The following is a 103,625-nucleotide window of genomic DNA, read 5'->3' on the forward strand; positions in this document are numbered from 1 at the left end:
CCAAGCCTGTTCAGAATACAGCTAAACCCCTGGGCTCAGCCCTGGCTTGTGGGGAGTTGGCCTGATCAAACCGTCAAGGTCATCCAAAACAGGGAAGGTCTGTGAAACTGTCACAGCCAACAGGAGCCTAACGAGACATGGCAACCAAATGCAGTGTGGTCTTCCTCATGGGATCCCGGAACAGGAAAAGGACATTAGGTAGAAACTGAGGATATCTGAATAGCTATGGATTTTAGTTAATCTAATGTATCAATGTTGATTCTTTCATTGTAACAAAGGTACCATATCAAGGTAAGATGTTAATAATAACGGGAAGCAGATATGGGTTGGATACTGGGAGCTCTCTGTACTATTGGCTCAGTTTCTCTGTAAATGTAAAACTGTTCTAACAAGCAAAGTCTATTCAAAAATTCACACGGGGTGTGCATTCTCCTCCACGACATGGCCGCATGGGATAGAGCAGTAGGGTAGAAAGATGTGCTGGTTCTCCTGTGGCCCCTAACTCCCTGTGCCCCTCCACCCCCAAGGGGGCCCTTCCCCAGGAACCACGTCTCCACTGAAAGGGGAGTCAGAGCCTCTGTGCTTCAAAGGGCCTTGCTCTCTGTTCCATCACTCTTAGATGCTAAGTGTCCAGGAACAAAGGGACAGCATATCTCAGTGGCTGGGCTGCTAACGCTGGAGCCCAACTCCCTGAGTTCAAATCCCAACTTGACATCCCCATGTGACCTGGACCATTTGTTTAACTTCTTTCTGCTTCTTTTTTTTTTTTTCTGGCGGGGGGGTGGTGGTAATTAGGTTGGTTGGTTGGTTTGTTTTTACAGAGGTACTGGGGATTGAACCCAGGACCTTGTGCATGCTAAGCATGTTCTCTACCATTGAGCAATACCCTCCCCCCTTCTCTGCTTCACTTTTAAATCTATAAAGCAGGAGCAACTGAGGGACCTCAGAAGTGACTGTGACGATTAAATGAGATAGGAAACAACCCAAGTGTCCACAGATGGATGAAGGGATAAAACAAATGTGGTCGAGCCATATAGTAGAATACTGTCCAGCCACATCAGGGAACAAAGCACTGACACCTGCTACAACATGCCCTGAAAATATTATACCACGTGCAAAACACCAGATGCAAAAGGCTGACCTTTGCACTTATACAATCATCACATGCTGTATGAGTCAATTTATACAAAAGGCCCAGAGCAGATCTGTGGTTGCTAGGGGCTGGGGCCCGGGGGGCTGTGGGGGCGGGAAGTGGAAGTGGCTGCTTATTGGGTACGGAGTTTCTCTTTAGGGTGATGAAAATGGTCTGGACTTTAATGATTGCACACATAACATCAGGAATGTACTAAATGTCATTGAACTATACGTTTTAAAATGGTAAATTTTAAGGTATGTGTATTTTATCATGAAATAAACAAGGATGAAATAAGGCAAAAAAGCATATAGCTCAAAAATGTAATTGATATTATGGTGATAAGTTTTAAGAGTTTAAGATGCAGGGTTCTAAGTTTGAAGGGATGGATTGCTTTTGTTTTTCTTTGGTTGGTTCTTCCATTTGTTTTATGTTGCTTTTCAATCTATTATCCCCTGGGCCTCTCACACTCCCAGGCCAGTCCCCTCAGCAGCCAGCTGCACTGAAGTGTGGGCCTGCCTCCCTCTTCTCTGTAGGCAGAGCTGCTGACCGCCAGTACCCTGGCCAGGGCCCCCGCGGTCACTGGCCTCCACCGCCCCAGGAGTACAGCATGAACAGCGGCCAAGAAGACAGTAGGTTGCACGTAGACTTTGCGTTCCTGAGAAATGGGGCCCATTAATGAGGCTCCCTGAGCTCAGCCTATAGATGGAGGTGCTGGGGAGTCTGGGCAAAACCCCAGTGAGGCCAGTGGGCACATGCCTGCTCATCACATCCTCGCGATGACTGTGGATACAAACCCCCGAGGGCTGGGTGCCCTGGGGAAATAGGCCCAGCTGGCTGGGCACTGGGACTCAGTGAGGCTCACCCTGCTCTGTGAGTGGGCGCATCCCATGGGGCTGGGGAGGGACCTGCTCGAGAGCAGGCTGAGTGAGCCCTTCCTTTGGGGACAGCACCCTGTCACATCCCTGCAGCCTTGGTAGCCTGCCTGAGGACTCTGAGAAGGAGGAATCAGCTGTTTGGTCTCAGTTGCTAAAGGGGAATTCTTGGCCCCAGCTGTGAGTGAAACACTGTATGTTATAATTTTTTAAAAATAATACAGTCACATGACTCAAAATTCAAAAGTCACGGAATTTCCCCACCTCTTTTTCCCAGACACCCAGTCCCTCCCAGAGGCAGCCCATGTTTTCAGTGTCTTGTGTACCCACCCAGAGGTACTTTGTGTGGATCAAGCCAAAGCCTATTTATAGGACTCTTTATAGGGTCTACTGCCTTCATCTCCTTGGATGCAAAGGGCAACAATCGACATTTCTCATGTTACAGATGAGGAAACTGAGGTTTGGAGAAAGCCAGCGACCAATCCACGGTGACACAGTAAATGAGTCAGGGGCCAGCTAGACCCCATCCCTGACTCCCAGTGCATGCTTCTACCCCAGCCGCACTGGGACTCAAAGACTTGTGAAAGCCCTGTGCACAGAATACGAGCCTTGTAGGTTAGGTCCTGCCTCCAATGTCTGTCAGCTACAATGCTGCATTCTCACCTATTAAACAGAGATAATAGTTGACAGCTCCTTATGGGTTTATTATAAGAACCAAGTAAGATAAAGCATGTAAAGAGCTTGGCACAACACCTGGCATTTCTATTCCCATTCATTAAGCATTTATGGTGGGACTACTATGTGCCAAGCACCTACTACGTGCGGATCATATGCAGCCATGATCCTGGCTCAGGGAGCTCACGGTCTAGCAGTCCCATAAGAAGAGCTCAGTGAACAGTGGGTCTTATTAGTCAGCAATAAGGGAAGTGGAGGCAAGACCACTCTACCTGAGTCTCAACCCGAGTCTGTACCTCCCACTAGAAAGTGGAACCAGGAGAGAAGGGGCAAGTATCCGGTTCTCCGCCCTCTGTATCCCTGCCACCTCTAAACCAGAGTATGAAAGCGTGAGACACGTACCTCTGGGGGGATACAGGATGACGCTCTGTCGTACACAAACGCAGTATTAAATACCCACTATTTCAAGTTACAGCGAGGGAAAGGGTTGGTATTAAGAGTGCCTTGAACACCCACAAAGCTGTCTCCCTTTTTACACTGAGTTTTCATTTACATGCAACAACACGCCTCAAACTCAGGTTCATTGTCAGGCAACAGTATCTGGCACGAATTAAATATCTTTATTTTATTGTCATCATCTGTTAGCCTCTTTCTATTTACGGCAAGTGAGAGATTAAAGTTTATGCTTAGATACATTTATTTAAGTAAAAAGAAAAAAGGAATAACTTTTAGAAAGTATTAAAGAGTGAGGTGGGTAGAGCTCAGTGGTAGAGTGCATGCTTAGCATGCACAGGGTCCTGGGTTCAATTCCCAGTACCTTCATTTAAAAAAAAATTATTAAGCGATTATCCAAATATGTAGGAAATGTACGAACCTGACAGGAGGCTGGAGGGGCTGACGCAATCAGGTAAGCCCCTGCTGCCCCGGAAGTGCCTTAGGTCCCCTGGCGGATGTGAACTCCAGGAGGGCCAGCGGGATCATGGCCCGCCGCCGCCCGAGAACCACGCTGGCTGCCGCTCTCCTGACCCCAGCCCTGCTGAGCGGTGCCCACGCCTGCCCCAGAGGCACTTCGTACCAGGCAGGCAGGCATCGTGTGCTGAGTAACCAAGCCCGCCCTCCGGGCGTGTAAGTACCACCGCCACCGCTCTGTGCCTGCCTCTCTCTGTCCGCCCACCTGTCTGTCCCTCCAGGGCTCCTTCCGGGTGCACCCACTGAGAAGGAGCCTCCCTGGCCTGAAGCCAGCTCCGTCCGATGAAGGGCTGCCACGCTGGAGCCCAAACTGAGGAGGGCCCTGGGCTAAGCGGAGGGATCCTACCTCCTGACCTCACCTTCAAGTCAAGCTCTTCGGTGAGGTGGTCCCTGAGGCACTGCAAACAGCCCCATGTGGGTGTTTCCTGGGACTCAGGGTCATTCTGGGGTTCAAGTTAAGGGTCAGAGCAGAGCCCGGTTGCGGGTCAGGTTAGAGGGTGAAGGTTGGGAGGTCAGTGTGTACTTGGTGTTGAGGACCCTTCTAGGGCTGGAGTCAGGGGTCAATATGAGCCCAGGCTGGGGAGGCTCTGTCACTGATGGCCATGTGACCTTGGTCAGCTCCCCTACCCTCTCTGGGTCTCAACCTCTTGCTCAATAAAATAAGGGAATAGGGAAGCTAAATGCAATGATCTGTAAAATAGAAGATCTCAAAGTTTGAGTCCCAGGACTGTAGACTCTGCTTGTATTTGGGGGAGATGGTGTCCGGGCGCAGTCTGGGTGAGGCTGGGCTTCATGTGTGGCTGGGTTCAGGGACTGCCATTTGACTAGGATCATGGGGTTCCTGTGTGTCAGGATCCAGATCCCTATGACTGGGATCTTTGGCCCAGGTCAGGGGTCAGAGCTCTCTCTATGTGCCCTGAGCATAGCCATCTAACTTATGCCACAGTGAGACCCAGTCCAACCCCTCATCCCAAAGATGCAGAGCCACAGTCAAGGCTAGGTCACTCTGGGTTTCAAACCTCTTACCACTGCCCTCCCTTCCAGTGAACCAGGAGACCACCAGGGTGATCCAGACTGCCTTCCAGTGAGCCAGCTACCTAGGCATCAAGGGCACAGGGCCATGATGATCCTTGGCCCAGTCCAGTATGGTCTGTACACGTGAGTCAGGTCCGGAGTGTGAACACTTGGGGATTGGTGGGGAGTAGCCCGGGACTTGCTTCCAGCCTCCAGAGAGGAAGGGCAGCCAGGAAAACTCAGGCCTCCCCACCCAACTTGGCGCCGGGGCAGAAGCCTGCCCCCAACCCCCATCCCCACCATACTTCTTCAGTCTATTCACCTCTCCCCCAAGTGCCCCGGGGAAGATTGATTGGAGTATATCAATCTCTCCAATAGCCCCAGTAAGATTCAGCCCTTGGAAAGGCCCTTTCCACTGCCCTAGGCAGAGAGGGGTCCTTTGGCGGGTAAGAGGAATGCAAGGTAGTGAGATCTCTTGGCAAAATGGGTATCCTGCCTGCATTTTGGCAGAGGGAGCACTGTGGGCCAGGCACCTTTACAAACGTGTTTCTTTATCTTCAGCCACATCCCCCTGCTGGCCCTGCTTACTGGACAAGGAAACAGGAGCTCAGAGAGGCTAAGCAGCTTGGAGGACACAGGGAGGCTGGCAGTGGCAGGCTCAGGCTTCCAACCCAGGAGGGTTGAAGCACTGAGCACTAGGCTTGGCCCCTGGATCACAACGCATCTACCTTATTAATTGATTGATTTAATCAGCCCAACCCTGGGAGGTAGATTCTGTTATCAGCTCCATTCTTATGTATGGGCAAACCGAGGCACAGAGATCTTAGGAAGTAAAGAAAAACTCCTGTCTGCTAGGCATCACACCAGTCCACAGCTAACCTTCCTAGCAGGGCTAAGTAACTTGCTGAGGACACTGCTCACTACTAGGGGCTGGGGGCAGGATTTGAACCCAGCAGCCCCCCGACTTTGGAATCTGAGAGCCTGAGTACTCTACTCAGATCTTTGTCTTGATCAACCCTCTGTCAAATTGCTGTGAGCAGCCCCCTTGCATAGAGGAAAACACTGAGGCTCAGAGAGGCAAGGGGCGTGCCCAAGTCAGACTGGGCACTGGAGGGCCCTGGTGCGTGGGGCCGAGGGAGGAGCCTTTGATTTAGGCCTCTCTGCCTGTGGAGCAGATGGACACATGTGTGAATCTGGATTCAGGCATATCCATGTGTGTGACTATGTGTGACGGGTGTGAGTGTCACGGGCCCCAGGGTATCCCGAGGGACTCTGGGATGGCTAATGCTTATATCTGAGGCTCCCTCGGAGGCTCAGTATTCTCAGCTGTGAAATGGGGATGATTATTCCTGCCTTCTGGTTATAGGAGGATTCCAAGTCTGGCAGAGCCCTGAGCAGTGCATGGCACACAGTAGGCACTCAATGGATGCACAGGACTGGCTCACTGCAGTGCTTGCTCCCCTCAGGCCCAGAGGAGCAGACTTTATCTCCTTGACTCTGAAACTGGTCCCGAAGGGACTGGTAAGTGAGGCTCGCTGACCCTGCCCAGCTGCCTGCTGCAGGGAGCAGTCCAAGGTCATGCCCAGGAGGCTGGGCCCACCTCCCCTCCCTGTTCTTCTGTGAGAAAGTGCCTCCCACTTCCCATTGTGGCCAGTTCCAGGTGCCTGTTCCCAGCGCTGCCACCCCCATATGCCCTCCTCTGGTCTCCTTTCCAGCCTGATAAGCTGCCTGCCCCATCCACCCCAGAACTGCTAAGAGATCCACGTCATCTCAAAACATCGTGGCCAGCTTTGTCCAGATGAGGGAGGGTGAGTGCACTGTGGGCCTTGTAAGGCAGGGATGGGAGCCAGAAGGCCACCTTCAGTTACTGTGCAAACTTGGGACAGTCACTGCTCCTATCTGGGCCCCTATCATGGCCTCTGTCCAGCTCTGACATTTGATGATTGGTTCTGGTCAGGCTATGGCAAGTCGCTTCCCCTCAGGGCTGTAGCCTCATAGGCTGTGTGATCTTGGGCAAGTCACTTAAACTCTCTGAACCTCAGTTTCCTCATCTGCAAGATGGGGTGACAATGGCTCCTATCCCGTAGGGTGGTTGTGAGAATTGAGTGGGAAAAAATGTAAAATGCTTAACCATAGGTGTGTGGGTTTATTTCTGGGCTCTCTATTCTGTTCCATTGATCTGTATGTTTATTTTTGTGCCAATACCACACTATTTTGATTACTGTAGCTCTGTGGTACTGTCTGAAGTCTGAGAGGGTTATTCCTCCAGCTTCATTCTTTTTCTTCAGTATTGCTTTGGCAATTCTGGGTTTTTGTGATTCCGTGTAAATTTTAGGATTATTTGTTCTAGTTCTATGAAAAAAATGTCCTGGATAATTTGATAGGGATCGCATTAAATCTATAGATTGCTTTGGGTAATACGGCCATTTTAACAATATTAATTCTTCCAATCCAAGAGCATTGGATATCTTTCCATTTCTTTAAATTATCTTTAATTTCCTTAATCAGTATTTCATAATTCTCTGTGTATTAAGTCTTTCATCTCCTTGGTTAGTCCTTATTGTTACTACTGCTGTTGCCAGCATGATACCCCCAGCATGAGCATGCTGCCAGGTACTTTTCCAGCAGCAGGGAACATCAGAGGAAAGATAAGAAGGAGGAAAGCAGTATTGGAGATCTAGAACCCCCCCATCCTTCCCGGAGTCTCTCTTCTTCCTTCCCATCCCCCCAACCCTCCTGCCCTCTGGCAACCACCTGTTTGTTCTCAATCTATGAGTCTGTTTCTGTTTTGTTATGTTCATTTGTTTTGTTTTTTAGATTCCACATATAAGTGAAATCATATGGTATTTGTCTTTCTGTCTAACTTATTTCACTTAGCATAATATCCTCTAGGTCCATCCATGTTGTCGCAAATGGCAAGATTTCATTCTTTCTTTTATGGCTGAGTAGAATTCCACTGTATATACGTACCACATCTTCTTTATCCATCCATCTGTTCATAAACACTTAGGGCTCCTTCCTAATGTCGTGGCTATTGTAAATAATGCTGCAGTGAACATAAGCGTGCAGGTGCCTTTTCGAATTAGTGTTTTTGTTTTCTTTGGAAAAAATACCCAGATGTGAAATTGCTGGATCATATGGAAGGTCTATTTCTAATTTCTGAGGAAGCTCCATACTGCTTTCTATAGTGGCTGCACCAATTTACTTCCCACCAACGGTGCACAAAGTTTCCCTTTTCTCCACATCCTCTTAAGTTCGTTTTCAAATGTTCATTTTCAAATCTATCAATCTATCTATTCTTTTTTTTTCCCCTTTGGAGTCCTATGATTTCATTATGGCTCGATTTCTTTAATCATTGAACAATTAGTTCCTTTGTAGTTTCTTGTAGGCTGTTCTGTGACAGAGCGTTGGGGTGCTTATCTTCTTACTGCTTGTGTTTGCTAGTTCTGTCATGGTCGATGGTTTCCTTGTGTGGTTTATAATGTTTACTGTCGTGGAAGCTCACCTGAATGGAATTAGGTTTTTCTGTGGACAGACTCTGCTCCCTGGATCACCTACATTTCCTTAGAGAATGATTTTCCGCTTATCCCTGCCAGGGACCCCAGAGGTTCCACCATCCGTTCCCGTCTTTTTAGATCAACATCTCAGCTCCGGAAGTCTTGCACCATGCTGGCAGTATAAATATATAGACACTTCTGAGCTGCACGTGCTCAGGCTCTCAGTTTAGAGCCTCCCAGACCCACCCCAGCACTTGTGGCTTCCTTTGCTGTTAAAGTCATTTTGTCTCTTTTTCACTGAGAGGAGATATTTCCATTCTCCCTCCTTGTCTCACTTCTCTCCCTCGGACAGTGTGAAAACCCCACGTCAGTGTGGTCCGAACCCACATCCTGATCCTCGTCTCTCTGGGCCACCTTACTTACGATTTTAGCTCTCATTTCCCTCTTCATCTTTAGTATCTGGGATTGCCCTTTTCTTTTGTTTGAGCTCAGCTGTGTATTAAGTAAAACCTTCTGTTGCAAGGTACTATTGGTTCCGGTTTTTGATGGGAAGAGGTCTCCCTGAGCCCAGCCCAACAGTCTGCAAATCAGAGGTCCTGCCCACCTGCCCAGGCCACCTCGGGCCACACTCCCCAGCTTCCTGGCCACATGCCCGTTCTGTGCAGTGACTGTGTTCCCCTCACAGGGCTTTTGCACATACTGTTCCCTGTGCTCAGAATGCTTCCCCTCTCGCTTGCCCCGTCTGATTACTCCTCATCCTCAGGGAAGGCCTCCCCTCTCCCTGGCCAGGTCAGAGTCACTCCAGGGCTCTTGATGACCCTTGCATCCCTCCTTTAAGATACTCCTCGGGTGCCACTTTACATTTAGTTCTGGGATTGTGTAATAATACAATAATTACAATAATAATTATGTTGAGCCTCCAGAGGGTAGAGTCCCGGTCTGTCCAGCTCTCCACAGTCCCCCACCTCCTCGCCCAGGGCGGAAGCACAGTCGGCATTTTATGAATATCGTTACATAAGTGCAATGGCAGCATCTTTTGGAGGGTTACTGCGCACCAGGGTCCTTCTCCAAGTTCTTTACGTGGATTCTCTCATTTAATCCTCACAACAGCCCTCGGAAGTAGGTACTATTATTGTTATCTAACCAAACGGGTCCACTTGCCCCCGTGTGGTCAAGCCAATCTACTCACACCATGTGGTGGTGATGCAAAGTGCAGTATTTATCACAGGGCGCCAAACACGGGATGCAGGCTAATGGTCAAATGACCCGAACTCCTGGATGGCTTTCAGGGGAAGGTTTTTAAAGATAAGGTGATGGAGAGGGTTTGCGGGGTGTGTGACCAGCTCATGGATACTCTTCTGACTGGTTGGTGGTGGGGTAAGTCACCGGAGTCAACATCATCAGCCTTCTGGTTCCAGCCGGTCTGGGGTCTACATGCTTGTGGGTAGCATACAGTTCACTTCTTCTATCTGGTGGGGGTTTCAGTATCCACGAAACAGTTTAACAGTGTGACTCAGAATACAACACCTAGCCCTTGAGGAGGAACTAAAGGTCCTTTGTTCAATGTCTAAACTCTTACTATTTTGTGTTGCTTGACTGTTTTCCTTTGTTTCTGCATTTTCTCACTTCTTTGATTAAATTTACCCTCTGGAACTCAGGGAAGGTCTAGGAGGCTTAAATTTTTCTATAAGCAAGAGGCAGGCAGAGGACACGGTGGGAGCGGGTGGTCTGTCCCGGGAAGGCCACATAGGGTCCTGCTGGGTAACATTATTATCCTCATTTTACAGATGAAGAGGGTATAAAGGCACACTTTCCCCACCCTGAGAGGTGGGCAGGGCAAGGGATTGTTTCACTATCTCACAGATGAGAACACCAAGGGCTGGAGAGGGCAAGAGTGGTGCCCAGGTCACTGGCAAATTAGAGATGGGGTGGGGCCCAAAGAGCAAGCCTCAGAGCCCTGCCTCAGCTGCTTCAGCTGCTTGCTTTTTCCCCAGCCCGGGGAACCTCACATCGGCCTCATCCCTCCCATCTCCAGGGGCAGCGGCCACCGCTGTGCTGATGGGCCCCTGTGCTTCCCACAATTTCCCCACCAGCCAGGCCCAGGTAGCTGTCCACAGCCTCAAAATGCCCAAGATCTCCTGTCAGAACAAGAGGATCATGGACATTTCTTCCACAATGGCATTAATTCTTCTTCCCACACCCAGACAGGCAATGTTTTGTGGTTTACACTTTTGAATAGGTGAAGGGGCGCAGATGGAGACAGGGAGGCCAGTAGTCGGCAACCCCACCCACAGATGGGCCTCTGAAACCTCCAAATTCTTCTCGGTTGTTTCTAAAACGTGGCTGTCCTCCTGATAATCAAAATCAGATGATTCAAGTTATGGACGGGGTACACATGGGGATTTTGACAGTCTTAGTAGTATTTTCTTTTTTAAGCTGGGTGCTAAGACATGGGTGTTTGCAACATAGGTCTCCAAACCACTGTCCATCTCCATCAGGGACATATGACTTTCCAAATCCAGAATTCAGTGGATTTAGAAGGCAGTACAGGGTGCATGCACACTGGATATATTATAGGACACCCACCATGGGGCCTGAGGTGACACCCTACCCCATTGCTGTTTCTCCACATACGAATATTCACGTGAAGGAGATAAACACTATAAACAGCATCCCATCAAATGGCCAGGTTTGCTGACAGACTTAAAAAAAAAAAAACTTGCAGTCTTCAGAGTTTGATTGTCATTGTAGATAAAAAAGTGAGGCTCAGTACTATAGCTAGTCCCCCTTTGCCTAGCTTCAGTGTTTCCTAATACCTAAAAACTATAGACAGCAGTAACAAAGGCACATAGTGGAAACAGAGAAAAGTATAAAGAAAAAGACCCCCACGGTCATTCATAACCACGGTACGTTTGTCATGACTAAGAGATTAATGTTGGTACATGGCTGTTAGCCAAACTGTAGACTTTGACATCTACCAGTTTTCCCACTGATGTCCTTTTTCTGTCCCAGGATTTAATCCAAGGTGGCACATTGCATGTAGTCTTTTAAAAATCTTTAAAATTTTGTATTATTTTATTTACTTCTTTTTTTCTAAGTTTAGGAATCTGAAAAGTTCAGAGTACTCTAATGACCACCTATAAACTCCCCTTCCCAGAATGTCCTGTTTCATTCCCATCTCCTGACTTGTTTAAGAGTCCCCTCTTGTTTCTGGCTCCTGACGAGTTCCCTTCTTGCTTTTAGTCTGTCTGTGGACATCAGTGCTTTTTAGAAATCTGTTAACCAAGACTTCTGTGTGCAGGAGTGCTTCCAGAAGGCAGTTTGAACTGGCAGGGAGAGAGCAAAGGAAAGGTGTTCTCCCAGCGGAAGAGCAGTGATTGGCCCGGAGCTTGGGGTGTGGGAAATCCCAGTGTGGCTGAGGGAGGGGTTGTCTAGGGGTAAAGGAGTTGTAGATCAGGCTAGGAGGTAGGTTGAGATCATGCCATGGAGCCTCAAAGGCCAAAGGAAGCAGTAGAAGCCATAGAAGGTGTTGAGGTGGGTCTGGGAGATGATGTGGTCGGCGCTGGTGCAGGATGGCTGGACTTGGGGGGGCGTTAAACTGAGCCCCTGCTAAAATGGTAGAAAGCAGGAGTGGCTCTCAAGTGTCCACCTTCACTGTCCAAAAGGAGCTCTAGAGGCTGAGAACCAGAAGGACACACGTTCAAGGTCACACGTCATATTCATCCCAGAGTCAATAGTTTCTGTGCCCCGGCACTTTTATGTATCTATTTTCAACAATATCTTTGAGTTCTTACTCTGGGCTAGGCCCATATGGTTCCTGACTTCATGAAGTGTATAGTCTAATGGACATGGACAGAGATAGACAATAACTAACTAGCCAAACAAGACTATAAAACCACTAATTGTGCCTGGAGCTATGAAGCAAAAATGAGTGGTGCTTATACAACTCATAAACCCAGATCAAGAGGCTATTTAAAAGTTATCCAGTATGGTGGGTCTCAAATTTTGACTTGTGCCAGAATCACCGGCAGGGATTGTTAAAACACAGATTCCTGGGCCCATCTTCAGAGTTTCTGATTTGGTGGGCCTGGGGTGGAGCCTGAGAATCTGCATTTCTAACAAATTCCCTCTTGGGTGGTGCTAATGCTGCTGGCTGAGGTTCCGCACTTGGTCCCTGGGGTATAAAAACGCACATAAATCCAACTGCCAGCAGATAAAGTCTCACCCTGCTTTGCTAATGGTTTCATTTTGGAGGGGGAGGAAGTGAGCTATTTTGGAAAGTTCTGGTGCATGCTCAAACCAGGAAAAAGCGGTTAGAAATGTGCGTGAATATCCAGGAAAGGAAGTGCTGCAGGTCCTGGGGAACTCCCCTCCATTTTCAGAAGACTGAAGCTAGGCTGACCCTGAGAGTTCCCGCAGTCCACTGCTCCCCATGCCCCTCCCAGCTCTCAGTGTAGACGGTCCTGGGCTGCTCTCTGCTCCGAGGAGGGCTCACAGTGAAGCTGGTTTCTCTCCCCGGGATACCATCTGTTGGGCTGCACCCCAGCTGGCCTGCAAACCTTGTAGTTGTCCAGCCTCGAGACCAAAGAGTGAGCCCCAAGACAGAGACAGAGACAGAGATAGAAATATCAATGGCTTACTGGACAGGAGATCTTAAGCAAAAGGGCCCGGAGCGATACCCCACTGTTTATGGTTGACAGCAGTCAGGACATGGAAGCAATCTTCACTACTCCAGGGAGTAAGGGGCTACCATTCATAGGAGTCAGGTGGGCTTATCAGTTACCAGGGAAACCAGTAACTGGAGCCTGTCCTTCACAGCCCCTCAGGTTAATGACCATCACAAGGGCGGGTATTTCCCTTTAATAAACTAGCAGTTGGAGCCGTTCTGGCTGAAGGATTAGAACTATCACTAGCTGGAGCCAGGTGCAAGTAAATTCTTGAGTCGGGTGTAGATGAAGCAGGGCCTGGTCGAGCAAGGGGTGTAAGCAGAGCCAGAGAACAGCCATCTTGAATGGCCTGACCATACACCATCACTACCATCCAGGCCTCCTACTCTAGGAAGGAGCTCTTCTCAAGCCTCTCGGATTCCCAGTACATCTGCAGAGAGAGGAGGGGGTGGTTGATTCAGCAAATCCCTCCCTGGTCCCTCTGGTGTCAGGCACAGCATGTTGTCAGGGAAATACGGCTCCTTCCCTCCAGGACATACCACCTGGCTGCCGAGGAGAGAAGACTCCTACCTAGAGTCTTAATTCGGAGGAAGAGGCACCGTGAAGAATGGAGGGACCGCACAGCAGGAGGAGGAGCCTGCCCGAGCAGAGGCCAGGAGGCTGGGATGGCAAATCTCAGGAGAGCCCTCAAAAGGGCTCTCTAAGGAGGGCCTTAAATACTAGACGAAAGCACTTGGACTAATTCCTAGAGTTTCTTTTCTGGGGGATGGGAGCACAGTAGAAGGCTAAATTCTCATGTCTTTTTTGTTTCAGCATTAAACGGACTTTTTCCACGTTGACCAAGGTAGGTGGTCTTGGGACACCTGGAGAAATAAGCCCTGTAGACAGAGGGCCCTAAAGGAAATCAGGCAACCGGATGATCCAGCCTTTATCTCAGGACCCTTCTGCCCATGTATCTATTGGGAAGACACTTAGTTTGAAGAAACGGGATCTCGGTGCTAGGGATTAAGCAAGTGGGGAGGGCAGGAGAGCACTGGCCAGCCGGCCGCTCCCTGGACTTGGTTTCCCCTCTGTGGAATGGGATGACAGTCACAGCCCTCCACAGGGCCTGGGAGGGCCCACTACCATTTGGGGGGTGGGGGACAGGAAGAGAGAGTGGGTTGGGATGTCCTTTCTCACGGGCAGGCATATGGATGAATGCCCGCCCGGGCAGGCTGTGGGGTTATTTGCCTGGGGGTGACGTCTGTGCCCTAGGGAGCTCACAGTGGGCCTGTGATCTGCCGGGCTGCTCTGAATCCATCCAGAACTTCCTGCTGTCCACGATCCCCACAGTGGCCACCCCTGAGGTCACGTCTCTAAAGTATGGGCTGGAGGAGGGTGTGGGGACCCGAGACTGATGGGGAGGCTTTCATTCCCCTCCTAGGCCCTTCCCAGGCAGAGCTGCAATGCCTCTGACTGTCCAGTGATCAAAACTTGGTCCCCTTCCCTCAAGGCACACTCCCTGCCAATGGCAGTGCACACCAATGACCCAGCCAGAGTGTGGATCCCTGTTCCTGGTTTACCTGAAGAATATTGTCTCTGCCACCCCACAGATGGCTCAACCCACCTCAAGGGCACGGGTCTCCTGATGGCAGCCTGATGTGGCAGAAAGAGCCCTGGACTGGGAGGCTGAGGCCTGGTTCACAGCCAACCCCGAGCCTCAGTTACCCCTCCTATCAAGTGAAAGTGTTAGACCTGATGCTCTCCAAATTCCTTCTTGATGCTGACTTTGTGGGACACTTGTCCATATGAGGTAACTCTAATGGTGGAATCTCGGACACCATTACTGGGGCATGCACGGGGGGGGGGGTTTGGAGAAGGCCCTGCCGGGACCTTTCTGCTGCCTTCCCCGCAGGATATGTTGAGCTGGCCCTGCCATCTTTTTGAATATCTCTGTGTGTGGGTGTGACTTTGGTAGGAGGAAAGGAATGGGAGCTGGAACTACCCTGGTGGGTTTCTCAGCCTCCCCCTTGGTCAGCAGAAAGCAACTGTCAGAACATCTCTCTTCCCTCCCCCACAGCATCGGGCCCTTTCACTCCCTTCCCCACCTACTATCAGAGGTCCCTTCTCTGCTTCTGACCAGCTTCCTGCATGAGCTGTCACTCATTCTCTGCTCCATGTGGTTCCAGTGCTAGACAGGAAATATGGGACCATGGGGGCATTAGACCCAGAAGATGACAGGGAGGGTAAAGGGCCCTCACAGAGGTCTGGTTTCTGGTAGAAGAGGAGGAGGAGGGAGCCTCTAATAAGCCAATCAGACTTTTCCATGGAAGAGAAACCTCGTGAGCACCAGCCAGACTGCCTTATGATGCTCAAAGCATGTCTTCCCACCTCAGGCTAAAATACAAAAGGTTTCTTTCTGCCATCTCAGTCTTGGGAGGTACCAGGCCCCAAAGAGGGTATGTGAAGAAAATTCCTCACTGCCACATTGGCCAAATGGGATGGGGAAAAAGCACAGGAGGACAATGGCATATGCAAAGTCCCTGGGGTAGGAGGGACCATGAGAGAATCAAGAAACTTAAGGGGGTGCCGAAGTAGCACAGAGAGCAAAGTGGAGAGGGAGAGAGATGAGGTCTGGGTCCACATCACAGGGTGCCGAAGGGGCCCAACCTTTATTTTGACAGCCAGGGGAGATGGCCAGGAAGCAAGGTCTCAGGTGGAGCTTGGCAGAGGGACGCCCCTTCAGATTTGGGAAGATGTGAGAGGAGGGCACCATCCTCTGAGTCAGATTCCTTCCAACCCCTCCTCTGTCCCCTCCAAATGCCTTCTTGGGCCTGCTTCTCTTCCTCCCTCAAGATCCAAAGCAAGGGTCTGACCTACTAAACTGACCAGGAGTACTTATAGGGGCTGGCAGGCAGGGACTCTGGCAGAAAGTCAGTCATTTCATGAGTCCTGAGTCCAATGTGGAAATTCCAAGCCTTGGGATGTAAGCCTTTGGGCAGATAGGAGCCTTACACTACCCAAGAGAGCACCCTCGAAGAGCCCCCTCCCAGACCTTGATGCCCCAAGGACAGTATCAGAATAAGCTGGCAGCCCTGGGCGGCTCCTTCCTCACATGGAAAATTTCACCACCACAAGAGGCAGACAGAGAGGTGCTTGGACTCTTGCCCCTTGTGGACCCCAGCTCAGCTGGGACCCCATAAGGCCCTGGAGCTTATTTCTTATTTCTCTTTTTTGAATTTTTTATTGATTTATAATCATTTTACAATGTTGTGTCAAATTCCAGTGTAGAGCACAATTTTTCAGTCATATTTGAACATGTATATATTCATTGAGACATTTTTTTCTCTGTGAGCTACCATAAGATCTTGTGTATATTTCCCTGTGCTATACAGTATAATCTTGTTTATCTATTCTACAATTTTGAAATCCCGTCTATCCCTTCCCACCCTCTGCCCCCTTGGCAACCACAAGTTTGTATTCTATGTCTATGAGTCTATTTCTGTTTTGTATTTATGCTTTGTTTTTGTTGTTTTTTTTTTTTTTTAGATTCCACATGAGTGATCTCATATGGTATTTTTCTTTCTCTTTCTGGCTTACTGGAGCTTATTTCTGCTCCAGAAAAGTGTGGACCCTCAGCTTCCTTCACCGTCTCAGCCAGGTCTGCACCAAAAGGGCACCTACACGCCAGTGCCCTTAGCAGAAGGAGATGTGGAGTCCCAGAGGTCGCCAGAACAGGACTCACCTGCTGGACCCCTCTCACCCCTCTCCCAAGTCCTGGCACCTCCACCCGAGCCCAGAAGCTCAAACCCAGGCCTTCATCCTAATACTAGGAATTCCCCCAGCCTGGGTGGAGTCCTGACCCTGACACAGTCAAACCTATTCCCAGAAGGCCACACTTGGCTGCTTCCTCTGGGGAGGAGACAAGGGCTGCCCAAGGCCGGGTCCTGTGGAAGCACATCCTGCCATCTGGGTTGCTGACCCACAACAAGATGGGGCCCTGGTGTTTGGAACCAGCCTCGGGCAATGGAAAATGCAGGGGGAAGGCTGGGCCTTCAAACCTGGAATCAAATCCCAGGACCCTGAAATACTGGTTCTGGGTCCCTCTGTGCCTCAATTTCCTTGTCTATTAAATGGGATGATACTATTTTCCACATAGGGTTCTGGTAAGGACTGGGTTAGCCTAGAGGGGGTATCACATGGTGGCCAAGAACAGGGGCTCTGAAGCTGCCCCACCTGGGCCATATCCCAGCTCCTCTGCTGTTAGCTGTGTAATCTCCAGCATGTTGGCCTCTCTGTCTCTGTTTCTTCACCTGTAAAAATGGACATAATAGGGCTGCCATGAAGATTAAAAGAGTAAGCACAAATACCCATAACACTGTCTGGTATGTCCTAAGTGCTCACAAATGCCAGCTATGGGTTATACTTCATGGAGATGAAGTAATTGGCACAGAGAGGTGACCAGTAAACATGGGCTCCATCCTCTGGTCCCCCTGACTCACACCTTATGTTTCCTACCTCCAAATCCAGACACTCAGCTTTCCCTCTGATCTCCCACCAATAAAATCTTCTTAGCTTGTTCACACTCAAGTGTAAATGACTGATGGCCATTCAATTGATACCAGAGGAGCTTGCACACCTTCAGCCAAGGAACGATGTGCTAATGGTGGACTTTCAGGCCACAGGTCAGGCTGAGGGTAGGGAGCCTTTGGGAAGGTAGCTCTTCTCAGATTAATTGAAGATAATATCCCACCGATTATCTTCAGTGATAATCTTCTCAGCAGGCCAGGTATCTCCAGGGTGGAAAGGATATTGGGTTCAAGAGCCAGCTCTGTTCATGACTGCTGTGTGACTTTCAGCAACTCATTTGACATACCTGAATCTCAGTTTCTTCATCTGCCTAATGGGATAACTTTTCTTCTGCCATAGGACTCGAACCCAAGGGTGTCTGACACGGATGGTTGTGCTTGTGACCACTACCTTGCAGTGCCCTCACACCCACACACATCTGGCTTGGGAGGCAAGAGGGCAGAAGATCTGGGAGTGAAAGCTGCTTTACTGCAGGGATGCCACAGGGAGGTTGGTGGATGACCTTACTAGGATGGATGTATCCTCTGCAGGAGGAAGGGAGCTTCTGTCCCCAGAGGAATGCAAAAAGTCGGGGAGGTTGTAGTAAAGCTTTGAAAGGGTAGTGGATTCGTGGCAAGTTCCTTTACCTCTCCCCTCTCTGAGTTTGTTTGCTCATCTGTAAAATGGGGCGCTTATTTGCATCTGTATGGTGGGTTATTTTGAGGATTAGATGAGATAAATTCTTAGATAGTGCTTAGCACCGTCCAGAAGGCCAAGCGCTCAGCTAATAAGACCAATTATTGTTAGTCTTTTCTCCCCTCCCTTCATCCCGGGGAGCATCGCAGAAAAGGAGGCAGGACCCCTGGGTTGTGAGTCTCCTGCTGCACTGCGAGCATCTCCTTCCCATCCTATCCCATCTCTCCTTAGTCTCCAGGGAGGCAGGGAGAGTTGAACTCAGCCCTCACTCCTCTGCCTCAGTTTAACATCCACGAAAGGGGCCAGCGGCCCCACCCCCGACCCTTGGGGCTGTCTCTGGGTGCCGTTCGCAAAGGTGGCTGAGCGCCAGGAGGCGCGGGGAGCGGGAGCCCTGCAGGAACGGGTGTGCCTCCCCCGCCCAGTCCGCGCGGGCGCCCGGCCCGGGCACCTAGAATCCACGTGATTTCCCGGCAGCAGCTCTCAGGCTCTCAGCACCAGCCGCCTGGGTGCTCTCGGCGCCTACTTTCAGTTTCGTGAGCAGCGCGGCGAAGCTGGGAGCGCAACCGGTGAGTGCCCAGCACTTCGCAGGGCTGCGGACCGGGCTTGGGCGAGCGGCGCGGGGAAGTTCGGGGTGCGGATGCCGCGCGGAGCGTGGAGGAGTGCGATGCCAGAGGGCTCTGGAGCAGGACCTACCGGTGGCCTGGTGGCTGGCTGGAAGGATGGGTAAGGTAGCTGGCTGGCTGGATGGTCGGGAGGACAGAGGCTGGACTGGTGAACGGTTGGGCAGATGGGGTGCCGGTGGCCGGGCAGCCCTGCCACCCTGCGGAGTTTGGTGGATGAGTTGCGAGCCTAGCCGCAGAGAAAAGCAAGTCAGGGTTAGCCGGGTTGGGTTTCGGGACGCGGTCACGTCCCCCTTCACTCCTACTCTTTCCCACCGTCGCAACGCCCCGTCCTGGAACTTCAACTTTTAATTGCCTTTTATAGAATTACGGAAGAGTCGCTGTTCATTGCACACAATTCAGACTTTTTAGCTTTAAAAAAGCTTTTTATGATGGACAATTCCAAACAGATGCCAGAATAGAAGAAATAAAATTAGACCGAGCTGTATGAATTTGCCGGGTTTGATACAACCAAGCCCCATGTAACCCCTACTCACCTTCAACAGTCATCACCCTGGACCAGCCCAGTTTGGTTCCTACCGCAACTCATTTTGAAACAAATAGCAGACAGACATCACAGCATCTCAACCGAAATATTTCAGAATGAACTAAAAGATAAGGAGTCTTTTGTGGGTGGGTAAAGCTCAGTGGCAGAGTGTGTGCTTAGCATGACAATGCACACGTCCCTGGGTTCAGTCCCCAGTATCTCCATTAAAAAAAAAAAAAGATAGGGAGTCTTTAAAAAAAAATAACCGCAAAACCATCAGCATAGCTTTAAACATTTAAACAATAGTTACTTAATGTCAAATCTCCATAGACTATTCCTGATGAACGTTTTACCCTTGTAAATAGGTGAATACATGGGTATCATTTTGTTACTTACCTTTTGCGTTTCCAAGTCGTTTTCTGCCATTTTCTCACCCAGGAGATCAGGACCAGGAGTTTTCTGGGATAATCATTTGGGGAGGTGCAGGGAGGCCCCCACCTTCAGCACTGTTTGCATCTGTTTTATAGGTTGAGGTTCTTAGATTTCCTTTTCAAAAGGTTGGGGGCAGGGAATAAAAATAAATAAATAAAAGGTTGGGGGTTCTGCAGACTTAAAAAGCAGTTGGAAAACCAGGACTTCCCAGCCTCCCAAACCTGGAGGTAGCAGTAGGTGGGGTGTGCCCTTCTTTCTCTGTAAGAAGCAATAAACCCAGAAAAGCACTAGGCTTGGTCTCTTTCTGCAGAAGAGAAGGAGAGACCTTCTGATGATTTCATGGTCCATCCAGCCTCCCCATCCAGCATACTCTCCTTAAAACTAACTGAACAATAGTGCCAACTGCCAGTGATTGTGCCCACCTGCCTTGCCTCCAGAGCACAGCACCCGCTTGACTGGACCTGGTGTGGGAGGCAGACAGACCAGGGCTCTCTGCTCCTTGAATTTGCTTGGTGACCCTGGACTATTTTATCTTTTAGAACCTGTTTCTCATCTGTAAAATGGGGATGATAATATATCCTTTAAAGTGTGTTTCACAGGTTGGATGAAATGAGAATGCCTGTGGGCAGTTAACCTCAAGATATCGCACAAGCATGAGAAGTGATGGGTCCTTGAAGAAGGCAGAGAAGCAGAAGGGAAAGTTCTTTGGAAGGGTTTCACAACATGCTTAGCCTTATTCCTTGACCAGATGCAGAGGTGACTGGATATTTGTAGGGCCAAGTCAGTCTTCCTACACCCCCCACCACCTATACCCCTCTCCCCTCTGAGCAAAATTCAGCAAAACAACTTAGTATGTCTTTCCCCATCTGTTACAGATTGAATTGTGTCCCTGAAAAAGGTGTGTTGATGTCCTAACCCCACTACCTCAGAATGTGACTTTATTTTGAAATAGGGTCATAGCAGATGTAATTAATTAAGATGGGGGTCATACTAGAGTAAGGCCCTTAATTCAGTATGACTGGTGTCCTTATAAGAAAGGAGATCAGTGTTGGAAGATAGAGACACAGGGAGAAGGCAGCTGCGTGACACACAGGCAGAGACTGGAAGGAGACATTTACAAGCAGAGAAAATCCGAGAACTGCCTGCAACCACCAGAAGCCGGAAGAGGCAAGGCAGGATCCGTCCCTAGGGCTTCAGAAGAAGCATGGCCAGCTGACATCTTGATTTCAGACTTGTGGCGTTTAGAACTATGAGAGAATACATTTCTCTCATTTAATCTACCCCGTTTGTAGTTCTTCGTTGCAGCTGTAGCAAAGCTAGGAAACTCATTTCCCACCCCAGAATCTCTCCTCTGCTTCCCACCCAGAATGGCACTAAGCATTAAGCAGACATATACAGGTGCATACACTTTAAAAAAACAAAACAAAACTTTTTTGTAGGCATCTGAGGCTGTAAACTACTGGTTTTCTTTACCAGATCTATTTTTGAGTGTTAGCTGGGAGCCTGAAGTCTACCTTGGCTGAAACTTAGCTGGCACTAAGCAAACACTCAGATGAGTTGAGAAGAAAAAAAGTCTGAAAAATTGATCAGTCTGGTGGTTGGTGCAGGCTTTCTGGAGAACTGAAGGCTTTTAGTCCCTCAGACCACTCTGAAGAGCATATCTCTGCCATCCATGGACCCTGAAACCAGGCAGAAGCGGTGAGGCAGGCAAGCACTTGGTTGTATGTGGGACTTGTTACCTATAAAATAAGCATACTTGTGTAACCTACACTCCGTCTGGGGTTTCCGAGGTCCTTGAGAGCTGGGTGAAGTTGGTGGGAACCCCCATTCTGCTCCTTTGGGAAGCTGTAAGTATTCTCAAGTTCTCTGTGGATCTGGAGAGTGGGGACAGGTGTGAGCTTAGTTACTCTGGCCACCTCTGACCCCGACCCTTCTTCTTGCTCTGCAGTCATCCTTTCTCCCTAGTAGAACAGGGAAGGAATCCAGTAGTTTTCCTGGAATGAAAGGGTGGGAGGCCTATGGAAACATGAGTTTACTCATTTATCCTGCTTGTTTCAATCCTGATTCTCTGGAATAGAACATGTGTGCCATCCTGTGAGTCAGGCCGAAGTCTTCTGATAAACTCCCCAGAGACAAGACTATTTCCCAGAAAGCATTTAGAGCCCTTCTGGCTAGGATGCCTCTGACATTTGGCAAAGGAGAATTCTTTCAGTGAACCAGAGGGAACGTTAAGTTCACACTCAGATGACCTCTGTTCTCAGTTTGGTTTTCTTCCTTTTAGTCTTTTTTTCTCTGTGTATATATTTCTATTTTTTAAGCAGACTCATACATAAAAGCCAAAATGGAATTATATTTTTTAAACTAAATAATTACAAAACTGTATGTTAAAGGAAGATTAAATGTTATATCACTTTAAAATTTTTATTTTTTAGTAGCTGATACATTTGTACAGTAAAATAGTATGAAACATACAAAAAGGTATGTAGCAAAAAATTAGTCTCTCCCCCTCCTCTGTCTCCCAGCCACCTGATAACCCTTCCTGAACACAACAAACGTCATTAGATTTTTATGTCTCCTTCCAAAGATTGTCCAAGTGGACCTTAACAAACATGAAGAGATATATAAAAACGTATATCTATATATGTATATATGTTTCCCCCTTTCTCACAAATGATAGTATACTGTATATAGTGGGGTTTTTTTTTCTTTTTTAAAAAATTTACTGTGATTTGGAAATATGTCCACATCAAAACAAAAAAGAAAATCTTCCTTTTTTCATTTTCTTTAAACAGCTACATAGCATCTTACTGCATGGTTGTTCCATAACTGATTCAACTATTGTTGGACATTTAGGCTATTTCCTTCTCTTGTTATCCCAGTCAGTGCTGTAAGGAATATCCTTGTTCAAGCATTGTTTTTGCCTTCGTGAGAATGAATCTTTACGGAAAACATTTAGGAGTGTATTTACAAGGTCAAGGGGAAAATATGCAGTTTGAACTTTGATAAATTTGGCAAATTACCCCCCTAAAGTGTTGTACCATGTGTGAAGAAGCCAGCTTGCCACCCCTCCCCAACACGTGTTATCAGACTTCCATATTCGCGGATCTGGGAGACAAATAATCGTGTCTTGTTTTCTTTCACTTCCCTTCCTATGAATGATTTGGGACATCTTTTCAAATATTTAAAGGTTCCTTGTAGCTTCTTTACCATAAACCATTCGTGTCCTTTGCCTGCTTTTCCATTGGGTTGTTGGTCTCTTTCCTTTTGAGCCATAAAAGCACTTTACATATTAAGGAAATTAGCTCTTTGTCTGTAATATGAGTATACTGTCATCGTAAATGGCTACTTAGTTGTCCAAAGAATGGCTGAACCATAATCTTTGTTAACCATTTAGATTTAGTCTTGTTTTCTCCTATTACACACGGACCGTTTCCTCTATTTTATATAAAAAGCAAGATGTGACATTTTAATTCTTTCCATAGCTCTTAGCAGAATTCCTCTCAGGGAAGGAAGTATCTCTGGGAAAATACCTGGGTAGGATTGGGGTGGTTGGGGCCCATGTGCACAAAGGTCAGAAGGGACCAGCTCACGGGGGGCGGGGGCAGATCTTTGGGCGGGAGCATGTGTGTGGGCTGGGGGTGCAATATTTGCTCCTGGAAGGAAGGATGGAGGAGACAGGAAAGAGTAAAGAAGGGAGGATGGGGAGAAGGTGGAGAGAGGCTAGGCCACACCCAGAAGAGACCCCCAGAAAGTTCTCGGGGGTAAGATGGCTGAAGGGCATTTTCTGTGGGGTGATACCCCTACTTCATGTGAAGGGGGTACTGACAAAACACACTCTGGCTCGGGCTCTGCTCTGCAATCATTAACCTGCTCGGCCCACACATGCCGAGTTTCTGCAACATGCCAGTCCCTGCACTAGGTACTGGGCTACAGCTTGAGGCACTATAGAGTCCCCGCTTTGGGGAGCTGACGTGCCAATAGAAACAGGCAATATACAAGCACACAAAGATGAGCAGTGGATGGTAGGTAGTGGTGACTACAGAGAATGCAGACAAGGCAAGTGAAGGGGTAGGCATGCTGGGGGCAGAGGGGGTGTTGTGTTTGGAACAGAGAGGCCAGGCATGGCCTTCCCATAGGGGCCCTTGGGACAGCTAAGAGGAGTGAGTTGGGGAGCCATGCACCGTGATGGTGTCTAGAGGAAGAGGGAACCAGGCAGAGGCAATGGGGAGAAGAAGGAGGAGGAGGGGAGGGAGGGAGGAGGTGGGAAAGGTGGAAGAAGAGGGAGGGGAAGGAGTGGAGGAGGGAGGGAGACAGAGAGGGGAGGAGGACTTGTTTAAAGCCAGCTGGGCTCACAATGCTTCCTTGAGTGAAATTTTTGCCCATAATTTAACTAAGGGCTGGACCTGGGGCGGGAGTACTCTGTCAGAGGAGGTCTCCCTGTGCAGATGCCGGAACCGTCCCCAGGCCACAACACTTCATGTGGCTCCGTGTCCGAACCAGTTTATCTGTATCAAGAAAGGTGAGGCGGCCCCAGCTGACATCTAGCACGGTGGTGAACGTCCTGGTAACTAGAGCTCGGCTCACAGTCCAGATGGTTTCCTTCCGCTGGGTTCCCAGGGTGGACTTCTAGAGGGAGAGATGGACTTCATTTTTATTTTTAATTTTTAAAGTTGTGTTAAATAAAATAACATAAAATTTACCATCTTAACCATTTTTAAGTGTACAGTTCAATGCTATTAAGTACATTCACATCATTGTGAAGCCATCATCACCATCCATCCCCAGAACTATTCATCTTGTGCAACTGAAATCCTATGCCCATGACCCGGTAACTCCCCATTCTTCCCCCCCGCCCACCCCAACACCCATTATTCTACTGTCTATGGATTTGACTACTCAGAGTGCCTCCTAGGGTGGAATCATGCACTATCTGTCTTTTAGGGACTGGCTTATTTCATTAGCTTAGATATTCTCAACATTCATCTATATTACAGCGTATCGCAGAATTTCCTTCTTTTTTTTAAGTCTGAATAATATTCCATTGTATGTATATATCACATTTGGATAATCCATTCATCCATTGATGGACACTTCAATTGCTTCCATATTTTACCGATTATGACTAATGCTGCTATGAATGAGGGTGAACATATATCTCTTCAAGATTCTGCTTTTCATTCTCTTGAGTATGTATCCAGAATCCAGGATTGTATGGTAATTCTGTTTTTTTTAAGACACTTGCATACTGTTTTCCACAGTAGCTGTACCATTTTATATTCCCACCACAGTGCACAAGGGTTCCAATTTCTCCACATCCTCAGCAACACTTGTGATTTGTGTTTTTTTGATAGTTCCCATCCTAATGGCTATGAGGTGGTTTCTCACCGTAGTTTTGATAAGCATTTACCTAGTGATTAGTGGTGTTAAGCATCTTTTCATGTGCTTGTTGGCCATTCGAATAACTTCTTTGGAGAAATGTCTGTTCAAGTCCTTTGCCCATTTTTGAATTTCTGTTTTGTTGTTGTTGTTGTTGTTGAGTTTTAGGAGTTCTGTCTATATTCTGGATATTAATCCCTTAAAAATACACATTTTGCAAATATTTTTTCCCATCCTATGGTTGCCTTTTTTCTCTGTGGATATACAGTTTTATTTTGTTTTTTAGTTTTCATGAAGTCCAATTTGTCCATTTATTCTTCTGATGTCTGTGCCTTTGGTGTCATCTGCAAGAAATCATCAACCAGTCCAATGTCGTGAGCTTTCATCCTGTGTTTGCTTTTAAGAGTTTTATTGTTTTAGGTCTTACATTTAGGTTCTTGATCCATTTTGAGTTAGTTTTTGTATATGATGTTAGGTAAGGGTCCAACTTCATTTTCTTTTCATGTAGATATCCAGTTATATCATTTGTTGAAAAACTGTCATTTCCTGTTGAATGGTCTTGGCACCCTTGTCTAAAATCATTTGACCATATTCCTGAGGGTTTATTTCTAGGCTCTCTAGTCTATTCCACAGGTCTATATGTCTGTCTTTGTGCCCAAACCACACTGTTTTGATTACTATAGCTTTGTAGTAAGTTTTGAAACCAGAAAGGTATGAATCCTCCAGTTTTGTTCTTCTTTTTCAGAATTGTTTTGACTATTTGGAGTCCCCCGAGATTCCATATAAATCTCAGGATGTGTTTTTCTGTTTCAGCAAAGAACATCATTGGCATTATGATAAGGATTGCACTGAATCTGATCTATAGAGGTCACTTTGGATAATGTTGACATTTTAACAATAGTAAAATAATAACACTAGTCTTCTGATCATGAACATGGGGTGTGTTTCCATGTATTTATGTCTTCTTTAATTTCTTTCAGCAGCATTCTGTAGTTTTCATTACACAAAAATTTAACTGCCTTAGTTAATTTAACTTCTAAACACTTTATCCTTTTCGATGCTATTGTAAATGGAATTGTTCTGGTAATTTCCTTTTCAGATTGTTCATTGTTCATGTATATACATATGATTTTTGTGTGTTGAGTTTGTATCATGCTACTTTGCTGAAATTGTTTATTAGTTCTAACACCTATTTTGTGGAGTCTTCAGGGTTTTTCTACATATAAGATCCTATCATCTGCAAGCAGATGATTTTACTTCTTCCTTTCCAATTTGGATGTCTTTTATTTCTTTTTCTTGCCTAATTTTTCTGGCTAGAACTGCTAGTACTGTGTTGAATAGAAGTGGTGCCTTGTTCCTGATCTTAGAGGAAAAGCTTTCATCTTTCACCATTGAATATAATGTTTGCTGTGGGTTTTTCACATATGGTTTTTATTATGTGGATGTGGTTTCCTTCTATTCTTAGTTTGTTGAATTTTTTAAATCATAAAATGGTGCTTAATTTTTGTCAAATGCTTTTTCTGCATTAACTGAAATGATTATGTGGATTTTTTCCCCTTTATTTTATTGATGTGTTGTATTACACTGATCAATTTTCATATGTTGAACCACCCTTGCATTCCGGGAATAAATCCCACTTGGTCAGGTGTATAATCTTTTTAATAGGCTGCTGAATTTAGTTTGCTAGTATTTTCTTGGGAATTTTTGCATCATTGTTCATAAGGGATATTTGTCTCTAGTTTTTATTTCTTGTGTGTTTTTGCCCAGTTTTGGTATCAGGGTAATGCTGGCCTCCTAGAATGAGTTAGGAAGTGTTCCCCCTCTTTAATTTTTTAGAAAAGTTTAGGAAGGATTGTATTAGTTATTTTTCAAATGTTTGGTAGAATTCACCAGTGAAGCCAAGGTCCAGGGGCTTTTCTTTGTGGGGAGATTTTTTTTATTGCTGAAGTATCTCCTACTAGTTATAGGTCTATTCAGATTTTCTACTTCTTTGTGACTTAGTCTTGACAGGTTCCTAGGAATTTGTCCATTTCATCTAGGTTATCCAATTTGTTGGCATACAATAGTTCATAGTACTCTCTTATAATTCTTTTTATTTAAGTAGAATTGGTAGAATTTATGTCACCTCAACTTCCATAATATAAAAAACTCTGTTCCTTTACAGCTCCATCCTCACCTCTTTCTGTTGTTGATGTCACAAAATTACATCTTTATATATAATGTGCCCAACATATAAACTAATAATTTTGAAAAATTTTAATGTCTCCTAATTTATAGAGAAAACAAGATTTGGAATTACAAACCAAAGTTGCAGTAATACTAGCCTTTACCTTAATAAGTGTTTTAGCCTTTACCTTAATAAGTGTTTTTCTTTACATATATTAGTCTCTTAAATCCTACAGCAAAAAGTACAATTACAAACTATTTCTACAATAATACTAGCTTTTATGATTGTCCATATACTTAACTTTATTGAGATCTTTGTTCATCTATATGGCTTTGAGGTACCATCTAGTATCCTTTATTTCACCTTGCAGGACTCCCTCAAGCATTTCTTGCAGGGCACATCTAGTGGTCACAAACTCCCTCAGATTTTGTTTATCTGGGAATGTCTTGATTTCTCCTTTACTTTTGAAGGACAGTTTTGCCAGATATAGCATTCTTGGTTAACAGGCTTTTTTTTTCCTTCTTTTAACACTTTGAATTTATGGGTCTACTGTCTTCAGGCCTCCAAAGTTTCTGAGGAGAAATTTGCATATAATCTTATTGAGGAGCCCTTGTATGTGATGATTCACTTCTCTCTTACTGCTTTCAAGACTCACCCTTTGTCTTTGGTTTTTGAAAGTTTGCTTATGATGTGTTTTGGTGTAGGTCTCTCTGAGTTAATTTTACTTGGAACTTATTGAGCTTCTTAAATGTTTATATTCATCTCTTTCATCAAATTTGGGGATTTTTTTAGCCGTTTATTTTTTCAGTTTTTCTCTCTGTCCCTTTCTCCTTCTCCCTTCTCATTACTCCCTTAATGCATATGTTGGTCCATTTAATCATGTCTCACACATCCTTTAAGCTCTGTTCACTTTTCTTCAGTCTTTTTCTTTCTTTCTTTCTTTTTTATTGATGTATAGTCAGTTTACAATGTTGTGTCAATTTCTGGTGTATAGCATAATTGTTCATTCATACATTATATATATATATATATATACATATATTCATTTTCATATTCTTTTTCACTATAGTTTACTACAAGATATTGAATATAGTTCCCTGTGCTATACAGTATAAACTTGTTGTTTATCTATTTTATATATAGTAGTTAGTATCTGCAAATCTTGAACTCCTAATTTATCCCTTCCCACCCTGTTCCCCTCCTCAATCTTTTTCTGTTTCTCAGCGTCAATCATTTCCATTGTTCTATCTTGAAGTTCCCTGATTCCTTCTTCTGCCTGCTCAAATCTGCCTTTGAACCCCTCTATGAATCTTTCATTTCTGGTATTGTAGTTTCCAGCTGCAGTTTCTCTTCTAGGTTTCTTTTTAGGTTTTCTAACTCTTTATTGGTATTTCTGTTTTTTTACACATCATTTTCTTTACTTTCTCCACATCTTCCTTTAGTTCTTTGAGCATCTTTAAGGCAGTTGTTTTAAAGACTCTGTTTAATATATCTGTCATTAAGTTGTTTTTTTTTTTCAGAGACAGAGTCTATTGAATTGTTTTTTTTTTCTTTTAATGGGCTGTACTTTCCTGTTTCTTTGTGTGCTTTGTGATTTTTTGTTGTTGTTGTTGTTGTTGTTGTTGTTGTTGGACATTTGAATCTAACAATGTGGTAACTCTGGAAACAGATTCTCCCCCTTCCCCAAGGTTACTGTTTTTTGTTATTGTTTTTTGTCCATTGTTTCGGTTTTTTTTTTTTAATCATTGTAAACTGTCTCTGTGCCAGAGATCAACCTGAGGAGTAAACTTAATGTCCTCTTATGTCTTTTCATCTTATCATGTCTTTTCTGAGCCTTTCCTTGGGCATGTGTGGTCACTTTCTAATTTTCCCCATATATGCAGTTGTTTATGAATGTCCTAGTCTTTAATGCCTAGCTCCCAAAAGGGGAAAAAGCATAATTGAAGAAAGAAACAAAGGGCACAGCCTCTTTAAATCTCTTGGAGGTCACTTCAGCTGGAAGGGGAAGGGCTTGCAACAATGGGGAGAGGTGTAACAACAGTGGCTGCCTGCTTCCATCTGCACCTAGGAGATCAGAAGCAGCAGTCAGGGCACAAATTTACAATATTTGGAGCACAGGGTCCTTTTTACCCACCCTAGCTCCTGCAAGCTCTGTGTAGGCTGCTCCAGGAACACATGCACAGCACAGCTGCCTGGCCACAAGGCCGAGGGTTGGGAGTGGGTACCTGCTCCTGTACTAAGAGCTGAAATTGACCAAAAGTAATCAAAATTTAAGGATCCAGACTTCCGCTGAAAGTTGTAAGCTTCAACAGGACTCCTAAGTTCCCAAACAATTACACCAGAAAGATTCTGCTAGTACAGTTGTTGCCTAGGTGAGGAAACCAATTCCTGGTGCTTCCTACCCTGCCATCTTCCCAGAGTCCTCTCTTAAAACCTTATTTTTAAAGTGTTTGAGACCATACTGCCAAATTTCTCTCCTAGAAGACTTGTGGATGTAGAGGCTGCACACAGCTGGGAAACTGCCTGATCCAACATCCATCTCCTGGGAGGAAGGATAGAGCCCGTACCATCACCAAACCCCAGCCCCCATCAACCCCTTGCCTTGGTGGTTCCTTCTGCCCCTGATGGCGAAATGGAGGGAGGACTCAAACCTTGGGGAGCTGGTACTCTGAGTCGTTTAGATCTCATCTGGGCATCTTGTTTGAAGTGAGAAATAGCTTGCCGTTTTATGTGTCTCACAATAGTCTTTTCCCTAAGTTCGTGAAGATTTCCTGAGTGTTTCTGGGCCTCAGAATTCTCTTCTTGAAGTGGACCGGTCAGTGTTTGCCTCAGTAAAGACTTAAGCAGGAGTCAACAAGGTGATGTTAGGAAGTACATAAACAAGGCATTCATTGAATCATAAAGTGAGAACAGCTGTCCTCTTGCTCACTTCTCTTTAATCCCTCCTGATTAGTCAAGGAGAAAGTCTCAGCTGGTTGCTAATGTCTGTAAGGCCTCTCCCTCCTGATCACCTTTTCAATAGCAGGAGGCCAGGCCTCCAGCCAGAGCCCCGGGTAGCAACACCTAGTTCCAGTTCAAAGGCCATCATCTTGGTTTTGTTTTCCTTGGGTTTCTTCCATTCAGGGCACATGATACTTTGGAAAATAAAGTTAAAAGTGAAATGGTTTCTAGAAAATGTTTAAAGGAATGATACTCTGATTTTAAGGTGAGGCAAAAATGTCCTCAAACATGGGTAAAACATCTTGAAAATTATATTCCTATCCTTAAAGCGTGTGATTTTGGGAAAGTTCATGTTATATATTTCTGCAGTGTTTAGAACCTTTCAAATGAGGGCAGATTAGATTCTGTAGCAGGAAAATAACAGAGATCTATGGAAATGATCATTTCACTTGGAAAGAAGACCATCTGTTGAAGGCAGTGTGGTGCTTCAGTTAGGAAAGAGCCTCTGGGCTCAGCATAGGTTTTAAATCCCCACTTTGGTCCTTGACTTCCCAGAGTCCACTTCTTCATCTGTACAATGGAGGAAATGTCTGTTTTGAAAGGCTGACTGAGGACCCACTGAGGAAATGCAGGCGGCTTGCTGTGGCATGATGCCTGACCTGTGCTAAGAACCCAACTAATATGTGAGAGCTAGCTAGCATCAACTGCAGCCTGGGCATGGCCCCTCACTGTGCTGTCACTGTTATATGAATTATTATCTCCCATCCTCAGAGCAACCCAGTGAGGTAGATGCAAGATCATCTCCCCATTTGCAGATGAGGAAGCTGTGATACAGAAAAGTTAAGAAACTTGCCCTAGGCTCCTCAAACGAAATGTTGAAATCAGGGTTTGCAATCAAGCCTCCTGACACCAAAGGCTCTTTTATTAGTGCCATCGATCCCTGTGAGATGGCTTGATATAGAAATGAGCCATGGCTCAGAGAGGGCAGCGACTTGCCTAGTGTCACCCAGCAAGTCAGTCTGAGGCAGTGGGGCTCATAACCAAGCCTCCAACCCAGCAATACCCTGACCCCCACCGCCACCTCTAAGCCTTTCTTCTGCCAGTGTTTTATGTGTCTGGACACTGTTGGCTGGCGTGGGAGGAAGTGGTTTAGATGAACCATCCTGGGAGTAGAATTCTTTTTCTAACTTTCAAGAGTCCAGCTTTCTGGTCACTGACCTTCTGGTTTTTTTCACTTAAAAAAAAATTCAGTTTAAACCACACAGGTAATACATGACTAAATCCTTTTTGCAAAAAGCTAAACACCTTATACAAACAGCTGAAATCTCTGTTACTCACTGCTTCCTGCCCCAGGTCTGTCTTCTCTCAGTTTGAGGTAACCAGTCTGGTGTGTTGCTTTCTAGAACTTTATCTAAGCCTTCGCACAAAACAAACAAACAACAAAAACAACTACCAAAAAACCTGAAAGCACATAAAGGGCTCACTAACTGCCAGGCCCTGTTTTAAGTGTGTTACGTGTATGAACTCATTTAAGCCCCACAGCAACCCTGTGAGGTAGGTGCTGTTATTATTTTTGTTTTGTAAATGAGTCCATTGAGGCCCAGAGAGGCTGTACAACTTGCCTGATGCCACACAGCTTGCATATAGTGGAAAGTTTGGTTCCAAATCTAGACAGCCTGGCTCTAAATTTCATGCTCTTTTAAAAAAATTTTAAATCCTAGCAAAAATTCATGCTCTTAATCCCTAAGTTATAAAAACATGTTATTATAGACCTGGAGGAAGAAATAGAGTATTGGGGTTTTGTTTTGTATGTATTCTTCAGACCAATGATAGCATATTATGCATATCATTATACGTGTGTCTTGTTTATTCAGTAATAATATTGAGGATCCAGCCCTGTCAACACATAATCAGTGGCCTTTATGCCTATAACCCAGTGGTGTTCTCACACCAAACTTTATTGGGAGGTGAGTTGTTCAAACACCACTGCAGGACTTCCTTATCCAGAGTGCTCCGTGTGTCCTGGGCCATGTGGCTCTCCATGTGGCTGTCTGCCAAGCAGTGTGGTTGCGGGGGTCAAAGCGTGGATGCACTTGAAGTTTTAGAAGTCACTGACCATTTGCCCTTCAAAGTGGGCAGACCAATTTCCAGGTTGTGAATTTGAACCTCAGGATCTAACTTCTCTCCTTTACATCTCGAGCTGTCTTCATCCCCCTAAAGTCCAAAACCAGCAGCAGATTCTTCCAGGATCCTCCTGGACCATGTGGTTGGCAATAAAGAGGGGATTTCCAAACCTCAGCTTCGTTTTCAGTTTGGTGTGGGCGGGAAGGGAGTTGGTGGAGCTGCAGGCTGGGGCATGAGGTGCCAGGGAACCAGCCAGATGCAGAAGTGCCCTCCCCACTCGGGCGAGGGAGGCAGGAGGAGAGTTAGTTATCAGCAGACACCCTCAGGGTTTCATCAAAATACAGCCACCTTGATGGCCACTTCGACGGACTTCCCATCCCCAGCCTCTCAGAAGGCAAGAGTCCCTTGGCTCTGATTTGCTGGGGAAGCAGGGTGCCAGTTTCAAGGGAACGTGGAGCCAGTCTCTCCTCTCTGAGAGTGGAGAATTGGTTGTCATTGTGGCTGGCACTGTAGTTCCCAGTTCTGTCAACACATCAGAATCACCCAGAATCTTCCAGAAGTACTGATGCCAGAGATTGTGCTGTGATAGATCTTGGGGTGTAGCCTGTTGAAATTTTTTTAATGCTGCATGATTCTAACATGCAGACAAGTTTGGGACGCAGTGGCCTGACAGATCCAGGGAGAGGCCCCTGGAGGCTCAGGACCATGCTGGGCAGGACCTGTCGTCTCATTGAAGCCTCACCAGCCACTTCTGATGGGTGCTGGGCCCAAACTGCCAGGGCTGAGTGGGAGAGGCAAGGCCCCTACCTGGCTGCCTCCTGTCCAAGCTAGGCCAGGGGGACTGTGGGGCACTCTGGTTTCAGAGGAGGGTGCATCCAGAAACCTTTGGGGGCCCTTGGTGGAAAGTCTGAGCCTCCTGAGGAGGAAGTGGCTGGGGTGAAGGAGGCGGTATAAATTCTAGTGATGGAGGTTGGGACCCAGAGTCCTGGTTTCCAGTGACAAGAAGAGAAAGGCCTTGTTAGATTTGGAGCACGGACTGCCCAGGCCCAGGCCTTAGGCCCAGAGTGCAGGCTTGGTCCACTTAGCTTTCTCTGCGCCACCCCCAACAAGGCTGTTGCGGCAAGGAGATGTTTGCTCAACTCTCAGCTCTGTAGCTCTCTAGCTGGTGACCTGGGGAGATCCCCTCACTGCGGGGAGACTCAATTTTGGAATCAAAAAAATGTGTGACTGTGCATTTAAGTTCTGCAGGACCCTGTCATGGTAAGGGACACTAAAGACGATGGCTTTCAAGGAACAGTCACCTCCGCCCCTTCTTCCCCCCACGAAAATGTGCTGCGTCCAGGACCCGCCTTGCCTGCTTTGCCAGCTTTTGAAGGTAAAGGAGGAAATGACTGCTGAGATCTCCCTGAGGGGGCCCCTCTTGGGGCCCCATGAAAGGAGGGTGATTCCTGGAGTGCGGCTGCTTCAGCCCCCCAGGAAGAGCCCGCTGGGCCAGTCTGGCCCCACTTTCACTTCTTATTTGCTGTGAGTGCCAGCAAGGCGTTCCCCTCTCTGGGCCTTGGCTTCCCCATCTATAAAAGGGGCCTGCTGTGGCTCTTCTGGCTCAGAACCTCTCTGCATCTTGGCTCAGGCAAACTCCGTGGCCTTAGACTGTGATCAGCCACCACTGGGGGATGCAGAGGCCCTGGGTTCTCTGTTGTCAGCCCTGGGGGCTTGGCATGGAGGGTTCGGAGAGGGCTTGAGGGCCTCTGTGGACTCTGGTCCACCCTGGGGTCTGCAGGCCTGGCCTGTCCACTTGGTCCTGAGAAACCATCTTCAGCAGCACTTCCCTTACTCTTTTTCAGAGATATTTCAGTCCAAATGTCTGAGTGGCTGTCATGACCGGAGTGACTTTCTTATCGTTGCCACCAACCACGTCCTTTCTAACCTTGAGGTTAATATTCGCAGCCTTCTTATTTCTTTCTCCCTCTTTCCACTGCCTGTCCTCAGTCACCCTCTTCTGTCCCCTCTCCTCCCACTCAGGTCCAGGAGCGGGGCAGAACCCTGGGCTCTGCCATTGCTGGGGGGATGATGGGGCTTCTGGCCTCCCACAGGCACTGGTCCTCAGCCTGACCTTGCCAGGCTGCCTCGGGAATGGGGGAGCAGGTTGTGTCCCCCCGACAAGCCGGGGGGACCTGCCAGCACCTGTTTCTCCTAAGCATCACCTCAAGGGATCTCTCTCTTAATCCAAACAAGAAGGAAGAAGCAAAAGCAAGCAGCCAAAAGTCTGTGACTCAAGCCACATCCTCCCTCCGTCCCTTTGTCCCTTCCTTCCTTGTACCCCGTGCTCGGGGCTGGGGCTACAGAGGAAACAACAGCAGTGGTAATAATAGCTAACATATTGAGCCAGATGCCAGATGCCATGTCAGGGCTTTTGCTTGTTTCATCATTTCCCAACAAGCTTGCCAGGTAGATATTATTACCGCCAAGGCTGTCACTCCTGGTGCTCCCTCTCACACCTGCCGGGTCCCCTCATAGGGCAGTCAGCCATCGCCCACCCCTATCCATTGTGGGTGTGGGCTGCTAACATCTGCACCCTGCCTGAAAGATTGCCCTTGGCTGATAGGAATGCCTTCCTCCCCCACCCCATGGGCATGGCCCACAGCCAGTGACAGTCCAGTCCTCTTGCATCTTGGCAGGACAAGCTCTGTGGTGTTGTCCACACTCTAGAACTCCCCGTGGTCAGGCTGAAGCTAGACTGCTCCTGAAACCGCTTTGCTTAACTTCTCCCCCAACACCAGCCTACTTCCCTTGCCCTCTCAGTTAATAACTTTGACAGACACCCCTGTCTTGGGCCAAGAACATCCCCCTTTTACAAATGAGGACACTGAGGCACCACAACCTGACCGAAGTCACACAGCTGGCAGCTAGTAGCGACTCAAATCCAGAGCCCTGGTGCCAAGGCATTTGCTAATATCCAGAACCAGACACTGCCTCTGCCCCTGGGGAGTTCCCAGCCTGCTGAAGGAAGGGCGGGCCAAGAGGAAGTGACGATGCAGAGTGGCTGCCAGACAGTGGAGGAGAAAGGAGAGATCACTAAGGAGGGAAGCCCAGTGGTGGCGGCGGGACTCGGCCCGGGAAGGCGGCCGGGAGACCTCCCTGGGAAGGGAGCAAGAGTCCATTCAAGCTGGGTCCAGAAGGAGAAGGAGGAGTTTGCAAGGCGGAAAAAAAGGGAAGGGCATGTGTGCAAGCTGGGAGTTGTGAAAAAGGGTGGGCGGGGTGGGGCTGGGAGTGTGGTCACATGGCGGGGCAGCCAGTGGGGTGTGAGAGGCCCGGAAGTTGCCAGGACCATTTGTTTATTTATCCTTGGAGCCTTTCTTGGGTACCGGATGTGTACCTGCTTTGTGGAAGTCATATGAACATGGTGCCCCTTTGTCTTGGGGGTGGTAGGAAGCTGAAGGAGGCTGAGACAGAAGTGAGGCCAGACCAGAGCTGAGTTTCAGAGACAGTGCTGGCCAGAGGAGCCAGCACATGAATGTGTGTGTGCTGGGGTGCATGCATGTGTGCACAGGGGCATGTGTGCATGTGTGTGGACTGGAGATGGGCGGCTTTTCAGGGGCCGGGAAAAGCAAGGAAGGGCAAAGGCCTTGGGACTGGAGTAAGGGAACTGGGTATGATTTTTCCACTCCTTCCTCTAACTCCTTCCCCAGTAGCACTCCCAGGATAGCAGGAAAGGTTCCCCAAGAGCACAGCCATGAGGCCAACGGAAGGGACCGTCTACTGTAAAATTGAAGCCAGGGTGGAGTGAACCTCCCATGCAGATCTCTCAGTGATTCCAGCTCCCTGACAAAGCTCCCTGCTTTTTTTCCTCTCTCTGTCTGGACCTGGAGTGGCAGGAGCAGGAGACCGCAAGTCCAGATGTCTGGACTCCCTTTGGGCACTGACTCTTTCAGAGCTGTGTGATGCCGGGCGTTTCGCTGCCCCTCTGTGCTCCGTGTTTGATTGCCCTGTCCCAGGGATGCAGTGGTGGCTCCTAGAGGCAACGCTTTTTTAGCCAGAGATCCCTGTGCTAAAATGCACATAGGAAGGCTTGAGAGTTTGGGGTCTGTTTTCTGTTCTGCTTTCTGTAAAACAGTAATAAAATTTTACGTACTTGGGTAACATGAACCTATAAACTTAATGTCATTTAAAATTGGTTATTGAACTTCATATTTAAATTAAAAAAAAAAAACTGCTGGGCACTCACGGAGAAATTGGTAGAAGCACAATGATTAAGAGAAAGTCTTTCTCATCCTTTGATGGGTACCCCAAACCAAATAAACATGAATGTAGGAGATTTGAATGACAACCAGTATGGTTGAGGTAATAGATACATTAAGTTTTTCAGATTAATTTTAATTTTATTTATTTTAAAGTTTTATTCATTTGGGGGGATTTATTTATTTATTTATTGAGGTGGGGCTGGAGATTGTACCCAGGACCTCGTGCATGCCAAGCACTTGCTCTACCGCCTACGTTATACCCTCCCTCCTCCTGTTAATTTTGATTAGATAATATGCACACACAACATAAAATTCTAAAGGTTCTCCTCCCTGGGGACAATTACAATTAATTATGAGTTTCTTTTGAAATCTTTGGCTATTTAGGAATCATACACATTTATTATTTTTCACACAAATGCAGCATACTCTGTACCCTATTCTGCCCTTGCTCTATTTTTGAAAATGTGCTATATCTTGGACACTGTTCCATATTATTCCACAGAGATCCACCTCCTTTTTAATGGCTGCATAGGATTTCACTGCATGAATGTGCCTTAATTTAACAAGTTCCTCGTTCCTCTTTAATGCACATTTAGGTTATTTCCAGTCTTTTTCTGTTATAAGCAAGGCCACACTAAATATCCTTGAACGCATGTTGTGTTGCACATCGTGAATGTATCTGTGAGCTAAATGCCTGGGCATGGAGTTGCTAGGTGTGGTTACATAGCACTTATAGTTTTGGTAGATAAATGTGTCAGTTTACACTCCCAGGAGCAATGCATCAAAATGCCTGTTAATTTGCAATCTTGCCAGCCTGTAATATCCTTGCCAATCTAAGAGCTAGAAAATGGTGTATTGTTTTTAGTTTTAACCTACACTTCTTTCACTTCGTGTGAGGTTGAACATCTTTTCATATATTTAAGAGTCATTTGTGTCTCCTTTTCTGTACACTGTTCATGTTCTTTGCCCTCAGTTCTGTTAGGTCGTTGGTCTTTTTCTTAATTGATTTTTAGTAGCTCTTGATATGTTAAAAACATTTCTGTCTTTGTCTGTGATGTAATTGGCAGATATTTTTCCAGCTTGCCGTACGTCTCTTCGCTTTATTTGTGGTGTTCTTTAGCAACACAGAAATTCTGATTTATATCTGGTCAGTTTTATCCAGTTTTTCTTTTGTGATTTCTGAGTTTTGTGTCATGTTTACCTGGGCCCTCTCTAGTCTGAAATTTTTTTTTAAAGTTTCCCATGTTCTCTTCTAGCACTTAAAATTTGTTAAACTTTTTTGTTGTGAAATATAGCACAAAGAAAAAAATACAAAAATATTAATGTACAGCTTTATGAATTGTTGTAAATTCAACGCCTGTAATCTGGTACTTTAATAGTTTAACTTTTCACATTTAAATTTTAAAGTCTAGTCCATCTAGACTTTATTTTGGTATAATTTGTGAGATAGAGCTCCATCTTTGTTGAAAAATAGTATCTTTTAAATATTCATGGAATATTTTAAAATTTATCATATACCAAGCGAAAAAGAAAAATCTCAACATATTCCCTTGAGCAGAAATTATATAGGGTCTATTCTTTGTACACTAAAGCAAAAAATTAATGACAAAAGTTTAAGAAAGAACTTACCCCTCTATTAAATGCCTCAGTTAAAAATTATAATTATCATCTACTAGTAATCCAATATAAATTTTATATGAACTGGGTATAAATTTATAGAAGTTGGCCAAAAGTGTTCTCGTTTATTATCTTTTAAAAGGAAAAGACTAGAAATGACCTTGGCCATAAAGTTCATAAATTTAAAGAATAACAAACAGTCCCAGTAAATCAGGGTAAAGTAATAAGAAGATAAAAAACAAAAATTGTGAAACTAGAAAAGGGAAAATTTTACAGAATTGATCAATGAAAACAAAAATTTCAGATATAAGAGATACCAACTGCTGGCAAGTCTAATAAGAGGCAAAAATCAAAGTAAAGGAAACTAAATTAGATGCGAAGATGTGAGGAGATTAGAAAGAAGAAAATATTGTATACAACTGTGTGCTGTATTTAAATTTGAACATTCCTGACGAACTAAGCAAGTTTTTAAAAAAAACAAAACAAAACAATTGCCACAAGTTAATTTAAAAATAAGTGAAAAACAGTCAACACAGTGAGGGAAAATGTTAGTTATCACGTTTGATTTTTTTAAAATTTTTCACTGTTCAAACCACTTGATAGTGTGGAGAAGAAATTTGGCTTTTCCTTGAGGTGAGACAGGAAGGCCACAAGGGGCAAAGTTATGTGATGGGGACCACATTTTAACTTGACGATCTGATCCTCTGTGGAGGGTGTTGGGGATGAGCCTCCTGGGGCAGGGACTAAGAGGTAGCAGTGGAGGAAGTGAGATTCTGTGATTCACTTCAAAAAATTAAGCCCTCTTTGCCCTGAGCGTGAGGAAGCATGAAGCTGCCCTTCGCTCAAATGGGGAAGGAGGTGCTGGTGGGAGCGGAAGTTTCAGGAGGGAGTTCAGGAGCTCAGTGTTGGACCTGGGAATTTTTAAATGCATAGGAGGCATCCAAGAGGAATAATCATGAAAATAAAAATAGATAAAACCTAAAGGGACTTACCTGGTATTTAGCAAATATTCATTACATTATGTGTTGAACTTTTTCAAGCATTTTTCCAGTGAAAATGTAGTTCTGTCCCTAGGACACAAACAAAAATGTTAAAAAATAGCATACAATACTTCCTCGATATATATGAATTACTTTTTTGTTTGAATTTTCAGTCTATCATACTTAATGCAGGTATTTCTCCTCATTTATTGCCTTCCTAATTCTGTTTTTGTTGTATTATTTCCCATTATGTAGGGAACTTTCATTTCTGGGAGCTGTCACTGATTGTGTCTTGTGCTTGTTCATCACCATGCGTTCCTCTTCCTTACACATTAGAGAAATGTCTCTTCTGGTTTTTAATGTGAATGTTTTTATAGTTTTGGAAAAAAATAAAAATGCACCTGTTAAAAAGTTTTAATGGTACAAAGTGGTCCAAAAGAGTACAGTCATCCCTCAGTATCTGCATCTTTAGATGCTCAAGTCCCTACTATAATTTAAGTGGCATTGCCTTAAACATGCCTATTAACTTAGGGTTTTGTTTTTTTTTTTTTACTTTCTGTAGTCATGGGCAAGTTTGTCTTGGTCTGTTAGAGCGGTTCTGGCTGTAACAGAATGCTGTAGACTGGATGACTTATACAACACACCTTTATTTCTCACAGTTCTGGAGGCTGGGAAATCCAAGATTAAGGTGCCAGCAGAGCTGCTGTCCAGTGAGGACCCTCTCTTTGATTTGTGGGCGGCTGCATCCCACTTGTTTCCTCCTCACAAGGCAGTGAGCAGAGGGAGAGGAATCACACTCTCCTGCCTTTTCTTATAAGCGCAGGAAACCCATCATGAGGGCTCTATCCTTACAACCTAATTACTTCCCAAGGGCTCCAAATGCCATTACACAGGGGATTTAAACTTCATCAGATAAATTTAGGGGGAGCAAAGACATTCAGTCCATCGCAAGGCTTTCTCTCAATTTTCTCATACCTCTCTCCATTTTTCCCTTTAGAATTTAACAATTTTCTTTTTTAAAATACCATTAGTACCCGAGTAGCTCTTCAACAGGATGTGGGGGTTTTTTTCCTTTTCTTATTTCTAACTACGGTACTTATTTCTGTTATATTAAAATATCCCTCTTTATGTGGGTTTATCTAAAGTCCGGAACTCTATAGTTACATTCATACTTCATAGATATTCAGTCAGGGCCCACCTGATCTTTTGCCTTTCTTCCATTTTTTCACATACTTTTAAAAAATTGAAGTATAGTTGATTTATTCCACATACTTTTTAGCTATCTTTTCTCTTGTCTATTCCTTATTGTTAGACAAGCTGTCTACAGCTGTGTTATGTAGACATTTGTGCCAGAACATCTTTTTATTTTACTTTATTTTATTTTGATTGAGATATAGTTGATGTACACTATTATATAAGTTACAGGTGTGCAACCTACTGATTCACAAGGGTTAAAGGTTATACTCCAAATTTGTAATTATTATAAAGTATCAGAGCATCATTTTGTGCCCTTGGTGAGGCAGTGATCCATATCTCTGGGTTTTCTTATTAAGAAGGATGTTTACTCGCGATTATTTAAAAACCGCTTCATGATGTAATAAGAAAGAAGACTGCAAATCCTAACCTCTTTGGTGTTTTATTGAGAAAGAAAGCTGGCATCAGCAGTGAGGATTTTTTCCATTTCCATCCAGTAAATTAATTAGCTGTGATAAATCTGCTGGATTTGAGGGGCATGCTGTGACATCACAAGTCACTGTGAGGGAGTATTCAAGTTGGAGGAGGAAGAGAGGCATCCTCTGGGCCAGGTGTGGCAGGAGGCGACACCAGGGAGGGTTGGGCCGTGCACAGTCCAGGGACAAAAAGAGCTGGGTTGAGGAAGAACAGGATCTGTGTGTGAGGACGAGGGGACTGTTTCTGGGTCGATGTCCTCAGAGGTGTCAGGGGTGAGGGGTAACGCCTTCTTGACATAATTCCCCTTGGAACTTGGAATAATGATGGGGAGTGCGCCCTGTCTCTTCTCTCCTTAGAGGCCTGTCCTATGGAAACAACCTGCAAATCCGGCTCGGGGACTCGGCCCAGGCGCCCATGAGACCCTCTCCGCGGATGTCCTAGAACATCTATGATGAACCAGGGAGCCAGGTAAGTGATCGTTCCCCTTTGCTTCCTCTTCTTCCCCCTCATCCACTCCTTCATTCTGCCAAGACTGCTCCCTACCCAGATTTATCTCCCTGAACTGCCCCCAGTAAAACAAAGTCACTCTTAGTCACCCTTCACATGATAGTGAAAATCATCGGACACAGAATATTAGCAAGGGTTTGAGACAGCATCTACCCATTTTGTGATGGAACCAAGTCCCAGATAGGGAAGAGGCTTGCTCAAACTAAGAGTGCTAGGATATGCTAGTGTATGCTGCAGTAACAAACAACCCCCAAAGTCCCAGTGGCTTATGACAACAAAACTTATTTCCCACTCCTGCTTCTTGTCTAATGTGAATTACCTGGGACCTCTAGTCCACATTATCCTCTTTCCCAGACCCAGACTAAAGGAGCAGCCGAGATCTGGAATACTGCTGGACTCTGAGGTAGAGGAAAAGAGAGAACAAGGTGAATCACACACTGGCTCTTAAATCTTCTGCACAGACCTGATATAGGTCATTCTGTTGCATGTTTCATTGGCCAAAGCATGTTTCCTGGCCATGCCCAATTTCAAGGGGATAGGAAGATGCAGTCTTACCGAGTGGCCAGAAAGAAGAGAAAGAGAGTATCTGTGAACAGCCCTAATGCCCACCATGGAGAATTAGTTACAGAGCTGGGACGGGAATGCCAGTCCCCTAACTCTAGGGCTGAGGATCCTTCTACTATAATCCTCTGTTTCTAAGACTGTTCCCCACAGACATTCACAACAACCAATAATGATATAATGTGCTCTTTCTCCCAGAGATGGTTATCTTTAAGAAGCTTAATGTCTTACCCCAAGGGGATAGAGCACTAATAGTGGAAACAAAGGCATCACATTAGACTGGCTGGAGGAGAATTGAGTTTGAAGAACTTTCCCAGGAATTATACCATCTTGGCACCCCTCACTTCCACCTGGCACCCTGCTGCCAATGATTTCTTTATGAGCCGCGTGGACTTTGGAAACTACAGCCCAGAAGAGAAGCCGTACCTTAGGCCATGGCCACATCCTTGTGCCAAGATCACACAAAGTGCAATGACTTAGCTCATGTCTGGTGCCATCTAGGGCTCCAAAGCCTTGGAAATTAACTGGCCTGAGAGGCAAGAAATCTCAGTTCTGAGTCTGGCTCTGCCGTGGACTTGCAGTATGACCTTGGCCATGTCCTTTACCCTTCCGTGGCCTTCATCTATCTTTCTGTCTGTTCCACGGGGATGGTGATCCCTGCCCACCTCTTGGATTTGAGCATGCTTCATGAATGCTAAAGCTCTGTGCCTGAGTGAGGAGTTATTGCTATTAGTCTGGTTGGGGAGGGATGACTAGAGGGGACTGGGGACATGTGCCCAAAGGAACAGCTGGGTCTGAACCCCAGGACACAGAGTCCTTGTCCCAACTTCTGGGAGTTGGTGAGACTGGCTCCTGGATGGCCCTCCTACCCTTTTCAGAGTTATAAGTGGGGCCTCTGGAGTTGTGAGGATTAGATGAGACACACAAAGCACATAAAACAAATGCCTAACACATAGTAAGTGCTTTCTGAATGTTTGCCTTTGTTACTAAGGAACTAATGCCAGAAAGTAGATTTGGAGATGTGATAGTATATTCCACTATGTGATGGACAACCAGTTAGTAATTAATCCCAACTGTTGGACATTTGCTTCCAGTTTTTACCTGTTATAAACAATCTTGCAGTGCATAGTTTTGTAATAAAAATTTTTATGTGCATCCATGATTATTTCCTAAGGCTAGAGGGCTAGAAATGGAATTGCTGAATCAAAGGGCCTACATACTTTTCAGGCTTTTGCTATGTAAGTGTCCCTTATCTTACATTAGTACTCCTAATATAAGTTATAAACTGGAGAGTTCTGGTTTAGAAAGGGAAAATTTACTGAGCCAGAGGGAGATAGAAGAGGGTTTATATTAGTTAGGATTAGATTTCACTGTGGGTAGCAGAAAGCCCTAAGCAACAGTGCTTTGAACAGGATAGAAACGTATTTCCTTGTCATGGAATAGAAGTTCAAAGTCAGAGTGTCCAGGACAGGTGGAAAGTTTTTCCCTCCACCTTCCTCAGCACTGGCTTCCACTTCATAATCCAGCATGGCTGCCCAAGGTTCAGCCATCACATCAACATTCCAGCCAATAGTAAAAAGTAAAGAAGAATATACAACACTTCCACCTATATCCCATTGGCCAAAACTTTATGACATGGCTACATCTAAGCACAAGGGAGGCTGGAAATACAGTCTATTCCAAATGACCTGGAGATATTTAGGGGTTCTAACACGAAGGAAGAAGGGAAGAACAGATCTGCAGGGACAACTAGTTAGCTCAGACATAGAGCAGCACAGATGCGCCCATGGCAACAAGAATGAGTAAAGCTCGTCAGGACTCCATCCACGGGGGATGAATTAGACCATTCTAGAGCCAGGACACAGGCACAGATTGAGGGGGAGTGAGGGGATGCAGAAAAAGGAGATTAATTTCTGAGACCAAGCTCTGGGCAATGGCGTTGAAACTCCACGGAGAGGCCTCTTCTCTGTCTTCTTTGTCTATTCTCTTCCCTCAGATACTGGGGGTGGGGGTTTGCTTCTCCTCCTGGGTTCCCCCCAGCTCACCTGCCTCCCAGCTCACCTGCCTCCCTGGTTCCTGCAGGGCTGGCTCCTCATGGACCCCATTAGCCTCCAGCTGGGCACCAAGAACCTGTGGGGATGGCTCGTGAGACAGCTCAGCAAAGACCCAGAATGGCTGAGTGCCAAGGTGAAGTTCTTCCTCCCCAACATGGACCTGGGCTCCAGGAACGAGGACCCAGAGCCCACAGAGAGGGTCATCCTACAACTCAGCAAACTGCGCACCCAGGGCCAGGCCACCTGGCAGGCATTCATCCACTGTGTGTGCATGGAGCTGGACGTGCCGCTGGATCTGGAGGTGCCATTGTTGAGCACTTGGGGCCACGGAGACGGTAAGAGTGGTGGCCATGAGAGGCACAACGCAGCCAGCTAGCCCCCGGGTCGTGGGGAGCCTGAGTCACACAGAGATGGTGTGGCCAAACCAGGAACAAAATTCGATGTTTCTACACACTTCCCAGAGAAAATGGCCTAATGCCACCAAATCTGCTGGGGACCTGGAGGACTCCTACTTCCATCTTGTACCACCCTAGTTGCCCAGAAAGGCAAGATGCAGGCAGAGAAAGGACCAAGTGACTCCTTCCTGCCAGGAAATTCCAAAGAGCCAATAATGCCCAAGAGGTTTCTTTTTGCAACATGGTCAGCAGCAGTCACAGGGAGAGCTCTCTGACCTCTACTGACAGGCAGGCTGATTAAACTCTGCTCTGTGAGCACTTCTTGGACTCTGTTTACACAGCACAGAACACTGAGAGGCGATGGTGTTCTTGGAGAGAAAGTGAGAACTCACTCAGGAAGTCTACAAGGCAGAGTGCAGGACAGGCGGGGTGCACAGTGTGATACACACATCTGTGCATGTGTGCATGCATGCAGAAACACGTGTTCATGCACTCATGTATCTGTATGTGCACAGACCTTTAGATATGCACGCATTTCTGTCCCCAGCTGCCTTCAAGGCTCACCATCAGTTGTGCCATCCGCACGTCGCTAAGTGTAGTTTATTTCTCCCTTGCTGGACCCCACCCTGAGCGATGAGCCCTGAGCCCTGAGCCAGACGTCGGGCCAGAGCTGGTCCCAGGGCATCCTCGCTCATCCCCGTAGCATTTTATCTCCTCCTGTCTTCCAGGGTTCCTCCAGCTGGAAGCTGGTGAGGAAAGCCAACCTGACCCTCAGCTCCAACCTGGTAAGGCCTGGGGTTAGGGAGCAGGATGGGTGGTGAGCATGCTAAGTCCCCACCTCAAACCTAGAGCAGGCAGGCTGATGGTGGCTGGTCACAGCTGTTCCCCATTAAGCAGCCTCCTCATCCCCTGACCCATCTGCATCCCTCCCAAGCCCCTCCCCACGGCTCCCAGCATCACCTGCCCCTCTCTGTGCCCCTCAAGGCATTGGCCTGTCCTGATACCTGTTCCCGGAGGCTGAACCAGGAACCTCCTGGGAGAGTCTAAGGTTGGCAGCCCTTGGCCACTGCCCAAATCCTCTGTCTGGTTTCATTAGGGAAGTCTGCTCTTACCTCCCTGTCCCCAAGCCTCAGGGCCTCATGCTCCAGCCCCACAGACTCAGGCCCCTCACCATTTGGACATCTTGGGCCTGGCACTGACCTACGGACTGCTGTCTACACTAAGGGAACCTCTGACTGCTTTTCTGATAGAACGCAAAGAGGTCGGTGCTCTGGATCAAATAGCCCACTTCACTGGTTCATGAGCCACACTCTGTTCAGAGCCTCTCTCTCTCTTTTTTAAATTGTGGTAAATTACATTAGATCAAATCTACCATCTTAACCATTTTTAAGTGTACTGTTCACTCACATTGTTGTGGAACCATCACCACCATCCACCTCCATGACTCTTTTCATCTTGTAAAACTAAAACTTTGTATCTATTAAACAATAACTTCCCATTCATCCCTCCCTCTGGTCCCTGGTAACCACCATTTACTTTCTGTTTTTATCATTTTAGCTATTCTTAGTACCTTGTATGCAAGTGCCTTGTATTTGTCTTTGTGTGACTGGCTTATTTCATTTAACATAATGTCTTCAAGGTTCATCCATGTTGTAGCATATTGCATACTTTCCTTCCCTTTTAAGGCTGAATAATATTCCGTTGTATGGATAGACCACATTTTGCTCATCTGTTCATTCATCAGTGGACACTTGGGTTGCTTCTACCCAATAAATAGCTTGTTTAGCTATTGTGAATAATGCTGCTGTGAATATAGGTGAACAAATATATCTTCAAGACTGGGCTTTCTGTTCTTTTTAGTAATTCCAGAATCCAAGGTCATATAGTAATTCTGTTTGTTATTTTTTAAGGTATCTCCATACTGTTTTCCACAGCAGCTGTGCATAAGGGTTCCAATTTTTCCACATCCTCACCAGCATTTGTTGTTTTCTGGTTTGTTTGTTTGTTTGTTTGTTTGTTGATAGTTGCTGTCCAAATGAGTGTGAGGTGATTTCTCATTGTAATTTTGATTAGCATTTCCCTCATGATTAGTGATGTTGAATATCTTTTCATGCGTTTATTGGCCATTAATATATCTTCTTTAGAGAAATATCTGTTCAGGTCCTTTGCTCATTTTTTAATTAGCTTATTTATTTTTTGTTGTTGTTTAATTTTAGGAGTCCTGTCTATATTCTGGATATTTTTGCAAATATTTTCTTTTAGTCTGTGGGTTGCCTTTTTACTCTGTGGATGGGGTCTTATTTTATGAGAATAGAAAAAGAGTTTTTTAGGGTACGCTGCCATAGACAGCAGTGGGCCACACAGGTGAGAGGTGCCTTTATGAGCCCCGAGGCCAGTTGTTGGGGTGTTTTATAAGGTAGGGTGACAATGTGCATGATTGGCTTGTGCAGAAGTCTCTGATCAGTTGCAAGTGAGGGAGGAGGTCTAGGGTCTGTGAAGGGTGATGTGGTCTATGACTCTGATAAGGTGGACTGAAACAAGCCAGACTAAGCTATTGTGACATTAGGCATTACTTAGAGCTATTAGTTTGTTAGGGCAAACACTCCCAGTGAAGAATGTACTTTATCTGTTGAAGGATCACAGGCAGACATCTGAGACCCCAGAAATTTGGGGGAGTTTGAAGTTAGCTCAACATTCCCCACTGAGAGATTTGCAGTGACAAATCTTTGGAACAATGGCAAAGGTCTCATCTTCCGTATCTACTTCCTGCTGAATGAGGGTTGTCACACTGTCCCTACCCATCATGCCAGCCAGTCTGGGGTTATGGGGCCCCAACATCCCAGCAGCCTTAAAGGTGGGAGCAGAAGGAGACCCCAGTGGTGTCCAAGGGCTGCATCACCAGAATGTAGGTTTGGTTCATGGCGGCAATCTTGGTAAGAGGGGTGTATTTGTTCCTAAATTCACAGATCTTTTTTTTTTAACTTTTTTTTTTATTGAGTTGTAGTCATTTTACAATGTTGTGTCAAATTCCAATGTAGAGCGCAATTTTTCAGTTATACATGAACATACATATATTCATTGTCATATTCTCTTTCACTGTGAGCCACCACAAGATCTTATATATATTTCCCTGTGCTATACAGTATAGCCTTGTTTAACTATTCTACATATGCCTGTCAGTATCTACAAATTTTGAACTCCCAATCTATCCCTTCCCACCCCCCTCCCCCTTGACAACCACAGGTTTGTATTCTATGTCTATGAGTCTGTTTCTGTTTTGTTTGTTTGTTTTTTTTAGATTCCACATATGAGCGATCTCATATGGTATTTTTCTTTCTCTTTCTGGCTTACTTCACTTAGACTGACATTCTCCAGGGACATCCATGTTGCTGCAAATGGCATTATGTTGTCTTTTTTATGGCTGAATAGTATTCCATTGTATAAATATACCATATCTTCTTTATCCAGTCGTCTCTTGTTGTACATTTAGTCTGTTTCCATGTCTTGGCTATTGTAAATAGTGCTGCTATGAACATTGGGGTGCAGGTGCTAAGTTCACGGATCTTAGACCTCAAAGAGAGACAATTATTTTTGTAAGATAGGAATACAACATAAAAGTAGACAGATACCAAGATAAATAGCTAAACCCAATAAAAACAGAGAACAGAAATTTGAGAATGTCTGAAAAGAAAGAACTTATCCCTTTAGGGATCCAGGAAAAGGCATTGGAGAACCAGTCAGAGACCTGTTTAGTGCTGAATTTGCTGTAAGCATTGGCATGCCTGACGTATTGGGGGTCTAAATACAGCACTCAGTACATATAACTGTGAATGGGTCCCCTTAGGTGGGATGTGAAGAGCCATGTGGTTTTGTAAGACAGCTTTCCATAATGGCCGAAATAGATTTTACCATTAATGATCTTAGTGCTTTTCTAGATGTGAGGAGAGTGGGATGAGGTCTTTTGATGTACGATTTTTTAATTTTTATGAATCCCAGTTTGTCTATTTATTCTTTTGATCTCTGTACCTTTGGGGTCATCTCCAAGAAATCAATGCCAAATCCAATGTCCCAAGATTTCATCCTATTTTTGCTTCTTAGTTTTACTGTTTTGGGTCTTACATTTAGGTCTGTGGTCCACTTTGAGTTAGTTTTGTATATGGTGTTAGGTAAGGGTCCAATTCTTTTTTTTTTTTTTTTTGCATAGGGATATCCGGTTATCCCAGCAGCACTTGTTGAAAAGACTATCCTTTCCCATTGAATGGTCTTGGCACCCTTGTCATAAATCATTTGACTGTATACATGAGGGTTTATTTCTGGGCTCTCTATTCCATTGGTCTAATGTCTTTGTGCCAGTGCCACACTGTCTTAATTATTATAACTTTGTGGTGAGTTTTGAAATCAGGAAGTACAAGTCCTCTAGTTTTGTTCTTCTTTTTCAAGATTGTTTTGACCATTCAGGGTCCCTTGAGATTCCATGTAAATTTTAGGATAGGTTTTTCTATTTCTCAAAAAAAAAAAATAAGTCATTGAGATTTTTGTAGGAACTGCATTGAATCTATAGATCACTTTGGATAGTATTGACATTTTTAGCAGGAGTAAGCCTTCCAGTCCATAAACATGGGTTGTGTTTCATTTATTTATGTCTTTAATGTCTTTCAGCAGCATTTTGTTGTTTTCATTGTACAAGTCTTTCACCTCTTTGGCTAAGTTTCTAAGTATTTTATTCTTTTTGATACTATTGTAAATGGAATTGTTTTGGTTAATTTCCTTCTCAGATTGTTCATTGTTCATGTATAGAAATGCAACTGACTTTTGTGTGTTGACTTGGTATCCTGCCACTTTGCTGAGATCATTTATTAATTCTGACAGCTTTTTGGTGGAGTCTTTAGGGCTTTCTGCATGTACGATCCTATCACCTGCAAACAGAGAAAATTTTACGTCTTCCCTTCCTATTTGGATACCTTTTATTTCTTTTTCTTGTCTAATTGCTCTGGCTAGAGCTGCCAGTACTATCTTGAATAGAAGTGGTGAATGCAGGCATCCTTGCCTTATTCCTGATCTTAGAGGAAAAGCTTTTAGTCTTTCACCATTGAGCATGATGTTTGCTGTAGGTTCAGAACCTATATTTCTATGGAAGTATTGACTTTTTACTTATAGCTGTGCATGGCAATAACATTAATAAGCTTTAACAGAAAACATCCATCCCATAATCCTAGCTCCCCAACAAATCAAAACTGTTCAACCTGGTACCTGGTCCCTCTGTTCCTTATCACCAAACTGGCATAATTGTCACATGGCTGTGACCAGGTCTGATTGATATTTAGCCAGTAAGTCCCTTGTTAAAATACTGAAATACTCTCACACTGATTCCAGCCCCTTTTTGGGACCCCTGACTCTCCCTGCAAACCAGCAACTAAAAATTTAACACCTGACAGGGCAAGGGGTCTGTGCCAAGCACTGTTTTGATTGATCCCTAGTGCCTGGCTGTAGGAGTGTCCTTCTTAAAATTCTTCCATAGCCTTCTTCCTTTCTTCCTCTTCTCTTTTCTGTTTCCCCTTCCTTCTTGTTCTCCTTCTTCCTTTTTCCCTTCCCCAACCTCTTCAGAAAGGCACTAAAGCAACTCTTGAAAATCCATGCAAGCAGACAAGCACCCATGAAACCAGTAAGAGAAGTGAGCAAATGTGGAAGGTGTGAAAAACTCACTGGTACAGGAGGTAGGGCACAGGTCTGGCCAAGTCTGTTGGAAGCTCCACTTTTCCAACCAGCAGTGGCCTTGACAGAGCTGGGTTCTTTCAGAGCCATTTAACACTCGAGGCTGCTGGCTTTGGGCCCTGCTCCCTGCTCCTGAACTGGGAGATCCCCAGGCCCAGAGCTGCCAGCCCTCTCACTCGGGCCTGGGACCCCTCTGCAAACAAGCTGATGTTGATGCAGCCTTTGTCTGCCGCCTACCTTTGCTCAGTCCCCAAGTGTGGATATATTTGTCTGCCTGCTACCTGTTTGTGGAATGGAGCTCCCTGAAGGTGCTGGGTACCCCTTCAGCCTAGGCACCCAAACCTCACCCCTTACTCCTTCCTTCATTCTTTCCAGGCCTCAAGCGGCCTCATCAGAGCTGTGGGTCCTCACCTCGCCCAAAGCAGTGCAAGAAGCAGCAGCAAGGTGGGTACCGAAGTGGAAAGGGACCCAAACATAGGGATTGAATTTCCTTGAGCCAAGAACACAGATCCTGGACTTTGTCCCCTGCTAACAGGCTTCCAGGAGCCCAATGACTCTTGTCTTCCAGGAGGGAAGGAGTGGAGGTCCTGGGTGGGCAGAGGAAAGAGCTGGATCTGGCAAGGAAGTGCCTCTCCCCACAGGCCACGAGGGACTTCTCCAGAGGTGGCTCAGCTGAAGGGGCTCAAAGCATCCCAGCAGGTGGCAGCTTCATCAGCCAGGCTCTTCCAGGGACAGTCCCACATCCTCAGAGTTGAGGGAGCTCCAGGCATGTGACAAGCATGACCTCAGAACTGGGCTCCTTGACTAGTTTAGGGCTGAGCTAGATACCAAAGCAGAAGCCCTGGGGACCCCTAGGGAGACAGGAGCTGCTGAGGACTGGCTAAGTCAGGGAGTGTAGAGGAGACAGAAACTTCTCTCATTCTCCACCAGTTGTCCCACTAGCTGGAAACCCAACCACACTGAGCATAGCCAAAGGATTCACAGCTGGTCAGAGGATTCACATCTATATAAAATAGGACACTGCCTCAGGCTCCCCAGTGGGGATCTCCAGTGTTCTGCTGCAGTGGCCCTGGGCCTTCCCTGGGGCCATCCAAGGTCTCCCAAATGACCCAGAAATGGATGCCAACACCTGGTGCTGTAGGGGCCCAGTTCCCAGAGTTCTGATTGGTCAGTGCCTGAACCCACAGGATGTTAGTGCTCACCTCTGGGCATCACAGAACTGAAATATTGGGGAGGAGTGTGGGTTACTCAGATTTCACAATAAAAGATTGTTCTGATAAGATATTGCAAAGGAAGTGCTCCCCCTCCCCTCCCCCATCTTATTGAAAACTTTGCACCACTCACCTTGTTGCAAAACCAATATAGCATGATCCACACTTACCCATTCATGCTTCCATGTGTAAATGGCTTTCAGAGCCTGTGATTCTGTAAAACCAATTCTAGGAATTTGAGTGGCACAGGAGCCCCTATGTGCTTTTGCTACCCTCCCCCATACATGCATAGCTGCAGCTACAGGCTCCCAATAACCTGATACTGGGGTGAGAGGAACTGGGGGGCAGGGAGGCCTCTGGCCCTGATGCCATTTTCCTGCCCCCTGCAGAGTTGGCCAAGAAGTACTTGCAGCTGCTGAGGACTTCCACCCAGCAGCGCTATGGCAGCAAGACTCCGGGGCCAGGGCAGCCACTTGCCTTCCACCAAGCCTACGTCCCTCCAATCTTGCAGTGGAGCCGGACCTCAGCGCCCTTTGACACTCAGGAGGGGGCTGTTATGGGGCACCCCAAGGCAGAAGATGGCACCAACGTGAGCATTCGGGACCTCTTCAATACCAAGGCCGACAAGGGCCCAAGAGTGACGGTGCTTCTGGGGAAGGCGGGTATGGGCAAGACCACACTGGTGCACCAGCTCTGCCAGATGTGGGCTGATGGTCAGCTGGACCGCTACCAGGCCTTGTTCCTTTTCGAATTCCGCCAGCTCAACCTCATCACAGACTTTTTGACGCTGCCCCAGCTCCTATTTGACCTGTACCTGAGACCCGAGGCGGGCCCCGAGGCTGTCTTCCAGTACCTGCAGGAGAATGCTAACGGAGTCCTGCTGATCTTTGATGGGCTGGACGAGGTCCTTGACTCCTGCTCCAGCAAGGAGACTGCCGATCCTGAGGCCCCAGTTTCAGCCCTCACCCTCTTCTCCCGCCTCTGCCGTGGGACCCTCCTGCCTGGCTGCTGGGTAATGGCCACCTCACGTCCAGGGAAGCTGCCTGCCTGCCTGCCCACAGAGGTGGTCACGGTCCACATGTGGGGCTTTGACACACGACGGGTGGAGGAGTACGTGAGGCACTTCTTCAGTGACCAGCTGTCCCAGGAGGCGGCCTTAGCAGAGTTGCGGGCAAACAGACGTCTCTGGAGCACGTGTGCGGTGCCTGCACTGTGCCGAGTCACCTGCCTCTGCCTCTATCGTCTGCTCCCAAGCAGCTCTCCAGGCCAGTCTGCAGCCCTCCTGCCCACCGTGACTCAGAACTACATGCAGATGGTGCTCACCCTTAGCCCTCAAGGGGTCCTGCATGTGGAGTACCTGCTGGGCCTCGGGGAGGTGGCCCTGAGGGGCCTAGAGACCAGGAAGATTATCTTCTCTGCAGGAGACATCCCTCCACCCATGATGGCTTTCGGGGCTGCCCTCGGCCTGCTGAACTCATTCTGTGTGTGCACAGGCCCCGGGCACCAGGAGACGGGCTATGCCTTCAACCACCTCAGCCTGCAGGAATTTTTTGCTGCCCTGTACTTGATGGCCAGCCCCAAGGTGGACAAAGATTCAGTCACCCAGCATGTCACTCTCAGTTCTCGCTGGGTGCTGCGGACCAGCGCTAAACAGGACCTCTTAGATCACCTTCTCACCTTTCTGGCTGGTCTGGCGTCCTGTGCCTGCCGTCCCTTCCTTGGCCTCCTGGCGCAGCGGGACGAGGCGTGGGTGGGTACCAAGCAGGCAGCAGTTGTGCAGGCACTGAGGAAGTTGGCCACCCGCAGGCTCACAGGGCCAAAAGTTGTAGAGCTGTGTCACTGTGTGGGTGAGACGCAGGAGCCTGAGCTGGCCAGCCTCACAGCCCAAAGCCTCCCCCATCAGCTGCCCTTCCACAACTTCCTGCTGACCTACGCCGACCTGGCTGCCCTGACCAACATTCTAGGGCACAGGCATGCTCCTATCCACCTGGAGTTTGAGGGCTGCCCCCTGGAGCCCCGCTGCCCTGAAGCCCTGGCATGCTGTGGGCAGATAGAGAATCTCAGGTGAGAGTAAAGTCAGGGGCACAGGGGAGGACCTGAGGAGATCCCTGGGAGAGATCTGGACTTTTGGGAGAGTGGAAGCCAGGCAGTCTGGAGACTCCTGCTGAGGGAGACTGAGTAAGAACCTCAAATATTAGAACAAGTAGGCCCCCACTGCACCTTAACCTGTGACACAGTGAGGAAGCTCTGTACCTGGCCAGTAACTCTGGAGTCCAGTTAGATCCCATATTTTCATGGTTCCTAGACTCTTTCTCTCTCTCTTTCTCTCAGTCTTGGGCTGGAGCATCTGGTCCAGGCTGTGCTGCTAGAGCCTGTTTGGGAGGTGAGAATTCTACCAGTGAACCAGCAATGCTGCTAGAGCCTGTTTGAATTAGACGAGTTATTTAACCTCCTCTCAGCCTGAGTTTCTTCATCCCTAAAATGAATCAGTAATACCTACTTCAAAGGGTTGTTGTGAGAATGAGATGAAATAATGCATGAAAAACACTTCTTAGCATAGTTCTTGGCACACAGTAAAAGCTCAGCATGTGTAGTAGCTAGAGAAAAAGGTTAAGCTGCAGTAACAAAGAATCCCACCCCCCTCTAAATACAGTAGATTGAATAATATAGAATTCTATTTCACTCTTATGGAAGACTCAGAGGTAAGTGGTCCAGGTCAGTGGAATAGCTCAGCTCCACATGATCATTCAGGGACCCAGGTCCCTTCCACCATTGCTACATCATCTCCTTGGGCATCTTGATCTGCATGGTCAAATCTAGGACATGGAAATATATGTGCTCTGGCTTGGGGGAAGGGAAAGAGAGAGCATGAATCAGACGTGCCCAGTGTGTTAAAGCCCAGCCCTGGAAATAGAATTCCAGTGGTGAGAATATAGTCATATGGTCACACTGAGCTGTAGGGGAGGCTGGAAAACCACCTCTGGCTGGGAAACCGTGCTCCCAGTTATAGCTACAGTTGAGAAAGGGTTATGGTGGTCAATTAGTGTCTGCCATAATGTGTATTTGTTACTACTGTAACAATTACGACTGCTATTGCTGTTACTGTATTAAGTTCCATCTGTTGGAGGAGGGGATGACCACTAAACCCTGCCTACAATTGATCTTCTGCCACTTTACGTCTTCCTGTGGCAGCTTTAAGAGCAGGAAGTGTGGGGACGCCTTTGCTGAAGCCCTCTCCAGGAGCTTGCCAACAATGGAGAACCTGAAGAAGCTGGGGTGAGCCAAGGATTGAAACCAACACAAATCCTCAGCTGGGGATGCCTGGAACTCTCCTCCCTCCCCTCAACCCTACACAGGGCAGATTCCTGGTCTACCCATCCCCATTCCCCTTTCCTCCTCACCATCTTTACTTACACTGTAGGTTAGCAGGAAGCAAGATCACTGCCCGAGGGATCAGCCACCTGGTGCAGACTTTGCCCCTCTGTCCACAGCTGGAAGAGGTCAGGTGAGTGATCACCAGGAGGGATCACTGACTGAGGGGAGGATTCACTGCCCAGGTCACAGACCTCAGGACTGGGTCCTGTATATTCCATCAAGTTCTGGCCAGTACTTTTTCAGTGAGACCCAGAGAGGGGAAGCATCAGTCTGAGAACTGAGAACAAGACTCCTAGAGACCTCAGAGAAGTGCTAACATTTTGGGCCATCTTGAAGGAGCTTGAGTTTTGAGGGTCCTCCTCCTCCTTCTGTGACCCTGAGAGAAGGGATGGCAGTGTGTAGGCAGGTACCAGGTGGGTACACATAAATGCATGAAACACACACATACCTTCACATTCATGCACACATACTCGCATGTGCCTACTCACTTAAGTATATGCCCCCACATACATGCCCTTGCATGCACACTTAGATCTACATCCACGTCTAAACACATATGCACAAATATACTCCTGCCCTGGGTCTGTGATCAGTGGCCTGAGAAGGTTGTGGCCAGGGATCCTCCTCAGCAGCTTCCTGGCAGGACTACTGCTACTTTGTATGGCACCTTTATGAGATTTAGAAAAGACACCCTTCCATCCAGGCAGATGCATCCAAGCAGATTCAGCCTAGCACAGTGTGCACTGCTTCTTGAGTGGTGCAGTAGCTGGACCAGAGCTCTGCTCTGTCCCCTCTGCTGTTCATGATCACTCTGGGTGATGGGAGAGAAGATAAAGGTCATTCTCAATAATCAAAGAAAAATAAATGTCAGTCAGTTTTGACATTTCTAAACCTTTGTCCTGAGCAAGTGATCCCATGCAAGCACTCTCACACTCTTCAGCTCTTCTCTCCCTCCAGCTAGGAACCCAGGCAGGGCTGGTGTGGACCCCATTTGACAGGTGGGGAATGTGAAGTCAGAAAAGAAAGTGCTTGGCCTAGGGCTCTGGGTGAATCAGGGCCAGAGAGGAGGCTGGAAGAAGCTTCTCCTGCGTCCCAGTCTGCTCATCACCTGGGAGCCAAAAGGCCCTGAGGAACTCAGGCCACTTGTACATCCCAGACTGAGTCCAGAGAGCAGGGCACTGGGGCCCTTCATCCCACCTCATGAGGCCTTCACAGTTTATCATGTGGATCCCTTGAGTCACCAGGCAGAAACTCCCCCAAAGGGACCAAACAGGGACAGAAGTGAGACCAGCAGAGGGCCTTTCCTCCTAGCTGGGCCTGCTGGATACCATGATGTTGTTGTGAGTCCCTGTCTTGTGTCTCCTGCATGAGGGTGGCCATGCCTGTCACCTGCCAACTGGGGCTCCCAAGTCTCCCAACCCCACTGCTGAGGGACTGGGCCTTGATTTTCCTGTAGCTTTCAAGACAACCAGCTCAAGGACAGGGAGGTGCTGAGCATCATAGAGATACTTCCTTACCTGCCTCGGCTCCGGAAGCTTGAGTAAGCAGTCTTCCCATTGTCTCTGCCTGAGTCACTCTCCTCCCTTGAAAAGCAATGAAAGTCTGGGGTGGATGGGATGGGGGATTTACTCCTGACACCTTTGCCACAAATCATGCAGCCTGAGCCGCAACAATATCTCCGTGTCAGCCCTGCTCTCCTTGACAAAGGTGGCAGTCACATGCCCTACCATCAGGATGCTACAGGTCAGGTAAGCAAAAGGGGTGGGATCCTGGCCTTCAGAGTCTTGGGAAAGGGAATGAGAATATGGAGGATGAGAAAAAGAGGAAGCCACTAGTCTGTAAGGCCTACTTGTGCTTTCCTGAGTCTGTTTTATTCACATCTGTATCTCCAGAGCCTCCCTCTGGCCTGGCACCTCATACTCAATAAATAGTGAATGAATGGAAAAATAGATGGATAGTCGGATGAGTGGATAAGGGAATGAATGAACCTATCTAGGAAGAATAGGCAGAGCAGAAGGAATCCTGAGTCACGTGTCGCTCTCCGTGGTGCTGAACTAGCGTTGCCTGTTTAGATCATAGGGTAGGTTAAGTTCCATGCCTCTAATCCTAAAACACTGTGTCTCCTATAAAAACTCTTGGCATTCCTAATTTTCTTATCTTTCTTGTAAAATATGTCTTCCTGATTTTTTTAAACACTCAGGATTCATCAAGCAACAACATAGTCACAATTTTCATGCCTCATTTCAAGCGTTTTTGTCAGTTCTCTTGTTTCTCTGTCAATTGCAGAATCAACTTTTCTGGATATTTGGGGCAGCAAGGGGTACGCGGGGAGGGGGTGATGTATGGGTTTCATGGCTCGGTGTCTGACCCTACAGGGAGGCGGACCTCATCTTCTTTCTTGTCCCACCTGCAGAGGCGGCTGCGGAGCTACAAAGGTAAGAACTGAGGGAGCGGGTAGGTCTGGGCTCATCCTGAGAAGCAATCTGAGTTCAGCAGTTGTGGGGAAAAGTGGCCAAAAGAACTAAGAAGAGCTGGAATGTGGGAACTCTTCTTGCTACTGCTGCCCTGAGAAATGACTTACTTCTCGGAGTTGGCCAAGGACTTAGCTTCCCCTAGTGTCTCTGGACCACATCCAATTCCTGTGGTTAGGGAGCATCCCCAGAGATCTCAGGGTGAATCAGACCCTTAGGGAGGGCATGAAGATATGGTGAGATTGGCATTATCATGTAGAGAAAACTCTTCCAAATTAAAAAAGGGAGGAGGCAATTATGGTACCAACATCTTAGAGCTGTTCTGAGAATTAAATGAATTAATATATTGAGAGTGCTTAGAACACTGCTGGCATCCGGTTGGCACTCAAATGCTGGATATTCCAGCTGTGCACGGATTCCAGCTTGGCCAGTCCTGGCTGGGCAGAAAAAAAGGGAAGTTGCCTTCCCATTAAAGAACTTCCTAACTGTGTTCCCCTCACACCCCTCCCTGGCTGAGACTCAGAGTCAAATGAAGTTGTATGTCCTTGTGCAAGTCCTTTCCCTGCTCTGAGCCTCAATTTCCTCACCCATACAAGGATTTGGAGGACCAGAGTCTTTACTCTCTGTTTGTCTAGAGCTGTGATGCCCAATACATTTCTACTAGCCACATGCAGCTATTTAATTTTATATTAATTAAAATTAAGTCAAATGAACATTTCAGTCATTTTAGCCATATTCCAAGTGCTCAGTGGCCCTGGGTGGCTAATGGCTCCCATCGTGGATGAAACAGATAGAAAACATTTCCATAATCATAGGAAGTTCTTTTGGACAGCACCGATACAGAAGTCTGTGAAAACCCACCAAGTCCCAGCATCCCTGCAGCCCCCAGTCCTCCCCTGGCTCAGCTGGGGAGAGCCTGGGGGTGCTGTGGCTTCCCCATAGCCTGCACCCACATACAGCCCATGCTCCTGGCCTTCTGAACTCTACAAATGGAGTCTAGTACATCTTAGATAATAGCAGGTTCTTTTTCCTAAGATTCAATTTTGTGCCTATGGCGGGCACTTGACCATGTATCATCTCATTCTGTCCTTCAATCACTCTATGTGTTAGATATCATCCCACTTTCGAAAAGAGAAAATGGAAGCTCCAGTGGGTGAAGTGACTTGCCCAAGGCCACGCAGCTATATACGGCAGAACCAGAACTTGAATAAAGGCCCCAAGTGACCTCAAACCTTTTGTTCCTGCTGCTTTGCTGAACAGCACCTTCAGTACCTTCAAACAACAGTCTTTGTTACTCACTTACTGTGGGTCGTGCTACAGGGTCTTCAGCCCCTAGAAATCAAGGGAAGAGGTTTGGTCCATCAGGCCCTGGACTCCTGAGCCTAGGCCAGTGTGTGATTTGTTCTTGCCAGAGACCCAGACCTGCAGGAAAATGCCAACCAGAGGAAAGAGGCTCAGAGGAGAAGCCTGGCACTCAGGTACTTCAGTGGGATCCATTGCCTTGAGGGGAGGGATAGGATATCGGGGTAGGGTCCCCTTTCCAAAGGTGGCATAGCAGGGGCAGGGAAAGGACATGAATAACCCATCCTGGCCCTGAATAAGGAGCATTTGTCATAACAACAAAAATAACAGCTATAATTTAACAGACCCTTGCTATGTACTGGCCACTATGGTATTTTATATCCATTACTTCATTGTAATCTTTTGAAAACCCTGCGAAGAACACATTATTAGTCCTATTTATTAAAGGAGGAAACTGAGTTTCAGATAGGTTAGATGCCTTGTCCAGGGTCACCCAGCTGATAAGAAACAGGGTCAAGGTTAGACCCAGGTCTGCTGGCTTCCTGTCTCCCCAGCTCCTGACAGCCGCAGTCAGAGCTAGAGGAAGCACAGTGTAGCTTCTTGCCTTGGGTCTCTCTGCTCCCACCCCTCCTGCAGGCTCCAGAAGTATCAGCTCAGGGTCCATGACGTGGAGATGCTCATAGCCCAGCTCCGGGAAGGTCCATACCTGGATGAAGTGGAGTGAGTATCATGGGACAGGAGTATCCCAGTGTCACTGGGACAGGAGGCAGAAGGGAGGGCAGCATAGGAACAGGCCCAGCTTTATATGGTGGATGGTGTGGGGAAGGGCATGCTGCTTCATTAAGAATTTGAGGGAAGCAGATCATCATAACAGCTGCCACCATTAGCACCTGTCCTGTACCATGTGCTTTTACATATATCCTCATTTAATTTTCACATCTATGCAATGTAAGTACTGTTACTATGCACATTTTTTAATGCACAATTTATAGGGGAGGAAATTAAGCCATAGAAAGGTAAACCTGCTCAAGGTCACACAGCTAGGAAGAGTCCAGGCCAGAGTCCAGGCCAGGGTTCAGGCCCAGAAAGTCTGGCTCCTAGCCTGATCCTCATTGTGATCTGCAAAGCAGAAACCTCACCACACCTAGGACTGTCTTCCAAACCACAGCCCTCAGGGACCCCTCACCCAGCCTTCCTCCCAGACTAGCACGAGGTGACCTCTTTTTAAGCTGGAGAAATTCCCATGATGTCCAGCTCCTGGGCAGAGCCTTTGAGAGCGGGGCTTGGGGATTGGTGGAAGTCCTGTTACATCGTTAGAAACGGACCCCTGCCAGGACTATTCCAGTAAATCAAATGGGCATGAAAGTGGGGTGATGGAATATGATCATGTATTTTGAGGTGAGTCACCCCACCCTAGGGCAAGATGGACAGAGTGAGGGCTGTCTTGGTGCCCAAGGCTTGAGCCTTGACCTTGTCCCGTTGGGAGAACCAAGGCTGGGTTAGAAGGTGGTTTTTTTACCAAACTCACATACTTTCACCCACCTTGTCACCACAAAGCCTGTCCCTCCTCACAGTGTTCTCACCCGCAGTAAGGCCCCATCACCCACCTCATTACACAGACCAGACACCTCTCAGCCCCCTTGCCCTCCCCAATAGCCAGTCCATCCTGAGTCGACCTACCCCATTCTCAAAGCCATTCTCTTTGCTCCATCCTCTTTTCATCCACCTCCTTAGTCCAAACCTCTCGCATCTTTCACTTGGATGACCCTGTCAGCCTCCTCACTGGGTTCCCTGCTTCCACCCTGGCCACTTCCACCCGGCAGAGTGCAAACTGCATGTTACTGCTGCCTGCCCCCTTCGCTCCTTCCCACTGCTCAGGATAAAGCCCAAATCCTAAAGTCCTGTGTGATCCAGAACCCTGCTCTCAAACCCACAAGCCCCTTCTGACCCCACCCTCACAATCACTTTTCAATCTAGACATGCTGGCTTCTTTTCAGGTCCTCAAATGTGCTATGCCCCAGGGCCTTTGTGCTGTTCCTACTACAAGGAACACCCTTCCCCCATCTCTCTCCCATCTTGTACCTATTGAACTCCTAGTTTTTTTAGCAAGTAACTCAAATATCATAGAAGCCTTCCCTGGTCTCCAGACTAGATCAGATGCCCCTGTAAGCATGGAGCTCATCACAAGAAGCAATTATGTAGGTTGTAGCATAAGTAAACTGACTGTACTTCAATAAAAATATGTTTAAAAAAAAAGAAAAAGAAACAGTTGAGGATGGGGCCTTGAAGTCAGGCTGGCTGAGTTTAAATTCCAGGTCCAACTTTGAGCAAGTGTTTTAACCACTCTGTACCTTGGCTTACTTATCAGTAAAATGAGGATAATAATAGTGCCTACTTCATAGAATTGTTATGAGGATTCAATATCCAATAATTGTAAAAGCACCCAGGACAGTGCCAGGCATGTAGTACCTAATCTCTCAACGTTTGTTATAATTAAGCTTCATTTCTTGGCGTGATGCTTTGACTAAAGTCAATGAGGGACTGTGTGAATGCTGGGGGTTGAGAAGGAACCCCACCCTAGCAACACAGGACATCACACCCCTCTATCTCAGTCTCTCAGGGAACCAGCTGGAAGATGAAGGCTGTCAACTGATGGCGGAGGCTGCATCCCAGCTGCACATCACCAGGAAGCTGGAGTGAGTTGCCCACCCAACTGCTGGGTACCAGGGAGGGCCCAGGAGAACCATAGTTCTGGCTCATAGTCACCAGAAGTAGTGCTGTTCCACTGACCACCCTTAATTTTCTCCCAACTCCAGCTGGAGTGGTTATAACCATTACCTTTGGCATGAGCCACTTAGTTCCAGTTATTAAAACCCCTTGCACACCTAGAACGTGTTCTCCAGACATCAGTAACTTGTGTTCCAGTTTGTCCTGATAACAACCCCAGGGTGGGGCGGGGCGCAGTGTTGCATTAGGGTATTGGGTGGATGGGTGCTGGGGTGTTTGGTTGGGATGTTGGAGTGGGAAGTGGCATGTTAGGGTAGGGACATGGTTTTGGGGCGAAGGAGTGGGTTGTTGGGGTGGTGGGATGGAAAGAAAGTGTGGCTGTTAGGTGTGCTGTGGTCTTACATGGTGTGCTGGAGTTTGGGTGGGATGTGTTGGGGTCTTAGCATCAAATGTGAGTTGGGGTGAGGGAGTGTGGAGATTGTGTAAATAGTGGTTTAGAGCCTTGGCTTTGGATTTAAATCCTGGCTCTGTCAACTGAGTAGTTTTGTGACCCTGGGAAAGTAACTCAATGTCTTTTGGTCTCAGCTTACCCATTGGTAAAATGGGATTAAAAATGGTGGTTATTTTATCATCAGTCCGGAAAGCTGAGGATCAGAGAGGCAAAAATAGTGAGTCAGTTCTCACTGCTCCAGCTGGAGAGCTTTAGTCACCGTGTGGGACAGGGAGTCATATGCCTCTTGGCTCATACACGTGGGTCAGAATCCTTTGAAATCCCCTGATTAAGGATCCAGGACATTCCAGGAGTGACAGCCAGCCAGCTGCTGAGGCCAGGAGGAGAGGGCTGGAGCTGTCTGGGGCTGAGGACTTCAGCCACCTGCTGATGGTGACCTCTCACCTCCTCTCCATAGCCTCAGCGACAACGGGCTTTCTGCAGCAGGGGTGCACCGTGTGCTCAGTGCAGTGAGCACGTGCCGGACCCTGGCAGAGCTACACATCAGGTAGGAACTCCCAGTGGACCACCATCACCCACTCCCACTTCCAGCTGGAGCTCCTGGCTCTCCTATCATTCTCTCCGAACCCTTGGAATTCTTTCTGGCCCCAGGTCTTTGGGACCTGTAGCGGATGCCTTTAGTGCCCTCCCAGGCCCCTTTGGCACCAGGTGCACCTGTTCCAGATGCTGCAGGTATTGGCTGCTCACAGCTTATACCTCCTCTGAAGAAATGCCCTGGACTGATAAGTGATGCCTGGGAGGTTACACCTCTCCTGATTGCCCCCCATCCAGGTGGGGCCACTAACATAGGCAGAGGTATAACTCTCTGACCCTCTTGCCTCAGGTGGGACAAACTTGTGGTGCTAGTCATGCTCCAGGGAGCCCTGTGGGATCAGGCTGAGGACCTGGTCTGTTCTGCTTCCCTCAGTCCCTTACTGGTTACTCCAGAGAGCAGGCCCTCGGTACATCATGTACACAAGTGACCAAGTGACTCTTTCTAAGGGAACCCGACCTAAGAAAGGGTCCAACCTTATTTCCGTAAGTCTGGGGAGCTGAGGAAAGGTGTTAATTAATGTTGACCCAGTCCCCACCCATAGGGGCTCTCAACTGAATAGGGTTTTAAACACCCCTCAAAGGGGGAAAGGGAGACCTTTATAATGATTCACTAAATGTCCCTAGGGCATTCCAAATGACACTCCATTCACTTCTAGGAATTTATGTAAAGGAGTTATCTTTAGTGATTGTGCAGACACGTTCAGCTGTGGTATTGGTTATGATAGGAAAAATGAAAATAACGTAAATGTTTAACAATAGGATATTAGACATATTAAACTAATTTAACTACCAGAGAGAAGAACTTGATGGAACTATGATACAGCTTCAGCTTTAGTGTGGAGGGATGACTGTGGCATATTAAGTAAACATAAAAATTTTAATTCATCATTTTTATAATAAAACTTTTCAATCATACTCAAAGGTAGGGAGAATGGTACAATGAACTCCCCAATTCCCACCAATAATTAACAACCATTCTGTAACCCTTGTTTCATCTGTCCTTTGCAATATCAATTTTTAAAAGGGAAACTGTAATTGTAATCCCATTTTTTAAGAAAGAAAAAGAAAGAATATTAACTGCATTAAGAAAACAAAAGACTTGAAAGACCCACTCCGAATGTTATCAGTGGTAATGGATATGTGGAAGAGATTGTGGGTGATTTTTCTTTATTTTCTTCTTACTTTACTATATTTTCTAAGTTCTCCACAAGGAAGAAGTATGACTTTTGTAATGGGGACTATATAACTTTTGATTTGAAAGGCAATGTTAGGATGCTCCAGCTGCCAGTTACAGCCTCATGTGGACTCTCATTGCCTTCCTGCCCTGGCAGTGACCTCACCAGCCTGGGATGAGCACCCTCAGCTGAGGGTACCCCTGGTACACGACAAACAGGAAGGAGAGAAGAGGGTTTCAGCCTGAGGCAAACCAGGGAGAAGGCAGAACTGATATTTTCTTTCAAAGACTTTCCAGGAAATGAGGGCTGATATGTGTGTGAAATTTCTGCTGTAGAAAGACTTCAGGCCCCCAGGAAGCTCAGAGGAAGTTGGGGCAAAGTCAGAGGAAGTGCTATAGCTAGAGGCAGGGGGATGGCACCTTGGAGGTCCCTGGAGGCCAAGCTAAAAAATGACACAGAGCAGCAAGGACCCCTATAAGCCTCCTCCCTCCTCCTTCTCTCTGCAGCCTGCTGCACAAAACTGTGGTCCTCACATTTGCCCCAGAGCCGGAGAAGCAGGAGGCGATCCGGGAGAGGTAGGACCCCATTGCCATCCCAGCCCATCCCTTGGCCAGAACCATCCCCTCTTTGACCTCCACAGCTGGACAGTCCAACACAACTGCTGGGGGACCTTGACAAGTTCACGAAGGCACGGGAAGCCAGCAGCCTTGGCTGGGGATGCAGCCCTAAAAGGAAGTGTCAAAGGACAGATCGCCTCCCTGTTTCCCAAGCATTCCCTGAAGAGAACCCTGGGATGCCCGGTGCAGGCAGCACACAGGGTCAAGGGTGGGGTAGCAGAGAGCTATGTGAGGGAGACTGGGGCCCTTCAGCCTAAACCCAGAGGATCACCTGGCTTGTAGCTCTAATTTTGGCCAGAACTTCTGGCTCCCTTTTGCACAGGACCCCTTTAGAGAGTACCTCCAGGATTCCTTCCTGGATTGCCTCAGCGTAGCGCATGGGCAGAGACTCTGCTCTTTCCTCCTCAGTGTTTACCTATAATCTCTTCTGTAGGGTCTGAGCTTTTAAAGGCTTGCTTGGAACTGAGGCTGACATCTGTGAGGGCACTGGTGATGATGATATTAATGATACTAACAGCCAAGTTTAATTGAGAATTTACTGGGCAATGAGCAGCCAACTAAGGCAATTCACGTATGTTCTCCCAGTAAGAGGCTAAGTGATTTGTCCCAGGTCATACAGCCAGGAATTAGTTCTCTTCCCAGGGCCCAGTTGGAGCCAAGGTCTGACTGTCCCCAGGCCTCATATAGAGATTAAATGGTGGGAAGGATGGCTGAAGATGGAGTTTGAGCCAGTAGAGAGGTGTTTGCTCAGCCTGGCCTTGGTGTGTGTCCCTCCAGGGCTGCATTTCCTGACAGTATTATGCTCCAGATGCCCCCCGAGCCACCCCTGCGCTCCCCAAGGATCAGGTACAATGATGGCCTGCGGGCCCCAGCTGTGGTTCCAGCCTCCTCCCTTCCTGGGCACACAGCCTGTCCCCGGGCCCCCAGCCCCAGATACTCCCCAGAGGATATAAGCTGCTATTTCCAGGAGTCATGGCCTGGTTTTCCCACCTCCCATCTTCCCTGCCCAGCCCTCCCTTAGGGGGCTCACAATGCAGCTCCCTAGTCACCTTCCATGCCCAGAGTCCCCACTCCCCTTAGCTGGGATTGTAGCTGAGGGATTGTGGGAACTCTGGATGGAGAGAATGGGGAAGAACTCGCCCCCTTCCTTCCTGATCCTGAAGCTTAGGCCTGGGGGCTCAACTCAGCCCCTGCAGGACTCCCATCACAACTCTTCCAGCCTTCTCTCTGATTCTGTGTCCATCTGAATCCCCCTCCCTGTCTGTCTGTCCTCTTTGGGCACTGTCTCTCAGTCTCTCTCAGTCTCTGTCTCTGTGTCTGTCACCTTCTCTCTCTCTCTCATCTTTGTGTTTCTCCATCTTGGTCTCTCTCTCTCTGCATCTCTGACCCTCTCTGGCTCTTCTCTTCCTGTGTGACATTTTATGCCTGCAGTGTGTGTTGGTCCCTCTTTTTCTGTCTGGATGCGAGATGCATCCCAGTGCCCCTTCCCCAAGTCTCTTCGCCTGTGTGTCTAGGGGTGGTGGCCACTCCCCCACCCCCATCAGCGGGGCAGGCACTGCAGGGCTGTGGTTCTGCCTTCTGCAGGCTGACACACTGTGGTTTGCAAACCCAGCACCTAGAGCAGCTCTGCAAGGCCCTGAGAGGAAGCTGCCTCCTCGGTCACATCGAGTGAGTGGGTTGTGGTTGGAAGATGGGTGGGTGGGGCCAATCAGTTGGTAGATGTTAGTGTATTACATTTTGTTTTGTTTTTTTAAGATTTAAATCATCAGTTCTTTCCCTGCTGCAATCAGGAGCCCCTTAGAGAACCCAGGGAAAGTTGTGACTCTTCCCCCTAAAATACACATCCCCCACATTTGACACCCTCTGAAACCCAACCCTGACCCCTCAGGGGTCACAAACCTTAGGGTAAGAACCCTAGAGGAGACCTCAGCTGACCCAGTGCCATGTGCTGAGATCAGCCTGGCAGCCCAAGGCCAAAGTGTCCGTTTCAGGAGGAAATGGGTGGCTGAGTGACAGAGGCAAACTCCTGCCCATCTCCACCCCGACCCTCTGCTAATCTGTTCCCCCCATCCCTCCCAGTTTATCAGGCAATGCTCTGGGGGACGAAGGTGTGGCCCTGCTGGCTCAGCTGCTCCCAGGGCTGGGCGCTCTGCAGTCCTTGAAGTGAGTAGCCATCTGGGCAAAGCCTCTGAGCTTTGTCCTCATCAGAATGAGGGGATGCATGTGAAAAGAGGGTGGTGGAGAAGGGGTGAGGGGAGTGTTCTATGTCCTATCTCACTCCCTCCTGGGGTTATCATAAAGATTAAGTCAGAAAAATGCATGTCTGCCACCCAGTCCAGTCCCTGACACATGGCAAGTGCTCAGGACAGGGTCAGTACTACTGTGATTTTCATTAAAATACAGACTGGGCTGTGACTCACTGACCCAGCTTCTGATTTAAGCTTTCGCTTCTCAAACCTGTCTCCCTGTCTCTGCACAGGCTCTCTGGGAGGCCCAGGCCACCTGGGGCAGCGCAGGCACGGGTGGAAGGGATGACCTGTTTAACATAATGGCTGGCAGCCGTTCTGACCCTGGGGTGTAGGGAGGGGCTGTTTGATGGTGCACTGGCCAGGTAGGCAGGGAGGGTTTGGACCAGAGAAGACCCTTAAGCAGGGTGCCCAGGGACAGCTAAAGAGCCCTGAGCACCAGTGGGGAGTGGGGAGATATTCAGTATAGGGAGGGAAGGCCTGGAAGGCCAGGAACCCCCCAACTTTACCTGTAGCCATCCAGAGTTCCTGGGCCCTTGAAGTCCCCTGTGTTCCTGGCTCACGTTCCCCCTTCTTTTCCCTAACTCTTCTGGGCCCAAGTGAGAGGCTCCCTGGTCACGGGAACCTGGTCACAAGTCCTAGGTTCCCAGTGTGACCTTAGGCAAATTGCAACACCTCTCTGAGCTCCTGGTCCCCAACCAGTTAACACACAAACTCTAGAGGGTGTGGCTGTGGTTTTGGCTAAGGGGAACCACTGAGTTCTAATCTCAGCTCTGTCACCAAGATGTCTCATAATCTTGGGCAAGAACTTGCTGCTCTCTGGGCATCAGTTTGCCCATCTGTACAATGGGGAGTTGGTAGAGGCACTCTCTGACCATCCGGGATTCAGCATGTTCCATTGGCTGGAGCAGAGAGGGACAGCCCTCTCCCACCCTGTGCTCTGACCACAAAGAGGATGTTTGTGAGTCCTGAGTGACCTCCGTCAGTGTCATCCCTCTGGTTCTCCAGCCTCAGTGAGAATGGTTTGTCCCTGGATGCTGTATTCAGTTTGACCCTGTGCTTCTCTACTCTGCAGTGGGTTCTGCACATGGACTTCAGGTGAGAATGCCCCTGGGTCCCTGCCCTGCCCTGCATCTGTCCCCTTCACGATGTAGCATCCTCAGGGCCCTGTTGTGACACCGAGTCCAACAAACATGTGATGTGTGTCTGTGGAATGAATGAATAGATGAATGAGTGAAATATAGCTCCAGGGATACTCATAGTTCTCCAAATTCATCACAGGACAAGATTCATCGACTCTCCGGTACTTACTCTCTGGATTGTCCTGGTAGACTTTTAAGAAAACTAGGAGCTCCATGATGGCCATTGAGTGTTCAGGGACCCACCTGAATTGTGGGGTCTTTGGAGCTGATGAAAATGTAGACCGGAAGGCTCCCAAGCCACCCTGGGGCCATGTAATGCAAATCATCCATTGTTTCAGGTGAAGTCAGCCCATTCCTCCCCTCCCACTTCCAAGAGTGGGTAATATGGCAACAGACAGCCCAGGTTCAAATTCAGGCTCACCATTTACCTGCTGTGTGGCTCTGAGCAGGTCACTGAGCCTCTCCATACCTCAGTTTCCTCATCCATAAAATGGGGATAAGAACACTTCCTTACCTCACGATTTTGTTGTGAGAATCAAAGGAGACCATATCAGTGGTATATTTTGTATGTGCCTTAAGAAATGTTTGGTTGCTTAATATATTTATTGTCCTATCTGCTGAGAAGATGGGCCATCATCCAAGCCTTCCCTGACCCAGCCTGTCTGGTCTCTTGCTGCTGCCTGGGACTTTGGCCCTTTCTCAGACTGCTGCCTCCTCTCTGCCTGCAGCTTTGAGAGCCAACGTGTCATCCTGAGAGGTGACAGAAGAGGCAGGTAAGGAGGGAAATCCCCTCAGATGGAGGGGGGCTCCCCCTTTCCCTCTCTGGTCCCCATTTCCTGTAGGTACCTCAACCCCCAGACCCACGCTGACCACTGTTAGCCCTAGAGTAACCCACCTAGGTCTGGCATGCTGGAATTCCTCTCTTCTATAACCCCCTCCTTCATACAAATTTGCAATAATCAGCTGCCTTAAATCTTAGAAGAAGGCAGTGCACACGGGAGGGAGCATGGGCGGGGCCCATGGGTGGTGCTACAGCAGAACAGGTGCTAGCAGATGGAGGGTGGAGGGGAGCAGCTGTGTTTTCGTCTCTGGGGACTTTTGCAGACCTTGGCAGACCCATGATTCCGTATGAGTCACTGCCCTTTCATACTCCAAGTATCACATTTGAGAAGCCAAGAACCGTTGGTGCTCTGAAAAAGTTTCCACATCTTTGTGGTAAAGTGAACAGTAGTTAGTTCTCCGCAGATGCTCCCGGCTGCCCCCTAGCGGAGCCCGGCATCCTGGTCTCACCGGGGAGGTTGGCAAACCCAAGGGCTCTAATGTGAGGCCAGCTGGGCAGAGTGTATTTCCAGCTAACGTCTCAAGGAAAAACATTGCCATAGCAGGTGGGATGCCTGAAGCCAGGGGTGGCCCAAGGCAGGGTGGTCTTGCTTCCCGAGCTAGGGTCTCCATTTCTGGGGACTCTCTGGGATCTTGAAATCGAAAGAATTGAGGCACAGGGAGATGGGGTCATGTGAATGCCCAGCCGTGGTTAGAGAGAGGAGGGCTCTGGCCTAGCTCCCCCTGACCTGGTCAGGTGCCGCCCACCTGGACAGGTGTAAGCTGCTGGCATCCTCACTCTGGCTTCCCTTCCCTGGGCCTCAGTTGCTCTGTCTGTACAGGGAGGGGCTTGGTTGGCCGGAGCACCACTTCGGTCCCGACAATGAGTCTAGTATTCCATTGTGGATGCTTTGAACTTTCTTCTCAAAATGATTCCCCTACTCCTAGGGATCTTTTGGCTGGTGGATCTTTGCCAGAGTTCCAGGCTGGAGCCCAGTTCTTGGGATTTGGTCAGCGCCACATCTCCAGGAGCTTCTGGTATGGTCTTACCCGCTTCTTGTTTAGGAGTAACCACAGTGGGGTGAGGGGTGACGGAGTGAGGAGAGCCTGAGGGTTAGGGCTGGGGACAGGGAGAGCGGAAAGAGTTTGAGAGACGGAGGAAAGAAAGAGGGGCGAGTATGAGGGCAGGAGGTGGGGCTGTTGGCTCTAGCATTCTCCGTAGAGAAATGATCCCGCATTATTCCCTCTGAAGACTCCCCAGCTCTGCCATGAGGAGCTGTGAGACCCTGGCTGGGCTCCTCCCCTCTCCAGGGCTTTATTTCCTCACCTGAGAAGAGAGACACCTTAGCTGGAGCCTGAACAGGGTTATTGGTGGCGGGGCAGGCAGTGTCCCAGGCAGGTGGGACAACTCATGCAAAGGACCGAAGGAGTGAAAATTTGGCCCTTGGGAAGTTTTTCCCTGTGACCAGAGCTTATACAGGGAGAATGGAGGTGAATGAAGCTGAAGAAAAGGCGTTTCACTTTTAGCCTAAGGATAGTGGGGAGCCACAGAGGGTTTTGCGCACAGGAGAGGCTGGTCAGATTAAAGATACAGTTAAAGGTAAGACACTGGAGGACTTCAGGGAGGCAAGAGAGGGAACCCGGGGGTGTTAAAGTGGCCCAGGTGAGTGACAGTGGTGGCCTGGATGCGGGCAGGGGTAGTGGGAAAGACTTGGGACTGGATCAGGGCAGTTGGGCACCCAGGGGGCCTTTCCTGACGCTGTCAAAGTTGGGGGACTCGGGGCTGTACGGGGTGGAGAGCATGTCCCCTGGGGAAGGGGCCTGCAGGTTGGGGAGGAGGGTCATTGGGCCGTGAGCCCTCTCTGACCCACTTGCCCTGCCTATCGCCCCTTTTCAGCCTTAAGGAATGTCAGCTGGAGCCCCTGAGCCTCTCCTGCCTCTGTGAGACTCTAGAGAAGTGCCCAGAGCCTCTGAAAGTCGAGTAAGTAAGGAGGACACAGTCCCAAAGGCACAATGTGGGCACCTGCTCAGTGACCTGGGCTGGGGGTTAGAGGCCACATGAGTCCTCCCTGGTCGCTTCCTACCTGGTCCCGAAGCCCTCCCCATGGGAGTTGCCTGACCCATTGTGGAAGACTGGTTGCCTTCCAATGGCCTCAGCTTCAGGCATCTCACCCCTCCCCCTGAGGACCCAGGCCTGTGCCAGGCCCGGACTTGTCTTCCCCATCCTCTCAACTCAGGGCACCTGGGAGCCCCAGTCTGCCTCTTTCAGCCCTGGAGCCGCCCTGGCACTACCTGGGCCTGCCTCTGTGGCTGGAGCCTATCGCTCTGAAGGCCCCTCTCAGGGCATCCCCCAAACCCCGGGTTACCAGCTCACCCCAAAACAGCTGGGCCTCTGACAGAGACTGGGCTTAGAATCTGGCATCCTGGCTCAGCCACCTACAAGCTGGGTGACTTTGGGCAAATGGCTTTCACTCTTTGGGCCTTGGCTTTATCATCTGCAAAGTGGACGGTCAGCCTTTCCTTCCATCATCATTGTTGTAATTTTATTGTAATAATTATCTTAAAACAGAGAAATCCAAGACAAACCTGCCTCACCTAAATAACCTCTTCCCTCATCAGCTTAGTGTTGTCATTTGTCCCGGTGGCCTTCTTTTGCATATTCAGTTTTTCCCTCTTCGAAGTCACAGGCCAGCTGCATTCTGCAGTTTCACTTTACTTCACACCATTATGTGTTTTTCCGTTTTGCTACAGTCTTTTTGCTTGCTTTCTGGTTCCCATGTCAAATGCCCTTCTGGCCCTTGCAACAAGCTCATTATCCATGTTGACTGTCTGGTGTGTGTCCTTCCATGCCTCTCTCCACGTTCAAACACATATGGACACAGAGGAAGGGTTTTTTTAAGTAATTTAAAAAACTGAAGTCCAATGTTGTGTTAGTTTCTGATTCAGTTATACATATATGTATATTGTATTTTTCTTTGGTGTTCATGACCTTGACAGTTTTGAAGTCTACTGGTCAGATATTTTGTAAAATGTCCCTCAATTTGGATTTGTCTGATATTTTTCTCATGGTTAAACTGGAGTGATGGATTTTGGGGAAAGAACACCCCAGAGGTGAAGTGCCCTTCTCGTCCCATCTCAGGAGTGTGTGTGGGGACGTGACTTATCACTAGTGACGGTGACCTTGATCACTTGGTCAAGATCGTATTTGTCAGATTCCCCATCATAAAGTTGCTTTTTGATTTAAAAAACACTTTTAATATGGAGACATTCAAGCATATATAAAAGCAGAGAAAATGGAATGATAGATCTTTGGTTCCCCTCTACCTACCTCAACAGTTACCACCTCACAGCCCTAGCGTGCGCACACACACACATTGTTTTGAATCAATTTCCAGATACCTTGTAATTTCATCTTTAGATATTTCAGTATGCACAGCTGAAAGAGAAATACTGTTTTTTTTAAGGTTTTTTTTTTGGTAAGGGGGAGGTAATTAGGTCTATTTATTTAATTATTTTATTTAATGGCAGTATGGGGTATTGAACCCAGGACCTTGAGCATTCTGGGCATGTGCTCTACCACTTGAGCTATACCCTCCCCACCTCTTTATTTTTTAATATAACCGCAAAATCATTATCAAACATAAAATATTAACATTATTCTATGACACACTAAAATCATCAAATAGCCATTGTCCCTAACTGTCTCTTATGTGTTATTTACACAATATTTGTATGTCCGTGCATTTAACATGAGTCCGTCCATAGTTCTGATGTGCCACAAGTTACTTAGTTGCCCCGCTCTAGGGTCTAGGTGGACATCCAGGCTGCTTCCAAGTTTTTTGGTAGCACAGCAGCCAGTGCTTCAAAAAGTACTCTTCCACTCCTCAACTGTTAAGCACCTATTGTATACGAGGCACTGGGCTCCGTTGGACACAAAGATAACCCGGATACGGGCACTGCTTGCTGAGGCCCACCAGCCACTCTGGGGGTTTGTGGGGAAACTGCTCGCAGGTGGTGCTGGGTGTCTGGAGGACAGGTAGGGGTCTAAGGGCCCCCCTCTCTCCACTGAGGTTGGAGCAAGTGGGATGAGTATGAATGCACTTTGCCAGCTGTAGCGCTGGGACCCCGTGCCGGAGTACTGTTATCTAGATGCTTAATGCGGGAGTCTGGCAATTGTCCAGCTGTGTCCTGGGATTCTACTGGGGAGGCCAGGGAAGGTGGAGGGTCTCTGTCCCCCTCCCCAAATTCCACCCCTGCCCAGCCACTTTGCCTGTGTACATTTTGGCTTTCCATGTGGGATGTTGTAATGGGTAAAGGTTCTATTGCTTAAAGACAAAACAAAACAGATAACACAACAACTAAAATAGTGTGTAAACCCCATATTGACCCAACTAGAGACCATAGCACTGTGTTTTTGGGGGACCGGTAGAAAGCCACTGGTGTTTGTGGTCAGACCACCCCTCAAAAAGGCCCCTGTTCTGCTTGTGCTTGGAGCCCCAGGCCCAGTCCCAGGACAGAGGGGATAGAACTGAGCTGACAGCCTGGGCCTTGACAGAGGCTCCTGGCTTCCAGCTCCAGAACCATGGGATGCCCCTCCTACTGTTCCCCTCACAAAGTGAAGTGAGTCCCCCTCCAACCGGACAATAATGCAGTGGAGGTGGGCCAGGCTCATGGAAGCCCCAGAGATGAAAGGGCAGCCTGCAGGGGGCAAAGGGACAGGGACAGAGAAAAGAAGGGACAGCCAAGAGAAAAGAGGGAGAAGCTGGAAGGAAAATATAGTCCGAACCTGGCCTCCGGGGGTCAGGAAGTGGCTCAGACTTCCAGGGGGAGCTGTGTGGAAATCCCAGAGTGCACAGAGACTCCGGTTGCTCCAGTCCTCTGGCCGGAATAGAGACCAAAGCGTGGGTAGCAGGAGTTTCTTCTAAGTGGACTGGCTTCTGACGAATTATCTGGACAAGTGATCAGCTGGTTCATCTGGTTTTGATGGGCAGTCAGAGACCCCAGCTACCCTGCATTTCTCCTTTGCTGACCTGTTATGTGCCTGAATTGCCACTATTATGTTCATTCCTTTGGGTTAAGATGGCATTCTCTTCACAAACATGTTCTACCCATCACTAGTCTTCATGGCCCTCAAAATAATAGTCCTGCTAGTTCATGTCTTCTGGGGAAGAAAAATGTCTACTGTAGCCTCTTAGAAATTCACAATGTACCAGGGCAGGTTAAAGGCTCTGAGAAGTCCTGCAGCGAAGAAAACGAATGTGGCCTAACCCATCATTTTTCAAACATATATGAGCTTCCTGTTCCTCTGTCTCAATGATAACTCAAAGACCCAGTGTTCAGAGGGAGTATCTGGGGAAACCCTGGTTTAGGACCCATCTCCAGAAGGCTCTGGCTGTGAAGCCACACTCCTAGCTTTTTCCAAGGCTTCCCCACCTCATTCAGACGTTTTGTTTCAGATTGTCCTGCAATGTCCTGAGTGACCAGAGCCTGGAGACCCTGCTGCACCACCTACCCCAACTTCCCCAGCTAAGCCTGCTGCAGTAAGACTGGTTTCCCCATTTCCCTGTGCAGGGCTGAGGCTCTGGCATTGCAAAGCTGTCTCCTTCTCTTGGGCTGTTCCATCATTTTATCTGGCGCATCTGGGAACTTGAGTCTACTTCCAGCTCTTCCCTAATATTTTAACAACCTTGGGAGAATTATCTGACCCCTCAAAGCCTCAGTTTCCTCATCTGACAAATGGGACTAATATTCTCCAACCCCTCTCGCAAGGTTGGGGTTCAAACAAGACAGTTGCTTTAAAAGCACCTTGAAGAATGGAATGCATGTGACAAATGGGCCATCATACTTCTCCTCAGCCACAGAAAGGTCACCTACTCCTCAAAAGAGACTTTACAGTTGTAGGTCATGTCTGTATCACACACCCATTTTTAAAGGTCACCATCTAACTGTAAATGGGGAATTTAAACAGCATCCCCCAAAGTATTTAAAACTCTTTTCTAATTTCAGCTCAGACTGGTTAGAATTTAAAAAGGATTTACTTTAAATATTTTTCTTGCAAGGGGTAAAAGCAGCTGCAGCTGAGATGGAAAAATACAACAGGAAATTAAATCTCACCATTAATAGCAGCAACATAGTACTCATGCTGAGGATCTCTGGGACACCTGAGGAGGCTCATATCGCATCTAGGGTCTTGCTTATCCCTGAGTCCTGTCAGGGAGGGAAGGAGGGGATGTGTGACATTCCAGAGGTGATCGTGTGGCAGAGCCCATGTCAGACTACAACATCCACTGTGGTCCTACCCTGCCAGGAAAGAATGGATCAGGAAGGGCTCCTCTGGACACAGAAGTTGGCAGGTTAAAATCAGTGGTTGGGAAACCTCAGACCAGAGAGGGATTTTTCTATGCCCAGCATCACACAGCACCAGCTCCCAACTTGTCATCTGTCTTTGGAATGAGGTGGCCAGCCTGACCCTCACCAGTGCTTAAGTTTTGTATTACTCAGTCCCTAGTGTTTGTGCACTGCTGTGGACCAGGCACTGCTTGGGGTGCTGCAAACACAGCAGAGAGGGAAACAAAGACCAGGTTCTTATCTTCTTGGAGCTTACTTTGTAGAAGAGGGAGCTGGACAATAAGCAAAGTGGAAGCAAATGAGATGAATTCAGACAGTGGTAAGGTATTTTTCTGGATAAAGCAGTGAAGAGTGACTGGGGAAGTGATTTAGACAATGGTGGGGGTGGTCAGGGAACACCTCTGAGGAGGGACACTGGGGTGCAACCAGAAGAAAGAACAGGAACCAGCCTTATGAAAAGCAGGGAACAGCATCCCAAGAAAAGGGAACAGCATTCCAGGAGAGGGAACAGCATGCATGAGGCCCTGAGGCAGGACTTAGCTTGGTAGGCTCAGGAAACAGCCAGAAGGCCAATGTGGTCAGAGCACAGTGGCTGGCAGAGTTGTAGGAGAGGAGGTAGAGAAAAGGACCTTCTAAGTAGCCATGGGAAGGATTCTGAAGTTTGCCCAAGTAAACTTGAAAGGCACAGGAGTGATTTGTATTTTCAAAAGCTTAGTCTGGCTGCTGGGTAGAGAAAAGGGATTGCGGGACAAGCATGAAAATAAGAGCAGGGAGGAGGCTGTACAACCAGGTGAGAGATGATGGGGGCTGGGAATTGGTGTGTGAGGGGGAGGTAGGTAGACTCAGGGTGGATCTTGGGGGTGGAACTAGCAAGACAAGCTGATGGAGGATTTATGGGCTGAGGATGCCTCCAAGAGCAAAATGGCAGCATCTCACTTTCCCTAAGGCAGTGGTTGGCAATTGGGGGTGACTTTGCCCATGAGGGGACATTTGGCGATGGAGACATTTTTGTTGTCACGAAGGCAGAAGAGGTAGGAGTAGTGCTACTCCTGGCATCCAGTGAGTAGAGGTCTGGAATGCTGCTGACCGTCCTACAGGACAACCCCCAACACCAAAGAATTATGCTGAGCTTGAGAAACTCTAAGGGCCTGAAGCTTCCCACTCCCCATCAGCAAGGACTGGCCTATCAAGTTCCTGCTTGAGGGTAGAAACAGTGTAAAAATAACAAGCATGGGTATCATGCTAGGCAGCACGCAAACATGATATGATTCGATCCTTGCAATACCTTAGAGGAAGGTATACCATAAGTGGTCCTGTTTTCCAGATAAGGAAACTGAGGCTCAGAGAGGTTAAGTGATTTGCCTAAGGACACACAGCCAGTAAGCAGAACTAGGGCTCAAACCTAAGTCCATTTGACCCCAAGCTCCTGTTTTTGCCCCTTGAGTCCCTGCCTCCTTCCTTATTACCTTGCTGACCCACCAGCCCAGCATCCTTTTCCTACCCCTCCAGTCTGTCCAGGTTTCTTGCCCCCTGATCTTGTTTGGCTCCCACTTGCTCACATAGGGCCCTACCCCTTTCCTTCTCAGGCTAAGCCAGACAAGACTGTCCCCAGAGAGCCCCCTCCTGCTGGCCAACCTCTTCAGCCAGTGCCCACACGTTCAGAAGGTGGATCTCAGGTGGGTGTTGCCCTGGGACAACTGGAACTAGCCTGGGAGGGCGGTACCCGGAATCTGTTGAATGTCAGGGACTACAATGGAGGCAGTAAGACCCAAGTCAGAGGCTCAGGTGCTGGAGGAGGGGTGCCTGCCCCCTGGGGACCTCCTGAGGCTGTGGCCAAGGGTGGCTGACCCAGATGCTGTCCCCTCTAGGTCCCTGAATCACACGACCCTGCACTTCAGATCTAGGGAGGAGCAGGAAGGCGGGTGCTGTGGGTAAGTACCCTGGAACCATGCCCAGGCAGCCAGAGAGGACTGGGGACGAGGAGACCTGCCTCCTGGGTGGCTAGAACAGGGCACAGACTGAGAGGGCTGGGCTTTGTCACGGGCAAACAAGGAGTACACAGCAGGCTAGATTAGAAATCAGGGCTCTGGTCTGAGGAAAAGGATCCCATGCCCTGGCTTTTGCCCCTTCCTGCAGCAGGTTCACAGGCTGCAGCCTCAGCCAGGAGCACATGGAGCGGCTGTGTTGCTTGCTGAGCAAGTGTGAAGACCTCCGCCAGCTGGAGTAAGTTGGGGAGGAGGAGGGAACAGAGCCCGGCAGCGTGTGCCTCGGTGGCATTGGAGGCGGGGTGTGTGTGTGTGTGTGTGTGTGTGTGCGCGCGCATGCACGCGCTTAACATCTCTCAGGACCAGCTAACAGGGGACAAGATGCCTCTGACTGAGTCACATCCATAAGTCTCCTCTGTCCTGTTTTTATCCTTCCCACTCCCCAACCATGGAGAAGCTAGTTCAGGGTGTGCTCTTCCATTATAGCAGGAACTTTCTCTTATTTTAAAGGTTACTTGATTAAGTGGCTTCCTGAGACAAACTGATTTTTAATTTTGAAAGTTTCTTAGGAAAAGAGGAAATAACAAGCCTCAAAAGTGTCATAAGCAGGGGCAAAATGAGTTCAGCGACGCAGGAAGAAAATCAGACATTTCCAGGCATGCTAATGATATTGTTTCTGAAACTGTAGCTACAACCACAGACTGCTGCAATGAAGGGAAATAAGAAAGTTCAAGTGCAGCTTCTGATATTGTATTCCCAAACTAAAGACAAAATTTCTGGGGTGAATGCATCCTCCAAACTCTTTCTTTTTCCTTATCTCACTCTTGTTCAAAAATTGTGGCTCCCGATGGATGCAGACCAAGGGCATAGTAAAAGCTAATTGGTTTTTTTCTGACTCCTGAAAGCCTGCTGGGGGAACGCGAGTCCTGAGAGTGGTCACCAGATGTTGAAGGGGAAGATGAGGACTGGCTAACTGTGGTGCTGCTGAGGGGGATGGTGGTGATAATCCTAGTGGTGATGGAGATGGCAGTGCTGTGGTGATGGGCATGGTGATGCTGAGTGGTAGGGGTGGGATGGCTCCAGCGGGGAGGATGGTGATGTCGGGACAGAAGTAGTGCAGAGTGGTGTAGGTGGTGGTGGAAGGGGTGATGACAGTGCTATGTGGGTAGAGTAGCAGTGATGGTAACTGAAGAGAAGGCACATGTGACCATCAACAACCTCCTCCTGCCTCTTACAGCCTCTCAGGAAACCTGCTGGGTGATGACGGGCTCAGGTGCCTCCTGGAATGTCTCCCTCAGGTGCCCATCTCTGGTTTGCTTGAGTAAGTGACTAGCAGCCTCAAAGACAACACGGAGGAAGGCATCCTGGGGCCAAAAGCATTAACAGGCCTCTTTTGAGGCATCCCTAGAGAACTCCAGAGGACAAGGGCTGGGTAGGGGGAAGGGATGGTTCCTACCTTGACCTCCAAGTCAAGTTTTCTCCTTTCCTCATTGCCTACCATGGGCAGAGCTCCCACCAGACACAGCAGGGGAAGCTGTGACTAAAGCTTGGTGACCCATGTTGATGCCGGGCAGGGAGCAACAGTTCATCCCCAGCCAGCAGCAGGATCTCAGTTGTCTTGGCTCTTGGTCCATTCTGTCCCTGAAACTCTACTGACCAAATCTACAGGACACAGATTTGAAGATGTCCCCACAGCAGGGAGGGTCCGTAGGAAGTCATCCTCACTCTCACTCTGTCTCCCCACTGACATGGGAGACTGGTGACCAGAGACAGGATACAGCCCATTTCTAAGCAACTGAGCTTTGTGCTCTGGGCATCCCTGACCCCCTTGGGGCTGGAGCTGCCAGCCTGGCCCCATCAACACCCTGTCTCAGACCCCAGGAGCAGCAGTAGGCACAGTGAGGGCAGCTCTCGAGGACTCAAGCTGGTGCCTGACCTGCCTGTGTAGGGATAGCATCCCCTTGGCCTTTCTCTGGACCTCAGTGTCTCCATCTGGAGAATGGACACTTGGACATGGAGGACTCTCCTCCGGAGATGACAGCTGGAAGGGAGGAGCAAAGGGTGCTGAGCAGGGCTCCTTTGAGGTGCTGCTGCCCAACCCCTACCCTGAACCTCTTTTCTAGTCTGAGTCACAATAACATCTCTCAGGAAGGTGCCCTGTGCCTGGTGGACGCTCTCCCCTCCTGTCAACGTGTCCGGGAGGCCTCAGTGAAGTAAGGAGATGTTGGTGCCACTTGCTGCTGGCAGGGGAAGGAAGACTCTCACACTTGGTAGTCCTCTACCCGTGTGACTTGGGGCAACCCCCGCCCCTCTCTGAGTCTCAGGGTTCACTAAATATGGAATCATAGTTTCCATATTCTGAGTCCCATGTGCCACAGGGACCAGGGAGATCACGAGGTGGGGAACTCCAGGTTTAGCATCCTCACAGAAGGGGTTGGAGGTCTCCTCTGGTTGGCAAGGGGCTCTCCCGTGGCCTCCGGCCTCCACCCTCCCCAACCCCCATGTGTCCAGCCCCCTTCCCTCCTGCACCCTCCACTCCTGGGTCCCAAGGATGCTGGTGAGCCTGGGCTTTTGGCTTCCCCACACCCCTTTCTCTGCAGCCTGGGCTCCAAACAGAGCTTCTGGATTCACTTGTCCCAACAGGAGGAGGCTAGGAAGACACTGAGGTAATTCCCGGTCCAGGGTGAGGAGGGAAGGGGAGGGAACAGAGAAGAGGAGGCTGACCCTGTGATGGCCTCCGTGCCTGCTTCTCCTCTGGGGCCTCTCCTCCTTCACACACCCTGCTTCAAGCTGCTCCCTGGGTTTGCCTCCCCTACATCTGCCCCCAATCTCCTCACCCCTCCAGTCCCCCGAAGGGCTGGGCCTTCGCATGGTATTTGTGCCCCTTAGCCATGTCCTCACTGTAAGTCTGGAGGCTTCTGAGTTAAGAGATCAGACTCTGGAGCCACCTGGGGTAAATCTCAGTTCTATCACTTACCAGCTGTGTGACCTTGGACAAGTGACTTAACCTCTCTGCGTTTCAATTCTTCATTTGTAAAATGCAAATAATAGTAAGACCTATCCCTAAGGGTTATTGTGAGGATTAAATGAGTTAATATGTATAAAGTGCTTAGAAAGGGCCTGGCTTATTCAAGTGCTGTATCAGTTCTTGTTACTATTACTGTTGTTGTTGTTGTTGTTGTTATTATTATTATTATTCCTCTCCCAGTAGCCTTGGGCTCTGTCTCTCTCTCTCAGCCTTGGGTCAGTTTCTCTGCATGTCTTACTTCAGCTGTAATCAGGGCCTCCGAACTGGTCCACTGCCATTGACCAGGCCTCCTCCAATCACCCCACTGCACCCAGAGGGATCTTCCCAAGACACTATCCAACTGGGCCACTCCATTGCTCTAAGCCCTTCAGTGGCTCCCAGCTGCCTTCAGGATAAAGTTCAGATTCTTTAGCCTGGTCTTCTCCCTCACAGTCTGATCTGCCCATCACCTCCCACCATGTTCTTCCTCACTCCCCACCACCACACTCACACCACACTCACAGCAGACACATCACATCTGCACACACATCACACACCACACACACATAAACACACACAACATATACAACCAACACATATATACACATGTACACACCACACACAAAGACACTCACCACACATACCACATCCACATGCACACCCACCAGACATATCCCACATACACACCACACACCACACACCACAAACCACACACATACATACATGCACACAAATTCAGCCACAAGAGATCTTTGCTCCACATTCACCAGACCCACCAGACCCAGCGGCTCTGCTTCTGGGACCCAGCCTGACACTTCCCCGCCTTTTCTGAGATCAAATTCTCCCAGACCTTTAAGATCCAGCTCAAATGTCAGCCACTCCTGGACACCTCTGGTGGCCCCTGTCCTGTGAAAGTGGGCGCCCCATGGTGCTGTGCTGGGCCCTCGTCTCAGCCCAACTGTGAGACAGTGTTTGGGGGCCTATCTGCTGGCCACACAGGGCCGGGCACTGGTTGTGGGGGGTGGGCAGGGCCACAGCAAGAATCCCAGTCCCTCCTGCCCCACAGGGAGCCTGGACCATTCAGTGCTGGAGAGTAGGGAATTGGTCACGGGGTTGGGGTCTGGAGTCAGGCTGAGTTGGGTGGAAACCCAACTCTGTCCCTGCTTCTGTGTGTGTCTTTGGGTTGGTCACTTTCTCCACCTGCAAATGACACTGTTAAAGGAGGTTAAAGGAGATACTGCGTGTAAGGCAGGCGCGCCGGCTCGCTCACCCTGTGCACCCAGGGGCTGGCCCAGGCCCAGCCTTAGACTCAGGGCTCAGTCAGTGACTCACTCCTAGCACTTTCTTGGGCGGTTGTGTCTCCATAGAGATGAGAAGCTTCCACAGCAGGAGTTGCATCTTTGGCCTTTTCTCAGGCCCTAGTCTAGGCCTTCGCATTCAGTGGGGGCTCCCCTCAGGGGTCCTGGGGGAAACTAGGGGGAAGCAGGACAGCAGCCCCAACCAGCCTTGCCCAAGCTCTGCCTCCGGCCTTCTGCCCTCAGGCTCAGCAAGTGCAGCTTTGGGCCAGAGCATGTGCCCAGACTGGCCGCCGGCCTGAGCCAGGCCCTGCAGCTGACGGAGATCACGTGAGTGATCGGGCCCAGTCCATGGGGGCAGCTGAGGGTGGGGGCTCCCTGCCAGAGCCCCCCTGGTAACTGACCTCTGTCCCCAGGCTGACCCAGTGCTGCCTGGGCCTGGAGCAGCTGACTGTCCTCCTGAGTCTGCTGAAGTGGCCGGCAGGGCTGCTCAATCTCAGGTATCGCCTGCCTGTGAACCTGGGAGGGGGCTGTGGTGTGAATGGAGGGCAGAGGTGGGCACTGAAGTGGTCCCCCCAAGGTCATGGCCTTAACCATCTCCTGCATCCCAAACCCTGCCACCTGGACGCAGAGCCATGTACCCATTAGTTCCAGAAACCCCCTCAGGCACAGAGAAGCCACCCTCCCCAAAGTGAGGCCTATACTTGGGGACTACAGAGAAAAGGAAACTTCAAAGGACACCCAGCTGAGGTCGAAAATAACACATGACAAATATGTTTGAAAATTCTCTATTATTATTTTAAAACATCCAGAAAAACAGAGACGTTTACAAAAAGTAGAGAGAACTGTTTTGAAAATTCATGTCCCCATCGCCTGGGTTTGACAATTATTCATGTTTTTCCGTGTTTGTTTCGTATTTTTATTTTTTGGCTGAAGTGTCTTTAAATAAGTTATAGATCTCACAAAATATCAGTCTGAAATATTTCACCACAACTCTTTAAAAAATAAGGACATTTTTTAATGCCATTTGCAGCAACATGGATAGACCTAGAGATTATCATATTAAGTGAAGTAAGTCAGGCAGAGAAAGACAAATATCATATGATGTCACTTACATGTGGAATTTTAAAAGATATAAATTTTACTTACAAACCAGAAATAGACTCACAGACATAGAAAACAAACTGGTTACTAAAGGGGAAAGGGGTTTGGGGGGAGATAAAATAGAAGTTTGAGATTAACAGATGCATATTACTGTATAAAAAATAGATTAACAACAAGGAACTACTGTATAGCACAGGGAACTATATTCAACTTTTTATAGTAAGATATAATGGGAAATAATCTAAAAAAATACGTGCATGTTTATGTATAATGGAATCACTTTGCTTATATCTGAAACTAACATTATAAATCAACTACAGTTCAACTGTAAAAAATTTAATAAATAAATAAATAAATAAACAAGGACATTTTCTACATAATCACAGTTGAATTAGGACACCTACAAAAATCAGTAGCAATTTCTTAGTGTCAGCTATTACCCAGTTCAATCTAAAATTTCCCACTGTCCCCAGATGGGACAGCTGGCTCTTTGGATCCAGGATCCAGTCAAGGTCCACATTTGCATGTGGTGATGACAGCTCTGAGGACTTAAATCAGTGACCTGTGGACAAAACCAATCCTCTGTGCTGTAGATGGTCCCACTTTCTGGCTCTGTCTGGTGCCTCCCTGTGATGTCATTAAGTTTGTTCCTCTAACCCCTAACTCTCCTGGAACTGGAAAGTCTCCATGAGATTCAGTGACATATTTGTGTCAAAAAAAAACCTTACTTCATGGCTAGTACCATGCACTTCTCAATGCAGGCCATAATGAGGCACGTAAAGTTCAGCTGCTCCCCCAAATAACATTTTTAAAAACTGTGGTATAATATACCTAAGATAAAAGTTACCGTCTTAACCATTTTTAAGTGTAACCAGAACTCTTCGTGCAAAACTGAAACTCAGTACCCACTGAGGACCTCCGCATTGCCCCCACCCCAGCCCCTAGCAGCCACCTTTCTATTTTCTGTCTCTATGGCTCTGACTCCTCTAGGTTCCTCGTGTAAGTAGAATCAAGAAGTATTTGTCTTTTTGTGACTGGCTTATTTCACTTAGCATAATGTCCTCAGGGTTCATCCCTCTTGTACTGTATTACAAAATGTCCTTCCTATTTAAGCCGAAGAATACTCCACGATAGGAATATACCACATTTTCTTTAGTCATCCATCTATCAGTCGACGCTTGGGTCGCTTCCACCTTTTGACTCTTGTGATTAATGCTGGTATGAACATAGATGTACAAATATCTCTTTGTATCTCTGTTTTCAATTCCCTTGGGTCTATACCCAGAATTGCTGGATCACTCCAAATAACACTTTAAGATAAAATTTGTCTTACTCTAAAATTTATAGAAAACCCAGAAGAGCCTAAGAAGAAAATCATACTTTGGGGGAAAAACTTCAACCTAACTTTAAAAGGAGGAAATTTTAAACAACTCTCTTTATCTCTGCTTCTAAATGAATGCATGCACATTGTTAGAAAGTTTAGAAAGTATTGAGAACTAAAGAAGAAATAAAATAAAAACCATTCGTGAGAATTCTACCATTGAAACAATCACCATGATATTTAATATATTTACCTCATAGCTCTGTCTCCTTTCTCCCTGTATATTTTTCTTTATATATATATTTTTTTTCTTTTTTAATACAAAATTGGGATCATGTTTTATATACAACTTTATTTCCTTACCTTTGCAACGTGACATTATATAGACCTTTTCTTAAACCTAAAAATATAGTTTAAAAAATAACGTTTTCTGTTTGGATTGTTGCAATAACTGTTGGAACAAGGATAATGTTAATTTTTTTGTTTCATTCTTATGCCTAGGTTTAAATTTTATAGTTTTAAAATAAGCAAAAACCAAAAAAGCTTCTAGGCCCTCCTTGACACTCTTCTCCCAGCCCCTACTAACCCTGGAGGACCTTCTTCTGTGTCCACTTCTGTGATAGGGTGAAGGAGCCGTGGGTGGGCCGAGCTGGGGTCCCCACCCTGCTGGAAGTCTGTGCCCAGGCCGCAGGCAACATCACTGAAATAAGGTGAGTCCAGGGAGGAGGCCCCTCAGAATTCTTCATCTTTTCATGACCATTGGGACCATCCCTCATCTAGACATTGGTCTCTTGTCCTGTAGGGTAATAGCTGCGTTACTAGTGAGTTCACTGGGTCCCCAGGATGACAGGAGCCCCTGAGGCATGTGTGAGGGGCGAAACTTACTTGTTGGGACTTGTGCAGTAGGCAGGCTGCAGTGCCAGAGAGAGGACAACAGCCCCAGATTCAAGACAAAGGGCTGTTAGACCCTAGACAGACACTGCTGGGAGTCCATGCTGGTTGTCTGGAAGTGGCTCCTGGATGACATTAACACACACCAGGCCTCTGTGACCAGAGGTGACAGAATCACATGGACTAGATAAGAACAAAGGCTTTGGTGTCCCTGTTGTCTAGATCCCCACTGGGTCTGGGAGCTCAGTGGGCTGGGTAGCCCCAGTCCCAGCTCAGCCTGCACAGGAAAGCTGCCATGGGCCTCATACTGGCTACCCCTTCCCTCCTCAGCATCTCCGAGACCCAGCAGCAGCTCTGTATCCAGCTGGAATTTCCCCAACAGGAGAACCCAGAAGCTATGGCCCTCAGGTGGGACCCTGTACCTGGGGCCTCAAGGAAGCGGGTTGTGATGGGGTAGGGGAGTGTGAGAATGGAGGCATTGGGCCTTCTGACCAATATTTCTCATGTCCCTGCTGAGAGTCCTTTATGTCCAAAGTCTCTACATGGCCTATGAAATCTGGCCTAATCTGCCTCTTCACGGTGTCCGTTCCCACCCCAAACCCAGTCTCAGCTCCAGTTATCCCTACCAACTTTCAGCTACTGGAACATCTTGCTCCCTTTGACCTGAGGGCCTTTGCACAGGCTGTTTCCTGCCCAGAATATTCTCTTCTCCCTTTCCTTCTTCATCCTTCTACAGCTAGCTAACTTGACCGTGCCCTTCAGGTCTCAGCTTAAATGCCACCACCTCAGGGAGGCCCCTCTAAACCTCAGAATTTGTCAGGCGCTCTCATTATCCACTCTTATAGATCCCTGGATTCACAGCACCTTTAATCCATACAGCACATTTTTGGAAATTAAAATGTCACCCCTTTGGGGTGAATGCAGCCCTACATGTATACATTGTGAGGAATAGACCATACCTGAATCTCAGCCCCAACTCACCACTTTGGCTGGGTCCTCTTGTGCAGTGAACAACCTGCACAGCCATACCAGGTGCCCCAACTAGACCTCTCCTTCATGATTGAATAGTAAATTCTGGGGCTTTATTTGATCAGCGTGTATTTACCCCTACAAAAAGATAAGCTTTTTGCAGGCAGGGACTGAGTCCCCAATACTGACTCAGTTGTTCAGAAACTGCTGCCTCCCTGTCCACCTCCAGGTTGGCTCAGTGCGACCTTGGGACCCACCACAGCCTTCTGGTCAGACAGTTGATGAAGACATGCGCCAAGCTGCAGCAGCTCAGGTCGGCACCCTGAAACACTGTCTGGGGCCCTGAGTTCTCTGTGTAATCCTAGTGCCCGCTCCAGGCTGTAGGTGAGGGGCTGGCCAGTCCAGGATGGGGAGAATCCCACTTGGCCAGTAGGGGAGAGCCCTAGGGTGACATAGGGGAGCCTTGCCTCCTGGGAGCTCTTGGGTGGGCCTTTCCCCTCTCTTGGCCTCCTATCTCTATGTGATAGATGATCCCTGAGGTGTGTCCAGCCTGAAACCCTCTGGAATATGCTTGGGCCTTTTCAGCTTGTCCCAGGTGAACCTCTGTGACGCCAGCTCTCTGCTGCTGCAAAGCCTCCTGCTGGCCCTCTCCGAGCTGAAGATCTTCCGGTAGGCAGACAGGACTCCCACTCGGGTCCCCCCGCAGCTCCGCCCACACCCACCCCTCCTGTTCTCTCCAGCCCTGGCCTCAGGAGAACTCTGGCCCCATCTTGTGGGCTGGGACCACATGTGGCCCTGGAGATGATGTTGGGCTGCATAGTCATCAACATGGCCACGTGAAGAGAAAGGGGTTCCCTTTTCAATGCTCTTTCTTTTACTTTATTATTTGGAAATAATTGCAAACTAATGTAAAAATTGCAGGAAGACTGAGAAGAACTTCCATATACCATTTCCCAAATTCATCCTTTGTCAATATTTTTTCACATTTGCTCTTTTCTTCCCTCCTTCCCTACCCTCCTCCTTTTCACCCCTCCCTTCTCTTCTCCCTGCCCCTTTCTTTTTCTGAACCATTTGAAAGTAAGTTGCATAATCATGCCCTTTCACCCCTTAATACTTCAGTGAATTTCTTAAGAACAAGAACATTCTCTTCCCTAATCCAGTAAAAGAGCAAAATTAAGGAAATTTAACATTGATACCCTACTATTATATAAACTACAGTTTATATTCCAATTTTGCCAATTGTCCCAATCATGTTTATTGTGTTTTTTTTTTCTTTTTGAGTCCTGGATTCCATCCAGGATCACTGACTGCATTTAATTGACATCTCTCTTTAGCCTCCTTTGGTTTGGAATCAGTCCTCAGCCCTCTTTGCCTTTCAGGATATTTTCATGACATTTACACGCCAGCTAGTTTACAGAATGTCTTTCAGCTTGAGTTTATCTGCTCTTTCCTCATGCTTAGATTTAGGTTCTGCATTTTGGGCAGGAATATCACAGAGGTGCTACTGTGTTCTTCTCAGTGCATCACATCGGGAGGCCCATGATGCTTGTTTGTCCCCTTACTATTGATGTGAATTGTGATCAGCTGGTTAAGGTGGTGTCTGCCAGTTTTCTTCACTTGCAAAGCTACTATTTTTCCCTTTGGAATTAACCAGTTATTTTGTCGGGAGATACTTGGGAAGATGTAAATATCTTGTTCTTCCTCAACCTTTCACTCATGAATTTTAGTGTCCATTGATAATTCTTGCCTGAATCAGATATCAGTATGATGGTTGCAAAATGGAGATTTTCTAATGTTCAGTCCTCATTTAATCCAACTGTTTGCATCAAGGAGGTCTCCATTGGGTGCTGATGTATCTTTAACACATCTCCCATACTTAGATTTTTTGCTGTTGAAGATGCAGAGCTCATGGTAAATGACAATAACTAGCTAGACTTTACAGCAATACCTGATTATGGCAGACACTGTGGAGCTGCTACCTGAATGATTGTGGTTTAGGGAAATATTCAGCTAGTCCATGTTCCTATCTCCAAGCTATATCTTTTTTTAAAAAGATGTTTATTTTATTTACTTATTTTTATTTTATTATTATTTTTTAATGGAGGTACTGGGGATTGAACTGAAGACCCGTACATGCTAAGAATGTGCTCTACCAGTGAGCTATACCCAGCCCCACTCCAGGCTATATCTTGACTTACTGATTCCATGATGGGAGAGATTTATGAAGGGAGGGAGGGTCCCCTCCTGCTGTTCCCCAGGAACCACCCCCCACCCCACCTCCTTGCCCTCTGTCACCAGCATTCAGAGCTCCCAAGACCCAGAGCTCCTACCTGACCTGCTCCCCTTTGACCCCCAACAGGCTGACCTCTAGCTGTGTGAGCGCCAAGGGGCTGGCCCACCTGACATCTGGTCTGAGCCACTGTCAGCACCTGGAGGAGCTAGAGTGAGTCCCAGGGTAGAAGGATCTGGGAAGGGATGGCCCAGCTGAGGACCAGGGATGAAGAGGACAGTTGGGCCTTTGGTAAAGTGGGTGGTGGGACTTCAGCCTATTGCTTTTCTTCCTAATGAAGCCTGGCAACTCGGCGTGGCTTGGGGCAGGCTGAGCGCTGAGTTCTTGGTCTTGAATTTGCCCCTCTCTCAGAGTGACTTAGGGTGAATAACTGTGCCTCTCTAGACTTGAGCAGCCTCATCTGTAGAATGGGGCTCGTCATCCTTCTTTACCTAGAGTAGCTATGGGTGTTGGGTACAAGAAAGCTATGGGGTAGAGGAGAGCATTGCATTCATGTGTGCGCATGGGTGAGTGTGTGTATGTTTCCCTTGTCCCTGTCTTCCTCTGTTGAAACCCAGGGCACTTTTTCTCAGTTGGATCAGCTGTGACTGCCATGCTCTCTTCTGCAGGGACCCCAGAGCTGACCCTTGGGGCCAGGAATGCCCCCGTGGAGCCTGGTCAGAGGGGTGGTCTAAGATCTGCAAACCCAGAGCCAGCCTCCTTAGGGGACTGAGAAGGGGGCAGAGCTGGTGAGACAGCTCCGCTCCAAGGGCGGGGCAGGCTTGTCTCATCCTCATCTTATGCTTGGTCCCCTCCAGCTTGTCTAACAATCAATTTGACGAGGACGGCACCAAGGTGCTGATGGGGGCCCTTGAGGACAAGTGCTGGCTGAAGAGGCTTGAGTAAGTAGTGGTGGTGAATGGAGGTTGGGGGCAGAGATGGGGAGTTGGGAGCATCCTAGGAATCTTGTTCTTTTTGTATCTCTTGTGAACACAAACTATCAATCCCCTAGATGGACCCAGGTGAGCCGAATGCCCTCCCTTTTCCTTTCTTAGCTGGTTCTGAGTGCTATCAAAATGCTTGATCATGGGAAACAGAATACTTGCCCGAACTGACCCAAGCCAGAAATGTATTGGATCATGTCACAGAAAGTGACAAGGCAACTGACTTCAGGCAAGGCTGGATCCAGGTTCTGTACTTGTCCCCCCGCTCCTCACTCCCGCCCCATTTCACTCTCCCATTTGACATCATTCTCAGGGAGGCTGTCCTTGCAGCTGCAGGCTCACCATCTACCATCTAACTGGAAAAAGGAGCACCTTTCTCCCTGTGCCTACCACACAAGGCCCAAGATTGAGTCTCACTGGACCAGCTAGCGTCACACGCCCACCCCTAAACCATTCACTGTGGCTCTGAGCACACAGTAATCTGGCCAGATCTGGGTCGCGTGCCCACCCAATTATCTGGACTGAGTCAGAGGTGGTATTTCAGGGGGCTGTTAACACAAGAAAGGGAAGCAAACTCTGGCAGAAAAAAAACCCCACAGATGACCACTGCCATTTGCCTACAGTCATTCCCTTAGTAACTGACACTACTCTTCCCTGTAATTTGGAGTCATCAAATTCTTGGAAACACCAGAAACAGCCTCAGTCTGAAGGATAGGTCCCTATCCTGCGTGGACGTGACAGTGCCAGGAAAGAACACTTGGCAGGGCATGTTCTGCTTTTTGTTGTTGTTGTTGTCGGGGAGGATAATTAGGTTTATTTATTTACTCATTTATTTTGATGGAGGTACCGGGGATTGAACCCAGGGCTTCATGCATGCTAAGCATGCACTCTACCACTGAGCTGTGCCCTCCCCGGCATCTTCTGCTTTTGATCTCAAAGTTTTTCTGATGACCAAAAATACACACTAATTATAAAAAGTTCCATTATCATAGAAATATGTAACAAAGAACACGAAGTCCCCTGGCAATGACATCTCCCGGGAAGGCTTCTGTAAATGAGCCATTTGTGAATTTTTCTCCAGATTTTTTTTTTTGATGCATGTTTTAAATACATTTTCAAAGCAGCCCTTTCACTTTTTGCCCCATAGCAACAAAATTCTCCCACTTTGTCCCGCTTTGCTTGTCCTGGGGAGGCAAGGGGATGATTAGAGAGACCTTTTCCAACGTTGGCATAACGATACCTTTCTGTCTGAATGAAGGGGTTGGAGCCTCAGTCCCCAGAGGCCTCTTCTGGTTCCAGATCTGTCATTTCTGAGTGTCTCCTCCCTGACAAATAGCTCCCCTAGAATCCAGACGACTTTTTCTGCCTGTCCCTCTGTGTTGAAATGGTTGGGGCATGGGCGCCGGTTAGGAGCCACACCCTCTGGGTTCAGCTGTTGGTGGGGTGACCAACTGTCCTAGTTTGCCCTGGAGCAGAAAGTCCTGCATCCTGGAAAACCCCTTGGTTCTAGGCAAACCAGGACAGCTGTCACCTCTCGGCTCCACCTCTTAATGTGTGAATTTAGGCAAGTTACCTAACGTTTCTGTGCTTTTTTCTTCATCTTAACTCGGGATAATAGCTGGACCTACCTCCTAGGTGGTCATGAAGATTAAATGAGATAACGCATATGAAGCACTTAGAACAGGACCTGGCACAGAGTTCACACTCTATAAGTATTGACTGTTGTTGTTGTTATTATTATTATTATTACCTTTTCCTGCCCAGGCTGGGGGCCTTAAGGAGCATGGTCCATGCGTAACACATGGTTGGGGCCCAGGAATGGGAATCCTACAGCCTTGGGTTCTGCTCCTGATGCTGCCTGTTTCTGCGTGTGCCCTCTGAGCCTCAGTGTTCCTCATCTCTAAAATGGGGATGATATCATCTCTCAGTGGCCCTTAGTATGTGTTCCATATGTGGTTGCTCTAATTACTGATCAGTTGCCTGGGTCCAATGTGATTCAGAGCATAGAACTGCTACCTGGATGATCTTAGTAATTTGTGCAGAGAAACAGCATTTGGATTTCCTAGGGTAGTTTTGTTTTGTACAATTTTTGTTTTACAATGTGTGGATATAAGTGGCTGTCTTGGAGATCGTTGGGCATTGCTGGGCACTGGGGCCTCAAGCCACCGAACTCTAGGTCTGTGTCTGGGACCCAAGCCCAGCGATGCCAAGTCCTCCTGTGGCATCCTCTCCTCCAGCCTCGGCCACCTCCCACTGGGCGACTCCACCCTGGCTGTGCTCACTCAACGACTAAGCCACATGGCCTTCCTGCAGAGCCTCCGGTGAGTGGCCAAGTGACCCCCTGGGCTAGAGTGGGAGGATGTACTTCCCCAAGGGAAGCACTGGAGGGCACCTCCCTGAGAACCCTCGGGGCTCCTGTCCTTGGGACAGTCCTGTACCCTCCCAGGTCTATGCCCCAGGTCTTGCCTTTTACTGCCCCCAGCCTCCTCCTGGCTACTGAAGGGGCTGGGCCCAAGTCCAAGAACAGCCCTTAGTGTGCTCAAATTCATCGTCTGTTCTTGTGCACATTTCTGACTTGCAGATCTGGGTTGCCTGGATTCTGCATTTCAAGCCCCCAGATGGTGCCCGTTCTGGGGACCTACCTCAGAACACACTCTGAGTCATGAGGGTCTAGACTCAGAGCTGATGACCTTGGTATTCTGCCTCTGTGCCCTTGGCCACTTTGATAAACAAACAGTGCATGTTCTTTTCATGGGATTTTTCAAAATATGAAACATTGTGACTCCAAACAAACCCAAGCCATGACACAAAGCATTGTTTTGCTTTTATCCAAGTCTCTGCCCCTACTCTGGTGGAGTAGAGCGCGTGGGAAGCGAGCACAGAGAGTTGGGAGGACCAGGTCATTTCACCCCAAGTTAATATACCTAAAGGCAGTTTCCTAAAAATTAATTTGAGAAACAAAAACAGAACAAACAACCCTCAGACAAACACTCATTGTGAAGCCAGGACGGCGTACATCACCTGTTTGGTTTCTTTTGGTTTTTCCCCCACTCACAGAGGCAGGGCATGGTCCAGTGCAGAAAAGACAGTAAATAAACTGGGTTTAAGGAAAAGCCCACCATTCGCATACTTTAGAACAAGATATGCCCTGAAGAAACGAATTGCCTGAGTTGTGAGACCCAAGAGAAACTGGCATTCAGCCGGGCTGACCTGGAGGTGCCTGACACAGGGGCTGAGGCAAAGCCTGGCCAAACCAAAAATGCGTGGCCACTGCTCCAGGCCAGCAGCCATGGGCTTTCACGTCCGTCTTGTCTGTGAGTCCCTGGGAGTCTTTGGCCCATCACAGCTCCTCCCTGGGGCTTAGTTTTCTCATGTGGACATTAGGTAGTCTCCTCATCTCGCCTGTCCCCCTCCCCTGAAACTTTTGTGACTGGCATAGGAGTTCTTGGATGTGTAAAGGCTTTGCAAACTGTAGAGTTCTGAGCACAGCACCAGCAAAGGCCTTTACTCCTAACTAAGGCTCCTTGACCCTACTTCTCCAGGCTAAGCCAGAGCAGCATCAGCGACGTCGGCTGCTGCCACCTTTTCAAGGCCCTCAGAGCTACCACCAGGTTGGAGGAGCTGGGGTGAGTTTCCTGGCCCTCCCCAAGACCCAAGACAACTTTGGCAGGGGAAGATGACAAAAGCAAGGGGCTCCTTGAGGACACTCTTTACTTCTTAATCTCATCACTTTCCCCCTCTTCTACACTGCACAACCCCAGACCCAGAACCTGGGGACCCAAAGATAGGATGTGAGAGTGTTGATTGCAGCAAGAGGGATTTAGGTCAGACACCAGGGAGAACACCCTGCACAGAAGACAAGAGTTTGGCGTCCTCAGCCAGCAGAGGGTGAGGGGACTTGATCAGTGTGGGGAGGCCTTTCTCTAGACTTCACCCTCCCCTTCTGGGATGAGGACACAGACAAGAGTTGGACGGTAGCTGATGGTTCCACTTCTCCTGCTGTTCTCTCCCCAAGCTTGAGCCACAACCAGATTGGAGACGCCGGTGCCCAGCAGTTAGCTGCCCTCCTGCCGGGGCTGCCTGAGCTCAGGAAGATAGAGTAAGTGGCCAGCCCTCCTGACAGGGGCCCTCAGTGGAGCGGCCACGCCATGGTCCGGGGAGAGACCAGCTTCTGGCTCAGGCTGGCTTTCCTCCCCTCACCTCAGTGTCCAGGCAGTGGGACTGGTGACCTCCTGGCACTGCTGATTTGGTGACTTGGAGCCAGCTCAGCCCCTCTCGGGGTCTCTCTGCCCCATCAGGCTGGGATGGTATGTGGCAGGGGTGCTGTCTCTTCGGGCCCAGCAGATGTGGTGGGGTGTGGGGAGCAGGGAGTCCAAGGATCTGATGTCTGCCCCTCCTCAGCCTCTCAGCAAATGGCATCGGCCTGGCAGGGGGAGCGCGGTTGGTGGAGTCTCTCGCCCTTTGCAGGCACCTGGAGGATCTGATGTGAGTGTCTGCCTGGGTGGGCCGCCCTCTGCCCTCTGTGTTCACCTGGCCCAGCGGTCATAGGGCAGGGCAGAGGTCCAGACTGGACCAGCCTAGTGCTCAACCTTATCCCCTCTGCTCTTCCAGGCTTGGCTGCAATGACCTGGGAGATCCCACAGCCCTGGGGCTGGCCCAGGGGCTGCCCCGGCACCTGAGGGTCCTGCAGTGAGTGGCCCCTCTGCCTGTGGTGTGTGCAGGGTTAGCGGGAAGGGGTTCCCCCAGCAGCACTAGGGGGTCAAAGCCCCCATCAGCTGGGTTGCCCTGTTCTAGGGGAAATGACATGCAGTGGGGCTGGCTGCCCCCCTCCTGCCTGGTCCTCTCCAGCCTTTGGAGTCTGGGGCAAGGAGATCACGAGACCCAGCCTAGTCCTGGCTCTGCCATCAGCCCCTGTGTGCCCTTGGCCAAGCCCATGTCCCTTCTGAGTCTGTTTCCTCATCTTTAAAAGCAGTACAACAATCCCAGCTCAGCATGCCCTGTTAGCCAGTCTCAAAGGGTAAATGAGGAAGCGTTGGCAAAGGGCTACGCTATGCAGGAGAAAGTGCCATGCAGCATGACCTCAGCACTTTACAGTTTATGTCCATGGTCTCAGTGGAGCCTCACAGGATCCCCATGGGGCCGGAATTTCTATTTGCTCCATTTTCTAGGCAAGGGAACTAAAGCCAAAAGAGGTGTGGAAATCTTACCCTACCAATACATGAAAGAGCCAGGCCTTGAACTTGGGATCTCAGACCCCAAAGCCAAGGCCCTAGAGACCCACCCAGGTCCTGGGTAGGTAGGGAGAGGGGTTGGGTTGGCAGTTACCCAGAGACTAAAGTCTGGCCGTGCAGCCTGAGACAATGCTGAGGGTGGGAGGATCCAGCCCCTCAATCCCTATACCTGGTCCCCAGGCTCTCCTCACCCCCTTCCCTTTCCCCAGCCTGCGGTCCAGCCATCTGGGCCCAGAGGGGGTGCTCAGCTTGGGCCAGGCCCTGGATGGATGCCCACATGTGGAAGAGATCAGGTGAGTAGGGGCCATGGAGCCTGGGCAGGGGAACAGGCCGGGGGGCCTGGGGATTCCTCTCACAGGTGTCTCCCCTGACCTGCAGCTTGGCAGAGAACAACTTGGCCCGAGGGGTCCCACATTTCTGTCAAGGGCTCCCACTGCTCCGGAAGATAGAGTACGTAGCCTCCTCTGTCTACCTGGGGAGCTGGGGGGCGGTGGGGGCAGCCCTTCCTTCTCTGGCTGAGCCTGACACCTGGGAAGGCTTTTGAAGTGACAGAAGCCTCAGGTATAGGGGAAGGTTGGGACCAAAAAAAGGGCACATTCCTAAGACTCCCATCCTGTCCCAGACCCTGGCCACTCTGCTCCTCCTGCTCTGATTGCAGGGTGGGAAGAGGGGGACAGGCAGGAGGTGCCCCTGACTCAGACATTTCCATCCCCTCCCCTTCTCTGTTTCCAGCCTGGTGTCGTGTGAGATTGACAACCAGACTGCCAAGCCTCTCGCCACCAGCTTCATGCTCTGCCCGGCCCTGGAAGAAATCCTGTGAGTGTGTGGGAGAGCCCTGAGCTGGGAAAAGCAGGCCTCAGGGGGGGTCTGGTCCCTTCCTCCCTGAGGGTCTTCCTATCTGTATATGAGGAAGGTCATTCTTGCTCAAACCTCCTCTCAAGGCAGTTTTAACACTTGTTCCACCAGTATTGTTGGTCCAAGCCATTCAGACTCTCCTGTTACCCTGCCATTGGAGTGGCGGGAGGCGGGGTGGACCAGATGGTCTCTAAAGTCTCTTTGCCCCAACCTTCTGTTTGGGAGGCGTCTGGATAGACCACCTGGTCTGGTTTATGGAGCCTATGATTTACGAACCACCTGTTGGTAGTGAAGAGTAGCTAAAACCAGCAGCCTCCCACCTCCTGCTGGCCTACTGGCCATCCCCACCTCCCTCTTGGGCAGCGCAGACACTGAGACCTCGGGGCTTGGCAGCGCTGCCTCAGGGATAAACTAGACTGCCAGGACCAGCCTGGAGCCCTGACCGAGGTGGAAGAGAAGGCTACTTCATAAGGTACAGGACACTAGTGATTACAAGATTTCAGGTTTGCATCCTAAAGATTTTAATTCTTCTCATTACTTTACACCAAAGAGGAAGTCTCAGATCAGTGCTAACTCACCTGAACACCTAACACTGGTGAGTGTCCCTTTGTAGCCAACAGCGGGACGACCAGCACCTTGGGAAGGACACAGGTTTCAGCCAGAAGTTAATATCGTTGTTTGCACTGTATTTATCCTTGTAACTACCTTCTATTTAGGGTCCTCAACACAGGTTTCCCATTGATAGTAGTGATAAATGTTTTCCTAAGATTAGTTTCTCAAAGTGAAAAAAAAAAAAGGAAGGGAGGGAGGGAGGGCTGATTTAAAGAAACACATGAAACAAATAATAATACAGGCGGTGCATGGATGTGGCAAAGTCACGGTGGAGGCACGCACCTGGTGGAAGTTTGGATCATGGCCGTGTTTCCGCAGCCCATGTGTTCTAAACTCTCAGGACAGCCAGCTCCTAAACTGTCTGGGTTCTTGAGGGATGGCCAGAAGGGAATGGGGTTGAGGGGTAGGAAGGAGCCACCTGTGCCTTGAAAAGTCTTCAGGGAGAGCACTTGAGCACCCCATCAGGCGCCTCTCTTGTACCTGCATGGTACCCCCACCCCCACAACCCGATGGCCCTCAGTTCTCCTCACCTGCCGCCTTGTACCCCCATCGACCTCATTGCTTTCTGCCACTGACCTTGGGGCCCCTACCCTGCAGGCTGTCCTGGAATCTGCTTGGGGACGAGGCAGCTGCTGAGCTGGCCCGGGTCCTGCCACGGATGGACCGGCTGAAGAGAGTGGAGTAAGAGGGGCACATCCTGGGAAGCTAGAAGGGGTGGAGAGGGCTGAAGGGGGACCTGTGTCCTGGGAAAAGCCAAGAGGCTATTAGGTCAGGCCTCTGCCTCCCAGGAAGCCCTCCTGGACTTGCACACTCCAGTCCACCCCAAGCCCCTGGGTCCCGGCCTTTAACCTTCCTGCTACACTGTTTGTTGAGTTCTCTAAGCAGATGTGTGGGAAGCCTGTGTCCCCTGGCCAGGGGAAGGGACATAGGGAAGCCCCCTCCACCATCTCTCCCCATCTCATGCCAGTTTCTTTCTTGTTCCTCTGCTGTCCATCGGGAAGCCTGGAGAAGAATCGGATCACAACTCGTGGAGCCTGGCTCCTGGCTGAAGGGCTGGCGCAGGGGTCTGGCATCCAAGTCATTCGGTAACAGGGCCTGCAGGGACTGGGTTGGTGGGAGCAGGGGCCACTTCAACATCTCTAATGTAAGGGGATTTCCTGTAGAAAGAGGCAGGACCTGGGTTGGGGATTATTAAAGGAGTCTTGGACCACTCCACCAGGAATTTGGCAGCAAGCAGACCTGGATCAAATCCCATGCCTGCCAGTTGCCAGTTGTGTAACTTTGCTTCAGTAACTCAACCTCTCTGAACCTCAGTTTCCTGAACTGTAAAATGGAGATAGTGATAGTGTCTACCTCAGAGAGGTGCTCTGCAGAATAAATGATTATATAAAGCACTGATCACAATGCTTAGCACATAGTAAGCACTTAAAATGGTAGCTATAACCAGAGCCACTACATACAATTGCATGGGCTGTGCACTGCACCAGGGCAGTGCATCTAAGGGACATCATTCACATAGTAGACATGTTAGATTTCTAGTAGTAGTGAAGTGTCTTGCTCTATAAAACTCAATATGTTAGGACAATTTCAGACATATAAGTCAAGTGTCTTAAGGAGAGTTTTTTTCCTTATTTGCACAGTGTGTCATGTGAGCATGGCCCTGGCTGGGATCACTAGCTCCTGGGGAAGAAGATTGAGTGGAAGAAGTTGGGGTGGGTGTGGGGGATACCCTCTCCCTAAGGTAGTCATGCTTGCCAGGTAACTCTGGGAACAGCTCTTTCCCTTTGGGGCCTCAGTTTCCTCATCTGTAGGTAGGACTGACGGCAGAGACGAGAGGGTAAGTGAACAGCTCCCAATGCTAAGGGTCTATCTCTGTGTCCCTGCAGCCTCTGGAATAACCCTATCCCCGCCAACATGGCCGAGCGTCTGCAGAGCCAGGAGCCCAGGCTGGACTTTGCTTTCTTCGACAACCAGCCACAGGTCCCTTGGAATACCTGATGGCCTTCTCATGACCTTTTGAATCCAACCAAGTGATGACAACTTCCAGCCACAAGGATAGAGCGCTCAGGAGAAGAGGCACATTTGTCCTGCTATAGTCTTCATGGAGGACTTTTGGGGACAAAGAGCCTTGTATGTCCAGTAGACCACCCTACATCACACGTGACACGCATGGCCAGTTGGGGACATGTAGCACTATAAGGATGTCTTGGTGTGATGCATGACACAGGTCACATGCAGCAGTTCCATGTGACATTGCACAAAACTTGCAGTGTTGCCTGTGGATTAGGGCACAGGTCCTAGCACTATATGTAATTGTTCCATATATACATGACATATGTCCCATGGCCAGCCAGATGCCTTCAGGCTGGTCTAAGATCTAATTTATTACTTTTTTAAGTCATGTATATATTTATAAATTTCATTTCCAGAGCAGCTAAGCAAGAGAATGTCTTCCGCCCAGAACTGGGATGGGGAGATTGTACAAGCACTGACCAGCCCAGTGGCCCAAGGGTCAGGGCCCTGGGCCAAGTTGAGGATTTAGCCACAAGGCTTCCAGCCTCAAGTCTCAGTTTTTCCATCTGTGAACTGGATGACACCCCCTCCCTTCAATGCTAGCTTCCAAGGACTTTGGGCCCAGGTTCAAGTAAAGCCAGCCTGACCTTGAGAAAGAACAGCCCCAGTCTGTCCTGTGTAACAGATGAAGCAGGTCTAAGGGTGCAGGGGTGGGGACTGCCAAGATAGCCAGGCAAGGCCACTGGATCCAGCCACTACCTCAGCAGAACCTGAGTGAGCTCCCAGGAGCTGCTTGTGTTACACAGTGTTCTCTTACTTCCAAGAGGGCCCAAGGATGGCCCTGTACAAATCCGACCAATAAATGAAGATGATCTTCCAGTCTCTCACCTGAGTCTGATGTGCCCCACCACCTCACCAAGGTCAGAAGTGATTCACTCCCGCCCCCAGGGACTGGAGAGCAGGGCAGACCACAGAGAGAGATGCGGAGAGGAGCACTGGCCCGGGAGTCAGGAGCCATGAGGTCAAGCCCAGACTCTGTCTCCGTATATATCATGTGATCGTAGGCAAGTCACCTCCTCTCCAGAACCCACTTGCACCATGAGGGTATTATAGAAGCTGTAGTGTTATAAACAGTCTTTGTTTGATTCGAATTATATTTACACTTCTTTCTGATTTAATTGTCAATATTTAAAATTGGGACTTTATACTCCAAAGTTCAGGTTTTCAGCTTCTCTTAGGTGCTGGTCCAGCATTCCTACTCAAGAATAATGTGCTGGGGATGTATGACTATGCCCTTTAGACGTGCAAAGAGGCACATATCCCTCAGTCCCCACTACTTCCCAGTGTGTCCCCCCTCCCTTGTGCTGCTTGCCTGGTCCTTGGTTTCCACAAGCAGGTGATGCATTAGGGACCCAGCTTTGAAAGTCAGATGGGCATGGAATGGAATGTGACTTGACCCCTTGCTGCCTGTCTTTGAGGCCAGGTACTGTTTCTGTATGTTCCTGTAGTAACACCCCGTGGCCCCCAGGACTTTTGGAGGAGTCAGGGAAGCAAGATATGCTAAGTCCACAGTATGAAGAAATAGGTACTGGCTACAGGCTTGTTGACGTCCCCATTTAGGGTTGACTGTCATATGAAGTAGAGAGGTGCTTGAAATGGCAGGAAAACAGCACCCCCTCTCCGTCACCTGCCTGTGGGTTGACCAAGTTGCTATCCAGGGAGCCTTCCTCCAGAGCTGCACCCCATTGTGGAAAATGGAGCAGGGAATGTGCAGTTACCGCTGAGTACCACTGGAGGGCAGGCTGGCCCACTGGCGAGTCCTGAGACAACTTCCTTCACGACTATACTCAGAAAGAAGTTAGGAGGGGATGCTAGAGGCTGTTCCCACTTGGCTTGGGAAGCAAAGATGTCCTGGCCTGCTTGTGGCTCCCTTGGACGTCTTGGCCCTGACCTTTGCCGACCTCTGTGTTGTCCTCAGCCCCCTACTAAGCATAAGGAGAAAGTCCTCCAGTCCAGTGCCAAGCACTTACACCCCACACAGGGACATTCTTATCAGGCCAGCATCAGGGCACACCTGGCTTCAAGTAGGGCCATCAGCCTGGTCATGGGGGAGGGGATGAGCAGGCAGAGGATCCAAGTTTCCCTGGAAAGCTTGAGCCCCAAATTCTGTCCTCCCTCCCGGGAAATGATGCCAAGGGCATCACGATGCACCTCCATGCCAGGGGGAGGGGAGGGGTGCTGGTCTGTACTGCCTCCTCCCCTTGCCTAGGACTGGAGTAGGAATCCCTCAAGGCCTGAGGAGCCCCTGACTGGGGAGGTCACAGCTGAGGAAGGAACAGAGCACCAACTAGAAGCCCCAGGCCAGGTGAACCGCACGCCAGGCAGAGTCCAGAGCTCGGAGATACTCTCCACTTGCTGCTATTTGTTTTGCTTTTCCCTTCTTTCCCCTTCAGCTCTGCCCAAGTTCTAAACTCCAACCATTGTGCTGCAGCGGCCCTGAAATAAACCACAGCATGGTCAGCACGGGGCCCACGTCAGGTGTAGTCACTTTGCTCATTTTATTAAGATGAGCCACCCGTTTGTTTGGAGGCCTGGACCATTTTTCCCTCCCACACTGCTGAGGTCCAGTCTCCCTGCCACTTTCCTCCCAAACGTAACCTCAGTTTAAACAGATCCATGAAAACAAAATTCAAAGCAAAGTGAGGCTCTGGGCCAGTACGCAGCATGATCAGAATGAGTCTTCTCACGCAGAGTGTGATCTGGCTGGTAAGTTCCTATGTCTATTTGCAAGGCTGGGGTCACCTCGTTTTGCTACTTTATCTCTTTGCCTCCATCCTATGGTTTTACAGATTGAATATCTGCCTTTTTGTTTTCCTTTTTCCTCTCTTTTTTTTAATTGAGGCACAGTCAGTTTACAATGCTGTGTCAATTTCTGGTGTACAGCACAATGCCCTAGCCATACATGAACATACATATATTTATTTTCACATTCTTTTTCACCATATGCTTCTACAAGATATAGAATATATTTCCCTGTGCTATATTGTTTATCTATTTCATATATACCAATCAGTATCTACAAATCTTGAACTCTCGGTTTACCCCTTCCCATCCTCCTCTCCTCCGGCAACCGCAAGTCTGTAGGATACCTGCCTTTCTGATGGGAGTCACATAAACTTTCCCGTCCCCTCAGGTCTCAAATCCTCCGAAACTGCATCCTCCGTCCTTCCCCAAAAACACACAGAGGTCTAAAATCCACTCTCTGGGCCAGTACCTCTCGAACTATAAAAATCATAGTTACAAAAACTGTAATGTGCATTGAATTATCTGAGGATCTTGTTAACATGCAAATTCTGATTCAGCAGATCTGGGGTGGGGCCTGGGGTTCTGCATTTCTAAAAAGACTCCAAGCGATGTCAATGCCGCTGGACCACACTTAGCTTAGTGAAACTGCAGACTGGTGAGTGGATCTCAACACTGACTGCACATTAGAATCACCTGGGCAGCTTTTTAAATGCCTGTTTAAAAATAGAGTGGTGTTACTTAGAAAGCTCCCCAGGTGATTCTGCTGTGCAGCCACTGTCGGAGACCTGCTGGTCTGGCGCATGCTGCCCCTCGGAGAGGCGAGGCAAGCCTTTACACGTACACCCCTGAATACCCCTGACTTAGTCCTGGTAGATCCTGGTGACCCTCCCTTCCCAGACGAGGACACCGAGACTCCGAGATTTTTCCTAACTTACCCAAAGGCACAAAGCTAGTAAGTGGTAGCACCAGGAATCAAACTGGGTCTTCGCTACTTTTTTCCCCTCATTTTTTCTTACAAGTGTTCTTGAGATATAATTGACATACAGCACTGTATGAGTGTCAGGTGTACAGCATAAGCATTTGACTTAAGAGTGTGAAATGATTACCACAGTAAGTTTAGTATCTATATCTTCTGTAGATACAAATAAAAGAAAAAAATATTTTTTCATTGAGAACTCTTAGGATCTCTTTCAACTTTCAAGTTTTGCGACTCTTAATCCCACAGGTGCTGCCCCAGTTTCCTCATCTGTATAGTGAGAGCAGGAGCAAAATGAGACAAGGCGCCAGGACCTACTTTCCTCAGGCTGCACAGATAACCTTATGGTTAATCTCTGTAGTCCCTCAGGGAGGGTTCTGAATCCTCTGTCCCCTGCCCTGCCTGGTTATAGTTCTGTAGGGCTTCACCTTCCATGACCTCCTCCAGACCCAGAGCCACAATCTCAGTAACAATCTCCTCCGTTTTATAAATGAGGCCCAGAGAGGAACAAGACTTGCCTAAGGTCACATAGGCCAGTCTTTAGTGGAGCTCAGATTCCAACCCTGGAGCAGGAAGGGAAGGAGTCTCTGTGTTCCTCAGAGAGAAAGGTCCCCAGGAAGGAGGGAGGGCCACAAGACCTTCCATGCCCTGTTTCTGACCCCTAGCCCCACCCTTGCATGGCCAAGGGTGGTGGCCCCAGCCAGAGCAGGATATGACCTCTGGACACATCAGGAGCTTCCTGGAAGAGATCTTGCAGTGGCTAATTTACTAAAGATCCTCCCAGGACTGGGCTGGGGGACAGCTGGTTTTCCTCCCACCCCACCCCACCCAGCCATCCCAGTGAAGGACTTTACCCCCACCTAGAGCGTCTTAAAGACCCCAGAGCTGGAGTCCTTCCTCCACCTGGGCCCTTGGAAGCCACATCTTGTTCCTCATCCCACACAAGCCCCAGCCCCACCCTGGCTGCCCAGAAATCCACCTTTGCCCTGAGGAGGAGGTGACAGAAGAGGAACTTCCACTATAGAACAAAGGCCAACTGGGGTCCCTGGGTTGAGTTCCCTAGACGAGAAGCATCAGCCTCCTGAGCTGGGCCCATAGTCACCACCCCTGCACACACGCGCATACTCCAGCTGGGGCTGATGGAAATGTCTGGGGCTGACGGGAGGGCCTGGGGAGGGCGGGCTGGGCATCCTGATCCTAGAAAGGGATATCCCTGCATTAGAGCGACCACAACCCTGGATCTTAGCAATAACAAGAGGCTATCCCGGGTGTCTAGGCATGCCTGGTACTGTGCAAGGTACATTGGGGTCTCACTGAACTCCCACAGTCATCCCATGAAACAAATACTAAATCCATCCTTCCATTGTACAAAGGAGGAAACCGAGGCCCAGAGTGACTGATTGAGTGATCTCACCCAGGCAATATCTGTACTGGCTGGAATTCAAACCTGGGGCCATGACTCTATCTCTGACTTTTCCTCTTTTAAAGCTTTTTTGAGATATAATGCACATAGCCAAGTCTAGGCAGCCACTAATCTACTTTCTTTCTCTATGGCTCTGTCTGGTCTGGACATTTCATACGAATGGAATCACACAACATGTGGCCTTTTGTGACTGGCTTCTTTCACTTAATGTTTTCAAAGTTCCTCCACATTGTGTATATGTCATACCTTTCTATGGCTTTCTCTTGTGCAGAGAGACCACATTTTGTTTATCATTACTCAGTTGATGGACCTTTGGGTGATGGACCTTTTTGGCTATTCTGAAACATGCTGCAATGAACCGTCCTGTACAAGTCTTTGTACAGATGTATGTTTTCATTTCCCTTGGGCAGATACCTAGGAGTGGAATTGCTGTGACACCTGGCCTTTATACTCTGTCTCCTTGGCTGGGGATCCATTATCTTCTTCCCCCTCCACAGGCCCAACTACCTCATCCTTCAGGTCTTCTAGTGGAAGCCTCGCTAATTCTCATGGCTGAACAGGGTCTTCTGGACCACTGTGCCTCCAACCACGTTTTATACAGTAATATAGTTGCCTGGGTCATGGTCTTGACCCTGACAGGTGAACAACTTGAGAGGAGGGACTCTCTACCTGGGTACACCACTGTCCGTCCCAGTGTCTGGCTCACCTGCTCTGGAGCAAGGAGAAGAGAGGGATTCTGGGAGCCAGATCAATCAGGAAAGGCTTCCTGGAGGAAGAGGGGCTGCAACTGCGTCTTAGAGCGCCTCTAGGTTGGATTGCCCCACAGCTAGGCAGAGGGATTTGAGGATTTTAGGTGGAAAAAAGATGAGGAGAGCTTAGAGAAAAGAAGGATGGAGGTGGGGGGAAGCAGGCAGGCAGAGAACAAAGCTCTGGGCCCTGGGGCTGTTTAACGGCTGCCCTCTAAGGCTGCAAAGTGCCTGTGACTCAGATGTGGAGGGAGGTTTGCAGACTGCTGCGTGAATCTCCCAGTTAACCCTCACCTGCCTAGAATGGAAAACCCACAACCCAAGCACTTAACTCCCCGTTGCCCAGTCCGTGAGCACCAGGGCCAAGGGCTATAGACGGTGGACGTGGAATTGAGATCCCTGAGGCAGCTCTGTCCCCAGTATTCTGGCTCCACTAAGGCCCTGGATTGAGGTGGGGAAAGAGGCGGGGGAACCGCACATAAATATTGCGGAGTGGTTGGCAGCACGACGCCCAGCGGCAGACGAATTTGTTAGGAATTGGTTGCCTCTTCTAGGGAAAAGAAGGCCATCGCAGAAAGGGGGACTCAGAGCCAAGGTATTCAGGACCGCCTAGCTGCCCTCCCCCTGACTAACCCCAGGCACTGATCGAACTGTCTTTATCTTATCATCTCTGTCAGAGAAATACGTATGTGTCATCTTCCCAGT

The 103,625-nt window shown here is 48.3% G+C and overlaps 1 protein-coding gene across 6 annotated transcripts; it reads left to right on the top strand.

Moving 5' to 3' along the window:
* The first annotated feature begins 18,547 nt into the window (after positions 1-18,547).
* Positions 18,548-97,893, top strand: NLRC5 (NLR family CARD domain containing 5). Of its 6 annotated transcripts, none has more exons than XM_015248089.3 (49): positions 18,548-18,639; positions 41,124-41,235; positions 43,918-44,224; positions 45,013-45,069; positions 50,372-50,440; positions 51,597-53,271; positions 54,400-54,483; positions 54,629-54,712; positions 56,039-56,122; positions 56,241-56,330; positions 56,958-57,017; positions 58,466-58,531; positions 58,992-59,075; positions 60,968-61,051; positions 61,991-62,080; positions 63,809-63,877; positions 64,697-64,765; positions 65,504-65,587; positions 65,999-66,082; positions 67,174-67,263; positions 68,036-68,080; positions 69,075-69,164; positions 70,024-70,107; positions 73,583-73,666; positions 76,061-76,150; positions 76,343-76,405; positions 76,611-76,697; positions 77,697-77,780; positions 78,583-78,672; positions 79,060-79,125; positions 81,008-81,091; positions 81,178-81,261; positions 83,810-83,896; positions 84,408-84,485; positions 85,276-85,359; positions 85,632-85,715; positions 87,406-87,489; positions 88,134-88,217; positions 90,497-90,580; positions 91,802-91,885; positions 92,275-92,358; positions 92,661-92,744; positions 92,871-92,948; positions 93,700-93,783; positions 93,869-93,940; positions 94,223-94,306; positions 95,555-95,638; positions 95,959-96,042; positions 96,844-97,893. In XM_015248089.3, exons 3-49 carry the CDS (start codon positions 43,930-43,932, stop codon positions 96,953-96,955), a joined length of 5,604 nt encoding a protein of 1,867 aa, XP_015103575.2. In that variant the 5' UTR covers positions 18,548-18,639; positions 41,124-41,235; positions 43,918-43,929; the 3' UTR covers positions 96,956-97,893. The 6 variants fall into 6 exon arrangements, 4 of the variants coding, with proteins under 4 accessions (XP_015103575.2, XP_072823509.1, XP_072823511.1 ...); XM_072967408.1 differs by having other exon boundaries at positions 18,575-18,796; XM_072967410.1 differs by having other exon boundaries at positions 18,575-18,796; positions 76,614-76,697.
* The last annotated feature ends 5,732 nt before the right edge of the window (positions 97,894-103,625 follow it).

The sequence above is a fragment of the Vicugna pacos genome, chromosome 9 (assembly GCF_048564905.1).
Source record: "Vicugna pacos chromosome 9, VicPac4, whole genome shotgun sequence".
NCBI lineage: Eukaryota > Metazoa > Chordata > Mammalia > Artiodactyla > Camelidae > Vicugna > Vicugna pacos.

Excerpts from the sequence above, each read along its gene's own strand:
- NLRC5 (XM_015248089.3), top strand. The coding sequence starts at position 43,930 with ATGGACCCCATTAGCCTCCAGCTGGGCACCAAGAACCTGTGGGGATGG. Across the intron at positions 44,225-45,012 it reads CACTTGGGGCCACGGAGACG|GGTTCCTCCAGCTGGAAGCT; the intron begins GTAAGAGTGGTG and ends CCTGTCTTCCAG. Across the intron at positions 90,581-91,801 it reads GCCTTCCTGCAGAGCCTCCG|GCTAAGCCAGAGCAGCATCA; the intron begins GTGAGTGGCCAA and ends CTACTTCTCCAG.